Source organism: Pungitius pungitius, chromosome 13 (assembly GCF_949316345.1).
Source record: "Pungitius pungitius chromosome 13, fPunPun2.1, whole genome shotgun sequence".
In the NCBI taxonomy this organism is placed as follows: Eukaryota; Metazoa; Chordata; class Actinopteri; order Perciformes; family Gasterosteidae; genus Pungitius; species Pungitius pungitius.
In genome coordinates this window covers 2,766,787-2,901,158 of record NC_084912.1, presented here as the reverse complement: position 1 = coordinate 2,901,158, position 134,372 = coordinate 2,766,787, and the positions used below count along the sequence as shown (strand labels likewise).

Below are 134,372 nucleotides of genomic sequence, written 5' to 3'. Positions count from 1 at the left end.
AGCAATGTATATTGTTTGATTCAATACAACAAAGTTGGAATTATTAAGAAAATGCTTACAGCTACAAGGTACCGCTGGGATTTGAAAAAGATCCCTTTGTTTCAAGACAGACCTTTTGACAAAAAGTATTTTTCCAATAACTGGCATTCTCAGTCATAGATGTGGCATTTTGGAATCCTGATGTTTGCTATAAGGAAGGAAGGCCCCGCTGGGATTTGAACCCAGGATCTCCTGTTTACGAAACAGGCGGCGCTTTGACCAACTAAGCCACAGAGCCCTTGTCTGGGATCATAATATAAAGAAAAAGTTTAGTATTGCTACATTTAAAAAATTGGAATTCACAAAAGTATAATTTGATATGTATTAAAGGTGGAATCATTGAAATGAAAAGGAAAAGTTCAGAGGTTAAGGCACCGCTGGGATTTGAACCCAGGATCTCCTGTTTACTAGACAGGCACTTTGACCAACTAAGCCACAGCGCCTCTCTTGACTTGTTTTTCCACCAATATATATTGTTGATTTATTGTTGACAAAGTTGGAAATATTTAGAAAATGTAGACAACCACAGGGGTCAAGGCACCGCTGGGATTTGAACCCAGGATCTCCGGTTTACCAGACAGGCACTTTGCTTGTTTTAGGTTTAGTTTTTTTTCAATAATATTGTTTATTTCTTATTAACAAAGTTGAAATAAAAAGTGGAAAACTAGAGGTCTGCAGGCATTTTGAACAACTTTGTCTCCGTCATAGCAATGAGACAATATATTTAATCTTATATTATGTTATGTTCCTACAGTTTTAGTAAAAGTTCTGTTAAATTATTTAAACTTAATTGCAGAATACAATAGCATCTTAAATAGCTAAAAAATAAACTTGATAGCAAAAGTTTTCACGTGTTTTAAGTGGTCAATTTATTCAACTTGCAAGTATAGTAAAGCAGCTGAACCTTCAACTACCAGGAGTTTCTTACTTACTTACTTCAGCTCATTTCCTTTCTTCATACTGTGGCAATAATGTTGTTTCATTTTCCAGCTCATTGACACTAAAACCAGTTTAAACGCTAATCGTAGTTTTAACCACTGACGCGGTGACACCAACACTAACCAGTACTGACATTGACTCGCTCAACATGCTGCGACAAGCTGTAACGTTCTGCATGCACAAATTCACCCATTGAAAAACACACAAACTGTATAAAATACGCAAAATTAAAAACTGTACACCAGCACAAACACACATCTTAGCTGTACGAGTGAGTGTGTGCCAGTCAGACAGACAGATCAAGGAGAGGTAAAAGGCACACTGCAGAGAACAAGCGTCCCCGCTTTAACTTGTTTCAAAGTAATTTAAATTTTTCTCAATATATAACATGACATATACACTCACCTAAAGGATTATTAGGAACACCATTCTAATACTGTGTTTGACCCCGTTTCACCTTCAGAACTGCCTTAATTCTACGTGGCATTGATTCAACAAGGTGCTGAAAGCATATTTTAGAAATGTTGGCCCATTATGATAGGATAGCATCTCGCAGTTGATATTTGTGGGATGCACATCCAGGGCACCAAGTTCCCGTTCCACCACATCCCAAAGATGCTCTATTGGGTTGAGATCTGGTGACTGTGGGGGGCATTTTAGTGCAGTGAACTCATTGGCATGTTCAAGAAACCAATTTGAAAGGATTTGAGATTTGTAACATGGTGCATTATCCTGCTGGAAGTAGCCATCAGAGGATGGGTACATGGTGGCCATAAAGGGATGGACATGGTCAGAAACAATGCTCAGGTAGGCCGTGGCATTTAAAAGATGCCCAATTGGCACTAAGGGGCTGAAAGTGTGCCAAGAAAACATCCCCCACACCATTACACCACCACCAGCAGCCTGCAGAGTGGTAACAAGGCATGATGGATCCATGTTTTCATTCTGTTTACGCCAAATTCTGACTCTACCATCTGAATGTCTCAACAGAAATCGAGACTTATCAGACCAGGCAACATTTTTCCAGTCTTCAACTGTCCAATTTTGGTGAGCTCTTGCAAATTGTAGTCTATTTTTCCTATTTGTAGTGGAGATGTGTGGTACCCGGTGGGGTCTTCTGCTGTTGTAGCCCATCCGCCTCAAGGCTTTGCGTGTTGTGGCTTCACAAATGCTTTGCTGCATACCTCGGCTGTAACGAGTGGTTATTTCAGTCAAAGTTGCTCTTCTATCAGCTTGAATCAGTCAGCCCATTCTCCTCTGACCTATAGCATCAACAAGGCATTTTCGACCACAGGACTGCAGCATACTGGATGTTTTTCCCTTTTCCCACCATTCTTTGTAAACCCTAGAAATGGTTGTGCGTGAAAATCCCAGTAACTGAGCAGATTTTGAAATACTCACACCGGCCTGTCCGGCACCAACAACCATGCCACGCTCAAAATTGCTTAGATCACCTTTCTTTCCTATTCTGACATTCAGTTTGGAGTTCAGGAGATTGTCTTGACCAGGACCACACCCCTAAATGCATTGAAGCAACTGCCATGTGATTGGTTGATTAGATGTTACGCATTTTGATTAGATTAGAACAGGTGTTCCTAATATTCCTTTAGGTGAGTGTATTTCTTAATTCAAAAAACTCTTTCCCGTTTCACACCGTGTATTCAGATCTGATGCTACAAGATTACAGAATTTGGTTACACTTCATGGTGAATCTTTTTTTAACAGAGCATCATTGGTAACACACATGGTAAATGGAGCAAACAAAGAAAAAATCTGAAATAGATTATAATTTGTTTTGTGTTTTGCTCAGATGCAGTCCTTTTGACGGCCGCCAGATAACGCAAAAAACACTACGCCCATATTGAAGTGAATGGGAAACCCACACAGTAAAATGTTCAGCTCCCAGGCACTGTCACTTCTTTTAAGTTTGTCTGAAGGGAGAAGTTAAAATACCAGTCTAGGAGTTCAGTTTAAAATACCATCTACATTGATCACAGATAGATATTGGTCAAGACCAAAAACGGAGCTAAAAGAGGGTGATGATTGTACTCACAATCATCAGCTTGACAAACATATAATTTGCTCTCTAAAAAGTCACATTGTTTTAGATCTGTGCACAAGATAAAGTAAATAAAACCCCTAATCTTTTGGAACTTTTTGGGACACCTTCAAAGCATCCTGTAATATTCATTGAATAAACCCAGCCATCAAGTAGTCTTGTAGTGAAAAATGCCATTGTAATAAACATTCAAGCTCTTACAGTTCAAGAAAACAACAAACATTAGCACAATAATCAAAACAAAAAACACTCTTTCACCTTGTGATGCCAAACAACCAGAAGAAAAATGAAACAGCTAACTATTTAAAGAGCACCGAACACAGCAGTGATGCGATTTTAGCTTTTAAATAAATATCATTTCATCACATACTAACAGAGTAGTGTAGTAATATGAAATTCAAAGCTATTTGTTGCACAGTCACACCTGCTCTAAGGGAAGTCAGAGTGCAATTAGTAGCTACACTCATCAGACACCATCCACACTCTGCAGCAGCCAGGGGTCTAGCAGCTATGTGATCTTTGTGTCTCTATCTACTCGTTTGGGGTAACTATGTCTCTGGATGCTCTCACAGTATCTTTGTGGACTTAGACTTGTATTTCATATTCAACCACAAAGGTGAATGTTGGAAGAAGGAAGCACCTGGTGAAGTTACATTCACTGCCTTTCTCACCTCTACATGTCCGGTGAGGCTTCTTCATTCTTCATTCGTTTGAGGGCATTTTTCTTTTTATAGAATCTGTGATATCTATTCACAATTGTAGTCAACTGAACAAAACGTCAATAAAATCATTTTGTTACATTAGTTAGGTTGAGTGTCAAATAAGCATTAACTAAAATATATATATATATAAATCCAGGCACATTACTGAGTCCAAGATATGATGAGAGCAATATTCTGGAGACAAATATGGAGAAGCTTACAGAGTCTTGAGTCTTGCTCACTTCGGCAATCATATGATTTCCCAGAATTTATGTGTTATAATCAAACTATAAATGTTTATATACATATAAAAATAGTGTGGTTTAAAATCTAATTGTAAACATAACAAAACAATTTTGTCTGTAAAAACTGATACGGTAATTCAATTTAGAATATGATTGCAAAATTATTTTTCACAATTAATTTGAATTGAGTGTTTTAAAATAACTTTTTTTTTAAATTATTTGAAGCTAATAATTAAAGTGAAGATTTACAATAACCTTCTTGGTGCTTTTGTCCAAAATAAAAATGCAATTTGAGTTACAAATAATTAAATTATTATATTATAATATTAAATTAAACAATATCTTTATTGCTTTTATGTAGTTAGTTTATTAGATAGTAGATAGTTTACATTTCTTTTTTTAATAAAAATGTTATTAAATTTGGCACAACCAAGACTGCATATAAAACAGCCGCATTGAGCACACAGGTAGTTTTTGGTAGAAAACATGAGAAAATTAAAAGAACATAAATACTGTGGGTTGAACGGCAACATCATGACTTTTTTTACTGTTTTGAAACGGGATCAACAGGCAGCGTCGTTTTAATCATTAATATTAATGCACAAAAAGAAAAACCAAACAGTGTTTTGCATGAAGGGCATTTACACACAGACATCTTCGACTTGGGTTGGTTTTCCATGGCCAGCAGCGTTACCCCCGTTGGCGGCCAGAGCAGCGGGCCTCCGTCTTTTTGGTCTACACGTTGATGGCGTGAGCGTGCTTCTTGCACAGAGGTTTGTCTTTCTTTGAGTAGAAAGGCTGGCCCTCAAGGTTCACATTGCAAACCTGCAGGTAAAACAAATGTGTGCAAAAACATTTCACAGTGCTACTTTCTGGGCAACATCTCTTGAGGGATGGCTGTGGATTATCCAGCAGAACAAAGACAATGTTTTTGGAGAAAGATGTGGCTGTTGAAGTATGTGAATGCTTTTTTCCCTGAGTTCAACAAACTTAACCCCGGCCAAATCCAGAATTTTATTGTGGAAGCACAAAAAGATTACTCAAAACTTGGATGATTAAAATCTGCCTTCACATATACTTAGAGGGAAGAGAGATATCATGTTTCCCCTTATGTCGCAAATGAAACGGTGTTTGTTTCTATTTCTTACCGCACAGACGAAGCAAGTGTCGTGCCAAGTGTGGCCCAGAGCCTCGATGAACTTATCACCTGCCTCCACAGGGAAGTCACAGCCATGACACTTGGTGCTGAAGAGTGAGATGTAATCTGACAAGACAGACCAGACACAGCCCATTGAACATAACAATACAGCGTGAACAGTGTGTAGCCCGACCTTGCACCTCTGACATCGAGACAGCGCGAAACATCGTACCTTTCTCGCAGTACGGCTCTCCGTCCTCCATGTGGAAGAGGCTGTTTCCGAAGGCTTTGCCGCAGGCAGCGCAAACAAAGCAGGTGGTGTGCCACGTCTGCCGCAAGGCGTGCATCACTTCCTGTAACACACGTGACACGACATGTCAGACGGCATGAAGTGCGCGCACGTGGCAGTGATTCATAGTGTTTTAACCGTTTGCCACAATTTGCTGTTCACCCAAGTGCTGTACCCTGCTAGATCACGTGAGCATGCACTGCAGGTATACAGGTGGAAAGGCACGAAGGCGGAGCATCTCACCCCCATGATCTTGGTGTTGCAGCGGGCACAGGTTGGAGCGAAGAACTCCTCGTAGCAGTTCTCGCAGTAGACATTGTTCTGCTCCTCCACGAAGCTGACGTCAGCCAGAGACATGTGGCAATAGTGACAGTTAAACTCCTCGGGGTGCCAGGACCGGCCGAGGGCCACCAGGAAGGGGCCCCTGGGAAAAAAACAATAAGAGCGGCTGTCAGGTCAGTTTTTGGGGGAAATGCTTTGATGACTTTCTGACTTTAAGCTTCCTGCATTATTCTCGTTTTTCATGGCTTTTTACACTTGATATTCAATACGTAACAAAGACAATCAAATGTATCTATCATTATTAGTCATTGTTTATTCATGAGGTGTCTTTGTGATTGAGACACAATTGAATATAAACTGGTATAAATAAGTCATGAAGTCATAAAAAGTTATCAGATAGTACATCTTTAAAAATCCTAGCAGAACAAAAATATTTATCTTGAGTAACGTAATTACTAATGGAAAAGTTCATGGGAATTTAATGGAAAAAAAATAGAAATACAGATTCAGTTTTTAAGGGGAGTAGCATTCATATTACTGCAATATATGTATTCATGCATTGAAGATATACCCATTGACTAAAAAAATATATTTATTTGTATAATGAAGCAGTCCAAACCAGTCTAAAGTGCATCATAATATAATATATCTAATCAAAAATGTTGTAATTTACCGGATGACGCTGTTACAGGATCCACAGAGAGCCGTGCGGCTGCTGGCGGCAAACCTCTCCGCCCTTTGGGCCACACCCCGCGCCACGGGGGCGAACGGAGCGGGGCTCGGTGCGAAGGGGGCGGGGCTAGAAGCCGCAGGTGCGGAGGGAGATGGGTTGGGGACGTATGCTGGGGGCGGAGGAGCGGACTGGGGCAGTGCCTGGATCTTCTTGGTGGTGGTTGTCATTTTCCCGGGGTCGAACTTGTCGGCAAAGTTGGTGTCCGACACCCAGGGGGGTCGGTTAGAGGAGGCGGGGCCTGCCGGAGACGGGGAATGGGCAGCAGCTTCAGGGTGGGGCTGAAGTGGAACAGGAGGTGGACCTGCAGTGGAGAAGAAAGAGGAAAACAATTTAAAGGCTTAAAGCTTAAAAGATTAAAATAACAACAATAAGCTGTTTCAGTTGATCTCACCTGGTTGCGATGGGTAGATGCATGCGGTGCTGACCACCTTGGGAGGGGTGGAGCCAAGAGGGATCTGAATGGAGCTTTGCTGAGTGGGCGGGGCTTGTTGAGTAGGGGGCTGCTGGTACTGTGGCGGTATTGGCTGCTGATACTGCTGTTGGATCGGCTGTTGATACTGCTGTTGGATCGGCTGCTGATACTGTTGTTGGATCGGCTGCTGATACTGCTGTGGGATCGGCTGCTGAAACTGCTGTGGGATTGGCTGGTACTGCTGCTGAGGCGGGGCTTGTGGGGCCGGATGCATTGCCGCAGGCTGACCATATTGACTGGACAGGGATGAAAACATCCTGATTCATCATCATCATCACTTTGTGAAAAGGCAGTTTGGGGTCTTTTAACCTATTAAAGAAATGAAGTTGTATCTAATTGAGTAAATTTAATTATTTGACATGCAAATCACTAAATCCCAGTTTAATGGGTGGTGTAAATCTTAGCTTTGTACTTAGAAAATACCTACACAGGATACTTAGTGAAAGTTAGTGGAAGTTTTAATGAAGAAAAGTGAGAAAAAACAGAGGAAATGGGTGTCAGTATCTTCATGACTAAGACAGAGGTATAAATGTGACGGCTGGATTGTCATCGTTTGAGTCAGTTACAAGAAGTTCAGCATGTTATTCAGCTGATGAACAAAGGATGTTGTTACTCGGTGGTTACACAGTTCTGGACTGAGCGATGCAGCAACGCCTTCGGGGGTAGGCGTTTAAATCCCACCAGCGACATCTAAATAAAATGTCTAATGTCAAATAAAATGAATGGCTCATTCTGCATTAAACAAAGTGCTTGTTGGCTCTTCTGAGCCTCTGGAACTCCTTTTAAAGGCGCAAACAGATCTCAAAAAATTCAGCCATGGATGATTTAATTATGCTCAGAGTTTAGCAGTGTGGTGTATGATATCCACTGCCAACATGCTAGTTTTCAGAATTGAACAAATATTCAGCCTAAGAAAAATTTGGACAAGGTACGGAGACGTCGTCACACACTAGTTGACATGAAGCACACTGATGCCTGAAGTCCATGTGTGGTTCTGCAAAGCGTTTTTACATGAAGAAGCCTCGGTTTGCTGGCAGATGTTGTGTTACGCAGCATAGGAGCATACAGGGAGATAAACACGCTGGCAGCATTTGGACTCGACTGCTGGATCCCTGCAGGTGTCGGTACCTGGAGACCGCAGCTCTGTGCTGCAGACTGTAACCCGCGGCAGATTGTCGCTTCATGCTGCAGGTGCAGAGATAACAACAGCAGAGGTCGCCATGACGATCTGTATGCTGAAGGGTGCTGACGATGCATCAGTCGGCTGTTTTCTAACCACAGACGGCTTTTTAAAATTGTCAGGCCTTCAAAGAGCCAACAAGCACATAAAAACACCTTGATCCAATTCAGATGACATCATGTGAGTTCCAAATGGTTTACCATCACAAATCTAAGATTCAGATTAAAACTGAACGGATTAGAACACAGCAGTCAGTTAAAACTACAGAGAGCTAAGAGGGTCACTATCTGCAAAGAGACCTGTTTCTTTGAAAAACACTATCTTTACAACCCACCACACAATAAAAATCCCACAGCTGATGGGCTACCTGCGAGGGGCGTGGCCAGCTGGGTTCAGCGGCGGCTGAGCGGCGGGGGCGGAGCCGGCAGAAGCTGGAGCATGCTCAGTAGGGCTTAAGCACAGAAAGCGTTAGGAGCAGCAGTGAGAGAGAGCCATTTGGAGCTGGAATCATCATTTACACGGTACATTCGCAGTATGTATGCAGAGGCTAAAACACACAAACACACATACTGTTAAGATCACATTAGTCAAAGTCCAGATCAGATTAATGAACGCATGGAAAGAGGAAAATATAGAAGATTGTTAATGTCTCATGCAAAAAACAAAAAGCTTGACATCGCTCTGGCGGTTATATTTTTCTTCAGTATGTATCAGTCGAAAAATATCATTTTCATTTGTAAAACCGATTTCTTTGACGTGAAGGTTTTTTCTTCTTTTATTGAATCCTGATGTTATTACTTTGCTACTTTTTAATTACACTAGATTCAAGTGCAAAAATCTGCACACTTAATTAAGACACATTCTTGAAGTTACCAAGTCTGTCCTGTTCCCCCAAATAAATTGTTTTTCAAAGTCTGACATATGTTCGGAGGAAAATATGTTTATGTGCACTATTTATACGTATTGTATTAACACTGATGTCTCGTTGGACATGAATATAATTCACCATGAGAAACATATTCCTCTGTGTTTTATCCCTCTGTGCGTCACGTCTGAGCTGCTCCCCTCGGGATGACTTGGAGGCAAAAGGGAAAAACCACAGTCTCTTTATTGGCGGATAAAAGCTTGACCTCCGCTCCTATTGATTCATGTTGAGTCATTGCACGGCGGACGCAGACTGACGGGAGGACGGCGGGGGCAGCGGGGATCGATTGTGCATAATGGAGGGATGATTAAATAAGTGACCGGAGCAGAGAGAGCTCCATCCATCAGTGCTCGGGATGGAGGAGGGGTGGGGGGGGGGGGGGGGGGGTTAAAAGCTTTGTCCGTCCTCTCAGAGACTGAGCAGACCTCCGAGCTCTGATACACGGCGTCTGACTCTCCATCAGCTCGGCTCCTTTTTCACAAACACAGAGCAGCTAAAGAACGAGGCTAACTGAGATAGCATCAGGAGACATGGAATGACAACCCTTTGGACAGACACTCCAGATATTTGGTGCCAATGTGCCGACGTTATCTCTCCCGCCGCCGCTGGACATCTTCTACAACCTCTCAGTTACTTTTTGTAAAGATCTGTTAAGTTTTAACAACCTGAAATGTTTTCCTAAATCCTTAAATTCCTAATGAAGTCATCAATTTTTGTCATGGTTTTAAAGTGAAGAAGTGTCAAGTTGTCTGTTGATTAACCTGCTGCATAACAAAGCATATATTATAGTTTAATATGTAAGGGATTAGTCTGCTCTGTTACAAGTAAATGACCACAAATTTCAGTAAATAGCCATAGAATAAATAAAGGTTTGCTTGAGAAGTTACCCCCAAGGTTTGTTATCCAGGAATTGAAATCTATTATTCATGTAAATATAACTGGAATGGAGTATTGTGCTCTTCATACTGGAGACTCGTCCCCCTCGTATTGATCCCCTGGTCACAGTCACAATCAGGCCAAAATGCTCTAAGGCTCTCTTTCAATCAATCAATCAAGACCATCTTTGATCCGTATCAAAATGACTCTATTCATGTGAGCTCATGTCAGACAGCAAAACCTTTGTGTTCGTCAGTTCCACTGCTCCCTCTTCCGGAGAAACCAGATGCTTACGTCAGATTAATAACTAATCAATAGCTTTCTATGAATATGCTGGCATTACAATCTCAAGCAGAATATTTTTAAAATCAGGAAAATAAAGATATCATTCAACTGCAATTAAGACTAAAGAAACATGCAGATTATGAAAAAAAGGTAGATTAATCTCTGGTTGAGTGCCATGGCCGTGTTGTCTGTCTGGTTGTCTTTCTCTGTGTATCCATGGTTACCGTCTCCCTGCCGACCAATCTCAACAGTGTTTAGGGTTGCCTTTATTATTACCTTTGTTCACTTTGGGTTTTACATAACTAAGCTGTTGGATAAATGCAGTGTGGTATAAAATACCATTTTGTGATGAAGTCTAAAGAAAATGTAACGTAAATGAAGCCAAGTTTTTGAGTAAATGTACTTTTCACTGCTGCGGAATTCAAAATCAGGAGTCTAGAAGCAGGCAAAGATGAGTTTACCTCACAATCAGGATCATTTTAAGACAGGGGAACTAAAGGGCAGGTAGAAGAGATGAGGGGCGAGGTGTTCAAGGGAGGGGCAGAGTGAGCAGCCGTGGGGTGGGGGGAGGGGTCAGCAGCTGTCTTATGGAGCTCTGCTGCCTACCTGCTCCTCCTCAGAGCCTCCTCCTCCTGCTCCTCCTCCTCCTCCTCCCCTGGTACTACAACAGACAGAAAACAAAGCGGAGAGCAAAGGTTAGTGATCGCTCTCATTTTAAAGTCAACAATTTTATTGTGAAATAAAATGAAACAGGAAACTCACAGGACTCAGTGCCGGTCATGTGGGCCAGGACCCGGAAGGACCTGGACTGCATGTTGACTGCACAGCTGCGGCGGCCCCATTCACCCAGGTCCTGGTCTTTCTCTGCACTCTGGACGGCCTGATAGACCGGGGAGTCGCTGTCTACGAGACCCTCTTTAACTGGGAGAGGACTGCAACCCCCCCTACCCCCATGACACCCCCCGAGTCAATGCAGAGACACTAAAGCTTGAGAGGACTTAAATGAAAGTGCTTTTGTTTTGGCGGAAGAGAAAAAAAGTTTTTTGATGCCCTGCTGCCTTTTCACTAAAACCTGCAGCACTAAAGGGTTGTTTATATTTTACACAGAGGATGCAAATTGGATGAAAACAGAAAAAGGAAAAGAAAATACAGCTGGTATCGATTTGATTGACAACGGAGACAGCGGATGCATAGGAGAGAAAAAGCAGAATATGAGACATGAAACCTTTTGGTATGTGTATTAAGACGAGATGTTTGTTTGTTAGACGCAGCGTGAAACTAGGAAACCCACTAACAGAAGGAGAAAAGGGAGTTCAGAACATTCAGTTTGTCACTAGTTCAACTTCTTTCCTTCGGTCCGTTTCATATTTTATGTTTTATTTCTTCGAGCCAGGGGGGAGAAGGAGCCCAACACGCCTTTTGTAAAAGCAGAGCATGAAGAATTGGTTCAGATGTCCAGAGCAATTTCATGTTTTTGTTCTCTCAGGGGAGAGAGAAAGAGAGAGAGAGCAGTTTTCATGCAAACACAGCAGCACATCTCCCGACGCCATTTTCCAGCAGGATGGAAAATCGATTGGTTGTGTGAGAACACACGTCAATATTTTTCACCAGGATCCACAGAACACACCACGACAACAGCTGGATCTCGGTAATGCTTCAGAGAGTAAAACTAATTTAAAAAATGAGAGAAAATATGAACCCTACTTAAAACAAATAGATTTATTTTAAAAGATACCGGGCTGCAACTTATAAGTAACATTCGATATTGTAATACTGTATCTGAATGAGATGTGAATGCGTGAAGCAAGTGACTCCATGCTTCAAATCACATATTCACCACACACACACACAAATTCTTCAGTGCACCCGGAACTCCGAACGGACCACAAACAAACCGCTTTCAAACCCACAACAATCATAGAAACCAGAGGGCCGCACCAACATCTGTGCAATAACTGATCCCTTCTTTATGACCACGAGAAAACATCAGGGCAAAAGGGTCAGAACTAAAGCCGGCTACTGAGACGGAGGAAGAGGAGGAGGAACAGGAAGGAGGAGGATTTAATATCCACCATCCCAAAAGAAAGAAAGGGAAGCAAACGCTATGAGACAGAACATAAAGGACGACAGTAGTGATGGAGCAGGAGGAGGAGGAGGAGGAGAGGAGGAGGAGGGGGGGGGAGGTGTTCTTACCCTCCGTCGGGCCCCTTCCCCTGCGTCTGTCCTGCGATGGCGTCCATGATGGCGTCCTGCGAGTACAGGCTGATGGGCGTGTTGTACTGCGCGTGGATGATGGTGGCGTTGCCGCCGGGGCCTTTCACCTCGATCGGCTTATGGGTCGGCAGGGCGGCGGCGTTGAAGCCGGCGCTGTTGTTGGCAGGAGGGGGGGGGGGCGACCGGGGGGGAGGGGAGGTGGGAGAGGGTCGATGGTTCGTAAGGGCCGGTTAGCGGGGAGTTTGTGTCGAGGAGAAGGAACAAGCCGCCATGCTCACAGCAAACAGTCAAACATCCTCTGATGTAACGCTCCGACGGGAAGGCTGTGAAAACAGCTGACGGTGCGCGTCGAGCCGTGACCTTTATTCAAATGTCAAAAAGCAATGAAAATAAAAGATGGTATCAGTGCAGAATCGCTCCCACGTTGCCCCCCATTTTTTAAACATACAACTTTGTCCGTGTACGCATGCAGAGTAAAGCAGCAGAGAGCAGAGGGACGTTGAAACATCCACAAAAACCCAGAGCGAATGAACTCACTTCAACTTAATGAGCCAGAGACTGATTTGTCTTTTTTTAATCTTAAATAAGCAATCACCCCCTTGTTAATCAACAGAAACCACAAGAGTCCAGTCTGAAGCACACAGCAAACCATGACGATGCACATTCACTCTGCTCTGACAGCAGAAGATTCTGCAAAAAATAGAACTCATTTTGGTAATAATAAAAAAAAAACGCCAATGGTGCACCTTTTGGCTTCTGTACCAGATGAGTTTAAAGTCCAAATGGCCCATAAACTCAACTCACCTCCCTGCAGGCTAAACCAAATCCCAAAAAGCATTAGGTGGCGTAACTTAAAGGAACTTGGATTTTAAGAGACAAAATGAAGGACTACTCGAAGGACAATAATGACTCTCATTTTTCATACTTTCATTCTGAAATCTCCTCTGTTCCTCTGGAGCACAAAGACAACCACAGAGACAAACCATGCCCTAAAAAGACACAAGATGCACTCTAGCAGGAGAGGACACTAACTTGGGGGCGGCTGGGGACAAAGCCTTGTTTGACCGACATCGAGAGGACAGAAGGAAGAGAAGATGAGGCCATTAGAATACACGAGTGCATGTTTTGTGAGTTTTAACCGCAGTTCCGCTACAGAAAGGAGAGAAATGAAGGTCAGAGGTCAGAGGTGAACCCGACGTACTCGCGCTACCCTCGCCGCTGCACAGCTGCCAGATCTGTGAGTGGAGAGATTCGTCGTTTAGAGACAATAAGACTTTGACCTTTATTGCAGCGACAATAATAATAGTTTTTAAAAATCTTCTCCCGAGCGATTTACAAAAAACAGCATTCATCTCTGAAGATATATATATATATGATATGTGTATATTATTCGAATATATTATTTTTATTATATATTTGGATTCTAAAAAAACATAATAAAACAATAACAACTATAACAACCTTTTTTGTGTGTGTGTGTGTGTGTGTGTGTGTGTGTGTGTGTGTGTGGAAGGTTCCCCGACCTTTAACAAACAGGTGTTTGGCCCCTTTGGGGATGCTGTAACCGAATCACACTGTGAACTGGGGAAACACCAACGTGTGTGTGTGTGTGTGCGTGCGTGTGTGCGTGCGCGTGTGTGTGTGAGTGAGAGTGTACGTGTGTGTGTGTGTGTGTGTGGATATGACTATGAATACTTATGGCAACAGTCACACACTCACAGCCCTGTAATATACCAGTGTACAAACAGTTGTAAGGTAAAGTACGTTTAACCAATAAAATATAGTGTACGTAACCAAAGGCTGCTTATTTATTTATTTGCATTACATTTTGTATATTTTGTTGTTCTTAGTACTGCTTTCTCAGTTTTTCTTTTCTCCTTTCACTTATATTTATAGTTCATTTAGGTTCAGCCTATTTTTTTTTGGGGGGGGGGGGGGGGGGGGGAATTAATACACTGAATGTCCTGATGAGCCCACTTTTCTCCTTCTTGGGGTTAAAGGTCAGCAGAGCAGAGGTTTTAGAGGAGTCAGTTATCTCTAATCAGTGTGGAACGTCTGCAGTGTGACATGTTGGTCCACGTGGCAGGACGAGGCCTACTAAAGGTGGCAGAGATCTCAGAGGAGGAGCTGCTGGAGCAACAAACCGTGTTTGGCCAAGAAATTAAAAAGATAGAATTAACATTTAAAAAGTAACATATTACTTTTATTTTTAAAAAGGTGCTAGGCTTCTGAGCTGATGTTAGCGTCTGTTGCTCATGAAGAGAGAATGTTTCAATTATTGTGTGGACACAACGCTGAGATGTTCAACGTGTTCAAACACCTGCATCCCCTGATATGACATCATTTATTTTTCCAGTTGGCAGGGGGAAAGAAATGTGTTCACACCAGAAACAAACAGAACCATGGTTCAGTTGGATCTTTTAAAATCATCGTTGGCTGCATGTACGTGTAGAGCCTGGGTGAAGAAACCACTAAAAATCTGACCTACTATTATTATTCATATGATAAAAATTAAACGTGGTCGTTTCCCGCCTCTACCAGCAGCTCCGCCTCCAAGAACCTTCTCCCCCCCCCGCCACGCGCGCTCCTCCTCTCCGTCTCTACGTACCCGGCAGGCCGACCCGCCTGAGCGGCCGCCATCTCCCTCAGAGCGTCCCCTGAGTACAGGCCGATGGGGGAGTTATACTGCTTCCTCTGGGCGGGGCTGACGGCCGCCGACCTCCTCCCGGGGGAGCCCGCGTCCGCAGCCCCGCCGGGGGAGGCGCCGCGGGCCGACAGGCGGCCGTTGACCTGCACTGACTGAGGCTTTCGGGTGGGAGCAGGAGGTGGGGAGGAGACGGGGGGGGGGGCGGGAGGGAGCAGAGAACGTCGGGTAACAGCTATCAATAACGGATCAATACGTTTTAGAGACCAACCAGATTGTAAATGGTGTAAAAATGTATTATTGTAGGAACCATGAAGTGAATTATTTTAGCTACTATTACTAAATCAAGTAATTTCTCCTGTTTTGGGGGGTTTTAATGGTTCATCCGCTGGCTTTTGAGACATTTTTGAGAGGTGCTTTTGTCTTACGATGTTTTTAGAGGATGAAGCTCACGTTCTTCTTCCCTCGGCCACCTGGAGGTGACAACTGATTATTCTGATACTAGTGGCTGAAACTGAGACTATGGAGGGACTAAAGGGATCCTTTCAGAATTTTGATGCTCACAAGGAGAAAAGCAAAACTTCATTTTAAGTCAAAAAAGTCAAAAAACCTAAATCAAAACAATCAAAAGGAATGTGTTTTGAACAAATTTACATTACTGACAAACTGGATTAGTTTTCTTACTCTGATGCAAAACAACAATGTTCAGATTTTACGATGTACCCAGGGTACATTTCGTGAAGAAGGCATCTACTACAGCAGAAATGCATCGTGGGTACAGCTACCTGTGGGTGTGGGATCATGGGCATGGAGGTGTCGAATCGCTGCGTCTGCATCGGAGCGGAGCGCTTCGCCCTGAGAGAAGAAAATAGAATAGAAAATCTGCATGCGAGATGACTTCGGGTCAACTTTCAATTGGCATCAACATTTTTATCCACCCAACCAATGAGTCCATGAATTCGTTGGGTCCAAAGTGGCGGCCTGTGGTGCAACTTCACCAAAATAGCAGCTTGTGTGGAGGAATGTTTTCATGTGAGTTTGAGCTCTTGAAGTAGTTTGTTCAGCTGAGGGATCAGGGGGATTTTCTCAACACGTAAAGGAACACTTTATCCTTCAGATTATCACACACAGTGATGGATTCAATGTGCGGGGTCGCACAATACTAATATAAATCTTTTGTTTTCAAAGACACAGACAGCACATCTTGTTGTGTATTTCTAGATCGACTTGCTGGAATGAGTCCAGAAACCTCGAATCAAGTTTTTGACGGATCCAACTTACTGCCAATCACAGATCGACAACGGTTTGGATGAAAATAACCAGCCTCTCATCCTGAATTGAAAATTTATTTTTATTTTATGTTTTCTGTGTCAGAGGAGAAGTCCACAAGGGTCAAAAAGCTTTATATATATATATATATTTAATTTGTTTCCTGACCTTTGTGTCCACCACAGACCTCAGTGTCCACTTTAAAACACATGAGTGACGTGAACAAATGATGAGAAAAGTCTCCTCGTCCTGGAGCCGATGTTGTTTCCTCATCACCCAGAGGGTTTGTAGTTATGAAACTCCGCTGTGGACCAACATTCATTTCCTCACCGAGCTTATCAGATCTGCTGTGTAAGACACCTTCAGGTTACCGCAAAGATGCTCTATGGTCAATGTTGGTCCCGAGTGACACCAGGAACAGCCTGATGTTCCACCTCTGCAGCAGACACCCCTGCCTTTGTTTAATTCTAAGTATCTACAATCTGAGAGGTTTGAAATGTTAGTTGATGCCCTTACTTGGTCATGGTGAGCGCCAGGTTGTAGTTAGCCATCTTGATCTTGTTTTGGGCCTCCAGGTGAGTCATCCCGTCGGTGCCGACGCCGTCTATGGCGACGATGACGTCACCCTGCACCAGGTTACCCTGCGCCGCTTTGCTTCCCGGAGTGATCTGTCCAAACACCAAAAAAAACCAGAAAATCTAGGTCTCATATTTGCATTGAGAATACTTTAATCGGTGCCATCATGGGATGACGTCAGCCAGTAGAGAACAAACCCCATAATAAAAATTCATCTCTGGTTTAAGAAACAGAAAAGGCAATATAAAAAAAAGCAATATTCACAAGTGAACATTTGCTATGCTCAGATGGATGATCGCACACTGTCAATCTGCAACATCCAATCACTTAGTCACTAAAATCTGGAGGGAAAAGGGTTCACTGCTTTACGTAAAACAATCAATCAAATGGGCAAAGGAATTCATTAATGAGTTAAAGATTAACATGTGGGCACGTTAAAGTCCCTTTAATCTGAAAATCCACCTCGGTACGAGAGTTTTGACCCTCATTCACAAAAAATAAAAAAAGACATGTCTGCGTACAAATTCAACAGTTTAAATCATTTGGAATCTCTCAAATTCAGACAGTTCATTTTAAAACGCCGTAAATCCTCAAAAATCTGGATCCTTGACTGTCTTCAGTCACATCAGCAACGACACTCAATCAACTAATTTTATTCAACTGTAAGCTCACAACCTGTGTTAAATTAGCATAAAATTACCCCTGGGATTTCTGAGTCGTTAATCAAATAGTCGGTAAGCCAACATTTGCTTATTACCAAACACAAAGTACAGCTGAGGCTGAACGAAATGTCGTTAGTTATGCAAGTATTTGGTCATTATTTATTGGACGTATTAAAACCTCGAATCAAAGAATCCACTGGACAAAAAAAATCAAGAGGATCAGATCCCGAGGAGAGCATGAAATGTCTGTATCGGATTGTATCCCGATCGTGTTGACCTCGTGACCTTTCACCCGCAGACTCACTGGGCAGCCTCGAGGCCTCTGTGGCGCCTGAGCGCTAAGCGCCGAACAGCTGTGTGCACGCCGCTGAGTCACATCCACTCCTGCTGGTCACTCCCTAAAAGGCAGGCAGGCACCTTTTTCTAAATTCTCCAGAAATTAATACAAAATATAACAGAATTTGAGAAATGAATATTGTACTTCACTACATTTATCTGACAACTTACTTTGCAGATTTTCCATACTGGAACTGGCTACAATTAACGACTATTTCCACTGCTGACTGATATATTGATTATTATCTCTACTAATAAAATAGTTGTTTGGTCTCTAAAATGTCAGAAAAACTAAGAAAAATGTTGATCAGTGTTTTCCAAAATTTTCAAATATCTTATTTTGTTCAAAACTCAAACACAGTTTAGTTCCACAGACAAGAAACCAGATAAAAATCTAATTTAAGAAAAATGGCAGACTAATCAAAACAGTGAGCAATTCATTTTATAGTTGAAGACAAATCGAATATTCCTTCCATGTTAAAAAAAATATACTTTTGCTTAACAAATCTGTTAAGCAACACACACACACACGCGGTCAGAGTTAAAGTTTTAATAGCGCTGTGACACTTGTCTCGCTCGGACTCATCTGGGGGACATTTCTCCTGAATGTAAACGTTGCCTGAAGGAAACATCGCCCCCTGGAGAGGAGCCGTTAGCCGACATGAGTTTACACTCTGCTGCGTTTACCTTCCAGTTGGAAGGATTCCTGCACACTGGGGACAAAGGGAACTCAGGAGAGCTCATACTTTGGGTGGTTTCTGCATTTATTGCGTCACAAACACAATAACTGTTCAACTTGCATTTCATTGAGCGGAAAGTCATATTCACGCGTCAGTAGGATTTGAACCCAGTACCTCCTGTTTACATTACAAGCACTTTGACAGATCACAGCGTCACTTCAACAACACCAGCATGATGATGAACACTGCTCATGAGACCATTTTCATTCAAAAAAAAGTTTCTTAAAGACCAAAACCAATGCAATCTAACTATTTTTGTCTTTTAATCAATGGAGAAAGCAGAATTCCTCAATCGACCCAAACATGAGGCTAAGGTTCAACACCGGGTATTTTAAACAAAGCATCTCGGTGAAGTAACAAACACACACGACGGTGTTCATGTCTGGAACACACAGATATGAACAACTTTATTACAACGGTTCACAATAAAACATTTGAAATTGAATCTCCGTTGCGCCGTGGCTTAGTTTGTTAAAGTGCAGCAGATCATGGGTTCATATCCCAGCATTGCCTTCAGGGTCGTGCAAATAGTCTTTTCAACTATGTATCATCTGTCCCTGTAAGGGCACAGCAATAAAAAACCGAAGAACTCATCTTCTTCACCAACACACTTGCACAGTGCACAGTTTTTTCTTTAAAACTTCTTTATTTTCAACTAAATTAACATTTATGTTGATTGAGGGATACATCTGACCATCTGTTTGACTGTTATGGAGAAGATAGCTGGTTTATTCAGAGATAATCAACATATTATATATCATGAGTGTTTGTTGTGGTTCAATTAGTGCTTCTCTCAGGACATCCAGGGTTTAAATCCCAGCAGTGCGGAAGTCAGAAAACTTCAGGCAGGAAATTGTGTTGCGTCATATCGAAAACCTCGCGTTTGCTGAGTCCACCTGATTTCAACCTCCAGATTATTTCATCACAGCCGCTTTGGATTAAAGTGAACAAACGTTTGGAGAGTTTGTGTCACTGAGTTTGAACAATGCGAGTCCTGTCCGGGCTGCATAGCGGCCTACTTTCCCTCCGAGCCATTCACCCTGACCCACATACACTTTACGCACTCCCCACGTTCGCACAACATCAACGGCATTTTAAACATGGAACCAGCTCCACAGCCTCTATGTGCATTACAGTGATGCAGCCATTACCTCTGAAAACAACCTAGATCCTTCATGCAAAGTTAAAAATATGATATTTTATTGATCACATTCACCCGACAGCAGAGACTCTGTAGGTCTGCAACAGTAGAAGAAGAGCTGATAAGACTTGTGTGCGTCTATATGTGTGTGTGCGTGTGTGACCTTCAGAGGCTAAAAACAGCCTTCTGCCTGTCAGCAGCCACAGACGCTCGCTGCCACTCTGCAGGCCTCGGCAGGCCGCTGCTACATGGAGCCGCAGCAGCCGCAGCAGCCGCAGCAGCCGCAGCAGCGCTGAGAAGTGCACCTCTGCGGAGACGAAAGTCTCACTGCACAGGTCGCCCCGGACAACGGAGCCTTTCAGTCATTTCTTTTGTGTCACCACGGCCATTTGCTCGTACGTCTGATAAAGCTTTCAACGAGACACATATTAATAGTCACGTCAGAAAGAGGATCTGACCCCCTCGGATCAGGTCGGGCCCCCGGAACGTCCGGGGCTGTTAACTTTACGCTCGCTCGGTATTCAGCCGGAGACTGAAAGCCAAAATAATCTGCCTTTCTCTACCAGGACTGTATTACGGCAGCGTGAGAAAGTAATTACCAAATTAACCAAATTATGACAAAAGAGGATCCGGATCAGTCCTGGATCAAACCTGGGGTTCCCTGATGTGGAAGAGTTTGGGAGACCCTGATATGTGAGCGGGTGCATCGAGGCGAGTCAGCTCCGTGTGTTACAGCACGAGTACGGTTACCGAGAGCTCCGCTTTCACACAGATTGTAAAACTTTATTTAAGCAGCTCACAGCGACGCTCAACTGTACTTCAAGTTGGACTACAAATTAAATACACATATATCTGCAGATTTGGATGCTTTACAAGGTTCATCTGAGTGAAAGTGTCTTATTTAAAACCACGGGCACAAAGAAATGAATGTGAAAGTTGGATTAAAAATACGTTTTTTGTAATTCAGTGGCTGCAAGTCCTACGAAATGTTCTTGAATTTGAGCTATTATTTATGTAACGATTTGATATTTATTTGTGGCAGCTGAAGAAAATTAAGCAGCGCGGTTGCAGGGATGCAATTGTACTACGGACCTAAAAAATGATAACAAAACTGAACAAAGCTTTCACATTGAAGTTGAAAGAATAAAATAAGGGAAACAAGTGCTATAACATACTTTAAATATTTATATTTATCAATAAATGTTATTCATTTCATCTCTCCACGTGTTAAACTGAAAGTAATCTGAAGGCCGAGCTGTTGTTCGTCCTTTATCATCTAATCACGAAGCTTCCTCTTGCTCGTCATTCTCTTTGTGCTGAGAGTTGTGCTTAGTTTCTTTTAGCCGAACTCAGAGCACTCTTGACATTTCAGGCGGCCCTTTGGGGGAAAATGTCAGTCGGCTTTATTCGAGTTGAAAAAAAAAGCCAAAGATATAAGTATACATGTTCCAGAACATCCATCAGGTCAGAGAGCATCGATGTGTTGCCTTGGCGACTGTACTCACAGGACGACGTCTGCTTGAATTTTTGACCAGTGATGCTACAAGAGCTGCCCTCGTGTTTGAGGTTCTCAGTCTGCTGTTAATTCATTTTGTTTTATGTCATTACATTCCTTGTACTGTCTGGCTTCAAGCCCATTGCTACCGAAAGACAACATAAATATTCTTATGTGAAAAATGTGTTGGCAGAATGTATTAAAAAAAGCTTGTCGCTGTAGTTTTTTAGCAAACAAAAAGGAGGTGAACAGGAACTATTTTAAGCCATATTTGATGGTCTGGTGAGTATTCACAGCGGTTTGAGTACAGCGTGTCGTCTTGGTAACGGAGGAAACCGTCACCCAGTGCAACAGCGAGGCTCCTTGGTGTGTTTCAGAAGTTGTTTGAGCTCTACGGCACAGAGGGAGGAGAAATACACACGATACTTGTTAGTAAAAACCTTCACTTTTGGCAAAATACAGAATAACCACCAGAGTTATCCGAAAGAGAATCGACCCAATCAACAGCAAAGCATCCACTTAAGTGTCGTGGGAGCCATTCATCGCACCGCCTCAGATCCGAAGCCTGAACACGATGCTCTGAACCTCTGAGGAGACCAAGCCCTGCTGGATGACGATGAGCTTCTGCCTCCGCTCGCTCGTCCAAACGCGCTCCGGCGCCAGCAGGAGAAAAAGAAAAAAAAAAAATCGCTCTTGAATCCAATTGAAAGAGCACGTCTGTTAGATTATAGCCACATGGCACAACACGCGTGTGGTGTGTGTGTGGACATATTTGATCTGAAACAGGCCAGGTTCTTTGTGTGCGGGGGTGAGGTGTTCCGTGAAGGAGGATTCCACACACACACAATCCAAAGAAACGGAATGAACGTCTTTGGGACTTTTTTCATGCCAAAATTGCAATGAATGGATGTGTTGGACCGACACAATGACGTCCAGCAGCTCTTACACTCACACTCACACTCACACACACACACACGCACACACACACACAGTCATCCGGAAACAGCTGACGAGGATTTTCCCCTCTGTTTCTCTACGATCTTCATAGTATCCCATGAAGACAAACCCCAGGTTGTGAAGCCACGGAGGTGCGAACCGCCATCGATGGATTAGTTTGACACGGAAGGACACTTTAAAATCTGACTAAGATCCATGGATTTATTTAAAATGCCTTCATTTCCTCTGTGCATTACAATGAGGGACATAAGTGTCTATAAAGAGCATAACCCTGTGTTTTTTTCACATACACACTGATAGGAGTGTATCATATGCAGGTATATGCATATGAGATATTGAACATTGCCCTCAGCTAACAGGGAGTAAGGCAACTGCACCTCTGGTGTATATTTTATATCTATATTTCCTTCTCCTCTATGCATTAAATCCCATCCAGGAATAAATACAGATGCTCTTCGGACCTTGAAACACATTTCCCTGCACTCGGTCGATTTATGCACCGTCAATGAAGGTCAGCAGTCAGAAAATCCCAACACACACACACACTCAAATAACACACACTGAACCTGGCCTTTAAACCTGCATGGCATTTTCTACGTTGAGATGAGCATCCAGCACGCAAGGGGTCAGAGGTCACAGGTTCTCAGAGGATTCGACCCGAGAGTCTGCAGTTAAAGCAGGCAAAGTGACACGCCTTCAAAATAAAAGATGAAGTCAGACGTGTCATGGTTATCCGCCTTCATTGTTGTTCTGCTGAATCGTTTATAATACAAACAGAAACAATGTATCAACTATTTTAATAATCAATCGTTATTTTAAAGCCATATCGCAGAATATTCAGTAGTTCCAGTTCCTCCATTGCGATGAGTGAAGTGAATAATTTGGGGTTTTGGATGAAACAAGCAATTTCAGTTATATTGCATTTTGTTCCTTGCATGTTCAAAATTGTCCAAATACAACTAAAGGGAGTGGAAGCAAACACAATATTTGAAAAAAGTAGAAATCATAGCGTCACTGGCGTCATACGCTCAACAACTTCCCAACACTTTATGTAGAAACCTCCGTTAGGTCACATCCTGCATCTCAATAAACCTCCAATTCTACCAAAGTTAATTCAGCAATTTTTCATTTTCATACAAGAGCTTCCAGCTCATCAGAAACCACAAAGAGCTGCAGATCTTCTTCCCGTCAACGTGAAAACCTCAACCGTCACGAGCATGATGGACAACAGCAGTGAGATAATGGGAGATCGAAAGGTCAAAGATCACAGCATCCAGAGGGAACAAGTGGAGGAGCATTTTCTCTCTCCGCCTGTGCTCTATTCAGAGCGGCGACGCTGTGAAACCAACACCAGCTCCAGTTTTAGCTTCAGTTTCCTGCTTTGCGGCCTCGCTGACAAATCCCGGCAGCCGTTAACGTCCCGCAGGTCTGAACGATTCGGAATAAGTCCACTCACTCCAAGCCCCTTTTCTCATCGTAACAGAAAAGACAAACTGGGAACATGAAGCGCGGAGGGACTGCAGTTTCACGTCGTGGTAGAATAGAGGAGATTGAAAGGGGTTCTTTGCGGCCTTTGGGTTCCATTCATTCGGTTATGGACACCCAACTTGGAAATGTCTCCTCTCATCCTTGCAGTTACACTAACTGTCCGTAAAAACAAAGTTTTTAATGGTTTTATCAGAATGGTAAACTAATCAAAAGCAAATTTAGATTTGAAATATTTATCGATTAGGATTTGGATTGACACACAAATCAGAAAAAGATAATCAAGAATTGTATTATTATGACAACATTAATCTACTTGGAATCTTCATATTCCTGTAACAAATATGAGTGTAAAACCTTTTCCGTTACTTTCAAAAATTAATTAATTCACTAATGTGTTTTAATTTCCTTTATCAAATGTTCTTTTTAATGTTTTATTTTGCTTTGCTTTTGTAAAGCACTGAATAGTTGGAAAGGTTCCATTCAAACAAAGCTGCCTTGATCTTTTTGAGAGGCATCTTATTTTGATAGTAGATGGAAAAGAGATGACAGGAAATCAGGAGATGTAACAAACTCCCACCGGGCACATTATTAATTACATAATCTAAACCCTTTTACCCACCAGGAGGACCGGCCCCCATCTTTTATCTTTCAGGATAAACACTCCACAGAGTAAAAATTCCTCAAATTATCTTATTCAGATAAGAAAACAACGTGAGATATTGTTAACGCACCAACAAATGTCTGTCTCTTGTTTTGAAGGAGACAAAATATTACGCCTGAGGTTTAAACATATATATATTTCCTTACCCTGGAGATGGTCAGGGGCATGTTGAAGTCCTTGCCCCCCTGCAGCCTGAAGCCCCAGGGCCCGGGGCCGGGCAGCGACACGGTGTAGGCGCTCATTGTTCCAGGCGACTAAAAGTTCCTCCAGAAAGGACCGCGGTGATTCAACTTTTTATTTCAAAACCTCAACGGCAGCTGGATGGGTGGGAGGGGTGGCTGGCACCGGGTAGCCTCTAGAAGGAAACGTAGCAAAAAATATATTTAATAGGTGAAAAGATGAAGAACCAACCTGGAAATATATAATTTTTTGTCTAAATACGCAAAGTGCACAAACCAAAAACTGTGTAAAGAAGAAGAAGAAGAAGAAGAAGCTGAGAGAGGAGACAGAAGAGAACTTGTCTGCTCAGAGGAGCTGAAGGGACAGCCTAAGAATAGCCAGAGATAGCACTGTTGCATTGTGGGGGGGGGGGGGGGGGGTGGATGGCTGAGGCGGGGTGAGGCAGGGTGAGGGCGGGGGGCGGGCGAGGGGGGTATTGAAGCAAAAAGGAGGGGGGCGTGGACTTATATGGTGTGAAAGGGGACACCCGGTATGCCCGGCTCGCCGTGATTCACCGGGGCTAATATAGACCCAGCGGAAGCTTCTGGACTCCCTCACCCCCCCCCCCCCCCCCCCCTCCCGCCCCCCTCCCTCACCCGTCCGGTTACGCTGCGGGTCTCCCTCGGACCCAATCAGGGGTGATGCCAGGAATTGTCTCATTATCGTCATGGTGATAAAAGCCCAAACTGAAATGCCACCCGTTAAGTGGCTCCGATAGCTGAAAGGTCAACGGCGAGGTTGCAGGTTCAACTCCCCCCCCTAAAAAACCCCCAGAATATTTTACTTAAGAAGTGTCATATATCAACACATTTTCTGTCAAACCAATATCATATTAGTCCATACCTAACATAACTATTTTAAGTGGCAGATGCACATTTGGGGATCTAGTGAGTGTTTTTGTGGCAGCAGGACAGTTTGTGTTGGGTTGACTAAAAATAAACTACAGTGTGTGGTCTTGGTAATGAAGAGGTCACCCAGAGCAACAGTGAGGCTCGCTGATGCTTTCTAGTAGTTGGTTTGAATAAACTAAGATATTTACTTCAAGCACCAGTATTTGAACTATATGAATGACTTCCTGATAAATAACTGACGTTTGACATTGTGCAGCTGTGATTACAAGTCAAACTAGACACGGCTTGAGTCTGTAGAGGAACAGCTGTATGTTGCAGTTGCAGGACTTTTATTTTGGCAGGGACTAACAACAGGTGAGAATTCCCTGACACACACACACACACACACGTACACACATTCACACAGCTGAGCTTGTCAGCCTGTGTGAGGTTTCATGTGATGCCTACAGAAACGTGTTAAATAACTAAACCTCACCACACGTTGTTGCACTTGTTGCTTCATAATTGGGTTGTTTTTTTGTTGATGATGATTGTCGGGTTTTACACCAGTGTCGAGTAAGATGTTTCCCTCCATTGGCTCAGGTTTAGGTCGGTTTGGGTAAAAACCGTCCAAATATGTTCATGTTCCAAAGTTCACGAAATGGGACATGTGATTGAGGGGCAGAGACGGACGAGCTGATCCCAGAGCAGCCTGATCTGCTCAGCCGGTTATATCACCGGCTAAGTTTAGACACCTTTGTCACAGAGAGGAATCTGTTGCGGGGAGCTTTCCAAAAACCAATTCAGGTCAAAATAAGTACGTAACGTTCAGTGTTACTCCCCAAAGACGCACATTAACAAATACGCTGAACGGAATATTTCAAATGGAGCTTAATCGACCTCCATGTTTTCTGGTTACACCGCAAGGCCTTGAGTTACGTATAAATGTGACATATGTTTACTTCCTGTGTTTATTGTTTATATTGACTCCAGACCAGGCTCCATCTAACGGGGGGGCTCTTGAGGGCAACGATATTCACCGCATCGTTGTCTCCGACCGGCCGCGCCATGCACCTTCATCGTCCTCCTCTTCCTCCTCCTCTACGGCCTTCAGGCTGAGACACAAAAAGCATGTTGTCAAGATCCATGTCGTCATGGAAACGAAACCCACACGCAGAGCCGGTGTGCTTTGACCCGAGAAAAAGGATATGGATGAATGCCCTTTGGCTATAAAACATCACGCACCTCTAGTTCTCTAAGTAACTGCAATAAAGTTAAGTTTATATCGTAATTATCCTCTTTCATTCATAATGCCTAGTTGTACACATCTGATTATTTGGGGTAAAGAAAATAGTAATATTGTAAAGTAACTAACTACATTCATATTAAAGTCATATTAATATTCTTACATGTGAATGATTAATTAATGATTATTTTTGTTATGAACTTTTCTGTTAAGTATTTTTTAACTTTGAGTTAATGTTTTGTGTTTAAAAATATTGAGAAACCATCACCCAAACACTTTCTCAATGTTTATTTTGCCCAACAGCCCAGATCTCAATATTATAACTCATAGATTATGATTATTAACACAATCCAAAAACAGCACAGATAATCTAAATAAAAAAATAAAAAGATATGATTTTACATGAAACGATAAAAATAGTTCCTGGTCAATACTTGTAAAAACGTGTTGGGAATTTAATAAGTCATCATCATTTATAACCTTAAATATGCTTTGTGCAGAAACATCTTAATGTGTAAAGGTACTTATTTATGATGAATGAAGCTGCGTAGAAATATAAATAATAAAGGAGATAAATAAAATAAAGAAATAATAAAATAAAATACGGTAATGGAGTTAATGTATTTAGTTACTGAAATAAGCATAAAAAATCGGCTAAAATATTTGTGCACAATGCAAATGAACTGACTTCAATATGGATATTTGTATTAGTTGTATTATTGCTAGTGAATACAATATATAGGTAGACCACTTTGGATGATGGTAAAAAGTGATGAATTGGAGTGAAGCCTCTGATTAAACGAATGGTTGAGACATAGTATAGTTTTAGTGAATTGCAAATGCTACACCAACTGTTCATGAAAATGCTCAATGAATGAACGTGTTCACCTTAAAGCTCAGGTGAGCTTGCAAACAGACGCCGCCCACCCGCTGCTCCTGCTGCTTCCAGCACCGTGCTCCGCCCCGCCGGGCCGCCCCGCTCACGACAGTCAGCGCACACCCTGATGGTGGAACAAACCGAGGTGAGGGGGCACAAACAGGTGGGATAAAGGTGTGTGTGTGCGTGTAATGGCCGAGCGGCCTACCTGTCGCCTACCTGTCCGTCTCCCTGCAGGCTCATGAAGCGAAAGCAGCGACCGTGACAGCCTGAGGTGCCCGGAGGAGGGGTGTAAACCGTGGATTATCATTAGCGAGGTTTTTTCTATTTAAAGAGACAGGAGCCAGTCTATCTTGTATAAAAATATATTTTTTGAAAGTAGTTTTGAACCTACAAATGTTACAGTATTTCACAATATTATTCATGGTATGCTTTATTTTAGTATTAGCCATGTATCCTTTTATTACCTTTCTATTTGTTGTTGTTAGTTGTCTGGAAGGAATCCAGAAGAAACAGTATAAACTCTAATGATAATGCTAGACCAAACCTTGTGTGTCATTGTTAATGGTTAGCAATAACTAGCATGCTTTTGTCCACAAAAATCCTAACAGCCTCTCTGAAACTGACTAACAAATCACATTTACAAAGAGAACAATCTGCACAGATATCTGACAATGAATATAATGAATAATAGATATTTATTTAGAAAAATAAACAACACCAACATCGAAGTAAGCAGGAAAAAAATAGATTACCTTACGTTTTGAGAGTTGAAAATAGGTTTTAAATATTTGAAGACCTGGGAGTGAAGCTATTACTACTCCAAGTTTTAATAAATGTGGCAGCAAATTGATGCTGAGCTAAAGGGTTTTGCAAAAATCATATATTTAATAAATGCTCAATTTGGTTTTGCTCATTTTTGCAGTTTAAATAATGGTCAGTTTACCATAAAATAGTTTAACAGCCTAATTAAGCTCCTAAAATGTTTTCACAAGGATGAGCTATTAATTTAGCTTATTGTTTCGTTACTTTGATTTACTTAAAATTATGCAAAGCGCAGCAGAACACATGCGTGTGTCATTCTATAGATATAAAGACCCTTAAACAAACGCACAAATAACTTCACTCAGACCAACAGGTCAGATGGGCGTATCACAATCAATAATGATTTCCCTTTTCACCCCCGTTACACCAACCACACAATCAGCAAAACACACACTTTAAATATGCAATTAACAAGACAATAGAAAAAACACAGAAATATAATGCAAGATACAAACTCAACCACAGGGAAACATTTAATATATTTTGTTCATTAATAAAAGTGCAATTGCAGGCTTTTACGTTTCGATGAGATCGAGAGAAACATTTGATTCAACGTGTTGGAAGCAGAGTGAAACTGTAGCCATCATAACCTCAGCGGAGTGGAACCATCTATTGGACGGGATGGCAGGAGGATTTCTCAAATTATCACACGCCCACATTCCTTGAAATGTAATTTTAACAGGCTTTTTCTCCATTTTCAGGGCTGTTTTTGGTTTTAATCTGGTTGTTGTACCCTCTTGCGCTGCATTTAAAGATTTATAATCAAACCAAATTCCACTTAAAACCCTTTTCCCATTGTACAACAGACACATCAACCATCTGTGTTCAGTGGAGGAGGACAATAGAAGGTGGGGTTTCATGTAGCATCCGTCTTCAGTTAACAAACAAAATCTTCAACTCGCATGTAACACTGTACAGGATTAAGTTTGAAACACACAGATAAATTATCAACAGCAACTAATAACAAGAACACCATATGGTAACGATAGTATTATTTTCTTTTTGTAGAAAAATTGAAAAGTGCTCTTCAAAAAAAACTTCTCGTTTCATGCTAGTAACTTTTCCTGAAACACCATTATTAGAGCTTGTGACCTTCCCCTCAATCCGGGACGAGAGCTCAGGCGCAGGATTTGGATTTTTCTTTGGGTCAAACTTAAGCTTCACAACCATAAAAAAAAAAAAACTCACAAAGTCTTACAAAGGAGTTTTCATTTGAGTTGCCTGATTAGACCTCTTCCTTAACTGTGTGTGCTCTCTTATTTATTCTTTTTTTATACACACACAGGCCTAACTCAACAGAATACACACCTGCGAGTCTGTATTATAAAGCTAAGAGGGTTAAAGAAAACAATGTAGGTTTCAGGCTGACAATGCCTATGCATTGTGTGAAGGGTGTGTGTTCGACATCATACAAAGTGTTAAGTTGCTCTTCAAATCAAAACCTTCGCCTGTTGTCATTGGTCCCTCTCCTGTAGCAAAAACTAAATGCAAAAAGAAATTGACATAAATTCTCAGGTTCGAGACCTTTTGAAATGTAATGACCTCTTTTAATATTGTAGCTCGTTTCTCGTTGCGTGTTGCGAGTGGAGGTGAGCTGGTCACATGGCTGCAGGTGCTCTACCCAGGCCCCGCCCCCGGCTGGCTGCTATTGGCTGCCTTTGGGCGCCCGGTGGGGAGGAAGGGGCTGGTCTCCGAGGTGATGACAATGCTCGGGATTCGACCAATCGTCCTTCTCCTATCGCGTCCCTCTGCAAAATCCGTCTGTCCAAACGAAAATACACAGTTTATTTCAATGATTTTTTTTTTTTTTAACAATGACATCAAATCTTAAGTAAGAACATCTTGTACAAACATTCGATGATTTGTGATGGGTTAATAGACGGTGCTCACGTTTGGGATGCTGCCGCGTTCACTGACTCCGGTCATGGAGATGTCAGCGTCATACGACGTCTGTAAGAGAAAAAAAAAACTCATGTAAGGCTGTAAGGGGATTATCATACAAACCAGCATCCTGCAGCCATTAACAGTTTTAATATTAATGTTAGATGTGATAATATTAAATCATTAGATACACCTAAACTAGATTTTGATCAAATCATCAGGGTGGCAGGAAGTCTTAATAAACCATCTGTAATAAATGAAACAGAATTGTATTATAGCTTTAAAAAAAATACAGATTTCTTTTAATGATTAACATCAAAAGGAAAAGAGATTCTTTTCTGATCTGAGGGGAAAAGCTCATCGAGCAGATCAAAGAGCACAAAAAATGCAAAGTTCAACAGATTCACATGACCACCGGTGTTATGAAAGAAGATGCTCTTCTTTGAAAGGCCTCAACTGACCCTCGAAATGACCCTGAATACCTGCCACTCCCCCCTCAGGTGACCCGCTAACATCGCCCTCTGCTTCTGAGTCCGATCGAACAATAGTGATCTACACAAAGAGTCTTCTTGAAAAGTCTGTAAACCTCCTGTTGTTGTCTCCTGCGGATGTCAAGCTGCTTTAGGAGCGACCAGAGCAAACTTTAAAAACACAATGTGCCGACTGAACTACACTTTTCAATGATTCTTATAATGTCCGTTTTTTGGGGGGCTTTTCTGTATAAAGAACTAGCGGAGAGAAGTCAACTACAACTCCCAGGGTGGACTTTGGAAAGAACAAAGCCACATTCTGATGCTGCTGATGGGTTTTTGTTGTGTTTCCATGGCAACGGCTGCTGAGTCTTACAGGTAGAGAAGTGGTTTCAAAGAGTTTGTGTTTGGGATGAACATTTCAAGCTGTATGTGACGAGCTGAACAAAAGAGTTGAGGAGGCGATTCTTACTTTTTCAAAGATGCCCGAGTCGTGGCTCTTCATCTTGGACTTGAAGCTGGACGAGGGTTTGTATTCGGGCAGCTCGGCGGTGTCTCTGCTGATGTCACAGGACACCTGGCGGCTGGCGGGTCTGGAGCCCACGCTCGACCCGTCGGCCTCGGTGTCCGTCAGACACTTCGAAGAGAAAAAACAAAACGCTTTGACGCATGCGATGGGGCCCCTACATCATCTCAAAGCGCGACGGCCGCCATTCGCCAATCCGAGCTCACCGATTCGCTGTCGGAGGCGGAGGAGAGGCGGGAGTTGCGGCTGCCCTGCCGCCTCTGCTGGCTGCTGACGTCGGAGGTCTGGCTGGTCACGGTGGAGCGCCGCGTCGACCTGAAGCTGCTGCTGGCCGAGCGGAGGTCGCGTTCAGGGACGCACAGCAGAACGCCGAGGAACGGGATGTACTTGGCCAGCGCTATCCTGCGCCAGGGAGAGGTCAACAGCACCATTTGGACGAGGTGGAGGAATGACCTCGGAGCCTCAGCTCACGGGGGCCTCGGGTAGAGGGCCCCCGGGTAGAGGGCTCCCAAGTGACGACCAGGGTTTTTCCGACAGCGAATTTCTAAGCACGGTGGCCCGCGAAAGGTCGAAAGTTGACTAATTCTCCTTAAACGACGACGTTACGTGGCATTGATAAATAACTACAGTTACACATCCTGCAGCTTTTAAATCTCATCATATGTGTCCACGTGTGGTTGATTCCCTCCAGTCGAGTCATCGTTCAGGTTAACCGAGCAGCGATGAGGCCGTCGGAGCTTTTATCGGATTGAATCGACTCACTGAGCCGCAGTCATGTTTTAGTGCTGTCGGATTAAAACGAAATCACCGGTTATCAGGGAAATGAACTGGAAGCTTAAGTTATGTGCAGCAACAGGTTGCTTCAGTGAAGCGCCCCTTCCGAACTACACCGGGGTCGTGCAGAGCTTTGAAAAATCAGCTGACCAAATCACCCATCATGCAACACTGGGGACATTGTCTTAATGCAAGCTTGAACCGCTGCGTTCTTCTTCTATTTGGACCAAAACTATTGAAAAAGCAAACAACACATTCGGTGTCTGAAATGATGGCATTTGAAGTTTAAACTTTAAATAGACAATAAAAACATCAACAGCTGACTCCCAACTTTTCAACAGCCTTATACATACATATCGTTCGCCCGCGTGTTACCTGTATTTTGGGTGCGTGATGGCGTAGATGATGGGGTTGTGGATGGCCGAGGCCTTGGCGATGACGGCGGGCACAGAGTTCATGTAGGGGGTCAACATGTCCGCGTACCTGCCGCAGAGAAACGAAGAAACACCCTGAGGAAACCAGGAAACGATGCCTTTTTGCTGAGGATTCTTCTGCCGCCGCGGGTCGTTTCTTTTTTTTTTCTTTTTTTTTTACCCGGCGAAGGCGGTGAGGGCGACGGCCGAGTACGGCGACCAGGAGACGACGTAGAGCAGGATGACGATCAGAGCGATCTTCGCCATCTTCCACTCGTTCTGCAGCCGGTGGAAATTCTTCGTCGAGTCTCGACCGCTGCCGTGACTGTGGATGCTGCCGTTCATTTTCCCCACGGCCCTGAAACGCACGCACGCACACAGACACACACACACACAAACACAAACACAAAAACACATCAAGTTAGACACACAAAAACTTAAATATTATTCTAAAAATGCCTTTAACGGTAATAAAACACAGATAAAAAAAACACACGCAGACTGACCGGTTGGTGACGCGGATGGCGCGGAAGATGAAGAAGTAGCAGTACATGATGATGAAGAGCGGCAGGAAGAAGACGAAGATGAAGAGCAGCATGGTGTACGCTCGCACCGACGGGGTAAAGGTCATGTAGTCCCACGTGCAGGACGTCATGAGGCCCTCGGGGACGTAGGCACCTGACGGCCGACACGTGGAGGTTTTAATATGACATTTATGCTAAAAGATACTGAAGTCCTGAATGCTTGTGTGTGTGTGTGTGTGTGTGTGTGTGTGTGTGTGTGTGTGTCTGTGTGCGGGTTTCTCACTCCAGCCAAAGAACGGCGGCAGGCTCCAGCCGAGGGAATAGGCCCAGGCCCCCATGAGGATGAGCAGGGCTCGTCTCCGCGACATCATCCCGATAGAGGTCAGAGGTCGCGTGATGACGAAGTAGCGGTCGAGGGCGATCACCGTCAGCGTGATCATGGAGCAGATCCCGAAGAGGGCGCCGCAGAAGGCGTACAGCTCGCAGCCTGGAGACGCAGGGAGCAGAGCTGAAGCCTCTCTGCGATATTAAATACTTTGCTATTATTGATCCTCTGCTCTGAATTAACGGTTTTGTGCTAATCTGAGCTAACGTTAACCTTGAGGCCACTGGAGCATCTTCCGCTCTGCAGCTTGTGTAGTTCATTATTTGTGAAGGACAGCCTGTGATTATGTTTTATTCGATAAAACATCTTGTGGAAAAAAAGAAGAAGAAAAAAAACGCCTTGTGTGAAATGTGTGAACTGAGCCTTCAAAATAAAACAAGCAGGGAAATTAGCTGATGTGAAATCTAGTGTTTTACAGGCCTCGCAGGTGTCAGTTTACGTTTTACTAATGAAAAGCTGCGAGTCATAACCTCCCTGAAATTAAAAATGACCTCTGAAACGTCTCTTTCTGGGGGGGGGGGGGGGGGACACCGAGGAGGGTCGACTGTTTTCTCTGAGCTCAAGTTCACTGATTCCCACTTTCATGGTGGAAAGAGAAAACAGATGTGAAAGTGAGTCGGTGGAGAGAGATGAGACAAAGTAGAGAAAGAGTGAGAAACTGCTGCTGCTTTAAGATTTTATTCAGGGTTTAAGAACAATGTGTGTGTGTGTGTGTGTGTGTGTGTGTGTGTGTGTGTGTGTGTGTGTGTGTGTGTGGTACCTTTCTCTCCAAAGATCCACCTCCTGTGCATGCTGGTGGTGAAGAAGATGGGCGTCTGGGTGACGCACATCAGAAGGTCTGTGATCGCCAAGTTAATGATGAACATGTTGGCCGGCGTCCGTAGGCTGCGACTCCTTTAACACACACACACACACACACACACAGTGTAGTCCATTGACCACCACGAAACCGACAGCTCATTTTTTATTTAATAACATTTCATGCTGTCAGATTTGCTAGATTTGAATTAATTGAGCTTTGAAACGCTTTCCTAAGAACCTTTTTTTTTTTTTAAACTCCAAAAAAGTGTTGAAATGTCTTTTGTGGATGCGAAGGTTTCTATAATCAAGCCTCCTCCCGCTGTGATGAGCGGGAAGTCGCCGTTAGCCGGCTTAGTGAGCCATGTGTTCGCATGAAGGACCAGGATCAGCCGGCATGGAAAAATCACTTAGCGCTGCTTCTGTTCTACAATTAAAACGAAATCAATGAGGAACACGCCACTGACATCAAGGTCCGATTTCAATGAGGGAAATCGATTGCTGTCCCATGAAAGGGACAATCGATATGTGCGCCGAGGTCATCTAAGGCTTCTTCAAAAGAGATAGAAGCAGCCGTGACACGTTAGGAAGGAGAAAGGATGCAGAATCAGCCTCTGGTCCGAGAACCAGGGCCTCTTCCCCGGGACAAACAGGAAGTCCAATTATTACCACTTCTCACACCATCTTTCCTTTAAAGACGTTCTTTACTTGACAACACAGAGGAATCAAAGTAAATTCATTTTGTAACAGCACATGAAGGTTAATCACGTTTTATTCATTACAATTAACTTAATTACATCAGTGTGTTTGATCCATTTTTTCGTCTTACTTGCTGAAGGCGTAAATGACCAACACGTTGCCGATGATGCCGGTGATGCCGATGGCGAGGATGACGGAGCCGATGGTGTAGTGGGCGTGGTCGGGCACGTCCACTGTGGGGTAGGGGTGCGGGGCGTGGGACACCATCGCAACCTGGACGACCAAAACGACATTAAATCGCATTGAAGGAGGATCGAACACATTGTTTTGTTATTTATTATATTAAAAAGTGCTTGGGTTGGATGCCATTATTCCAGACAGTGAAAACCCATGACATCCACAGAAGCCTTCAAGTCATCATGTACACCAGCCCTAATTCCTTTTGGCAAGTTCAGCACGTCACTGTTTCTAATTAACGCTGAGCTCCATCTCTCCGTCTTCGTCACGCGCTTTCCCTGTTGCCACGTTAACGGCATAAATCATTCCGCCGTCAGCAGAAATACAAATCAGAGCTAATAAGTCAGTCGAGCAGAAGCCTCACTGGAGCTGTGATGATTGAAACCAGGAGAGCTCCACCAAATAAATGATCCTATTTTCATTTGGTTTAAAAACAATCTGCCCCAGCAGTTTTAACAACATGTTATGAACCACTTCCAGCTAGTGTGAGGAAGTCAAAATTAAATTTGTATCATCCATTTAATATTTATCAATATTGTGCAGTGTGCACGTGTGCGGTCATGGTGAATGTGCCCGTGCTTCCGTTTTCAGCAAGTAACCATGGTTACAGAAGATGGTTCAAAAAGTGAGATTAAACTGGAGCTGAACCAATTAAGCAGTTTAACAGACGTTAAACAAAGCGAGACGTTGATGCTGCGGTGACCCATGAAACCAGAAGTCACATCCGGTGGGTTTTTGTGCATAATGGTCTCTGGGTATTTTTTGCTCACAGCTACGGAGGAGGAAGATGAAGCTGTGGAGGACACGGCGGCAGCGATGGAGTCAGACGTGTTGTGACAGCAGACAGCCGATGCAGCAGGAAACAAACAAACAGCACGCGCCTCCATCTGACCGACCCGCAGCCTCGAAGATGAACCAAGCTACTAATTCGCAAAGCAATTTGAGGCAGATTGAAGATTTGGAGTTACAGGTTGAGCAAAAAATGGCAACTTTGACTTCTTAAAACCTTTTTTTCATCACCTAAGAGCAAAAAGTACAAGACACAAAGATGATCACAGAATCCTCTGAATATGATCGGCTAAATCAGCAGCTAAAGCAACATGAATATTTATATATATCTCCTGCTCTCATTAATAAATTCCAAAATGTAATCCAGTGTCTATTTTAGTGGATATGAAAATAGGCCATAAAGCTACAGGAGGATTATTGAAATGTGCAGCATGTGGAAGGGACGAAACATGCAGCCAAACTCTGTCATTGAAAAACGCTCAACCAGTCGGCGGCTTTCGTCGAGCAAACCTTCATTATCAAAATGTTTTTCCATCTCGTCAGTGTTTCCGGCTGCAAGGACACCAATCCGTCACCACATTATCCCCGGCGAGTCGAGGCCAGCGTGGCCTTTCTCCAAAGGGTTCGGAGTTCAGCTTTTCCCGCCGCCTTTGAAAAACCCCTGTCCGTCTCCTCCTCCCTTCTGCTCCTACTAAACGTTGAACAGAGATGGTGAGTCTAATGTTTAAGGGCTGGCAGCATTTTTTTTAAATGGTTTTAAATGTACCCTGATCTGATTGGTTTGGATCTGATTGGTTCGGGCCTGTGGCGTAATTCTTATGCTCTGGAAAGATTCAGCTTCCGAAGTGAATCCTGCGATTCCGTTTTTGTGGAGTCGCAGAGAAGCACTGAGGACGTACGCTGTCACTGGGACCAAATGTTTGAGTCCGCCACATGGAAGCTGGCGCTTTTCATCCAGCTTTGTGTTGCGATGTGTGCGTTGTGTGCAAAGGGGACACTGTTCGGCTTCCCGCCGCGTGTTATCAGCGGCTCCCAGCTTCAGGGTTGAGGGTTCCAGCTTCTTGCTTGTGAGGATTTCAATTGGCCTTTGTGTCACCTTGTGCTGCCAATTTTTTTTGTAATTGTGTGTGTTTTTTATGTGAAGTTGGTAGAGAACCGTATGTGGACTGGGTATGAAGTGGATCACGTTGGCAGGCTCACAGCAAGCACGACTCCATTTCTACTGTAATTATGTAACACAATCACGCCGTGTTCCTCTTCTATATAGAGCTTAAGCAGATAGCTTTCTCTCTAATGACGTTCCAAATCGCTCAGGATCTAATTCACATTTATTCGCTCCTTTTTTGAGTCTTTTTTCACATTCCAGTTCATCGCGTGATGTTTCTCTGGTGACCCGATGTTAATGGAGTCTTCTGCAAGTACAAGAGTGAACGAAGCATTCAAAGCCAAACATAGTATTTGCACGGGGCTTTTTGTATTACTTAACTACTAATAGTACTTATATATTACAACCAGTACTATTACTAGATCTTTGTGGAAGAACACGTTACTAGTTAACTTGTTAGGGTGGAAATACTAGTTGAATAAGATAAGAACCAAAATTGTGTTGATGCATCTATCAAGTTGGGATGAGAATCTTTTGTGTCCATGGCTGTTTGTCTGCCTGTTTATGACTGTGAGTGTGTGTATGTGTGTGTGTTTTTTTACTAGTGTGTCTGTTTGTGGGTTTATTTGTTACTGGAGGTTTGTAACTGTGACTATTTGTTTGCTTGTTTGTGTGTCTGCCTGTTTGTCGGTGTGCCCGCTGGTCCGAGCAGCTTCGCTCTGACGTCGAGTCAACCACCATCGGAGGAGATAAACAGACCGAGGCGACAGGAGCATGACGGGAAGAATGAGAGCGAGGCAGCGTGTTGTGTCGAATCGTGTTCCCGTCAGCTTCGGCATGTTTAAGAGCAGAGGAAGAAGTCCCGAGGTCAACACTCAGCATCAATCACATGATTAAAATATAACACAACCCCCCCATAGCCCTCCTCAAAGAAATATTCCTAAAAGTGCATTGCAATAGTCAATCCTGTCTGCAATAAAGACGTGCATTAGTGTCTCTGTATTGACTGTAACCTAATTCTTGGTAAAGTGTCTAATGTGAGCCCTTCCAGTTCAACACTGGTTTAACACCAGTTTGCTTCCAGTTCACCTCCAGTTCACCTCCAGTTTGCTTCCAGTTCACCACCAGTTCACCTCCAGTTCAACTCTAGCTTACCTCTAGCTCACCGTCTGTTTACGACCAGTTCACAGCCAGTTGAACACCAGTAAGAAGCTTTGTGTGAAAAGCAAGTGATGCTCACAAAGATAGAACACACACATGCACGCACATACACACAATGCAAACACACACACACAGGCAAGGTGCCATGCACGACTTGATAACCTGTGAAAACTTGACAAACATAAACAAACAAACACACAAATGTTCCATCTGAACACAGACACACAGTTTATGTGTAAGAGGGTGTGAAGTCAAACAGTAAAGAAGATCTATGGAGAGCACCGGCTTGATGGGGCAATTGTGTCTGCATGTGTTTGATAAAGGGATGACACATTTTGTATTTAGGTGGACAAAAATGGTTTTAAATAATATATGAACAGCATTATACATACAGTAGTTGGACTTTGTTTTCTAAACATTTGTCAACCTAATATTTTTTAACCTAAAAAATGACTTCTTTTAAAAAAATAATTTGACGTAATATTTTTCTTTTTTTTTTTACTATTTTGACTTTTTTTCCAAAACATTTTTGGACTTAAAATATTGACAAACACATTGACTTTTTTTGTAAAATATTTTTTGACTTTTTCTTGACCTACCATTTTTTTCAAAATAGTTTTAAACCTAAAACTACATATTTTGAGAAATTAAAAAAAATGTCTTTAATATTTTTAAGCTAAACATTTTGAACATTTTTCCAAAACATTTTTTGACCAAAAATATTTTGACTTCTTTTAAAAAAATCATTTGACGTAATATTTTTCGACTTTTTTTCAACATGAGATTTTTTTAACTATTTTTTTCCAAAACATTTTTGGACTTAAAATATTGACAAAACACATTGACTTTTTTTGTAAAATATTTTTTGACCTTTTTCGACCTACCATTTTTTAACTTCTTTTTCAAAATAGTTTTAAACCTAAAACTACATATTTTGAGACTTTTTTTCCAAAACATTTTTGGACTTAAAATACTTTTTGACCTTTTTTTCGACCTACCATTTTTAAACTTTTTTTCAAAATATTTTTAAACCTAAAAAGTACATATTTTGAGAAATTAAAAAAAATGTCTTCAATATTTTTCAGCCAAACATATTTTGAATATTTTTCCAAAACATTTTTTGACCAAGAATATTTTGACTTCTTTTTACCATGAGATTTTATTACTATTTTTTCCCAAAATAATTTTGCCTTAAAATATTAACTAACATTGACTTTTTTTGTAAAATATTTTTTGACCTTTTTCGACCTACCATTTTTTAACTTCTTTTTCAAAATAGTTCTAAACTACATATTTTGAGACTTTTTTTCCAAAACATTTTTGGACTTAAATATTTTTTTACCTTTTTTTCGACCTACCATTTTTTAACTGTTTTCAAAATCATTTTTAACCTAAAACTACATATTTTGAGAATAAAAAAATTATTTTTTTTAACCTTTTTTTTCGAAATATTTTTTGACCTAACCTATTTGGACTTTGTTTTCTAAACATTTGTCAACCTAATATTTTTTAACCTAAAACTACATGTTGAGAATAAAAAAAATGTCTATAATATTTTTCAGCCAAATATTTTGAATATTTTTCCAAAACATTTTTTGACCAAAAATATTTTGACTTCTTTTTAAAAAATCATTTGACGTAATATTTTTCGACTATTTTTACCATGAGGTTTTTTTGAGTTTTTTCCAAAACATTTTTGGACTTAAAATATTTTTTTACCTTTTTTTCGACCTACCATTTTTTAACTGTTTTCAAAATCATTTTTAACCTAAAACTACATATTTTGAGAAAAAAAAAAATATTTTTTTTAACCTTTTTTTCGAAATATTTTTTGACCTAACCTATTTGGACTTTGTTTTCTAAACATTTGTCAACCTAATATTTTTTAACCTAAAACTACATGTTGAGAATAAAAAAATGTCTATAATATTTTTCAGCCAAATATTTTGAATATTTTTCCAAAACATTTTTTGACCAAAAATATTTTGACTTCTTTTTAAAAAATCATTTGACGTAATATTTTTCGACTATTTTTACCATGAGATTTTTTTGAGTTTTTTCCAAAACATTTTTGGACTTAAAATATTGACACACATTGACTTTTTTTGTAAAATATTTTTTGACCTAACCTATTTGGACTTTGTTTTCAAAAAGAAAAATTGTCATTTTTCCAGTTTTTGGGAAATGTATACTTTAATTTGTATTTTATTGACAAAACTGAATGAATGAATAATAAATTAGTTAGGCAGCTGTGGCTTAGGTCTAAACTTTTCAACAATATGGCTCCTCTCAGTTTAGTGTGAGGGAGCAAATAGTGTGGGTCCTCTTTTCATCAGTCAGCCTCGAAAGCTTCCCATAATTGACAGAGCTGCTGTGTCACATGATAATCATCCGCATTATACACACTGTATGCGTGTGTGCGTGTTGCCCGTCTCTTACACCACAGGCACTGTAACAGAACAGATTCAGGTCAGCTTTGAGCCTCTCACAGATCAATAATGATGTGGAATGGATCTCATGAAGTCTTTTACTCCTGCTGTAATCAAATTGACTAAAATCATGATTGTGTCTGTTAGTTTTTTTTTACCAATGAAAAGAAATGAAAAGGCACAAAAGTCCTCAGAAACCATGCAAATCAGTTGTGCTTTTTCAAAGGACCTGACCGATCTCATACAGAGACCTAACAATTTATTCTCACATGGCTTCACCCTCAGACGGGTTGATGCGGAGCTCTGCATTCTTAGACTCACTGAGCCATTCAATCGTTTTTTTTAAATCCCCAACACACATCTCCAAAAAAACTGCCACTCCATCAGCTAACAAGTTCCCAAAAATGGATTTGAAAACGTAGCTTTTTGTCCGTCTTCAATAACTGTGTATTGGACGACTGATGAGCACAACCTTTCGAAGCTTTTCTGCTGCTTGTCTTCTGGTTTTGGCTCGTTCCATGTTTTTTCTTGTAAGAGACGGGGTGACGGCAAACATTGATGTTCTAATTCAAAACGTACAAGGGTTTCATCTATAAACAGCAAAAATCCATTCAGCTGATGGGACCGTGCTCTGGATTTCTGAGTGATTTGTGAACCACTGATTCCCAAAACATGTTTGAAATTAAGATCAAACCTGTGAAATCAAGGGTTTATATTTGGTTGGATTATGAGCTAATGTTTTGAACCTGACCCATCTGTGAACTTCCTTCCTCAGAGGAGAGTCAACAGATCAGGACTTTATTATAATTAAAGCCGCTTCTACGACACCAGGATCCTTTGGGGTTTGGAAGATACAAGTTTGGAGCCAGCAGGAGGGATTATTTACAGATTATCAGCATGAAAAGGGGTCTAAAATTTGCTTTTGACCTGTTCCTCAATCCACTATGGATTCATGGCCCTGTTATTTAACGTTTAAAAGTCTTAACAGTTTTCTAAAAGATTCACAGGTCAATTTTCATCTCCGAAATACAAATTATACCAGACACTTTCTATTTCAAAGTGTTCTTAAATGTGTTCCCATCACTGCAATATCATGTGGCTTTAACATAAAGTTAAATTAAGTAATAAATGAATGATCGGTTCTCTTTGCATAGTAAATGTATTTAAATCTCAAAGAGTGAGCAGAAAACTGTAGTACTGTAATACTTGAATGGATGTACTTTCCTCTTCTTTTAATAATTCATTCTGTAGGGGTTTCATTCCGGGTCCTTTAAACCTACTTTAGAAATCTTGAGTTTGGGTTTAAAAGAAAATGACTTCTGACCTTATAAGTCTAGCCGCCGGCTTCACCTCCAGTGAATTATCTACTAACACACATATGAAACCGACTTTCACATATCTCATTACGGCCTCAAACCCTTGTTGTGTGTGTGTGATATATATATTATATTGGCTGCACATAGTTCCTGCTATCAATGGATCTTGTTTATCCTTGCTGCCTGTTTTCATTCCCCTCATGCCTTCTTTTATTTGTTCGGGCCTTCCCGAGTGCCCTGCATCTTCTTCAGCCTCCAAACTAAATGACAAAATATGCTGTAGATCGTTCATTCTCCTAAAATGCCCAGGGGTGAAATGTAAGCTCGTTTTGTATTTACTTCAGTACCACATTCAAGCAAAAATAGCTTGAACTACTACAGATTACAGTTTTTCATTCCGCCTGTCCAGTGAAAACCACATAGCTCCAGATGTGTTGATTCTAAATGTTCATGACGAACTCAAGGAAATACTCTCCTAAACAATGTTGTTTTTGATTGTAACTATTATTTCAACTGCAAGGTATCGGCCCCCACCTGCCTGCCATCCTCTGTTGAAGAACCACACGGTGACTCACAGAGGGAGGTGAAATGAAATGTTATCAAAGCCATTATTGTGACGTATTATCGGAAAGAAAACCGCTCCAAGTGGTTGACATGGGGGTCATTTCATTTATAGTTTTCTGTATCAATGACAGCACCATGAGTTACGCTTATATAATAACAATAACAAAATCGGGCAAATGATACAGCATGTTTTTATATAATTCTACACCAAGGCAGTGAAGCACAGGGAGGAGATAACAGGACAAGAGATGATTGTATTACAGAGCAAAAGTCACAGCAGACGTTACATAATTGAACGTTGTGACCGATATCTCGCTGAACATCATCACGTAATATCGCCCCCCCCCCCCCCCCCCCCCCCCCCAAGCATCGTCTGAGGAGCCCAAAGAATAGGACCACACACACGCACATGAACAAATAGCCTGCTGGATATTTATCCGGAGACAAAACATTTTGATTTCAGAGAGAGGAGCCTCAGACTAATGTCTCATAGTCGGAACGTACACAAACAAGACCACGCGTACTATCAGAAACAGAAAATATCTCTTTGACCTTTACCCCCCTGAGCTGAGAACCCCAAACAGAGAGGTGGAGGCGAGGAGAGAGCACGATCTGAGCTCTCATCTCAAACCGAGGGCAGCCGAGCCGAGAGTTTCCCGTGAGGAAGGAAGACCTTATTGTCAGGGAGCACTCATTTTCAGGCTGATAGCGGTAACGAAATCAGCTCATCGGGGGTTTCTGTGTGTGTCCCGACACGTCGGTGGAAAGTTGGCACGAGAGTGACTCAGCTTCAGAAGGACAACACATTAACTGATGTCCAATCAATGCAACGTCGGGGTTCTGAATGAAAACGCCAATGTGGGTTGACGCGGCGGTGGGAAAACGCACACAGACACACAACCTAATCCTCACAAAGAGCGTTATCGGTCCTTCACACCTGATCACCTGCACATCCCGCAGGTGTGTGTACAGTGACCTCGAGCCGCTGGAGGAGAAAATAAAGGCAACCTTTTTTTTATTTTTCAGCGTGACGTCTGTGCAGCTCCGAGGTGTCGGTGAAGCAGAGTGATAAGGAGCCAAGTGCTGTGTGTTTACATGAAGCTCAGGGTGTGTGATGAACCAAACAAAGCCCCCCCCCCCCCCGGAGTAGCAAGTGCTGACGCGTTCAAGGGACGCGCCGTGCAGTCAGCACATCCTTCATCCTGTCTCGCTCTCTAACCATCTGCATTTCCCAACCTCTCAGTCAAAGTCTCTCGGGTGGAGAGCGACACAACTGAGACAAACTGAGACAAACTGAGACAAACTGAGACGAACTGAGACAAACTGAGACAAACTGAGACAAACTGCTGAGATGGGTCAGTTGAAAGCGGCGGAGGGTTTGAGCACATGCACAATGAAAAACACCAGTTCAGATCGCTACTCATCAAATATAAAGGTTGAACTGATCGTATGTCAAAGTATGAGAAGTGTCCATTAAATGTTTATTTGAAGTGTTTCTATTGTGACGATTTGGATTTCTTAAAATAAGTAGCCCATGATGATAACAAGTGACAATAATAATAATAATAATTAGTAATCTCATGTCACTGCATTTTGAAAATATGTCATAATAATTTAGATATGTGTCAAAGAGCACAAAGAACTTGAAGATTTGTTCCTAATATTGGTTTGCTTACTGTCAATCAATAAGACAACAGACAATTTCTAAATTACAATTGAAGATGTTCTTTCTTTCTGCCTCCTTTGTAATTTTTGTATTTTTAGGAATTCCGGATTAAGTGTTAACGACCCTGTTTGAAGGCACATTTAATACATTATTTTATATCATGAGTTAAATGCACGCAGAATGAAAGAGAATAGAGGGCACTGCATTGACATTGGCAGCATGCACATTTCTAATAACTTGTGGTTTCTCCATGGTGTTGCCATTAAAAAAAACGACCTCCAGCCACGTGGAACCCGCAATACAGAAAAACACCCAGAAAGTTACTGACCGTCGGAGCCGCCGAGGCGGGAAACTGGAGCCCCGCCGGCCGGTACGCATCCAGCGCCGAGCCGTTGGATGCTGCAGACAGAGCCAGGGTCTCCGCTCGGGGCCGCGGGCAGTTCGGCTCGTGGTCGCCGCACCGGAGGATGCTCTGCTGCGTGGGTAGCAGCAGCTTGCTCTCCCCGGCGTTCATCCCCACACACACACCTCCTCCTCCTCCTCCTCCTCCTCCTCGCCCCTCCTCTGTCTGAGAGTGAGAGAGAGAGAGGGGGGGGGGGCAGGTGAGTGGATGTGCAACAGGTGGAAAGCAACATGCAGGGACTCCTAATGAATGGAGACATTTGCAAAACATTCTATTGATCCCACTTTTGCTTCAAGGCGTCTCCACTACATCTCAGACACATTCAGATTATTTAAAAATAAATGTGTAATATGTGTAATGTGTAATAAAGTTGTTAATTATATTTGAATGGCTTTAAACTTCCCAGCGGTCCGCTCTACGGACTTCTGCCACCTCTGATAAACAATCACCAGAATCAACTCTTTTCTTTTCCGTCATCAAACCATAATTCTGCCAAACCTCAGATTGACTTCATGTACATTTTTCATGCCGTGCAATGCCAACGTTTCTTTTGTTAAATTATTTCTTGCAACATAGGTTTATGACAAGTACCTGGTGGATGTACTGAAAGTGGCTCCTCCGTCTCCACAACTCAAGAGCCTTCAAGCTGCTTTCTTTCTGAAAGCCAGCAGGAGGCGACACTTCACAAAAGAAAGTCAGATTGTAATTTACATATGAATCTGTTAAAAATATTACCCTAGTTCTGACTTGATCTATAATCTTAGTAAACAATGTAATGTAAGGTTCAAGGGCACAATCAATAGTTTCTGGTTTTCTTTGATACAGCATCATGTTAGTGTAGTGAATTATGTTCTCATTTACACTTAAACATACAAATTCTTTAGTACGTAACTAAAGGCTGCAAGTTTGAAAAGTAAAGAAATATGGACACGTGGAGTTGTAAATATGTCATATTTTAAATGTTTTTTTTTTTTTGTATAAAATATTATATTTGCCTTCAATTAAAATCTAAATATGACGTTGACGCCTCAAAGGACCTAAATACATCTGTATGTTAGAGGGATGATGGATTTTCTATGTACCTGAACGAGTATTGAGGAAGTTGAAAGTGAAAATCCAGGACCGGGATTAGAACCTCAATCAGGTCCGAAGTCGTGAAGAAGAGTAACTTCAGCCCAACTCAAGCGACCCTCCTGCAGGGTGACGTCTTCTTTCGTCCTTCAGAAGTTCAGATTCCTCCTGTTCTTTTTACTTGTCTGCTCAGGTACTCAAATCTGGGATTATTTAGCTCTGGATTACTTAAACCTGCAGGAAAGAACCTCCGAATAAATCTGTTCACCGAGAGAGATCCACCTCTGCAGCTCTGAACCAAGTCCTGACGTATTCAGCAATTCACAAAGTGTTGGCTGCATGAAGTGAGAGGATGAGAAAGCACAGTCACTCAGTTGGACATGTTTATAAGGCAGAGAGACACCACACACACACACACACACACACACACACCTTTATGCATACACATTGTGTCAGTGGGAGGTGTGAGTCTCTAGGTCAGTGCTCTAATGGAAAGTCATTACGTTGATTATATGCTGACCTGATGCTTTGACACTTTATGCAAATGGAGGAGACAAGGACAAACGCTCCCACTGATGAGCACATGACTGCACAGTGTGTGTGTGTGTGTGTGTGACGACTGAGAACAAACTGAAATCACATCAAATGGATTTTGACGCCCAAAGTAGAGCGACCGCTCTGAGCTCATCGTGGCTGCTGTTGACGAAACTTTAACCATTTCGCCGTGTTCCTCCACCCTCGAGTCCAGCTACGCTCTTCTTCGTCCACTTCTTTCCAAAAGGCCGCCTCTTCATCACCTTCTCGTCAGACACTCGAATTGCACTCAGCAGCTCATGGATTCTCGCTTCTGCCGAATTTCAAATTTAAAGGAATTCAATTCGAGGCGTTTGTAAGACATCACGAGAACGGGGGAAACGTGTGGTGGACAGTGCCCTTGACCTTTGACCTCCAAAATCCCATCCACGGATGTTGGAGCTATGAAAGAAATTCCTTAAAGATGTAAATGAGATACAAACGTCCTACAATTTGAATCCAGGAATAATTGATTGAAATGATCAACCATTTAAATGTGACTGCGTGCTTTTGAATAAATCTGGTGCTTCAGGTAGATTCTTTGTACAGGTGGGATGGACGAACACTTAGAAGGACACTTTAACATCAATGCCACAGAAAAAAAGAAGAGAAGAGCTTAAGTCGCAGCTGCTGACATCAACCGCTTTAAGAATAATCACCATTAATGTGTTTGTGTGTGTAACCTGCATCCATTTAATCACTCAAACCGATGGAGAGGGATGTAGGACGCTGAATAATTGACACATTAGGACACACAAAGACACACACAGGAAGTTGAAGGTCGTGCCTCTCAGTTTGAATAAAAGGTGTCTATATATTCCATGATGATTTGCAAAGTGCATTAACCCTGAAGGGAAAGGTTTCATAGATCCGGTCCGTTCAGAAGAATAGGAGGACCACCGTGTACCATCATTGTCTTTCAGCTGGCACGAGAGATCTTCTTACTCACCATTTAGCATGGAGGTGCTTCTTCTTGTCTGACGTCTTCTACACACACACGTTGACCTGTACATTTTTACCTAAAGACAAATTTCACATTCTCAGCAAACCTTGTGGGTGTTCTGACTAAATGAAGAAACATGTGCACACATCTGGTGCTTGTCCGTCCCTCAGGACTTCTGCTTGATTGCCACCAGTTGCAAGAAGCTCCAGGGTGGAGGTGTGTGTGCGGGTGGAGGTGTGTGTGCGGCGGAAGCATTAACAAAATGAAATGGAAAAAAAAACAAAAAAGGAATTCTTAATATTAAATCAGTTATTCTACTGGTCACAGGCACTAATTTATTAAAAATACTTTTAAAAATGGATTGGTTTATTGTTTTAAATGGAGGACATTTTTTCAGAAAGAATTGCACTTGATTCCTGACTTTTTGACCTTGGATTTATTTTACAACACAAAAATACATTTGTTGGTGAGCCGCATGCGCCGTTACCATGGCGATCACAGGTAAATGGGTCCTTTCTTCAAGGCTGAGAACGGAGGCCTGGCTTACTTTGTTCACAACAATTTCAGTGTGTGTATTTCTGTGCGCGGGGAACAAAGTGCCATCAAAAGTGTTCTCTCTGCTTCTCTTCAATTATGCTAATTATTTTCTTTATTGATCAATAAATGGGGACACAATTGTCCAGAGCCCAACTGGAATCCTTCACAGGGTTTTATAAACTCTTCTTGTGTTTACTGTGCAAAAAAATATGGTTGTAAAGTCACCGAAGCTGTCCGTCACTAACGTGAAAGTAGAAGTTGAAAGTGTCGTGAGAAGAAAAGTACAATCACCTTGCATCTGTAATTAGGTACAACATAAAACACTGTCTCGGTGGTGAAATGTGGAGCGTCCCAACACTGCAAAGAATAAGGCTAACTGTCTCCCGGTTTGATGCTTCAATGCAGCTCCGACCCAAATCTCACACTGTTGTGTAACGCTCATTTTGCTGAAAGCGCGGCGTGTGTGTGTCTCAACGCTGTCCACTCAGAATGATGAGTACAGGTGGCCAGTAGCTAATTCAGCATTCTTTTAAAAGGAATGTTTTTTCGATAGACTTAGATATTCGGCATATCCTTTGGCACATTAGGCTTTTGTGTAGGCCTCATTAGTTTAGTTGTGTTTTCTGAATTGAGCAAACTAGTGGCACCTGTTGGCTGAGTGCGTAGGCCTGGTGGGACCAGCATGCACCTGGGCGGCCCAGCGCTGTTAAACCGTGGCAGAGAGGCAACGTGTCCCTGTTCCTGCACTCTGAATTGCGCTGTAAAACCTGTGGTATTGTAATTATTTCGGGGGATGACTCATAATCTGACCGTAGGCGCCATCAGGCCCTCTGCCTCACACCAGGTACGAACCCTCCTACATCGATCACAATGGATGACTGATGCGGATCATCATGTGAAGCAACAGGAAACTGTTTAATCCAACAGCGCCATCCGGTGGACACACGTGGACGCACACTGTCCGGAAAGTAAATGTGTTTCTGTTATGGAAAGTTATTTAAAATCGGGACTACTGACTTCATCCTGAAAAGGAGACGTGCGCGTCTGGGCGTCTGTTTCAATCATCTCGTCACTGTCACATGTGGTCAATATGTGTGAATATATAGACAGAATGTAACAAAAAATAAAAAGTAAACAGAAATTGCAAAAATATGTATTTTGTTTGTGCAGTTACATTAATATAAATGTAATATGGCACAAATAATCACCAGATTTATGCATTTTCCACGGAATAATAAGAATAATAAAACAATGACATACTGATAAAATACCATAAAATATTTGTTTAACCCATTTATAACACTTCCCCATAACGACTCAGAGTCGTGACGATGCCCTCTGGCTCCACCTGCGCTTCCTCCACCTGTCGACACAGGAAGTCCCATTCCAGCCTCCACCAATCCGCGCCGCAGTTTCGCGCTCCCGCACAGTGGGGGAGGGGGGGGGATGTAAATACTGCGTTGACAAATCAGAGAGAAATCCCCCCTTTATTTAACTAAAAAAAATTGTTTTTTTGCGAAACCCTAGTGGCGTCGTGACGCGTCCTTTGCCCGGCAGCGGATTGCTTTTTTTTGGGGGGGGGGGGGACGAGGGACGAGGCAGGAAACCGGATCTGTACGCGGTGAACATAACGAGCATCCACCGGAGCGGATTTACCAAAACACGGCGGTGGCGAAGCGGAACAGCCGACCGGGGGAGATGGGGAGAGTGGCGTTTGTTAGCTGCGTGTGTCCGCTGCTGGACGAGTGATCGTTCCCGGTGACCGTTCGTCAGGGTTTTGATTTTTAGGGGGGATTATCTCCGCTGTGCCACCGAGAGAAGCTTCCTCCTTCCCTCCGGCCGGCCTGACACCATCGCCCGGTCGTCGCTGAATGAATCATCGCCGTCATCACTGGCTGCTGCTGGTGGTGTTGGTGCTAGTGTTGGTGGTGGTGGAGGGGTTAGGGATGCTGTCACTGTACTCTTAACACACCAAAAAAAAAGGAAAACACAAACACACACACACACACACACACACAACAGCAGCTCGCGCACGTCCCCGCGCGTCCCCCCGGGAGCCAGCATGGAGGAGATCCTGCGAAAACTGCAGAAGGACGCGTCCGGCCACAAGCACAAAGCCATCCGCGACGCCTGCGTCTACGCCCGCGGTGAGTGCACAGCAGCCCCCCCCCCCCTCCCTGTCGCCCCTGTCTCCGGCTGCAGAAGGGGGGGTAAACGCTTTGAAGTAACGTGCAGCAGATGGACCAATAAAACAGTCCGATGTCCAAGGGGATGGCGTGAAATGGAACAATCAGTGTTTCCTATAAGTTAATTTAAGGTGGTCAATGCTTAAAGGCTTATACTGAAGTGTGTGTGTGGGGGGGGCTGCACCTGCTATTATGTTTTATTTTGGATAAACAAGCACAACTGGTCATTTCAGAAGCATTCATTTCTTTTTAGATAAAACCAGACGTGATCTTTGCAACGACACAGGAACTTCCAACAAGAAGTCGGTACGAACTTTAAACTGCTGTGATCATTTGGGGGCAGAGGGCCACAGATGTGCTGGTCGCTAATTGGGGCTTCATGCACCATGAGGAGCGGCGGCGGTGACGATGGCCATTTGGCAGGCTGTCATGTGGTGACGTCATGCGTGGCACGGCCCACCCGATCCTATTTGCGTCAGTTGTGCTTTTAAAGAAGATGTGAGGCTACGGGTCTTCAAAAATAATCATCCTTTTTGCTGACTCACTGGTGGCCTTTCGGCCGACTAAAGGGGAGGTTCAGTACCAGGACTTTGAGCATCTTGCACGCGCAGCAATACTTTCTTTAAGAAAAAAGAGCTTGCACATTTTGAATGGAAACTCCTCACCGCCAGTGTCCGTCTGCACGGTTCAGTGCTTTCTCCAGAGCTTCTCTACTCAGCAAAGCAGGAAAAAGCCTCAAACTGCCATCCGAGGACGTCACACTAACAGGAAATTCATTGAACACCACTGAAGCAGGAGGAAAGCAAGCTTTCCACTGACGTCAGTGGGGATATCATTAGTAATTAGAAGGCACGACCTTTTGGTGGCAGGTGAAACTCCTGCAAGCAGGTAATGGGCTCCGATTGTGCTGATGAAGGTGCAAACATGCACGCTAAGTTAATGCACACACACACACACACACTCACACACACACACACACACACACACTCTGCAAGGACGTGTTTATACCTAACAGGGCATGACGTGGTCGGTAGATCTTGGAAACAAGCGTGTGCAAACGCATCGTTTGTCTCCAGTGTGACAAAACGGAAACCATCAGACGCCCAAAGCGGACGCCACCTTAGACACACAGAGACGTGTGTGTGTGTGGATATATATATACAGCGTGAGAGCAAAGCTGGTTTCTGCTGAACCTCTGTGTGCAACATGGCGGCCTGTGCACAGCAACGGGAGAAGGAAATAGTGTTATTTTTGGGGACTATGATTTATTACCATTTGCTACTTTGGATAACAAGCTTTTCCCTTTTTTAACTCTTAAAGTAGAAAACCAGCTTTGATGACATCACCGTGAGCTAATGTCTTATTCCAAACATTTTTCAGTATTAATCTTTTCTCCATGCCTTGTTCGATTACAGAAACCCTGGAGTCTCAGAATGGATCAGTCAAGATTTCCCCTTCAAAGCTTCGGTAAGTTGAACAGTTCAGTTTATCCTTCAACTCAAAGGGCTCCAGAGGGCACGAGGTCAAAAAGTAGAAGAAGAAGAAGAGGAAGAAGAAGAAACCGAATGAGCTTTTGATCTTTGGTCACCAGCCAGCTGTGCGTTTATGGCAGAGACGGATAACCAAATATTCAAATTCAAAGCCGTAGCCTTTCTCTATTTCACGCAACATTTATGACTTGAATGATCAAATCAGTCCTGGGATGCAAATATAGAATTTAAGCCACGCAGCAGTGTCACACATAACTGGGGTTAAACACAGCTGCAACACCAGCATAGTTTATATATATATATATATAATGTTTAATAGACAAATAATATATATTCCCTACAACCCTCTCTTGATTTGATGGAATAAAAGGTAAAATTAACGTAAGGGCCATTGAGAGAAAGGTGCCATAAATTCTGGATCCTTTTGCAGCTCAACGCGCAGTGAATTATTCATTCTGTTGTTTTATTGGGGATTATTGGATTAAATATTGATGATAACGTATTATTAATGCCCTGCCATGGTTCTCGTCCATTGGGCTCCTCTGTCTCTACAAAAAAGGGACACCTACTGTGACTCTGACTGATGTTTTTTTTAAGCAGCTTTAAAGGCAATCAATACCTTTTTTTTATTATAAAGGTCTCCTGTTTGTATTGATGTCAATGCAAGTGAGTTACTGTTTACTTTTAGTTTCATTATGGCCAGATGAGATCCAGATTAAAATGACAAATATGAAAAGCACTGTGGTTTTTTGGTCTTTTCAACCTGAGACGCTGTCTTAGAAATGTTCAGACCGCTGAAGCTACTGAAGCTACTGAAGCTACTGGCGAAACCACTGAGAGCATTAATGGAGTCGTTGTTGTTGCTGGTGTGTTTGCAGGGAGCGCTGTCTGCTGCCTCTCCAGATGGCTCTGGAGTCTAAAAACACCAAACTGGGACAGACGGCGCTTACTGGGATGCAGGTACATTGACTCCATGTGATGAATAACACGGTGCAATCTCCCTCTTTACAAGCAACATGCATCCAGGTTCAACTCCATACACGCTCCGGGTTACTGGATCTGTGTAGCCCAAAGCCCCCCCCCCAAAAAAAAAAAATTCTATCTAAACTGGACATAAAACTCTCTTCTCTCTGCTGCCGCCGTCGTCCAATCAGAAGCTCCTGTGCGAGGACAGGTTTGTGGGCGGGGTCAGCCGGGAGGTGGAGGTCCTGGAGAAGCAGCTGCTCAGCCAGATGTTGGAGGCCATCAGAGTCACGCCATCCCTCCACGAGGACTTGCAGGTGGAAGTCATGAAGGTAAACCTGCCTGAATATATTCTAGAAATAGTGTCGACTCATAATTGTTATTCAAGTGTCTCACAATCTCCAATTTCTGTGACGTTTCCTGTAAACATTGAGCTGTAAAATGTTATCCACCCCATAATATTAAACTTCACTTTTCTTTCTGTCTCCTGTGTGCAGGTCCTGCTGTGCATCACCTACTCACCCAACTTTGACATCAATGGAGACTCCATCCTGCGCATCGCTGAGGTGGGACACGCACAACCTCGTCACATATTTGATGCACCTTTAGCAACACGAGAAAAAGGGGATGTTCTGGTTACCTTTGCCAAACTAATCAGCGATTCGTAGAAATGAATATTGAATTAATTAGGGAGACAAGGTGGTGAAATACTGGACTTACCTGGTTGATTTAAAAAAGTTTATTTTGGTGGCACAAACTCTGCAATCAAATCAACACGGGTGACTTTTAATGGATCAGCTTTCACATGTAGAACTTAAAAATCAGATCGGGACGCAAGTCTTTCCTCACTGATGGATTTAGTCGGATGTAAAGACGACGCGGAGCAAGTCAAAGGGCTCCGTGCACTCAGGCCCTCGCAGCGCCTTTTATCATCGTTCAACATCGTCAATGGAAGGAAGCAATATAACGAGTATTAGTTTGGATTAATAATGAATGTGCACAGCTGCCTGGTGACAGTGTGTGTATAAATATATATATATATATACATTGACCCCATCGTTCCATATCACTGAGCACTCAAAGTAACACGTTAGAATTTGTGCGACCGTTAGTTGACATTTTAGCTTTTAGCTCGGTGCCGACAAATGATCATTTTGAGGCGATGCGAGCTTTCGCAAACCGGACAGTAAAGGTGGACGTCATGAGCGATGTGAATGAATGAGATTGTGCGAGACCCTATGCTGTTTACATGCACTATTGTTTTTCTCTAGACTGATGAAATGTGATACAAAACTATTTTGTGCTGAAAGGCAGCTGTTTACTTACCATTTATAATTATGCTGGTAACCATGCAATAAGGTACTTGAGGCTGTGCTTTATCTTCAATGATGTAACAGTTCTGTGCGTCGGGCCTAACTACAGCCTCCAATTGTTACATTACTGGATGATAAAGTACAGCCTCTCGTACCTTATTGCTTTTATATGAAGGGCAAACAGATCATTCATCAAGGTTTAGAGCTTTAGCGCCACGAGAGAGCAAGAGAGGGGTTTTTTGCTCTCTTGTGGAGAAACTCGGTAACGGTTGCCATTGGCAACCCTCTCGAGAAATTGACAAAACACTTTTGGCCCTTTTTGGTTTTTTATTAGTGGCAAAAAAACGTATGAAAAAACTGCAAAACCAACGCAAAACTCCAAAATACATATTTTTAAAATAGGAATGCAGCACATGTGTTCACACCAGTGGGCACAGGCATCTGCTTCAGAGACCGTATGTGATGATTCTTTTTAATGGCGTGAACTGTACTAAAGCTTCTATTCTTTCATGGCACATTTTCCTTATTATGCTGAAACTGCATATTTCTCAATTAATCAAAATATAATTGTATGGCTAAAAATGTTTCTGTTTTTTGTAGTGTGTGACTGTGCCATGAATGTCCTGATGCGTACTGTCACACACAGCGAGGCACAGGTTCTGGATGCAGGGATTGGCAGCACTTATTTTGATTTATGGAGTTTCAGCCGCCTGGGGTTTGAGGTTAAAAACGTCACCTTTTTGTCGCCACCATTTCACTTGCATGACACGACTCAAAATGAGCTTTTTAAAAGTGGTTGCGACCGGCCCCCTCCGTTGATTTGATGTACCTTCAGTTCAGTTTGTTTAGTGTTTTATCAAGCGGCTGGTTTTCTGTAGGCTGTAGCAGGTGTCCCTGTCAGAGCCACCCTACACAGCCTGCATCCCCTAGAGGACGGGGAAGGTAGTCCGGTCCTTTAGGACTGCAGCCAAATGACAATCGGTGACTTTGATGATTGCTTGGAGCTGGAAGAGGTTTTAATTTTGGGAGGCAGCAGGAGGCTGCACCTCACTCCGTTGTTCATCTCGAGCAGATGCTGAGTCTGTGAGGAATCTATGATGCAGCGTGTATTGATCCTCCGTTAATTAGACCCCATATGGTGGAGGTGGAAACATCCCGGAGCCTTCAAAGACTTAACGTCTGAGTATGAATAGCCCAGCTGGTCATTGTTTGCAGCTCTGCGTGAGGCCGGTAGACCCTCAAGCTCAGCCGATACAACAGACCTTTTTGTAACGAGTGAAATGAATCCCTTTTTATTGCTGACATGCGCTCTATCTCTCCCCTAAAACCCTGTTTGTGCTTCTTTGGTGTGAAGAGCTGAGCCTTGAAAAATCCCAGCTAATGATGAAACGTGTAAAAGTGCATTTATCTATTTTGTGTTGTTTGTATTCTCCGTGCTTTCTTTTATTGTTTTACATGTAAGGTTTGTCTAAGGCAATGAAATGTGCTGCATCTAACATTTGCCTTCATATTGCGGATTTCGTATTGACTGCCTGGGCGTGAGGAGCTGGTCACTGTTTTCTCAGACAGTACGACCCCCCCCCCCCCCCCCCCCCTCCTCATGATTCTACAGAGCACTTTGGTTAAAAGCCTGTGTCGTTTCACAGAGGGTTGTGTTGCTGCTCACCAACTGCCTTCCACAGCCTTTACTCTGTGACCTTCTTATCTGGCTGGAAGCTGTTACGAGACTAATGTGAGGGAGGAGGCGGGGTGGTACCCTCTGACGCCATGGAAACCGCCTCCTAAATCTCCCAGATAGTTCTTGGGGAGTCAGGACCTCATCTGCTTTTTGTGACTCGGATGTCAGAATCTACTGTGTTTGTTTTGTGTGTGTGTGTGTGTGTGTGTGTGTGTTTAGGTGTGTATCAAGACCTACATGTCCAGCTGTCACCAGCGCAGCATCAACACGGCGGTGCGGGCCACACTGAGTCAGATACTGGGAGACCTGACGCTGCAGCTGAGGCACAGACAGGAGGTCACGCAAAGCACACACACACACACACACACCACGCAATGGCTGTCGACACATAGAAACACTGTGATGCGATCAAAGATCAATAAAAGGAACATTGCTGCTACACTGACATTCATATGAACACTGCTATTGCTTTTGTCTGTTTTTATATCATTCAAAAAATGTGCCCCACACTAAAAATAAATAAATGGCTTGTGTTTTTGGTCAAACACAGGCTTTTAGGTAAAGTTTTACTAGTTGTATATATATTTTTTAAAGGCGTACTGAGATCTCCTCCTCCACAGGGGGCCGACGGAGACGAGGTGACAGCCGTGCCGCTGCACAGGAGAGGTAAGCTCACGCGCAATAACGTGCACCGAATCACCGCAGAGGGAGGCTCGGGTTCAGGAAGACGTCTCTCCACCAAGTGGTTTGCTGCCATTCGAACAGTTTTATAGCTGTTTAGTAAAGCTGCTGTAATCACCAGTCTGCAGGTAGTAAGATCAACGTCCACAATGAGGAAGTCAGGGTGATACTACACAGTCACACACACACACACAGACGATAGTGATTCATTTTATCATTTCATATACATATTTAATAATAGTAGGTGCCATGGATTCACTCGGTGTTGTATGTGTGTTTTTGCAGATATTTCTCCCACCAGCCAGGCGCTGTGTGAAGATGTGGTGACGGTTCTGACTGTGTTCTGTGAAAAACTGGAGTCGGTGGACAGGTAACAACTGCAGTTGTTTTCTCGTTATAAAAATATGTCAGTCAAAATACGGGGAAAAAAAATATTATGTTGAAATATTTTTTGAACAAAGTCACAATATGTCAGGTCGAAAAATGACATAGAAAAAAAAATAGTCAAAATATGTCATGGAAAAAATCAAAAAAATATTAATAAATTATAATGTCGGAAATGTTTTGGAAAAAAAGTGTTTGACAAAAATATTTGTCAGAAAATTAAGTCGGGTCAAAATATTTCATGGGGAAAAAAGTACAAAAATATTAGGTCAGAATATGTGATTTGCAAAAAAATATATTTTTATTTGGTCAGAAAATATAAGCTGAAAAAAATGTTTTGGAGAAAAAAAAGTCAAAACATGTAAAATCAAAATACGTCTTTAGGTCAAAATAATTCAGGAAATGTCACGAAAAAAAAAACATTAGGTCAAAACTCTTTGAAAAAAAAAAAAGTCAAACTATGTTCCTCTGAATGCTCCTTGTTGTTGTGTCTTTCCGTCCTCCAGTGAGAACCAGCTCCTCCAGCTCTTCTACCTGGAGTGCATCCTCTCGATGCTCAGCAGCTGCCCTCCCACAATGCACCTGTCCAGAGGCTTCACCGACCTTGTGTGGTAAGACATGTGTCTATGCAATTGTGTCCGTGATCTTATTCAAATGCTTAGCAGATGCATCATACGACCTTTTGGGGAGACCGGTATGTATTCATTCATCCATAATGTTCCTTCACCCAGGAAGCAGCTGTGTCCGTCACTCGTGGCGATCATGGGAAATCCTGTCAACGACAAAACAATCGCTTCCCACCACGGCTACGCGGCGCCGTCGGACCGCCCCTCGGACAGACACGTTCTGGGTAACTGCGTTTAACGCGTCGTTTTGCAGATAAATGCTGTTCTTTTCTATTCTGGTTTAGGGCTAAAGACGACTTTTCATCCTCCAGGATTTTAGTCCATCTTCATGTCCCCTTTTGTGTCTCCACCTCCAGGAATGGGCCAGGAGGTGGACTCCTCCGCCGGAGGGGTGTCCGATCAGGGCAGGGGCTCCGGCTGCTCCTCCAGCGCCCCCGCCAGGATCGCGGCGGTGGTGCGCACGGTGTGCTACGTCGCCGCGGAGCTGGTGCGCCTGGTGAGCTGCGTGGAGTCGATGAAGCCGGTGCTGCAGTCGCTGTACCACAGGATCCTGCTGTACCCGCCTCCCCAGCACCGCACCGAGGCCATCCGCATCATGAAGGAGGTGGGAGCAGGAGACTTTTTCTCCCCACAGCATCCTGTAACTTCTCAGATGGGGTTTTCCACATTCAGGCAGCCATCAATGGATAAGTGTGTGTGTTGTAGATCCTGGGCAGTCCGCAGCGGCTCTACGACCTCGCCGGCCCATGCGTGGCCGAGCCTGAAACCCGGAAGCGCTCCTTCTCAAAGAGGAAGTCCCACCTGGACCTGCTTAAACTGTTCGTAGCTCATCTCTCGCTGTTCTTTATTTGACTTTTCTTGCAGAATGGCCTTTCTGAAGTTGACCTTTTCTTTCTAGCATCTTGTTATAACTTTAGGGTTTCCTCCTTAGCCCGATGTTTTTCATTGATGTTCTTGAGAAAAGGAGCAGAATAATTGACCATGAAGTGGGCATCACGATTTTTCACCTAGTAAATAGGCAGCAATTAACCAAATTAGAATCAACCCATGTCTATATGAAGCGGTTATATATGCCTTCCTTCTTCAGGGTGATGGACGGGATGACCGAGGCCTGCATGAAGGGGGGCATCGAGGCGTGCTACTCGTCGGTCTCCTGTGCCTGCGCCCTCCTCGGGGCGCTGGAGGAACTGTCGCAGGGCCGCGGCATTCAACCCGAGCAGGTACGCCACTGCGACAGGACGGCCCCCGAACATCACGAGGGGTGCTGCCGGCGTTCTGCGCCGCTCTCAGGGGGGGGCAACAATCAAGTTTGTTAACGTGGCAGCTGTTCCGCAGGCGCCGCTTCTCCTCAGGCGACTCGCGGACATGAAAGACGGGACGGAGTCGACGCGCGAGTCCATGGAGATCAACGAGGCCGACTTCAGGTGGCAGAGACACATCCTGTCCTCTGAGCAGGCTCCCTGGGAGCCGTGCTCCTCCTCTTTCTCCTCCTCCGCCGCCCCCGCCAACGTGGCCGCCGAGCGCAGCCCCGACATCAGCATCAGCATCACCACGGAAACGGGCCATACCACTGTGGATCTGGAGCCGGTGGAGCTCGCCGCGGGTCTGGCCCAGACTACTCCCGAGGAGTGTGGGGAGGACGCCCGCCTCCCCCCGCTCGCACCCCGTGGGGAGCAGGAGGGGAGCGAGCTCGCGGCGACCCAGGGGAGCGGACGGGAGGAGGGAGGACGTGCGATGGAGGTCGAGGGAAGAGGAGAAAAAGACACAGCTGGAGGAGGAGGAGGAGGAGGAGGTGGTGGTGGAGAAAGAGGAGCTGTTGTTCCTCCAGATGTGGTGCAGCGAAGTCACGGCCTCGTCTACCCAGACATCACCAACTTCCTGTCTGTGGAGTCCAGGACCAGGGGGCCCCCCGGGGGGGGGTCGCGATACAGCGAGAGCAACTTCAGGTGTGTAAAGAGCGATTGGTGTACACTGTATTTGAGAAGCCTTTGGTTTCTTTGTTGCTTTTACGCTTGTCGGCTGGAATGCAGCAAACCACGCACCGATTCTCAGGCGCTAATGTGTCAATGTTCAAAAAAATGCACAAAAAGAGAAAACCTGACAAACCTGATCAGAAACACCTGCTCTGAATAGATCTATTGATTTAAATCAAAGTTGTTCATTAGCACAGTCCTTTCTGCCTTATAATCAGCTGTGTAGAAATGACATCACTCACCTCCCTGCCTCCCCAGCATCGAGGAACAGGACTTGTCGCGCACCGAGTTCGACTCGTGCGACCAGTACTCGATGGCCGCGGAGAAGGACTCGGGCCGCTCCGACGTGTCGGACATCGGCTCCGACAACGCCTCGCTGGCGGACGAGGAGCAGCAGCAGCAGCAGACGCCTCGGGACTGCCCGGGCCACCGCTCGCTGCGCGGCGCCGCCCTGTCGCTCAAACTGCTGCGCAACCAGGAGGCCGACCAGCAGGGCGCCAGGCTGTTCGTGCAGTCGCTCGCCGCGCTGCTGCCCCGGCTGCTGGGACTGGCCTCGGCCGGCGAGGTGGACCTGTCGCTGCAAAACTTCTCCTCGGCCTTCTGCTCCGGACTGCAGGCCGGTGAGAGACTCCGGATGCAGAGGGTTAGATTTAAAGCGGAAAAAAAACGAAAAGCAGGGGGATTCGGTTTTGTTGCCGTGTTTGAAAACTGGGAGGTGTGTGTGTGTGTGTGTGTGTGTGTGTGTGTGCGCGTGTGCGCTAAACAAACACAGGGTATTTGCCGAAGGTGGACCCATCAGCGCAGCAGTCTTACTGTTATAATTCAGCTGTGGCCACAGGGAAGTCTCTGCTCCCATAATGAATCACAGTTTAAGTAAATCCGGTAAATATACAGGGGTATTCATTTATTTGTGTGTGACGTAAAGTGAACAATAAGAGTGATCTAACTGAAGGTGTGAATTGTGAGTTTCTTCTTTTTCTTTTAGCCTCCATAAATATAGAATTCATCACTTCAGTTTTTTTTTAGGCATGACCCACAATGCATCTGCAAAAGCAGGGAGCCTGCTGGGAGTTTTGACATTGCCAGAGCAGAACATTCTGAATTAAATGAAACAATACGATCAAATGACTTTATGGATTGGATCGAGGCTGCAAACCCCCGGAGTGAAACACCTGACTCATTAGTCTCAGCTCACTCCCTCCTTCACCCCCCCCCCCTTCTCTCCCTGTGATTCATCCACGTTTTAAATTTTAATTTCTCACATTTCCTTCTTCTCTATCCCCTTTCTCCTTCATTCCGCTTTATCTTTTCCCCCACTCGTCTTCCTCTAAACACTAATACTGGTTTATCTATACCCCCCCCCAGGTGGGATCCACTCCCCGGGCTTCGAGGCAGGAGACACCCTGAGCTGTCAGTCCCTGATGAACGCGGACGGCCTGTACCTGGTGTCCTACTACGCTCTGCTGCTCAGCCTCAAACTCTGCTGCTGCGACTACTACCGGCGCCGCACGCTCGCACCCGTCCTCAGCCTGGTGAGCAGCAAACGACCCCCTCCCCACCCCCCGGTGGAGGTCTGAAACTGATGAAATGGAATAGCTGGATGGATCTTGATGACTGGCCCCTTTGTCGCAGAAGGAGTTTGTGCGTCTGATCCAGAGCAGCGGCGTCCTCGTGGTTCTCTCTCAAGCCTGGATCGAGGAGCTCTACCGCCAGGTGTTGGAGCGCAACCTGCTGGGCGAGGCCGGGTACTGGGGCTCCCCGGAGGACCACACGCTGCCGCTCATCACCGTGCTGACAGGTACCTACTCCACCCGTTCGCCTCAACCTCTGTGGTTTCTCACCTTGAAGGTGATTAAAGGATGGAAACTTGGTGGACATTTTCTTGGACACAATGTTACTAAAATTCCCCAGAACTCGTGTAATTGTACGTCATGGTTGGCCAAAAGAACCCTCTAAAATAACCACATCAATTGAGAACCAGATGGACGATGTTCCCTCCTCCCCAGATATTGACGGTCTGGGCAGCAGTGCGATTGGAGGACAGCTGATCAGGAGAGCGTCCAGCAGATCGCCGCTCAGCTGTGCCAAGGCGGACAGTGACACGGTGTTGGCAGGTCGGTGGACGGAATGCGACGGATAGATCGATCGATTCGGTTCATTCACGGATTTACTCAGTGAATTATTCAGTGGTTTCATATCGCTACACGCGGGGATAGAAAAACAACAAAGGGCGAGGTGGGGAAAAAGAGAGGAGGGGGGGCCGACTCAGGCCGAGATGGAGAGAATGAGTCAACGACCAGGAGGACAAAGGCTTGGCCAGGGTCGCCATGGTAACGGCTGCTGAGTCAGTCCCCCGATGACGCATGTGCTCTTTATTTTGTTGTTGTTGTTGTGTGTGCATGTGCATCTGTTCCTTGAGGCAAACACGGAGTAACGGCTCCGCCTTGCTGACGAAATGTCAATGCTGGCAAAAATAACGTCAGACCTGTTGCATCACGTCTTTGACCTCATTTAATCGGCCGTGCGACGTTTTTTTTTTTTTTTGTTGTTTTTTCCAGGCGCAGTGTTCTCGCGCTTCATCCTCACCGGCGTGTGGAAGAACCTGATCGACGTGCTGTCCACGCCGCTCACCGGCCGCATGGCGGGCAGCTCCAAGGGCCTTGCGTTCATCCTGGGGGCGGAGGGGGTCAAGGAGCAGAGCCAGAGGGAGCGGGACACCATCTGTCTGAGTTTGGACGGCCTGCGCAAAGCGGCGGCGCTCAGCTGCGCTCTGGGTGCGTCGGTCTCGCGCTTCATGTGTTAATGAGAAAACTTGGACAGCTCTTACATCTCTTGTCACATGTCCTGTTTGGAACGAATCATCAATCTGCACAATAAGAGTCCCTCCCTCCTAATACACCACAAGGACGAAAGAGATTAAATGAACTGAAGTGTATTGTGTATTTTTAAATACAATAACTATCACTCGGATCAAAGAAATAAGACAACATGATCACTATTAAATGCTTAAGTTACAAACCCATAGATGTTGTCATTTGTGTGTGTGAATGTGTGTGTTTTATTTTGTAGGTGTGGCTGCCAACTGCGCCTCGGCTTTGGCCCAGATGGCCGCAGCCTCCTGTGTGCAGGAGGAGAAGGAGGAGAAGGAAGGCGGCGAGATGGGCGACGCCATCACACAAGGTACCGAGAGCCAGCTCGCACTGCTGGGACGGATACACACATGCGCGCTGACGCACGATAACGCAAACACACAAACACGAAAAGCAACCTAACACAGAATGTGAGTTGGCAAGGGTTTGATTGACACATTGTTTATCCAAAGTATTTGTGTGTGTGTGTAGTGCCATTTTCCTCTGATGATGGCTTTTTTTAAGAAAGGTTGCACTTGCATATTGCTGCTTGTGGAGACCTACATTTCTACTGTAAGTTACATACCTGTGTGTGTGTGTGTGTGTGTGTGTGTGTGTGTGTGTGTGTGTGTGTGTGTGTGTGCGTAGTGAAGCAGCGCGTTGAACATCGTCTGGAGCAGATCGGTCGTCCTCAGGGAGTCCGCCTCCACACGGCTCATGTGCTGTGTATGGACGCCATCCTGAACGTAGGCCTGGAGATGGGGAGCCACAACCACGACTGCTGGCCACATGTCTTAAGGTGCACGCACACACACACACACACACACTAACATAGCAATGCTAGCTGCTACCCAGTTTCCACCATCTGAAATATTTACCAGAATTTCTAATTTACTGGTTTTCTTTCTCTCTCTCTCTCTCTCTCAGGGTGACCGAATACGTCAGCTCGTTGGAGCACGCCCACTTCAGCGACGGCACCTCCCAGCCGCCGTCTCTGACCACCATCACCCAGCAGAGCCAGCAGGCGGGCGCCGTGGACCTGGGCACGGAGCTGAGCTGCGAGCCCAGCCCGGAGGCCTCGGAGCTGGGCCTGAGCCGGCCGGTCATCCAGCCCCTGTCCATCCAGGAGCTGCTGAGGGAGAGCAGCCGAGGACGGGGCCTGGACCTGAAGAGCGGCAGCCTGATGACCGGGACCAGCGCCGCCAAGGCCGTGTGTACACTGTCTACGCAGGCCGACCGGTAGGGCGCCCCAGGACGTCGCACGATCATCTCAATGATCATTATAAATCTACAGTATACTCCTCTCATAATGCAGCATAATGCTTTTTTCTTTTTTTTTTTTACAACAACCACAAGATGGCAGCAGCAGCGCATCGCAACCTGAGACTGTGGATTAAATGTAGAATTGGGTCAGGGTCAAGTTCAGAGTCCTCACGGGTATCTAAAGTACAAACGTGTCTGTATAAGTGTGCGGGCCAACAGTTCTGCGCTGGTTAAAGTTTGGCACAAGCAGGGAATAAACTGTGTTTATTTCAAGGATCATCTCTTATGTAACCGGTTATCCTGCTGCTTTTAGGGGCAAAGAAATGTTCCCTCTGATCTGTTGCAGCAGATGGACAGAACACATTTCCCAAGCTGAAATTGCGGGCCAAAACATAGTGAATGGTCCTCTGCAGCGGGCTGTGACCTTCGATGGCCCCCAAACTGTGTTCTTCTGCACTATTATTATTACTACAATGTTTTCACTTCACAACCATTCAAAGGCTGTTATTCTTTAATGATTTCGGGTCATTTTCTACTGTAGATGTTCCCGTGGGTGTAATGGAAACACTGTGCGTGTGTCTGTGTGTGTGTGCATGTGTGTGTGCGTGTGTTCCAGGTTGTTTGAAGAAGCCGTCACCAAGCTGAACCTGGTCGGGCTGGTGGGCTTCTTGCAGCAGCTCAGGAAGGCGTCTCAGTCTCAGCTGTTTGACTCCGTCACTGAAACCGGAGACTATTCTCTGGCAATGCCAGGTACACACACACACACACACACACACACACACACACACACACCTGGCTCCTTCGGTGAATCCTTGCTAATATCCAGAATGAACATATAATGAAGAATTAAGTGTGCATAGTTCTGACATTGAACTATAATCCATCTAGAATGAATAAAAGGAAGGGGAAAAGCTCTCTTAAAAAACGGGTTACATCACCACACGGTTAGGGCGTTTAATGAGGAGACGAATGAAGCGCTCCCCCTTCATGCCTCCGCTGTGCGTCCGAAGGGGAGGCCAAGTCGACCCTGGACCGGCGCAGTGCTCTCCATCTCTTCCGCCTGGGCGAGGGCATGCTGAGGATCGTCAGGAACCGCAACCGACCGCTGCTCCACATGATGCGGGCCTGGAGCGTCGTGGCACCGCATCTGGTGGAGGTAGGCCGCTTCCATCTTCAAGGGGTCAGCGGGGCGGGGTCAAAGGAAGTTAGGAAACCGGAATTCAAGGAATTCTTGAATTTAAACATTAAACCAATTGTTCTTCACATGCGGCCTTTAACTCTCGGGGATGACGTTAAAGAAGATGATCTCCAAAAATGAGCATTGTAGCTCGCCGCTGAGACAGTGAAGAGGTTGTTGTTCCCGCAGGCTTCGTGTCACAAAGAGCGCCACGTGTCCCAGAAGGCCGTCTCCTTCATCCACGACGTGCTCACCGAGGTGCTGACCAGCTGGCCGGAGCTGCCGCACTTCCACTTCAACGAGGCGCTGTTCAGGCCCTTCGAGCACATCATGCAGCTGGAGCTGTGTGACGAGGACGTCCAGGACCAGGTGCAGTACCGACCCGCCATCCGTAAACGCCACGCACGCGGTTCGCCACGCGGTCAGGAACGAGTATCCAGGTTTGTCTCGCCCCTCCCCCCCCCATCCCCCGCAGGTGATTACGTCGATAGGCGAGCTGGTGGAGATGTGTTCTCCTCAGATCCTCTCAGGCTGGAGGCCTCTGTTCAGCGCTCTGAGGACTGTCCACAGCAGCAAGAGCGACACCAAGGACTACCTGCTGGGAGAGTACTCCATGGGTACCAGTGCACACACGTTTGGTTTATTATAAATACCTGAGGTTTCGTCGACGGAAGCAACCAAAATGCTCTTCTTTCATTGCTCCCCCCCCCCCCCCCCTCGTGTTCTCTCCTCCAGGGAAGTCCCAGGCACCGGTGTTTGACGTCTTCGAGGCTTTCATCAACACCGACAACATCCAAGTCTTTGCCAACGCTGCGACCGACTACATCATGTGCCTCATGAAGTTTGTCAAGGGCTTAGGTTTGTCTCGCCGCTTCATTCAGTTCGTTACTGTGACTTTTTCCGTCTGGGAGTACGTACTCATCACAGTTACTATTGTGTGTGCGTGTGTGTGTGTGTGTGTGTGTAGGAGAAGTGGACTACAAGGAGATCGGAGACTGTGTCCATGTGTCTGGTTACAGCTCCACTGACCTCTGCCTGCCTGCTCTGGACTACCTACGCAAATGTTCGCAGGTACGACCTTTTTTTCTTTTGGCGAATTGTGTGCGTTTTTTATTAATCCAAAACAATCATTGAGTAGCTGCTGATGGAAGAAGCTTCACATGCACATCCTCAATCACGGGGGGGGCGTAATTGAGCTTTTGACTCGACAGCTGCTGGCAAAGATCTACAAGATGCAGACCAAGCCCGTGTTCCTGGGGGCGCGGCTCGCCAGCCTGCCGATGAGATGCCAGGAGCGCTCCATCAGCACCGAGGACGGGATGGACTGCGTCCTGCAGGAGTTTGACGACGAGACTGGTAACGCGCACGTTGCTCTCTTTTCTTCTCGATCTCTCTCTCTCTCTCTGACCCCCCCCCCCCCCCCCCCGTCCTGCAGGGCTCATCCAGGTGTGGATTTTGTTGCTGGAGCAGCTGACTGCGGCGGTGTCAAACTGCCCCCGCCAGCACCAACCTCCGACCCTGGAGCTGCTCTTCGCGCTGCTCAGGGAGGTCTCCGCCGTGCCAGGTAATCTTACTAAGGAATGCGTCACCTGACCTCAATCCGAATGCTCCTGCGCCTCGCCTGCACTTGATGTGAACGGCCGCCGCTGTCTCCCCCCCCCCCCCGCTGCAGGTCCCGGGTTCGCCATCTTCTCCGTCATCCAGCTGCTGCTTCCCGTCATGTCGCTGTGGCTGCAGCGTAGCCACGGCGACCACTCCTACTGGGACGTGGCCGCGGCCAACTTCAAACACGCCATCGGCCTGTGCTGCGAGCTGGTGGTGGAGCACGTCAACAGCTTCATACACTCAGGCGAGACGCGGCTGCTGGCGCCGTAGCTTTTCCCCCTATTGGCCCAGTTTGTTCAGTTCAGCGTCACCCAGACGAGTTTGTAAAGGTTTTTGAGCGGTCTTTTAAGATACTAAATAGTTACATAGACATTGCTCCACATAAACCCCCCCGGGTTAGCTTCCACTTTGTTTTGAGATAAGCACTGAAGAACTGTATTGTTTTTAAAGCTAAGCCTTTCTCTAAATAGGGCAAAAGGCTCCCTGGCGGTCAAATATTGTCATGCTCCTGCAACAACATTTGTCCTTTTCAGCTAGTGCAACGCGCATCAGAGACGAAACACTCTGAACCCTCGGTCCACCCTCACAGACAGAGCGATGAATCGTCGTTGCTCGCCATCGTGTACAAAGTGTGTCTGTGCACCAAAGTGAAGCAGAGCGCGATTGATGACTCGTTATTCCACTGCCCTCTTTAGGCAAAGTTCAATTGCAGCCACTCCAACTCAATCCTGTGTGCTAATGGTTTGCCTTGTTATGGTGTGTGTGTGTGTGTGTGTCTCTCTGCAGATATCGGTTGCGAGTCCCTGATCAACCTGATGCTGAAGGATCTGTTCAAGCTGCTGGTGGCGTGTGTGTCTGAGCCGGCAGAGACCATCTCCAGAGTGGGCTGCTCCTGCATCAGGTGACGCTGCTTAAACACCCAACTAGAAAACGCAGGAATCTCTAAATCTCGATCAGCGTCTTTTTAATAGTCCAAATCATGAATAGCCGTAAACTGCTTCCAAAGGAGAAGGTGGCTGAAATATCTACTGTGGCATCCAATGCATTAACAATAGGAATGAATGATAGATACTTAACGATGGACAGTCGTTAGAAAGTATGTGATCAGATCCCTTTTAGGTTGGGGGTCGTCTCTCGTCCAACCTGTGCGGCCTCTCTCCAGGTACATCCTGGTCACCGTGGGCCCAGTGTTCACAGAGGAAATGTGGAGGTTGGCCTGCTGTGCCCTGCAGGACGCTTTCTCGGCTACTTTAGAGCCCGTCAAGGTAAGCGACGCGATTACATGTCGATGTGTTTTTTTTTTCAAATAGTCAACACACAAATGTAAACAGGAAGGAGAAAAACGTAGATGAGAAATGAGAAAAAATGTGTTAAACTTGTTTAATGTCTGGACATTAGCAGAAGAATAAAGTAGAGCCGTCAGATAATGTGTGTGTGTGTGTGTGTGTGTGTGTGTGTGTGTGTGTGTGTGTGTGTGTGTGTGTGTGTGTGTGTGTGTGTGTGTGTGTGTGTGTGTGTGTGTGTGTGTGTGTGTGTGTGTGTGTGTGTGTGTGTGTGTGTGTGTGTGTGTGTGTGTGTGTGTGCGATATCAATAGAGGGGACACAGCACCAGGCATTCTATTGATGGATTTTGTGTTCTTCTGACCGACTGCTGCTAAGCAGCTTTACAGCTTAGAAACAAGCTGATGTGGGGGGGGGGGGGGTGAGAGGGGATGAGAGTTCTTGATCAAAAGCATTAAGAAAGACAACGATGAAATGTGGTGTCCTTTTTTTCAATTCTGTCTTCTCGTTGAAGCACTTTTTGGGGGAATTCATCTCACAGATGATCACCTTTTGTCGAAAAGGACATCGGATAAAACTCTTCTGTCCACAATGCATCGGGAGTCTCTAGGGTTTAAAAACTCTCAGTTTAATACTTGACATCTCAACATATAGCTTAACGTGCTCTGGGCCACATTGACAGATACGCAGCAGGTTTCTTTATGTAACTGTGACTCCAACAGTTTGGTTTTATCTGGCACATTCCATTTATTTAGGTCTTGTTGCCGTTAACAGTGTCCTGTTATCAAGAGGCATGTTGGATGCTATTAAATATGCAATGATAAAATGAACGTTGGGACGGTTTTGTTTGTTCTACATCAGTGTATGTGCATAACCACCATCCGTGAATACATAAATGTGTGTGCACACATGTATATGTACCCACCCAGACACGCTGTTGTTGATTTACTGTGTAAATGAAATGACTCCTCGCAGTGAATGCGTGGTGTTTTTTTTAGAGGAAACTGGCGGCGGTGAATATGAAGCTTTAACGTCTTTAACGTGAAGCTCGTGTTTTTCACACACGGCCGTGACCTTTCGCTCGGGCCTACAGAAAGGCTGCATGCATCACAAGCACCGCAAGCCGGGTCACATCAGATATAATGCGGCGGCTGCGTTAAACTGTGTAATACCGCCTGAGTCCAGCAATAATCTTACATGTGGTCATCAGCTGGCGCCATTTATTCTGCATTGATGTGGTCGGCGGCTCTTCGCGTTTTTATTGAGGAGGTATCCTTGTATTTCAATCCCCCCCCTCCCCCTCTCCGTGTCTCTCTGCAGAACCTCCTGGCGTGTTTTCACAGCGGTTCGGACAGTTTTTCCGGAGACGCCTGCGAGGTGAAGGTGGCGGCTCCGTCCCACTGTCCTTCGGCCGAGGCCGAGTACTGGAGGATCAAAGCCATGGCTCAGCAGGTCAGACGATCTATTGGCCGCGAGGAAGTCAGAAGGGGGAGTGTTGAGTGCGCTTTAAGCGTACGACTCGATATAACAAAGTGCACACTAGCGTTCGGGGGCGTGTCTCTGCAGATTAAAACCTTATGATTATGTCATGCTGTATTGCATTTGATTTATCAGCTTTTCTCTTTCTGCATCATCCGGTCTTTGGGCTTCTCGGGACGAGGATGTAAAAAAAAAAAAGTAAATGTAAAACGTGTTTTAGTTCAGTGCCAGAGAGAGACGCACAAGGTTATGAATCTAAACACACAATAATAGTGTAGTTATGTATAAGTATTCTTATCTGAGCTTCATTCAGAAGCTCTTTCAGTCAGCAGGGAGATCCACGTTTTAAAATGCAAACCGCAGTTTTACAGCAAACCCTCTGACCCCGAGGCCATGAAGGGGCTCTTTTGCCCCCCCCCCAAGCAGGGCTGCAAAAAATCTGCATTATTGTCCTCAATAATTCAAGAGGTTTTTGTGTTGAAACTGATTACCCAAAGCCATAAAGGATATTCATAGGAAATATTCAAGAAAAGTAGACTAGAAATCGAGTTACCTCCAGCTGTCTTTCTCCTTAACTCAAAGAACGAAAAGACGCAATGAAACTTCAATGAGGAAACATTATACGCTAACCGCAGTCCCCTTTGTGTCCCAGGTCTTCATGTTGGACACCCAGTGCTCCCCGAAGACGCCCAACAACAAGGAGGGCTTCGAGCACGCTCAGTCCTGCGTTCTGGTCATCGAGCTGCCGACGGACCAGCAGGCCAACGGGCGCGCTCCGAAGAGGTGGACGCCGCGCACACAAGGACAAACCTCCACACCCCAAAATATAACTCCCATTCAGACTAATTCAGACACGGGTGGTGATTTTTTTAGGAGGAGTATTTCTTAGTAGATGTGCTGTCTAAACCTTTTATTTAGACACAAATCCAACCCTCACTAACGGTCTTTGCTTGTCTTTCTGCTGCTGTGGTTGAAGGAAAATTGGGTGAGGCGGCTCTCTTTGACGTTGTTCCTGCGCACGTGTTTGTCTCAATGAAGAAGAATAATAATGATAATGATTGTGAACCCCGCAGGATTCCGTTCCGCACCATCGTGGTCAGCCTGTTGTCGCACCAGGTCCTGCTGCAAAACCTCTCCGACATCCTGCTGGAGGAGTTCGTCAAGCAGCCCGACGGCACCGAAAGGGTCACACCCGTGACCCCTGACCCCGGCCGTGCCTCCGCTGGCTTCCTGCGCTACATCTCCATGACCAACTTGGCCACAATCCTGGATCTGCTGCTGGACTCTTACAGGTCAGTGCAAGAGTTGCTTTCTCGTGAGAGTGATGATGATGATGATGATGATGGGCTTCACACTGACAGATTTCTCTCCTCCCCGCAGGACAGCGAGAGACTTCGACACTCGGCCCGGCCTCAAGTACCTGCTGATGAAGGTGTCGGGCGTCTGTGGAGCGGCGAATCTCTACCGTCAGTCCGCCATGAGCTTCAACCTGTACTTCCAGGCGCTGCTGTGTGCCACCCTGAGCCAGGCCGACAGCATGACCGCACAGCAGGTGGCGCCATCTCAGCCTTTGGGTTGTTTTTATCTAATATCCATCTTTATGTCAATGGTGGATCTTTCTCATTTCTCATGAATCCACTTCATGTTTAAAAAAAAAAGTTAGTGGACCAGATATAAGTTATAATAATAATAATAATAATGATAGTTTTACTCAAATCCATCAGTTGCCCAGAGACACATCTCAGTACTTTAATCAGACATGTTAAGTATAACAATATAAAATATAAAACGACGTGTGATCTTCAGCCTGAAAAATGGTTCCTGCAGCTTTACGTTGATTTTTATTTGACCTTTGGGAGGTTTTTTGGAAAAACTATTTCTTCTAATTGATTGAATCAGTCCAGTTGTAACTTACAGACCAGTTGGCCTCCTTACAAAACACATCAGAACCTGGAAACATTGTGGTAATAAGAGGTCATCAGCAATTAAAAAACTCAGCAAACCTTTCGTCGTATTTAGGTGAAAAGGATGCTGCGTGAGGAAGATGAGGGGAGCTCCGATTCTTCTCACCCTGGCTCTGCTTCCTCAGAGGACGAGGACATCTTTGAAGAGACTGCACAGGTGACGCAAGAACGCACGCACACACACACACACACAGAGCTTCTGTTCTTTATACAAAATGATTGTAGCGACAATTTACCATCTTGTCACTAGTTAGAGGTGTTCGTAGGGCTATCTGACGCGTGGTTCCAAACAAATCCACTTCCAGTCCAATACTGCATTTATCGTCTTTATTTTGGCTCGGTTCTGATGCTCAAACACATTGCAATCAATAGTTATGGTCCACCATGATTCTTGATCTTCACGGTCAAAAACTGTTTGCTTCCCCATAACACCTGGCCTCCCCTGCTCTCTGATTATCTATATACCTTAAACCCATACTCCACCCAGTGTTCTCCAGTGGAACTACAACAGCCATTTGAGAGCATAATGGCTCTTACAATGATTATTGAGCAACGAGCAACTTTTCCCCCTCATCCAACTTGTCCGTCTCCCTCCGTGTTTCCCCCGGGCAGGTCAGCCCCCCCCTCGGCCGGGACAAACGTTATCACTGGCGGGCCCCCGTCCCGTCCCTCAGCGTGCAGCCGCTGAGCAGCGCCGACTGGGCGTGGCTGGTCAAGCGCCTCTACAAGCTGTGCATGGATCTGTGCAACAGCTACACCCAAATGCACCGCGACCTGGAGAGCACGCTGGAAGACATGGCGCTGCAGAGAGGCGGGGGGGCAGGAGGTGGAGGAGGAGATCACGTCTTCTTCCTGCCTCTCTTCCCGTCCGAGACCTCCACTCCGACTTCGGCGAGCGGGCTGTCGGCGAGGGGGACGCCGTCGGAGGACGGCGCCTACAGGTGCCAGGCGGCCGACAGCGCCGCATCCCCGGGGGACACGCCCACCCCCAGCCCGGGATTCAGGTCGGACATCAGTCACTGCCCTTGTGTTGGCCACCTGCCGAATGTCTGTCCTCTAGTCTGCGCCCCGGAGCAAAAAGTCAAAACATCATCATGTCAACAACGCCCTTTGGGGAAGTCACCTGACCTTCGTTTCTGTCCTCCTCACAGCTGCACAGGGAGCCTGCCCCACCACATCCGGCCGGAAGGCGAGAGGAGGGACTCCGGGACAGCGGGAGGCGCCGCCGCCGCCGGGGGAGGACGGAGAAAGGAATGGTGGGAAAGCGCCGGAAACAAACTCTACACCATCGCCACGGACAAGACCATAAGCAAGCTGATGATGGAGTACAAACGCAGGAAACAGCAGCAGCCGCCGCAGCAGCAGAGCCACGTCAACCTGTTCATGAAGGAGCAGGGCCGGGCGGCGGCGGCGGCAGGAGGTGGCGGCGGCGGCGGCGTGGGGGAGAGGCCCCTGCAGAGGCCCCAGCAGCTGGTGGACCAGCAGGCTCCCCCCATGAGGCACTCGGTCAGCGCCGGACCCGAGGTTCTGAGGCAGGAGAAGAGACCGCGGTCGGGATCCACCATCAGCTCCCACGGCGTCTCTCTGAGGGACTCTGAGGCGCAGATTCAGGTGCCGGCACGATTTTATCATTACACGGGTTTACACATTACAAGTCTTTAAAGTTCTGGTGGGATCCATTTATTTAATCAATGGGGATAAATGATGCATTGCTGTGTCTTTTGTGTGTTGCGCTTTGTCGACCCTCCTTCTCTCCCCCTCCCCTCACAGGCATGGACCAACATGGTCCTGACTCTCCTCAAGCAGATCCTCCTCCTGTCGGACCCCTCGTTCCTGGCGCTGCAGCCGGCGCTCTACCCCTGCCTCGGCCAGCTCTCCTGCCACGTGACCGACGGCCGCGTCCGCCAGGCGCTGCGCGAGTGGCTGTGCCGCGTCGGCCGACTCTACGACATCAGCGCGTGACGCTCGCCGCCGGCCCCGAGGAAGCGGACGCGGCGAACGCCGAGCGAGGTCTTGAGGGTCCACGAGCGCGCCGGCTGCTGGTCCCGGATGTCATCACGCTTTTGAACAATGCCACTTGACATTACAGGAACCGTGTGTAGGATTTGGCGGCATCTGGCGTGTGTGGTCGCGTGTTGCGACCAACACGGATGCACTGAACACTGATTCTTATCCTCAACGCCGGCCCTTTAAGTGATTGTCAGATGAGAGGATGTTTGTGAGAATGAAGGGTTTAGTGTGTTTCAGAAGGATTCTTTGTATTTCTCGGAAAGCTACTGTGTAAAAGCTTTGACTTAATACGATATGCTTGTTTTGGCTCATGCGCTCATCATCTTGTCGCAGTATTGTCTCCCAATGCTTGATAAACAACCATATTGAATTATTGCTTCGGGCAGACTTTGAAGTGCAGAGTTTTCATTAATGTTAAGTTTATTTGCCTTTTTTTTTTTATATAGAGCGGCTGTTGGGGAGCTCAATGGCGTAGAATTAGATTCTTGCAGCCATCTGTCAGAGTGTTTTATTGCTTCCATGAGCTGTGGACACTTCCTCATCAGAGCTCCATGGGGGGGTTAAAATTTGCTTGGGCCACTCAATATTGTTATATTTATTTACTCCGAATCAGAGCGCGAGGTCCGTTACATTCGACAGAGACGTGTTTTACATTCGGACCGATTGTACATAAAAGTGTTTTTGCTGCATTTTCTGTATCCAGCTTTAAATACTGTGCGGCCACATTCATCACCTTGAACTTAATGTCTGAATGTTTATTATTCACCCTTTGAAGTTCTGGAATTATTGTGTCACCAAAGGAGCTATCGAGTATTTAAACCAAAACCCACTCGTATGTGTAATTTAATGTTGAATGCCAATAATATTGCTCTTTATGTGTTTCAGTGTATTTATGTAAATGCTTTGTCATTAAGATACTTAATTCTATTTCTCTAATTCTTTTCATATGCGGCTGACACATTAAGCTCCAACTAATGAGTTGATGGGGTTTTTTTTCGGATCAGTTATAAGAGCCAAAGGTGACGCCTTCTTCATTTGCTGTGGATCTTTTCCTCTGACGAAACAATCACCGCCCAAACGTCCCACATTTCAACATTTAAGACGCGCATGTTGCCATGACGTTCTTGATCACACGGCTTTGTACTCTTTGCTACCCATCGCGTTGACAAGTGTGTCTTTGCAAGAAACCTAATTGTGTATCTCAGTTTACTCTTCGCCCCAAGTGTTTGCTGCAAGAAGCTGTAAATATTGATTTAGCTGTTGTTGTTTTTTTTTTTTTTAAGACGAGCGGCGACCTGCAGGCGCGTTAAAAGTCAAGCAGATTGAGAAGTGCCTTAAACTTTGCATTCTGGGGACCATCAGGAGCGTCTCCTCCGGTTGCCTCAAATAAGTCTCATCGAGAGACGGATTCTAGAGTTCATCATCTCAAATGCTACTTAGTGGCCTTCTCCAACACAGCATGATGTTCATTTTATAAAGTATAGTCCTTTTTGGAGTCAAACAGACCATGAAGCTGGGGGTAGATTTAGGGGCGGGCTTGCTGTGATTGACGGCTTGCTGTCCGCTTGTTTTCGTCGCATTTCATGTCAAAAGAAGATAATTGTTGCATTCAGTTGTGTAATGTTCTGGGGCTTTTATGACCGAGCCCCCTTTACCGTGTGTGCAATTGTTAAATGTATATTATTCCTAAGAAATGAATGGAATTCGTGTTAAACACCTCCCAAATCCATCTTCATCACATCTGCTCCCACGCAGTCCTCCTTTCCACCGTCCCAACAGTTTGACAACCGGCTTTGCATTGTCCCGCCTTCTGTCCCGTCCCGTCTCTGCTGTCCCTCGACCCCGGTTCGGCGTCCCTGACCTGTCCCCCCCCCGCCGTTTGAGGATGAGCATCGTGCGGACCAGATGTTGTGTGATCAGAGGGGGGGGGATTTATTTGGTGTTAAGTCCGTGCCAGCGTTTCCATCTAAAAAATTAATAAATAATATAAAGCAGTGGAATTAGGTTTCGCTTTGTGTTGATTTCATTCATTTATTCATTCATTCATTCACTCACTGGTCCCAGCATAAGTCTTGCGGATATCGGATATGTGTTTTTCTATTTTGACCACGACTCTTTTTGTGCCCAGAGGTAAAGGTCACACTGATTTCGGGACGGTTTGTGATCTGCACTCTTGATGCGCTGCCGTCCCCGTAAAACATTTCTCCACAAAGTCTTTAAAGCTCTTTCCTGCTTTCTGTTATTGCGAAAGCGCCTTCTTTTGTCCTTTTTGCTGGGGAACTGTAATCGCATTTGTGCTGATAACTTACAGTGAAACCATCTGCAGTTGAGTGTGCGTCCCGAGGGATTATTGGGTCTGTGAGCAGATTGAAGTTGGTGACCTAATACGATCAAACCCAAGAAAGATTGCTGGTACGTCTCAAAAGAACGTTTAAAAAAAAGAAGCGTAAAACAATCTTTTGTTTGTTTTGGGAGAATTTTTGCTTGTAACAATACAAATGAAAGTGGATTTTGGACAATTTAGATGACGGTTGATTATATTTGGCTTTGTTTTTTTTGCAGATTGTGGTTTTGTTGGCAGAGTGAAAGCAAAGCAGGTTTAACTCTGCATGTTGCAGTCTGCGCATCACCCAGAAATGTTCCATCGTGGGGGGTGGGGGGGGAGGACATTCAACGGCGTGGGATTAGATCGTACGTTTGTACGTTGTTTTAGTTGCAGCTCAGTTTGAATGTGTCGGTGTTCCTGCAGGGGAGCGTGCACACCGTCCCCGGTGCTTGCTGCACGCTCCTCCGCGTGTTTGACCTCAAACGCCTCGCTGCTGGTCCGGCATCAGCGGCTCGGCGGGTGTGGTTTCACTGAAGTGCATTTGTTCCTGCTTCTTTTTGATATCAAATAAAGGCACCTGAAATCTCTCCTGCTCGCCGTTTCCAAGCAAAACGTGTTAATAATAATAATCTGAAACGTATATACAGACTGCAACCCACTGATTTACACATAACGTTTGTGCTTTTATCTGAATATAGACCAGGGTTTAGTGACTAAACACTGCATATTTGGTACAAACTCGTCATATTTTTGTTTTAGTCCATAAAAATCTTAAGAAAACCCAATGACAATTGCATATTCACGAAGCAAAATAGGTATTATTTTTAACAAAGGTTAAATGGGATTCCACAAGTTTAAAAAAATGCCCCTGGTTTTCAGTCAGTGGGGGGCAAAAATGGCCCCCTAAAATAATATGTAAATTCCCTACAATGGTTTGACCAACAGACTACAAATTTCTTCTGAAAACCAAACATTCAAACATCCACTTTTTAGATGTCGCCACTGAAGCTCCTCAAATGGACCGTTTGACTTGTTGGTTTTGTCTTCCAGGCCCCGTTTATCATGTCACTTAACAGGGAACATGTGTCCCCCCCCCCCCCCCCCAATCAGGACCAGTGACGTGCCTCTTTCAGACTGTCTGCTGCCCTTGTCCCTCCCTCCCTCCCTTCCTCTCTGACCCCCCCCCCCCCTCCCCGGGTGATTATTTCAGGCTGATCACTTGAGCTTTGCGATCAGTGACCCTCTGAGCTCGCAGCGGACGCGTCCTCCTCGTCTCTCCGTCCTCTCGTCTCTCTCTCGGCCCCCGCGTGGCCCCTGCCTCCGGCTGGTCTTCACGTCCTCCACCATGCGCTCTCTGCTGGAGAGCAGCTGGATGAAGTTTGGGCCGGCGGGCCGGGACTCTCTGGACTGGTCCCCTGGACCCTCGGCGCTGCCCAGCGGACAGGCCGCGGTGAGTTCATACAAATCCTGTCTGCTTTGATTTTTTAATTGATTTTTTAAAAACATTTTTTAATACATATATTTTTTTTCAATCTGCAACATTAGAGGCTTTTTTAGGCGCTGAATTCTTTTTCAAGGGAGATGAACCTGCAGATTGTGAGATTATAAAGGCAGACATCTGCAGGATTTATCAGCAAAATGATGTCATTTTGGCCTTTGGCCAATGAGATTAACAAGTGATTTTTCCAAAGTCCTTATCTGAGGGTTGAAGGTTGTTGGTATTCAAGGTAGTAGTACACATTTTAGCTTTTCTAAAAATGTGTGTCAATTTTTATGCAACTCCGAACTACATGCGTCATATGGAAAGAAGGCTTTGATGATACTTGTGATGACCAGTTAGGCCAAAAGAAACATATTTGACATGTATACAATTCCTACTATAAAAGGAATATCCTCAGCATTAAATCTACTTTGAAAGACGATAAACTATTCAATCCGGCTGTGAGCTAACTTTTTGTGGCGTGGAAAACAAGTACAAAAACAACACAACATCCTTAGTTTATCTGCAAAAATGATTGCAGTTTGCATTGACAGTTATTTACTTTTAATATTTTATTCATTCAGCTGCTCAAAAGATTTGGCTTTATCCAGTTTTCATATTGCAGCCACAGCGTAATAAACCTTATTGAAGTATTTAAATTAAACGCGTATCCTCAGCAGTTCCGACGGTCCGGATTACACAGATTAATCCAGAAAATGGGCAGTCCAGATGTTTTGTGACTGGCAGCGACCCCTGTTGGCCAGATGTCAGATGCCACCCTCTGACGTAGCTTTTATTTTATTAAAAAGTGTTCTTCCTTTTAGTCATGTTGGGTTCTCCTTGTCTCCTTTGTCACCAACTGACCGTCCCACCTATGAGACTTCACTTTGCTGGCACAGTACAGATGCAAATCTACATTTAGATGATTAATATCTGTACATTTAGTGTGTTTTCCTCACTTTTACCATTTAACACTAGTTAAATGATAAAAAACTTGTGATACAATGATGATGTATCAATGTATTTTCTCTAATCTCCTCGCGGCTGACTCCCAGGGCCAGAGCTCAGGGGAGGCCATCATCAGCGCAGGATCCATCACCGCCATCGCCGTGGCAACCGTCTCCCTCCTCCTCCTCCTCCTCTTCAGCGGCCTCGGCCTCCTGATGTGGCGCCGCCGGCGCGGCCTCAGCTTCAACAGCAAACTGGGCTTGGCCAACGTGATCGCCCTGGAGGACCTGCAGGACCCGGAGAGGAACTGCGAGCTGCTGTCCTCCATCCGACGCAGCCAGCGGCACCGGGTGCCCAGCTCCAGCTCCGAGCAGGACCCGTCGGACGGCGTGTTCCTCATGGTCTACCTGCCCTCGCCGTACGAACACACGCTCACCAGGATCGCCAGAGCCGCCAGCACCAGCAGCTCCCACGAGCTGCTCCCGCCGAGCCCCGGGCCCGAGACGGGCGGCAGGGACGAAGAAGACGGGACGAAGCCGAGCGACGAGATCGAGGCGCGCTGAGTCAAGGAAAACGACCTTCCCCGCCTAACAAGAGGCATCGAGGAGAGACGACTGGGATGGAGACCCCCCAACATCTGTCTTCAAAACATCCCTTTGCACATTTGCTCAGTGATTCTCCGTTTGTGACCCTGATACAAAGCGACTGGTTTTATTTCCTCTGTTGATGGTCTTTCACAGGAATAAAACCTACTGATGTTTCGGATGAAAGTTCTCTGAGACCCCCGTCTGTGCTCTGCTGCCCTGAGCACACGATGGAGAAGCCCGAGGTGCAGAATGGACTGAGTGCTTTTAGCTTCATAACTTCATTCATCACACATAACCCGGGAAGGTGTTCGCTTCTCCTGTTTGCACCTAGGATTGTAAAAATGTACATCTGGATTGAAATCACTCTATTTTCTACTCTAATACTCAATGTGTATTTCACTTTAGCATCCTTTATAGAGGTGTATTTTGTAATGTTGATAATAGAGGTGTATTTTGTAATGTTGATATTTGTATTCATTTTTCGCTGTCTCATTGTCTGACCTCTTGATACAATGATTTACAATAAAGTGAAGGAGAAAGTGGAGCAGCTCTCTCCCTCTCCGTTAGCCATCCTGCGGTGTTTTTGTAGTATTTCACCTCAAACAAAAAAGAAAGAAATCATTGTTTAAACACTTTCCGTCCATGCTTCGGCCAACGAGACACCTCCCGACGAATGAGCTTCCTCTGCGGGGAGCGAAGGCAGAACGTCTGCGCTCGCAGGAGAGGAGGGAAAGCCAAGCAAAGCAAAGCTTTCGGGCTAATCATCACTGCTGCTGGACCCCAGACCCGAACTGTGCAAAAGGTTTAGGGAATCGCATCAGGTTTGTATTCTATTGGGCGTACACGTTTGATTGGCACATTATGCATAGTGCTGTTCGTTTTAACTCAAAAGCCTCTAAAACGTCTTCGCAACGGCCCGTTTTAAGTTTTAAAAACCTCGACTCTGAATACATCTGTCGATTCATTTCACTTGTGTTTCTAAAATGAGTGCGAAGCCCCGGCTGAAAGGGGAAGGACACTCGACACAAGATGAACCACACAACCAGCAGGAGGCGAAGAGCACTTCACTCAAACCATAGAAACGCAAGGTCCCCGTGTTTGTTTTACACTGGAGAGAAGTATATTTCTATTGTAATGCGTAACTGTTCTAACTTGCCACTGGCCCTGAGTTTAGTGAATGTTGGCCAGACCTTTTGTTTTTAAATACTGTGTGTGTATACTAGTTCTACTAGTTAGAAGAATTCCTACTCAACACCTGTGTAAAACCATTCAACGGGAAATTTATTAACTAATACCTCCGAGTAGGAGACAGAATTGACCCACATTCCAGGCCTGCATCAAGGTCACCTAAAGGTCTTCCATTCTAATACGTAGAACCCACTGCAGCAGGTGCTGGTAACCGACCTCGGATGTAGAGGATCATCTTCAGCACCTCGGGGCACCACGAGATTATCTGGACGCACAAACACATCTTGACTATCAGTTGACCCAGAACACAGCGTGCCTCCGTGGGAGAGGAAACGGTACCGAGACACAACATTATTTCAGCTGTCACAACAACACTGGAATCATTTTTCTCTGTTGCGCAATGAGGACACACAACGTCAAGTCCACAGTGTCGAGGTGAAGTCAATGAAATCGAATCAATAAATGAGGCAGCACAAACTTTTTGTTATAGTTTTTTTTTTAATTAGCTTGAACCCAACACGTTACACCAGGCTGGACAGAAGGGATGTCTCTATTTGTCCAGTGGAAGAGCAGAAAAAATGGAGCCTTTTGATTCATCAGCTGTGATGCTGTAATGAATCGTGTGATTTTTGCCTGTTTTATAGTTTCGTCAAGCAGAAACTATATTAGTCTCAGACAGATGTGTCCCCTCCTCTCCTGTGAATCAGTGACTGGTCCTCCTCTTGCTCCCCCCCCCCCCGTCCCCCGTCCCCCCCCTGCACTCACACAGCTCACCTCGGGGACGCTCCCGACACTCCAGGAGGAAACATGGCTCTCTACGTGCCGGGACTCGTGGCCACCATCGTCTTCTACCTTCTGGTGCTCGGCATCGGCATCTGGCCGTCCGTCAAGTCCAAGAGGGATGAGAAAAGGACGCAGGCGGACCATGCAGACATGGCTCTGCTGGGTAACAGGAACATTAATTTGGTGATGGGAATCTTCACCACAACCGGTGAGTTCCTCTCTGCTGCAGCTGCAGGTTCATTCATCCAGATGCAAAATAACAATAAAGCATTTGGGTTGCATTGTCTCAGGATTGTTTTGCTGAAGTTGCTCTGTTGGTTACCTCTTGGTCCTATTTCTGAGGATCTTCTATCTAGAAATGAAATATTATTTGGAATGTCTTTGGGTGTGAATTATCGAATGCGGAGATGAAACTGGAGGTCAAGCAAGTGATTTAGGGGTTACATTACATTACATTACATTACATGTCATTCCTACCAAAATCACGGCGTTGTGAATCAATAGGGTTGCAAAAAACGGTAATATTAAAAGTTTGACATTTTCTGTAAAAATGACGGTGAATATACGTGAATTAGCGGGAAAAGCTGCGCTTTTGTGTGGACACACATCCTACTCTCCCCTCTGTAAAAACAGATGCACAGATGAATGTGCTATTAAAATGAACATTGGCTTCAGTTTACCATGTAATCAATATGCTAATTAATCACAAACAACAGAAAGTTTTATTTTTACGTTTCTGGCAGACATGCTTCCAACTTGCTGCATCGTCTTCTTCTCGACTACATTTAAATTTCCTGTTCAGGATTTCCAAAACCCTAGTTTAACTTCCCGCCCCTTTGCAGCCCTGTGAATGAATGATAGTAGAGGAATGAAAACACAAGGGTGAGCGATTTGTTTTTTTGTATTTTACACAAACACAGTGAGACACGGAACCTTCCCCTCCGACGCAGTTTGGGAATAAAACGTACAGTTTGTATTAACTTGTGGTGTTTGTTCGTGGGACATGTGCGTGATGTTGGCTCACTTTGCAGCTACCTGGGTTGGCGGGACTTTCATCATCGGCACAGCTGAGACGGTGTACAACCCGAAGTTTGGGCTGATCTGGGCCGTGATGCCGTTGGCGGCGTCGTTGGCCTTCATCGTCGGTACGGTTTCTTTTTTTGGGGGGGGGGGGGGGGGGGTTTGAACGTTGTTCCTCACCGCTCAAATGAGACCAATGCTTAAACTTACTCCCTCGTTTTTAATAAAATGATAAACATTTTTAAGCTGTTAAGCTGTTTGCAAAGGGGGTATTTTAGTTACACCAGTACGGTGGTCTATTGTTACATCTGCATCTCCTACAGCGAGTGGCACAGGAGTTGAGGGTTTAGGCCCAAACGCAGAAGAAGTGATGAGGATGCAGCAGGGAGACTGTCATTGATTTCATGAACAAGGGACTCACAGCTCACGGCCCCTGAGACGGGTCGGTAAGAGAAGTAAATCCCAAAACATCTGGGGTGCTTCGCCCTGCAAATTAAGGCCTGAACTGATATACAAGCTACCGGGCAAAGGTACAAGGGTGCATTTCTAAAGAATCAGATTCATCAGGAAATCCCATCCGTGCCATTTACAACCTTAAGCTCTCTTTTTAAAAACAAATATCCCTTTTGGCTGAGCCTCAGAATCAGGTCGGGTACTTTATGTCCAGGTGGTTGGATAGAAGGGCGACGTGCAGCTCCTCTAACTGTTGTTTTCCAGGTGGCCTTTTCTTCGCTGAGCCCATGAGAGACAGGAAGTACGTCACCATGATGGACCCTTTCCAGATCAAGTACGGGAACGGACTCAGTGGACTTCTGGCTGTGGCGCCGCTCATGTCGGAAATCATTTGGGTGACGTCGACGCTGATAAGCCTGGGTAACAGTTCCTCCAACTCCGCCCAGATCTTCTATGTGCGTCTTTTGTGTTGCCGACCTTTTGGCGTGTGGTGCGCGAGTCGTGTATTTTAAGCGTGTGTGTGTGTGTGTGTGTGTGTGTGTGTGTGTGTGTTTCATAGGCCTCACCATGAGCGTGATCCTGGACATGTCCTACGCCGTGTGCATCTGGATCTCGGCTGCTGTGGCCATCACCTACACGCTGCTGGGAGGCCTCTACTCCGTGGCCTACACAGACGTCATTCAGCTCACTCTCATTTTTGTCACTTCGGTAAATTTAGGTCAATCCCGTTGGTTTGGATTCACGGAAACCTTTGCTCTGCCATTTGATTCGTCGGCCCAGATCATCATTAACTGCAACACCTGTACACCTTTGTGTTGTTATTCATGACTCATCAACTTTAAGGACAGCATTGTAGTCGGCTAGTTTGTTTGTATGTGTGTTGCCGGGCAACGTTTCCTATAACGGCATTTCTAAAATGCATCACTAATTACAGGTGAAACTCGAAAAAATAGAATATCGTGCAAAAGCTCATTGCTTTCAGTAATTCAACTTAAAAGGTGAAACTAATATATTATATAGACTCATTACATGCAAAGTGAGATATTTCAAGCCTTTATTTGATATCATATTGATGATTATGACTATATAATATAATATATATATATATACTAAAATATTAGTTTCACCTTTTAAGTTGAATAACTGAAAGTAATGAGCTTTTGCACGATATTCAAATTTTTCGAGTTTCACTCGAGTATATGACTTACTTTTATTCTCTTTGTGTGGTTCAGGCTCCCAAAAATGGTAGATTGTACAATTCCCATAAAGGGCCATAGAAAGCCACTGATCTTCTGCATGTGTCCACGTGGCGTACCTCTCTCCCCTCAGTGGATGTGCGTCCCCTTCCTCCTCACGAGTCCCGCCTCCGTTGACATCACCGCCACGTCGTTCAACCACACCTTTCAGGCTCCGTGGGTCGGCACTCTGACGGCCGACCGGGCCTGGATGTGGATCGATATCTTTTTGCTCCTGGTAAAGCAGACTTTATTGAGAATAACGCATCGGCAGGGAAAAAAGCTAAATGTGCAGCTGTAGAGAAGGGGGGAGGGGGGGGGGGGGGGGGGGCCTCACGCGTGTCCCGAAATGACAAGCGTGAGGCCCGGTACGGGGCGGGAAAGATGAGGGTCCGAAACAAACATGCTTTTAATGTCTATTTTTCTGGTGCAACATATACTGTGTATTCAAAACTAAAAGCAAAGATATACAAGAACATGACTTGAAGACACTGAGGACATTTTGCCGTATCAGCAGGAAAAGACACAGATAAAAATACTAAAATCAAGAAGGTCTTCAGCGCGCTGCACGGGATGTTCACGCAGCGCTCCTCGTGCTCCTCAAGGCCTAAGACACAGCGCCTGGGCCTCCTGTTATTGACGTATTTGTCCCTCCCTCGCAGAGCATAGGGGACCTCGGCTTCCAGGACTTCCACCAGAGGACATTATCGGCTTCTTCATCGGCCACGGCCAAGCTGCGATGTTACGCCGCAGCGTTCCTCATCCCCACCTTTGGGATCCCCCCCGTGCTCATCGGGGCGGTGGCTGCGTCGACGGGTACCGCGCCATCCGAATCCAACATGTCCTCTGACCTTTTTAAAAGTGACCAACGTGTCGGTTTGACTCCTCCGTCCTCCCTCCTAGACTGGAACCTCACCTCCTACGGGTCCCCGTCCCCGTTCGAGCGAGGCGAGACCGGTTTGATCTTGCCGCTCTCCCTGCAGCACCTGACGCCGCCCTACATCTCCGTCATCGGCATCGGGGCCGTCGGCGCCGCCGTGATGTCGTCGACTGACTCCGCCCTGCTGTCCGCAGCGTCCATCTTCTCCTCAAACATCTACAAGAAGATCCTGAGGACCAAGGTAAAGGTGGAGGGAGGGAGGGAGGGTGGAAGGTCGCCTGGTGGATGGTTCGAAGCGGTGCATTGTGGGCATTTTCACTGCGTAGGGTTTGTGATATCTGTCAAAGGTTGTTGCAGGGACGCGGGGGGGTGGGAATCAGACGCACACGGACCAAATTTCCAAACTACCAGCGTATAAAATCGTGAAAAATGGTCATCGTCAATTTCAGACGGAGAAGCAAATTGGGAAAAAGATGATTCTGTTTTCGCCCCAACTGGGACCGACAATAAACCCTTTGTTTATCTGGTCCATTAGAGAGGTTTGGAATGTTCTCTCTTCCCCCCCCTCGCAGGCCTCGGAGAATGAGATCCGGTGGGTGATCCGCTTCTCCGTGGTCCTCTTCGGCCTGGCCGGCACGTCGCTCACCTTCCTGCACGCCGGCGTCATAGCCTTCTGGATCCTGGGGGGGGAGATCGCCTACATCCTGATGTTCCCGCAGCTCGTGTGCGTGCTGTTCTTCGACGTGTCCAACGGCTACGGCGCCACCGCGGGCTTCCTGCTGGCGTTCCTTTTGAGGGCGATGTGCGGCGAGCCCCTGCTGCGGCTGTCGCCTCTCATCCATTTCCCAGGGTGCACCCTGGAGGACGGCGTCTACGTTCAGTACTCCCCCGTTAGGACCATCTGCATGCTGGTTTCTCTTGCCGCCATATTGCTGGTGTCCCACCTCACGGCTGTGCTCTTCAACCGGGGACTCGTACCAGAGAAGTGGGACGTGTTTCACGTCCGACAGGCACCGGAAACCCAAAAGCCAGCAGACGGCGCCAGCAGCAAGGAGGAGCACAGGATGACCCCTGTGTGCGAGGGGGGAGGAGTCTCGGATCCAATGTTGGAGTGAAACTGAATCACACTGTATCTAAAAAGGTCACTAAATGCAAAATAAAAAATACTAATACTGATATCATCCTTTTTTAAAAACCTCTGTGGATGTTGCACGCTGTCTGTACAGATCCGACTTATGAAATACGTGTTTGGAAGAAAGGTGAATTTCATAAGAGTGACGGTGCTCGAAACATGTGGCAGGAAACATGTGGTTGATAAAAGAGTAGATGTTTTCTGTTCATTTTTGGGGGGTTTTCTTGTGTAATTGTGCAGAGAATAGAAACTAGAAAACCAAAACCTTTTTTGCATCACTAAAAGTAACAGTTTTTATTTACAACAGCTGCTGTTAGGGTGGCGACGCAGGTTCCTGCATGGCGGGCGCTTTAAGGTGCTTCGTGGACTAGTAGTAGAAAGGAATGTCGTTCATGCAGAAGTCGGGCTGCAGGCCCTCGAAGGTGCAGTCTGACGTGGCGGCGGCACAGCGGCCACAGCGGCAGCTCAGGGCCACGGGGAAGCTGACGGTGGGGTCCACGCCGGGGGGGCAGTCGGGCAGCGCGACGGTCTCGTAGTTCAATTTCTCGTAGGTGCACACGCGCTGGTGCCTTTTGCCCAATGGCACCCTCATGACCGGGTCCTGGAGGGGAGCAGAGACAACGTGGCATCGGTACACTGCCCACAGTGTGTTTGCTCTGCCATCCTTTGATGTGCAAAGCTGAATGACACCGTGTTGGAGTCGCTCCCCTGAGACTCTACTCGCCCTCAATACCTTGGTGAGGCAGTGACCCCCGCAGATGGTCGTCTCCACCGGGTGACACTTGGGACAGCCCTCCTTCTCCAGAGACACCGTCTGGTTGATGAGCTGGCAGGACGGCAGCTGGAAGGCCGCTGGTGGTGGGAGGTCTTGTTAAGGTCTTGAATACGTAAAAATGTGCTTGTTCTGTATTATTTCTACTTTGATGTGATTATCAGTTCATGTGTATAATTTACTAATGTGCAAATGTGCAAGAACTCCCCAATTTAGTTTCAGTTCAGTTGCTACATTTTAAACCTGTAACGACCTCACTTCCAAAATGCCTCTATTCGATGCTTATGGATCTTCATGTTTCTGGGCTCCACTTTCTTACATTTGCAAATTAAATAAAACGTAACATTGAGCGGACTAAATATCTACAAAGTAAAATGATTAATACAGTTAAAGTTATTATTACCTTGGATACACTTATACAAACTGTTATCTGTCTTACATAAAATATCATTAAAGCTCATAGCTCATTGTGCAGGAGAACTCCCTCAGTGTCACTTGTTTTAATAAAGGTCAAAGATTTCAATTCAAAACTACAGCAAAACCTGCCTTACCAGTTGTTTTTTGGGGTTTATATAAATGCTGCGTTACAAAATTCCGTCTCCCAACACGCTAATATTCCCTGACCTTTATCCGGCTGCTGCTTTGCCCTTTTTCTCTCCCTTTTTGACATTTACATAATCACGTGTAATGCTTGTTTGGATTGTTGTAACACTATTTTCTTTTTGCCGTTTGTCTCAAACAAAGCCTTTTTCCAGGCTGCTACTGTAAATTATGTTGTTTTCTGAATGAGGACCTGGGTAAAGAAACGCTGGGTGAACAAACTGATTTTTTTTTAAAAAAGTCTTTTAACTACCTGCTGGAGCCAGGGGCCAAAAGAAAGTTGAGGCTCCCAGAAACAAGCTCAACATAAAGTGTAACATCACTTTTCTGACCTGAAGAGCCGTCATCCTGCAGGAGGCAAAGTGGGTTAGTGAGTCATAACTTACATCCATGGACAACTTCCGTCTCCATCGCCTTTAGTAAAGAATACAAACAGTCCATCTATAAACTGTGAATAAATGATCTATTTACCGTTAATAAAGTCATCAGCTTTGGTCTATTAACTCTTTAAAGTAGACTGTAAATGAGTACTGTTTTATCTTATTATATTTTTGGATAACGCTGCAATTTAAAAAGTACTGTTTCATTATAAATTGAACACTTTAGCTACACTGAAACACACAAAAAGATGAAAGAAGTAGCATGAATGGTTTGTCCTTTCAAATGGGCCCGACTTACCTCTCAGGTGTCTGCAGGCAGTGTGCTGAGGGCAGGTGTCCCGCTCACTCTTTATACAGCTCAATGGAGCCTCGTATCCAGGAACCAACCCGCTCACATAACCCTGGTTACCTTTTTTTTTTCTCCTTAAAGGGTGCACATTTTGTTTTAACCAGGGGGATTATACCTCCCCTGGTATCACTCTTACATCCGGTTAGCAGAAGCTGCTGAATTAAAGGACACGCAGGTAGGCTCAGTACCTTCCTGAAGGCCACTGTGACAATGGTACTGTTTTTTTTAAAAGAGGGAGAAGGCTTTGTGAGGCTCAACTGTAACATTTAAAATTCAACCAACAAGGAGTCCATGAATAAAATGAATGTTACTATAGTTAAGATGAAACGATTTATAGCCTTACTATAACAAGTTATTTTCTTTTTTATATGTTATATGAAATAGTGATGATAAAGAAGGTTGACTGTTATGTGAGATAGTTTCCACCTTTTTTTTATCTACTTCTTGGATCACTTGTGTAAATCGTATCTTGGTGGAAGACAAAGAGAATCGTCTGATCGGTATTGTTCATCGAACATGACACTTTTTCCTTCTAATGACACACGGTTAACGTGCTTTAATGGATGTGAAAGTGCTTCCTGTGTGGGCTAGCATTAAAGGATACCTGGTTTTCACCAGGTGCTTCATAATAGACGTGTGGTCAAGGATCCCACCTTGATACCAGAGCAGGATGAGAACTGACAGGTCTGCTGCTGCCGTGGAAGTAATCGTGTTTCATCAATGTCACTGTGACACGTTGACCTCTTCCTGACACGGATCATTTAATACGTTGATCCTGCCGTCCACAGATTGAACGTTTGAACAGGTTAAGATAACGCTGTAGGATTTGTTTTTTCCTCAGTGGGACGATTACAGAATACATCCAAAAGCACAGGATTTAAATTTCAATAATATATTATACTATTTAATGCTGGATATTTTATCATTATGTGCATTATTCAGTATGAAATAGCCTCAATCATAATCCCTGTTCCCATAAAGACCAGGATCACAGGACTTAATGACAATAGGCCCGTTGCCCTGACCTCTGTAGACATGAAGTCTTTTGAATGGCTATCTGACTACTAACTAATATTTCCTGATTCCTGATTCCCGATGATCTAGGATTTTATATAATTAAAATAAAGTGAGGCCCTTAATCTTTTTTCTTTTTGGTGAAGCCCGTCAACAAAATTCTATTGTGTTATGTATTTTTTGCACAAAAAAGCATGAATTTGGAAAAGAAGGGAGAAACTACACAGTACATGCAAACATTACATTGCAATCAGGCAAAAATAATTCTAACTATTTACCGTATTTACGGTTTGATTTTTTTATTTTGGTATGAAATATGTAGAGTGTGGAGGAACCTTTAAAATCTGACATGTATGTATAGTATGATGTAAACCCTATTTAACCATTCAACGTTTTACCGGAACGTTACATTAGTCGCGTGCTTGTTTCGACTCGGTGACTAATAGCGGACGGACCCATTTGGTTGCTACAACGCATGCGCAGAACGCAATATGTCACAAAAATGATCATTACGTGACAGTTTTTTATCGAGATAAATTGGGCACATTTTTTATTCCCACACGGAGACAAACACTGCGAATCAATGAGGGAGGAAGAGCCGGAGAAGAAGCCCGAGGTGAGAGCTTATTTTAACGGGAGAGTCGGTTTTTAGAAGGTCAACCGAACATCACGTTAACGTCAAGTTACCCTGATGTGAAATTCACCCAGTTCCTCGTGCTTAGGTAGTTTGGTGTAGTTTAATAGAGAACACAAAGCTGCTAAGAGGCAAATGCACACAGAGAGAACTGCTCTAAATATCACCGTGTCCGTGTGAGCTCTTTATCTGCGTTCATCTGTGTATTGTTGTTCTGCACATTAATGGACCATCGACGCATGTCCATCCAATAGAGAAAACATGTCAATGACTACCGTGTATACCACAAACACACAGTATGCATTTACAGTCACACACAAAGTGTGTTTTAAACCTACAAGTCTAAATGACTGTGAAGACCGCCGACAGCGTTGGTCGCTTCAATAGCTACATATGACGTCACGGTAGATCTTCACGCGAGAGAACGTAAGTCACGTTTCGGGTCTTCTTCTGTCTCTTCCCCGTCCTCCAGGGTTTCAGGCTGCTGTGGATCCTGGACGTCCAGAACACGCCGTGTTCCAGAGACGCCGTCCTGCACGGAGCCGGCGGCTCGGTGGCTGCTGGCCTGCTGCACTTTCTGGCCACAAGTAAGTCCAATGTGTGTGTGTGTGTGTGTGTGCGCGCGCAGGTGACCTGTGTCACCTGTGTGTCCCGTAAAATGATGCTGGAGGAAGAGTCCCCCGTGGAAACATGACGCAGCTTTCAGCAGCAGTCTCTCCTGTGCGCAGGTCGGGTGAGGAGGTCGTTCGACGTGGGATTTGCTGGCTTCCTGCTCACTACGCTCGGTTCCTGGTGGGTCTTTATGTTGATTGACACTTCGTCTTTTGTCTTTCCCCGTCTCAACTAGTTGGCATTTTTCAAATATCTACAATGAAAGATTTGATCTACCCTTTATCCACCGGCAGAATTTCTCTCTGACCTTGAGCCGATTTCTTACTGCAGTGTCCTGTCTCTTCAATTAAATAACATTAGATTATATAAGTAGCACCAAAGTATAACGGAAGTTATCTCAGGACTCAACAATCCCCACCATGAGTTAGCATTTGGCGACATTTGCAAATGAATAATACTCCCTTTATAACAGTCAGAAACCTCATGCAAAGTAAGATTGTGGGCGGGGCATCTGACCGCCTTTCACGGTTCCAGAGACGGTAACACCTGATGAAGAGAAACGGGAAGGAACAAAACAATGGGAGAGGAACGATGTGGCCTTAGCAACACCCATTAATGGGATAAGAAATGAACCACGGACCCGTCTGTTTGTAACAGAAACCCTGCCGTGTCTCCCTCCCCAGGTTTTACTGCAGAATGAACAACGCCAAGCTCCGCGTGCAGCAGAGGATGCTCAAAGACGGCATCCACAACAAGGTCATGTACGAGGGCACCGGTCTAGACCCCACAAGAAAACCTGCAGCAGAAACCCCAGCGGGGCCCTCGTGACCTCAAGGTCTGAAACTCCTACACGGTCCTACAGGGACGCTTTGTAAAAGACTGACTGGCACCATCGGAGGACAAAGCTGAAATTCCTAAATATGTATATTATATAATGATGGAGAGGCAGACTTTGCCCTCAAGTGTATCTTGATCCTGAAAACATGTTTACCCTTGATTTTTTTCACATCGTCCCTCCATCCACCGGGCAGATGTACCAGTGAAACCAAACGCTGTGCTGCACGGCATGCTGGGAATTCAAGGACTGTCTGAAAGTTTAAATTCACCTTGAATCGTTTTATCATTTAGTATTTTAAAGTTGAATGTGTGTTAAATAAAATTGTACCCTGATGCAGCGATGTGTCTGTGTTGCTTCCTTTGTCAACTAATTGATTAGTACGTCTCTGCAAAAAAAACGAATAGCTCAGTAAGGAAGAAATTCAAAGTAATAATGAGTCCATCAAAACGTAAACCAATGGCTGAACCCTGGAAACGTATTTATTTTTATATATATATAAAAATAAAGTTGCTCAGTCACCGGGTAGGATTTCTGTCATTCTGCTCTCAGCTGGGATTGTACAGTGTTCATTTGACTCTGAGATGCCCTGAAGGCACGATTTCAAAGTCAAATAACCCAGGAGTGTAAACTGATCTCACCAAAGTGTCACCTGCAGAATGTCCACCATTTAAACCCCTGTTGCACCTCCTGATGACCAGCAGGTGTTCCCACAGGCGCCCCGACCGGGTCCTGCACCGCAGGGCGGTTTCAATAAGTCTAAAGAAGAAAGTGAAATATCAGTATGTCACTGTGTGTTCTGTTTCAGATGTTGACGTTTTAATTGAAAAAAAAAAAATAATCTTTACATCTTTTGGAAGTTCACACATTTCTAAAACATTTCCAGGGCTCCCTGATGGCATTTTAACACCTTCTAAAATAATTGTCCCAAATAAAAGCAAACCAATGCACGAATGCAGCTGTAACCTGGATTTCGCTTTGTGACCCTCACGCCACGCAAACAAAGGAGCCGCCGCTCTGTCCTTTTTGACAGCAACACTCGTGCGGTCTTATTATAGAAGACCTTTGTCTCGCTCGGTGTTACTCCGTCCTTCGGGACAATTTTTCCATTAGAGCTGTCGGCACGACAGCATGTCGCTTCACACAATGCCAGGGGGACATACTGTTGTGACCTCACTTTGGTCACGCACACACTTCAACAAGCAGAGGCTTCAGTTCCAAAAATGTATTATATGTCCATACAGATGTTCGTATGTCTAAAACAAACATGCCGCAGTCTCTTAACTACTTGAAGATGTGTCTCATGATGCCAGCAGCCAGTAGGCAGGACTCAAATGTTTTAGGAGTCATCAAAGCAAATTTCATTACAAAGCAAAAGGTATTTGTTAATACTGTAAATCTTCATTTAGGAGAGTAAGACCTGTGAAAACGAGTCCGGGGGAAAGGACCAGAAGCCTTCTTTCAAGCAAAGTAGTGCGCTATTTATAACCGTGTTTGGCTTCTCGCTTGCTATCCAATGCACGAGCCCTTCCTTTAATGTCTAGGTGACTATTTTAAGTTCTCCCTGCGCCAAATAGTGTTTCAAACATCAGTGAGGACACGAGCGCCGCGCAGCCCGACAATGTCCCCAAAATAATAGTTCAATGCGATAAAAGCTGCAAAGTGCATGCGTAAAGAGAACAAGGTTTATTTTAAACTTCTGAAATGAAACGATTACATAAAAATCCCCTTTGCTTCCATCTAATCTGTTTTGCTCAACCCTGAGTAAACCGTAATTAAATCTGTTGGCTTTAATGGCTTGTTGTTGCCCCCATTCTCTCGGTGCTGTATGTCGGCAGAATTAACCCCTGGTCGTACTTTGGTTTAAATAGTAACAATACTTTGCTGTGGAAAGCTTGTGAAATGAAGACTTTTGTGGGGTCAGATATAAAATTACCTTTCAAAGCATAGATTATCCCAGAGGTCTTTTTACATTGAGTGCATGCCAACAACAAATCGGATATTTTCTTACAAGGTAACCGTGCAAACTAAAAAAAAAGTGTACTAAAAGCCAACGTCAACGTTTGTGTGTTCCACAGCTCTGCCGGGAGAAGATTTCCTTTCCTTTGACGGACTCCTACTGAATCGTGTGTAATATCCTGGAGCTTTGAGAGGGGCTTAAACAGTCCTTCCGCATAAGAAACGATGGTCCAATCGACAGAAGCTGATCTGTAAAATAACGCTGGAAAAGCAGTGAAACAGCTATGAAACCTTTACTAGTCAGGTAGCGGGTTGTTTGTTCCCATGGATGAAAAACAAAGCTGAGCCCTTATAATAACAAAGAGCATCGGTGTGACGTTTTTTTTTTCCATTAATGTTGTATATAAAAGTATACAAAAGAAAAAAATAATCAAAATATATTGAATCGTTAAAACTATGTCGTTACACATTGCAAACATCTGTTCATGCACCAGTCCTCGCTGATGCATAATGTAAAAAAAAAGAAGTAAAATAAGCGATCCTTCTTACTCAACACCTCGATTCTAACATGGGTTCGCACGCGTCATTGTCCTCGTTGGGCTCTTTCGCCGCCTTCGTCTCCGAGACGGCGTCGCAGCGCTGCGACTGTTTCGAGTCCCGGGCCGTCACCTCGAAAACGTCCCACCGCTCGGGGATCAGGCCTCTGCCGAAGAGCGCGGACGCCAGGTAGGAGAAGAGCAGGATGGAGCCCAGGGCGGAGAGCATGCAAATGGTCCTGATCGGGGAGCGCTGGATCCAAACGCCGTTCACCAGGACGCAGCCCGGGAACTTGAGGAGCGGCTCCAGCCCGATCAGCGGCTCCCCGCACAGCGCCCGCAGCAGCAGGCCCACGAAGCAGCCCAGCACGGCGCCGTAGCCGTTGGAGACGTCGAAGAAGAGCACGCAGACGAGCTGCGGCAGCATGAGGGTGTAGGTCAGGTCCGACCGCAGCATCCAGATCATCAGGACGCTGTTGTCCAGGAAGGTGAGGGACGTCCCGGCGAGGCCCACGACCACCACCGACAGCCGGATCACCCACTGGATCTCAGAGTCCGACGCCTGCAGGGGAGACGGCAGACTCGTTTCTTTGGTCCTCCTCCTCCTCCCCCCCCCCCGCCCCCCCCCAACCCCTCCCGTCCCGTACCTGCGGCCTCAAGATGTTCCGGTAGATGTTCGCCGTGAAGATGGAGGCGGCGGACAGCAGGGCGGAGTCGGTGGACGACATCACGGCGGCGGCCACCGCCCCGATGCCGATGATGGAGACGTAGGTGGGGGTGAGGTGCTGCAGCACGATGGGCAGGATGAGGCCCGTCTCGCCGCGGTCGTACGGCGACGGAGAGCCGTAGGAGGTCATGTTCCAGTCTGAGGATCGATAATAAGTGATGGTCTCAGCCTGTGAAGCCAAATGTTAAAAAAAAAAAAAAAAACAGGGACCGGTCAGAGGGAAGGTTTACTTGTCGACGCAGCCACCGCCCCGATGAGAATGGGCGGGATGCCCAGCGTGGGGACGATGAACGCGGCGGCGAAGCAGGTGATCTTGGCCGTGGACGAGGAGGCGGCTGACAGCGTCCTCTGGTGGAAGTTCTGAAGGCCCAGGTTCCCCAAACCCTGGGGGAGGTGGAGGACAGGCACACGGCGAAAGGCAAGTCAGACACCGGGACCAGTGAAAGGGCTCGTTCGATGTAGTTTGGAATCTAGTTCTGATTCATTCAGATGTTTGGATCCTTTCCCGTCTGGGTCGGGAAACATCGAGATGCCGCCCAGGATTTAATAGAACAGAGGACCTCCCTGCCAGCGGCCTGGAACAAATAAGCTCGGATTTAACCACGTGTCCAATCTTTCTCGAGGACCCTCCGGCGTCTCACCAGAAGCAGGAAGTTGTCGATCCACATCCAGGCCCTGTCGGCCCCCAGGGTGCCCACCCACGGGGACTGGAAGGTGGAGTTGTAGGCCGTCTCGGTGATGTCCACCACAGCGGGGCCCATCATGGCGAACGGGACGCACAGCCACTGAGAGGAAAAAAAATTACGAAGGGGGGGGGACGTTAGCTCACGGAGGAGCTGGCGTTCAACCCGAGGCTCGGAAGGAGGAGAAACTAAATCCACGCTCCGTGAGACGGGCCGAGGGGAAGGAAGCCCAGCGGGGGCCGCTCACCAGGCTGATGAAGATGAGGATGAGCTGGATGATGTCCGTGTAGGCCACCGAGTAGAGCCCCCCCATCAGGGTGTAGGTGATGGCCACAGCCGCCGAGATCCAGATGCTCACATTGTAGGACAAATTCAGGATCACGCTCATAGTCACACCTGTTACACACACACACACACACACACACACACACGTCACTTTGGTAACCTTGATTTTTACTTATTTTTCACAATAAGATAAATAAAGTAAGATATCTCTTTCTTATCAACGCATTTTCTTCAGAAATCTAAAGTACATTTAAACCGAAAGCAGATCAAACAAGGAAGAAACACCTTATTATTAGTAGTAGTATTTGGAGTTAAACACAGCATTTGACCCGGTGTGTGGCTACAATGCTTCCTGTTTTGTGGGATGGGCGAGACGGGATTTGACTAATCGGTGGTGCGATAGTTTGCTCGGGGCAGCTTTGCATTGTGCTCCTTTCCCTCCTCGCCACGCACGGCTGAACCAAAGCCTCCAGTGGTTCACGAGGTGCAGCTCCCTCCACCTGTGGACGCACCACCTCTTCCTACCTTCTGGCTAATGTGTTCTTTTGTTCGTGACTCTAACCCTGCGGTGACCCTCGTGAACACGAAAGCACAAAGAGACGGCAGCAGAAGCAGGAAAAAAAAATGATCCTGAAATAGTCACCAATGAAGGGGATAATGGTTTTAAATATTTAATAGTAATCAGCTGCTGGGAAGGTTAAAACGAGGCTGGTTGTGAGTGGACAGAAGGTCTGTGACCTCTTGAACTGACACCCGGGCTTCCTGAGACAAACAGATGCGGAGGAACCAGGATCTGGGTATTTGTGAGGGTTTTATTGCTTGGGGGGGGGATGGAGATAGCTTCCGTCATGAATGACAAAGCTATCTCCCTGTCTTTGATGTGGAGGTGTCCCCTCCCCTGAGGAGCACAGATGTTTGTCACCTTAGACGATATGACTCAAAGTAAAAACGTCCTAACGTCAGCATTTCTGCTTTCTGTAAAAGAAGCCGTGGGCCTTCAACGTGATCCAACCCAGCAGTGGATGGCGTTCTCCTTATCTCAGTACTTATCTCCTGCATTACCGGGACCGTATCCGGGGGGGGGGGGGGGGGTTGTCGCTGTTACCTTTTGACGGAGTTATTTCAGAGCTGTTGTGTACAATTAGACGAGGGGCTTTCGTTTCACGGGCCGAGAGCGGCGACGGACAGCTGCTGCGCTGCCAGGGGGGCGGGGGGGGGGGTGGGGGTCGGTATCGAATGCATCACACCCAGGGGCCCGCGGCCAGGCGGACTTACCCAACCCGATGAGCGTCCCCGTCACCCACATGATCTCCGATATGAGCGAGGCCAGGGACAGCGCGGCCGTGGGCACTTTCCCGTACTTGATCTGGAACGGGTCCATCATGGTCACGTACTTGTTGTCCCTCATCGGCTCGGCGAAGAACAGGCCGCCTCGGTGACAGGAGCGGAGGGACAGAGAGGTTTAGGATGGGGTTCGATGCCCCGTCGTGGTCGACCACATTTCAAACCCTCTGTGGTAAATCATTACATTTCTTCTCTAACTTGGTCCCATTAGGTCTCCCCTTAAGGGGTTTCACAGGTCATCCAGCTGGGGGGGGGGGTGACTAAACAATGACACGCGTGCTGCTTTGTTTCTCCTGATGTGAACCACTTGTTTTTTTCAGAAAGCAACAAAAAAAAAGAAAAGAAAGAAAGTCTCTCCGTGTTTGGTACCTTTTACTCTGTGATGCATTTCAGGAGATTACATCTGATGAAGTGCTATAATTAACTTTTTTTTTTTTGTGGAGAAAAACCAATTTCTCTTAACCTGCCTTTGTTCTACTTTAGTAAATGATTTGCCACATTCCCCAGCGGGCCTTTAAGTGGTGAAGGGCATTAAGTAGTCACAGCAATACGAATACAAAGATAACAGCGGCTTTGTATTGTTCATTTCTGAGTAAACCTGTAAACTCAACTTCAGCTGTACTTGAAGTCTGATTTAGGAAACAACGCCTTCAAAAATCAGAAACTAGATGGTTGAGGTTGAACAAAGGCAGTTATCGAGAATCTCCTGGATCGCATTTTAAGTTTATCTTTACTTTGACTTTATTGCAATCACCAAATGCTCGGACCAATCTTTAAAATGTCGTTTTTTTTGGTGTGAAGTTTAATGCACAGAGGTGTTTCCTCACAGGGGAGCCAGCTTTTTTTCCTCAGTAGTTGGTTACAAACAGACTGTATAAAACACAAATGGGACACCTGTCACTCAAAGGTCTTAATTTGAGCCTTAATATCATTTACATAGATGGGTTGTGTAAGAATGTTCTCCCAGAACCTGGTTATTCCATCCTCAGGTGGCCACTTGAGTCTCTCTATCTTTCTCAGCATCATCTCTCAGGACCCAATGGACCTTTAATCATTTAAACAACGAACCAGGCTGTGGTTTTTTCTATACTAAAGATCTACAGTCAGAACCAGCGTCCCAACCAACTGAGTCCCCCCCCCCCCCCCCCCTCCTCCCCGGGACGATGCGTAATGACCTCACGGACACCGGAGCGCCTCGCGCTCCACCACCCGACACCGGCACCGGGGGGGGGGGGGGGGGGGGGGGGGGGACTTGAGGAGGAGGAGGAGAAGTGAGTGAGCGAGACCTCACCGATGATGAAGCACATGGTCGCTGCGATGGGCATCACGGCCCAGATGAGCCCCATGGACGGGTTGTAGACCGCCTCCGCGGTGCCCACGATGAATCCGCCTCCGACCCACGTAGCTGTTCACACAAAAGGCACGGAACCGGAAGGTCACCTGCTGTCCAGCTCAATCACGTGCGTGACCCACTAAGATCCGGACTGGACGGGAGACGATATTTCAAGACGTATATAAAATAAAATAAAATATATATACATATATCGCTTTAATAAGCGCTTGGATTTGAATAGGAATCTGCTGTAAATTGAATGAGCAATTACGTTAAAACGTTCGCGTCGTGAAAGTGAGGCTCGTCGTCATTAAATATGAAAGACGTGTAGTGCGCATTTAGGAAAAACGCCACATTTCAATTAACTTCCTCCACTTTGACACAATAACTTCCTGTTTAACCCGTTTCTATTGTCCGACCACGCGCCACGACGCCCAGGATAAATCACGCTGCCGGGTACACACACACACACACACACACACACACACACACACATATATATATATATATACTGTATACACACATATATATATACACATATATATACACACATATATATATATATATATATATATATAAATATATTTTATTACAAATACGACACAACGGAGAGATGACTAAACGGGGCTCGGGTCTGCTCGGGAGGGCAGGTAACGGGTCACGGGGGTCCACTCGCCTGTCATGGTGAAGATGCCGACCACCAGGTTGATGCCCCGGTTCCCCAGCAGAGCCATCTCGGTCTTATCCCCGTGGCACTTCTTGGCTTCCCTCTTGGACTTGAACGAGGCCCAGATGCCGATGCCGAGCACCAGCAGGTAGAACAGCACCATGACGGCCACGCCGGGGACGTTGAGGGCCATGGCGGCGGGCTGCGGGATTGCCGACTGGAGGGGCGAGCGTCTCGGTGATGTGCGGCTCGTCCGTCGGTGCCCCGGCGCACCGGCGCAGTCGCGGGGAGAAGGGGGGGGGATGTGCTGCGACGCCTGGTGGCGGCGGCCGGGAACTGCAGCGTCACCCTCAAGGTGAAACACACTGCGCACGCGTGTCCTCTCTTCCTCTCTCTCTCTCTTTTATATATATAATATATATATATATATATATATATATATATATATATATACGTGTGTGTTTTATGCGGGTCTGTGGTATTTCTCAACAACTTGTGTTTGTGTATGTGGGTATATGGCCTTTTCATGTGTGTTAACAGAGAGAGGGGAGAGGGGGGGGGGGGGGGTACATAGGTTTTTTCTCTTTTGTTGTTTGTATTTCCCACCGTCTGAATCTAGTTATGACCCAAACAAAAGTCTTATTTTTGGAAAGCTCATTTCCAGGTAAAAAAAATAATAATAATCATAACCTTTCCAAAAAAACCCTTTTAACACACACCCTTTTATCACACGCACCAGGTATGCCGAGCGCATGAAATGAACCAGGATGCAGATTATTGACGGAATCGCTGCCCACTAAAAGGACACAGACAATCTCATCGACCGAGTCTCAATGTCAATGGATGACGTCGCGGTTAGTAGGTCCTCATCCCTAATGCTGAGTCACACAAACACATGCCAATCAAACATCAGCTAACAATATGAAGTGGACTAGTTCCATCTGATGTGGAGCGTTCAGTGAGAGCTTGTTTAGTTGTTTCTATTGTTGACCTCGTGGTTTGAACTGTAGAATAATAAAATAATTGAATCTATTTTAAAACTCTGTAGTAGTTGTAGGGCAAAGGGGTTTGATGACATAATGTACAACAAGTGGTACAAACAATGGTTTGTATTCACATTTTGCTAAATCTTTGTGTTAAACGTTGTATACAGCAATGTTTACGTCCTTTAGACAACGCTTACCTTTTTTTTCCTTTCTCTCTGTAAGGCGGCCGTAGTGCACGGCACGCACAAATTAGGGAACCTGGTCTGTAAAGCCGCTAAAGGATGAACGAAAAGCCCAGAGTTTTGGTCCGCTGGCCGAGTGGAATGTGCGACTATATTTAGCAGTGGTCAGCAGTCAGAAAGGCCGTCTGACGGACTTCTGCGTAGCCTTCAGCGCAGGGATATGTGGACTACCTGAGTGGCTCGAATAGAGAGGAACGTAGAAAGCGTGCTTATGTCTCCCCCTGATAAATGACGACCTTTGGTCATGGTGGTAGACTTTGATGTCATCTGCTATTTGAAGAAAAGGGTTTGTTTCTAGGTTTGTACCCAGACTGTGACTAGGGCTTCTATTTTAGTCACAGCAGGGAGGAACTGATGTGACCTCCCCCCCTCAGCAGATGAATAGCCCTCATCCGCGGCGCACTGTACTCACAGAAGGCAGGGACTCCACTCTGAGAACTCGTGCTATCGGGGATTGTTGTTTTTTTGATTAGATAAGGCCCCTGCGTTCGAAAACACGTATCGGCTAACGTAAGAAGTATAAACTCAAGACGAGGACCTGCAGGAGGCGTGTTGTCCATCGGTTATGGAGACCAACATCACGCTGTTTCTCCCGGGTGATGTTGGACCACTGCTCCTTCGCTCCTCAAAACCCATCTGCGTGGTATGAAAAAAACAGCAATTAGCCGCCTCAGTGTCGACAGGCCTTTTTCTCCACGTTGTCCAGGGGGGAGGGGCCCTGGGGGGCACAGGTTCCTCCATCCATAAGGGGGGGGTGTGCCTTGGTTCTTGGAAACGGCAGGAACAGGAAGCCCGGAAAGGAAGGATGCGCTTTGAACACAGTTCAAGCTAAATTAGTGTCTTTATTAAATATGTCCCTATTTCCTCCCCAGGGGTCCGTCCTCTCTCCTGTCTTAAGTGGTCGTGTTGACTGATGCTCGCCCTGAGCCCGCTTGGGTGGCGTCGTGTCATTTTTTGTGCCCCCGAAAGTCTTAATCCCCCCCCCCCCCCTGTGGTGGTGATGTCCACCTGAGCAGAGAAGGGAGCCGCTCTCCCTCAGTGCGTCACTTCTTCTTCTTGGTCCTCTCGATTGAGCTCCTCTCGGCTCGAGCACTTTTGAAGTCCCCCCCCCCCGGCGGGGGGATGGCGAAGCACAGCGCCCAGAGGGAGCTCTTCATCTTCCTCAGCGCGAGGCCCGGGTTCATTTACTGCACCGCTCTTATTTCTATTCACAGCTGAAAGAGAATCTTAATGTGGAGGGAAATATGTCAGTCTGGGTTTGACTAAATCATCACATTCTCTTGGCTGACACATTAGTCTAAAGTCACCGACCACGTGTCCATTCAAAAGTACGTTGTTTTTTAGTCTCAGAGGGTGTTTTTCGTGCTCCCCAAATCTCCATTTTCTATTCACTCTTCCATTCTCTTCACAGTCATAAATGTGACACGTTGTTTTCATGTTGCTCTTTAATCCCGTAGTGTTGGCTTTCCGTGTGAGTGACACCGTATCCGCCCCGCTGCCCGAAGGTTTGCCTTCCGCTGCTTTACGAGGACGACGCCTGGCGCGGCCCGCTGTCAACGCGACAAGCAGCCGTGACTTCATTCACCCCCCCCCGGGGAGGGAGGGGGGGGGGACAAATCCAAGTGTTTATTATTCCGCGGCTGTGCCACCAACAGCAGACGCCTTCGGTATCACATTCTCCAGATCCCCAGTGCTTCAGATTACAAAGCAGCTCAGACCCTCACAGAGGTTTCCCTCGTGAAGTTTGGGGAAACAATAAATGATGTTTTGTCTTGGACCACGGAGGTTCAAGCAGTACTACAAGGCCACAGAGCCGGTGAGCTCCCAGCAGAGGAGGGTGCGTTATCTCCAGCAGACGGAGGGGCCTTGGCGTCTGATGTCATGGGTTCGTGTCCCTATCACGTCGAGCTCCTTTTTTACACCGGCGCCGAGGGCGCTTTCACACAAACCATCGACTGCGGCGTCTCTTTGAGGTCTCATAAGTGCATCAAGTGCAATGCAAAATGTCCTCCCTCATAAAACGTTTGGCAACGAATGATTTGAATGATAGAAACAAATCATTATACTCCGGATCACTTACGTCCACGTGATGCTGACTTCTGTTTGCACCGTAGCGCCAGCCAGAGTCTTTTTTTACTGTCATCGGGCATGTGGTGATGAAAATAACCTCCACAACCTTCTTTGAGTATTTGTACCTGTGTGGAACATCATGAGTCATGAGTTCTGAAAGAAACATACGTGCATTTGTTGTGCATCACACGTGTGCATTTCGTTCACTTTACAAGTGAAAAAAAATGAAAACTTTCAAATTAAAATGTCACTTTGTCATGGATACCATAGGCCACTTTTATATTTCAAACGAGGTTAGATGACACATTTTATTTACACACACATATTTATTTACATTTTATTTTATTATTAAACTTAGTATGGGTCAATTTAAAAAATAATAAAATAAAATATAGAAAAAGTTTTGTCCAAAATGCAACTTAACATTATTTTACATTCAACCAACCGTCCCTGAGTGGCTTTTTTCTTTTTAAGGCCCAAGCGAGATAACCAAGATGACATCATCAGACAACGGAGGTATAAAATATAAAGTGAAGTTGCCCGTCAAGCGGCCCGTCTTGTTCCTTTTGAGCCACTCGAATACACGGCATTCAATTCCCCATAAAGAACGCTGCAATGTACCGATGCGATGGTGGCGCATGGAGTAGTGCTGGGGGCTGCAAGGTTGCTGGTTCGAATCCCGGCTGCCTCATGTGCTAATTGCTCCCCAGGCCAAAATGTAATGCTTGGGTTATAATGCAATGTAAGTCGCTTTGGATAAAAAGCATCAGCTAAATTAAATCTAATGTAATGATGCAAATACTCGGCGCAGGCATCAACACAAGCTCACAGGGTGACGCAGTGAAGCCAGCGGGGGACATGCAGCACATCCAGGCCTCATTCAAAGCAGCCAGCTGAGCTCTTTGCAGATAAGGCTGCAATAAACAGCCTCGGACCTGACGCAAACACACACTCACACACACAAACCGCCACTGGAACATTGGAATTCTCCCTCTGAGTTGGAATCGAGACATTTGAACGGGATTCAACTCTTTTTGTGACGATTTCTCAGCAGTTGAACAGAGGGGGATGACATCATTCATTGCAGGTAAGATGATAAGTGTGAGGTTTTGAAAGACCGTAACTATTGATACCATTGTTATTATTTTAGATTATGAGGAAAAAAGGGGGCGAAAAGGCCATTCCACATCCTCCTCGTAGTTTAGTTATTATGTGACACTCGCGCTAAAGCAGCAGGAGGCGGCTGCTTTAATCAAACATGCGCCTGTAAACCCGCCCGGCAACCCACATCAAACAGAGCTAAACATCCAGATAGCAGAGCCAACAGGAGGGTGTCACATGACTTTAGAAACTGTCTGTTTTCACCTTTACTGCGGCTTGAAAGTAAACTTCTTAATTCATGGTGAAACCCAAACAACTCTTCCCTGATTCCCATTTGTCCACTTGGTGTATTTGACGGTTTTCTGTGTCTGAAGGCGGCGCCGCCGTGTCAGAGGTCGCGTTTGTAGCCGTTTGACCGTTGACGTGAGGCCGCTCTTTGCCGCTGACAAACACAAAGCGGATTTTAAAAAAGACCACTATGCCACAAACAACTGTTGGGTGTTTACTTTGTTCTGAAGGTCTTTGTGTTTGGTCCTCCACACGACTCTGAACACTGAACCCCTGAGCTGAGCGTCAGCCGGCGTGCAATAACAGCAGCGGCGTGGCCTCTCATGGCTGACGGCAAGCCGGTGATAACAACAGCCCCCGCCCCCATCAACGCCACGGGCAACGCGACCACCCTCGGCGCCGTGGATCTGGCCCACGTGATCAACTGGCTGACGTTGAGCGTCGGGCTGCCCGCCATCGGACTGGCCATCTACGCCCTCAGGAACCTGTCCAAAGGTTCGTGGCCCCTCGTCTCTGCGTCACAGCGACTTGATATACTGTATATATATATACACACGGCGATCCGTCAGCAGCTCACCAACTGCCGACACTGACAGATGTCAACAGACATCAGGAGCCAAAAACGGAGTATTAGAAAAGCAACAGAACCCGGTTTCATTTCATCAAATACCGGCCTCAATTATCAGTGTCTCCGTGTGAGCTTCAGCCCCAGTATCACCATGACTAATGGGCCCATACGTGGTAATAATAGTGTCAGTGGTAATGGATACAGTGGTGCATGTAGGTCCCATTAAGAGGCAGGAAGTGGTTATTGGTGAATAAGTGGTTATGTTTCAGGTCCATGAGAGAAACGGAGTAAAGTAAAGAGTAACATTTGTGTTTCTCCGCACCAGGTGGGAACAAAATCCCCATGCACGTGGTGTTCCTGCTGGTCTCCGACGTCCTCAGTTTCTTCGGCCGCCCCGCCGTGGGGCAGGACATGGCGTCCGGGCCCGCGTTCGCCTCCGGCCCCACCGACTTCCTCTTCTACTTCGGCGTCATCACCAACATCACCCTGATGCTGGCCATAGCTCAGGAGCGCCACCTCCTGGTGTTCTACCCGCGGTGCCTCGGCTGCTGCGGCGCGGCCAGGCGCTCCCCCGCCGTGACCCTGGCGACGTGGGCCGCGCCGTTTGCCGTCCTGGCGCTCGCCGTGCTGCGCTACGACCTGTGGTTCGCCGCGTGCCTGCTCGCTCCCTTTCCTCTGCTCCTGTTCTTCGCCGCGGACTCGTGCAGGGCGCTGCTGTGCTCCCGTTCCACCGCCCGGACCCCGGAGAGGAGGAGGGCGGCCTGGGGGATCGCTGCCATCTCGGCCAACTACACCTTCCTCTACGTCCCCTACATCCTCAGCATCCTCCTGGAGGCTCTGTCCTTCAAGGAGACGGTCACCTACCTGGGGCTGGTGTCTCACCTGCTGCTCTACCTCGGCCCTCTGGTGGACCCCTTCCTCTACATATTCATGACCAGAGGGCTCAAGGAGGTGGTGCAGGCGCTGCCCTGCTGCCACAGGCCCGGCGGGGGAGGAAACGCGGCGCCCACGGTGGACACTGTGGCTGAGGCCGTGGAGACGAGGCTCTGAGGTCAGCGCTGCTCTCTGGGACGACACACACTGCTGTTGTTGTTTGTAGGAGACCAAAAGCAGATCAGAGACACACACACACACGTGAATGGTCTTTACGGTGTAAAGTGACAGGTGGATGAGTTACAAAACATTCCATTGTTTTCTTTAACACTGGCATCTTGCAGCATACCTCACATGTTACATGCTACAGGCATGCGTAGACGCCAAAATATCCCGCTTTATGCCGCGGTTTATTGCGTCACTAAAAGAAGAGCAGAAGAAGGCTTTTCTCTCCGGAGAAGACGTCCCCACTTGCAAACGTTTGATTGACAGATGGTGGATCCAATCGTCTGCCATGCATGGTTTGGCAGTATGTGGCCTTCCCCAAACAGTTCCCTGTGACTGGTTCCGCGTTGCAACACCATCCGGCGAGTCAGATTAGCTTTTAGCACCGTCTGTGGGTGAATATCACTGGATAACCCAGCAAACTCAGGGCTAATCCTGCAGTGCAGCGCCAGCAAGGCCTATGGCAAAGCCGGGTTTAGCCCACTTTGGCTCTGCCAGTGTGAAAGCTTTTCTAACCCCGGTCTAATCGCTCACTCAGCTTGGTTCTGAGTGCAGTGAGGCCTTCTGCATCCAGGAACCGACCATTTTCAGGCAGGTTAGAGAGCTGCACATGAAGATGAGATGGTTTAAACTTACCAAAAGGAAAGGACTTAACGTGTTTGCCACCTGCTGTTCACCTGTTGTATGTGGGGTTTTAAAAAAATGTTTTTTAGTTAATGCCTGAAATACACAAGCTAAAGATATGTTAATGTTTTGATGTGTGAATAGTTGAGGAAGAGGAGGCTCAACACACTGCACCCACACATTATTTATTTATTTATTATTTATCTGTCTCTCCTTGCTAGATGCACTCTATATGAACACACTCTAAAACCAGAACACCCGGGGGGACAACATTCGTAGTCCTGTTTTCCATCGCTGTAGAAAGCACCTGCATCCACTGCGGTTATACTTGAGTCCGTGTTGTGGGGGGAATTGAAAGGTACTTTTCGAATAAAGTTGATTTTTTAGCAGCAGTGTAATGGAAGTACTTACAATAGTGCACAAGCAGTCTGATATCTGGTCAATGCTTTTTTCCTAAAGTTGGTCCTCTAATCACAGCTGTCTGAATTTGGGGGTCTACCAAATATATTTTTGGCACCACCTATGATGATCCAGATGGCCTATTTGCTAAAGTACGATGATAAAAAAAAGTGTAATTAAAGCTTAAATTACTATTGACGTCATGGAATATGGTCACAGATGGTGTGGGAAATGCGTGTGAGAGGGGGGGGGGGGGGGGGGGGGGAAATCATTAAAGAATGCTTTGTCACCATCTACAGTCACTGAAATGTCCCTGTGCCCGTTATGTTAGGGTCAGTTCCGAGAACTGAACAGTAACAGACGCGCTGCATAGGATGCTATGTGGATGCTGCATAGGATGCTGCATGGATTTTCTCACAAAAATGTCAAATTCTAAATGCACGACATGCTCAGCTGGGAAGGTAGTGACCGTGCATCATGTGTACGAACAGAAAACACAGTCCTCCATTTGATTGTGTCTTCTCTGCTAAATGTTCTTTGATTGTAGGAAAACAGCTGGAGGCTCCACAGATTCGGGGGTGATCTCATCTCCACTGAAACGAAAAAAAGACAATGGAAAGGATTGAATGTTTCAGTTGATACCACACCTGTCTACACTGTGTCTCTTTCTATTGCCTTTGCACATTTCTGGTTTGCATTAAACAGACAACCTTTCCATTTTAAAAATGCACCTTTTTTAGTCAAAGGACAAGTGTTTGTTCCTTTTCTGCAGCGGAGGTCTTAACCCGAAAATGTGTAAACTAACTTCTAAAAACTGTGTTTGATTCTATGTGTGTTTATATTATGCGTCCAAAATCATTTTATTTTCATCCGCTATTCAAATTCTTAAAACTCCTAAAAAATAAACTCAAATATATGTGTAAAGAATATTCTATTTCTGTGATATTATTTTATTGGACCTAATCCAGTGGACGCTAAGCTGACTATGACATGGCAGCGTCGGGATGTGCTTTGGTTTTCAGCCCCGTTCTCCACGTCACCACCAGGTGTCCCCACAACACTTTGTAACCCGGGTTCCGTTGCCCACCTCGGCTTCTCAACGTCGTCGACCGTCTCCGGCAGCCTGGCGTTCAGCGTCTCCGGGAGCAGCAGAGACGCCAGGCCGGAGACGATGGCCACGGAGGAGATGATGACCTGAGGGAGGACGGTCCACACGTCCCCCAGCAGCAGGATGAGCGGTGCCACCGACACCCCCACGCGACCCATGAGGTTGGTGTAGCCTAAACCATTTTGCCTGTGAATCACACACATCATTCATCGGCCCTTCTCAGTCGTCACGCAGGCGTTCGGGACTTTTGATTGGCTACTGAGCTGATCCGAGTCCTCTCATCCGTAAGTTTCTCCAGAACCCCTCGACAGAGTTCATTCATACTTCATACTGTACAAAAGGTCAATTAGGACAATATGGTCAGATTGTCGTCTTTCCCACTCCGGTTAAAGTCAGATCTCAAGGATCCATATGCCAATCATGACAGCTGTGTGTTAGTAACTGACCTCACGACTGTCGGGTAAAGCTCTGCTGTGTAGAGGATGACAGTTGTGAAGGAAGCTTCAGACAGGCCTTTTCCCAGAATGGCAACAGCAGCACGCACCTGCCACAGACCTACACAGTGCGGCCCATGCAGCACACGCTCAGAACAGTCTTCAGTACCACGGGAAAAATAACGCAGGATTTATGTCCTTTTGTGTCACGCTGACCTGGTGGTAAAAGCATGTTGGTGATTATGCAGACCCCCGTCAGCAGCAGCGTGCCCGCTTGGCACCTCCTCCGCCCGAAGACGCCCAGCAGGAAGTAGACAGTCAGCTTCGCGGGGACCTCGATGGCAGCGTAGATGAAGTGTGTGAGGTAGATGTTTAGACCAAACCCGCCGACGTTCAAGCTGATTCCGTAATACGTGGAGGCCACTCCGTACCTGCAGAGAGCGATACGGGTCTCTTTTCACACACCTATATTCCAACTGAGATTATTCAATCAATACGACAGAGTGTGTTGGAGGATAACGGCGACTAAGCGTGTGGCGTTTCTCCAGGTGAAAACCCACCACACGACCCCAGTCAGCACAGTTAACCGCCTCATCTTCGGGGTCTTGATCAAGTGGAGGTACGTGTAGTTTTTCTTTTTCTTTTCCAGGGTTTCAAAGTCGGCGAGTTTCTGTGCAAAAGCAGAAGAGGAATATCAAAGGTTTGGTCCACATGTTTTCGCCAGACTGTGTTTCCTGGCTGAGCTGTGATGGAGTGAAAAACACGGCCTCTAATGATTTGGAACGCTGAGGAAACACGTCAACGTGTGTGTTGCTCTTCCAGCGGAGTGTGCACTTTGTCCAAGGACTTTGAGATAAACACATAAGGTGCCTAAAGGGACGTAACTCATCGAATGGTTTATTTTAGAAAAAAATGAAAAAAATACACGTGTGAGGAGAAACGGGCGGCATTTAGCATTATCATGTGAAAAAAAACGCACCACAACATTCATATCACTTTTTCAAACATCTAGAGAGAAATTCATGTTAATTAATGCAATAACTTCTCCAAGGATGTTTGGCAGTAACACAAAGTTGTTAAATAAATATAAATGTTTCAATCTAAATGTAAATGTCAAATGTAAATGTGAATGTTAAATATAAATGTAAATGTTAAATGTCAATTAGGTCTTGTGTCAAACTAATTTTAGGTCGGGGGCCACATACTGTCCACTTTCATGTTTATGCTAAATAATGCTAAATGTAGCAAAACTGTGATTTTAGAACGTGTGACATTTCACAAACGGCGCCTCATACGTGAGACCTTGAAGACGTGAAAACATCAAGCTGGAACTTACCTGCAGTTTTAAGTTGGAGGACGCTTTTGGTCTTTTGTTGAACTTGGCGCATTTGTCAAGGTAAAACTGAGCTTTTTCCACTTTCCCATTGGCCAACAGCCAGCGGGCGGATTCCGGAACCCACCTGCAATTATATAAACAGTAACTGAAAATAACTATCGAGTGGATGCAATTCCTTTCATTCGCAGGTGAAGCTTCGAACAGGTTTGCTCAGGTGTGAAACCACCGATTTTATTTTTAACGGTAACTTTCTGTGTTCTCACTCACCACCAGGTGAGCAGTGCGAGGCCCAGCGGGGCCGTGACGGTCACGATCAGAGGCCGCCAGTCGTTCACCAGGAAGGCGAAGCCAGCCAGCAGCATGTTGCCCGCTGACCACGACAGGCCGCCAATCACGCTGATGAATAACCTGTGTTCAGTGTCGACCCACTCGATGGCTGGAGGACAATTAGATATATTTACTGTAAATAAATAATAACTCCAAGATACTGCTGTTTGCTTCGGCTTCATTTCACTCCTCCTGGGAGTTTGGTTAAACATTTGCGAACAAATTAGACCTTCTCGTTTTAGCTTTTAGCCTGTAACCCAGCTGATTGTCATGCCACCCGAAAAAAGTCAAAAAAAGGGGGCAACTTGGCCAGCTTACTGAGGACAAGGGCGTTGATGCCAATCCCCGTCAGTCCGAACCCAGTCAGGAATCTGAGCACGGCGAACAGGACGTAGGAGTCTGCCGACGCGCTGGCGAAGCCGAACACGGTGGCCGTGATGTACGAGGCCAGGAGAGTGTTTTTCCTCCCGTATCTGCAGACAAAGATCTCAACTTTGTTGACTTGCCTTATGCCCTGAGCATTGTGCAATCACATGAAAACAACCCCCCCCTCTTTAATATTGTTTGGCGTAAGAACAACAACATTTCGGTTTTCTTGGTCATTCGACCTATTTTCCCATTTTTGGAGACACCCTCTTTATTCGCCTCCTACTTATCACTGAGGAATCCAAAAACCAGGCCCCCTAAAATCACGCCCAGGAAGAAGATGGAGCCGGTGGTTTGTGTCAGGCTTTTTCTATCACACACGAGGTCCCACTGCAAAGGCGGGTCACAGAGAAAGGGTCAACATCAAACAGCATCGGCAGTGAATGTGGGCACAGTGTTTGATGCCGATAGAAACGACTCCCTGGTCGTACCTCTGTGGCCATGGTGGAGGAGAAGGTGGAGTTGTCGTAAACCCATCCGCTCTGACACCGGAGGGTCGGCGGGTCGGCGCCCCGGGAGCCGTTGGCCAACAGCTGAAGCTGGGGCTCCTCAAACATCTCGCAGGACTCCGGTCCGCCGCCGTCTCCCCGCGCCGGGATGCTGACGGTCAGCCTCTGCTCCTCGGTCAGATTCCCAAAGGTCCCTCCGATGGCACAGCGGTGGGGGGGCGAGGCGGCGATGAAGTTGTTCAACAGGAAGTGGCATGGCAGGACCATCCGGGGGACCCACAGCAGGACGAGCACGGCGATTTGGAAAGGCCCGAAACCGTCGATTTCGTCCAGGATGTCCTCGAACTTCATGTTGACGGGTTTCTTGAGAAGAACACGCCTGCTTCGACCGGGGCGGGGGGGGTTAGTAGAACACGGAGGAAGCAGACCCCGGGTCATTGGGGGTCACGCATCAACGCGATCAAAAGAGGGGCGACGAACTCACCTGCGTCTGCGGCGGATCGACCCACTGACGACTGGCCACTGCGGCGTTGTGACTCCGCGACGTGGTCTTCTCTCGGTTGGCAGCTGGAAAAAAGTCTCCGCAGCCAACGAGATCATTAACATCTGCGTTACCTTTGGACCCCATAAAGTTAAGAAATCTTGAGTTCTTCCATTATTGACACACCCACATGCTTCTGAGAAAGTATCTGGCACCAAAAAAAAAGCCTCCGAGTGCAATCAAAGCAACCGTCTCACATACTTAATGATGGAGAGTTATTCTTAAATAAGTCACATTGCTGGAGTTTTGACCCTTAATAAAAGGCGACGCGTTGGCGAGAGGGCGGATCCATCAATAACTTGATCACTACATTGTGTGCGCACTGCTCGTGCAGGTTTCTGTCTGCTGGATATGAACTTCAGCTGGTGGAACAATGACTTTTATGACTTTTTAATGACACATTCTGTTCATGACGATGATGATGAAGTCTGCTGACATTTAGAGAGAGAGAGAAAGAGAGAGAGATCTGACACATTCTCAAGTTTGCAGCCAGCTCGGTCTGTGGAGTTCACTTTAAAACACACACAGTGTTGAATGCAGCCGCATTTGATTCTGCGTTATTAGTAATAAAGATACAAATAATCTGAATGGTTGTTTTAAATCACAAAATCAGCCCTGGTCCGTCACACACGGGTCGTCAGTGTCAGGCCAATGACAGAGGGCGACCCAATAGCAGACGCAGACACAGGTAAGCAGGATACAACGCTTTTATTTGTGAGTAGCGTGGCCTGTGCGGGGTTCGAGCAGGGGACAGACGTAGTCAGCCGGGCGAGGGTCAAGCAGGGGACGGATGTAGTCAGCCAGGCGGGGGTCGAGCAGGGGACAGACGTAGTCAGCCGGGCGAGGGTCAAGCAGGGGACGGATGTAGTCAGCCAGGCGGGGGTCGAGCAGGGGACAGATGTAGTCAGCCGGGCGAGGGTCAAGCAGGGGACGGATGTAGTCAGCCAGGCGGGGGTCGAGCAGGGGACAGACGTAGTCAGCCGGGCGAGGGTCAAGCAGGGGACGGATGTAGTCAGCCAGGCGGGGGTCGAGCAGGGGACAGACGTAGTCAGCCGGGCGAGGGTCAAGCAGGGGACGGATGTAGTCAGCCAGGCGGGGGTCGAGCAGGGGACAGACGTAGTCAGCCGGGCGAGGGTCAAGCAGGGGACGGACGTAGTCAGCCAGGCGGGGGTCAAGCAGGGGACGGACGTAGTCAGCCGGGCGAGGGTCAAGCAGGGGACGGATGTAGTCAGCCAGGCGGGGGTCGAGCAGGGGACAGATGTAGTCAGCCGGGCGAGGGTCAAGCAGGGGACGGATGTAGTCAGCCAGGCGGGGGTCGAGCAGGGGACAGACGTAGTCAGCCGGGCGAGGGTCAAGCAGGGGACGGATGTAGTCAGCCAGGCGGGGGTCGAGCAGGGGACAGACGTAGTCAGCCGGGCGAGGGTCAAGCAGGGGACGGATGTAGTCAGCCAGGCGGGGGTCGAGCAGGGGACAGACGTAGTCAGCCGGGCGAGGGTCAAGCAGGGGACGGACGTAGTCAGCCAGGCGGGGGTCAAGCAGGGGACGGACGTAGTCAGCCGGGCGAGGGTCAAGCAGGGGACGGATGTAGTCAGCCAGGCGGGGGTCGAGCAGGGGACAGACGTAGTCAGCCGGGCGAGGGTCAAGCAGGGGACGGATGTAGTCAGCCAGGCGGGGGTCGAGCAGGGGACAGACGTAGTCAGCCGGGCGAGGGTCAAGCAGGGGACGGATGTAGTCAGCCAGGCGGGGGTCGAGCAGGGGACAGACGTAGTCAGCCGGGCGAGGGTCAAGCAGGGGACGGATGTAGTCAGCCAGGCGGGGGTCGAGCAGGGGACAGACGTAGTCAGCCGGGCGAGGGTCAAGCAGGGGACGGATGTAGTCAGCCAGGCGGGGGTCGAGCAGGGGACAGACGTAGTCAGCCGGGCGAGGGTCAAGCAGGGGACGGATGTAGTCAGCCAGGCGGGGGTCGAGCAGGGGACGGACGTAGTCAGCCAGGCGGGGGTCAAGCAGGGGACGGACGTAGTCAGCCAGGCGGGGGTCGAGCAGGGGACAGACGTACTCAGCCGGGCGGGGGTCAGGCGGGAGGCAATCAGGCAGGCCAACCCAGTCTCCAAAAAAAGCGTGAAATGGCTACGTTGGTCCACCGTGATAAACGTAGTCATGTTACGTTTTCCCCCAAAATAACGTTACTATGTTACGTTTCTTTTGGCCCATTCATTTACATTGCTTTGCAAATAGGTCACGTGACGATCAAGTTTCCCGTTAGTGAAAAGAAAAACATGGCGGACGGTCAGCATAATCTCCGTGAAAAACACAATATTTTAAGAAAGCATCAGCATTTGTATGCATTTCGATGGCATTTCTAGCGAGAAGTATGCGTTATTCTTTCATAATCTTCTATCAGAGACTGTAGAAGACCTTCCGTTTATTCGTTTCTGCGAAGATTTGAGTGTCCCTTTGGGAAAGCGTGATTACGCAACGCCTTTAACGGCGCATTATTAAAAAAACACTTCCAGTGGGGGCGTTACCGTAAAGAAGCGTTCAGCCTTAAAGCCACTAATCGCCAAACAAAACAAACTCAAAGCACTCGAATCACATTATGACTTTTTAAACATAAATTCCGTTATTTTTATGAGTTTTCAATGAAAGAATGCATCATTTCCGGGGGTAGGCATGCCCGGGACATCCCGAATTATGGGCAATTTTGATTTGTCCAGCTTTTTGACAGCTCCAGTCCCGACTTCCAATCACAGCCTCCTAAATCAATGACGCGCCTAAAACTCTCGGTTCGAACATTACGTCTTGTTTACATGGGAAAGGGGGGCGGGGCTTCGCCCTCAGAGCGGAGCGTCATTTCTCGCTCCACACGTCTCCTCTTTTTACTGGCCAGGAAAACGGGCGATCTATCCCACGTGGGTCTGGCTCCATTCCATTGGCTCTGACGAATCCATAGAGAGGCGGGACTTATAATTTGCCCGGCAAACGGAGAGATTTGAGCTGCATTGCTTCCACTGTGCGTGAAGTGGCCGTGAGGCCTCCACTAAAGTCTCTCTCTATTTGTTCTGCTTTACTCAATAAAAGTAAAACCTTTACAGATATACTGTCCACACACTAGGCTAACATAATGGAGACTTCCAGGCTTCGTCCTTTATGTTTTATGGGGATAAAGCCCCTGTAAGTAGTTTTTTCCCAAGCAAATCTGAGTTTCTTCTTTTTTTGTGTGTCCCATACAAATATCAAAATATATATACTGATTTTCACATCCAAACACACTCACTTATGTTCCCTTTTATCATGACAACAAGAAATTTCAAGATAAACCTTTTGCTTTCATAAATCATACAGTTTTAGTGTGTAAATGCCCAGCAGTGTACGGTCCGGGGGCCCCTATCGGGCCACTTGTTAGATGGGTTTGATGGGTTACCGACTAAAATATATGCCCCCACCCCCTAACTTGATTTAGGTCTGTTGCCTCAGGGTAACTTGTAAATATAATAAGTCAAACAAGCAATGTAAGCATTAAGAAAGTAGTGCATTTTGAGCACATTAACCACAAATGGATTCAAACATAAATTCAAAAATATTAAACAAAGAAATTAAATGACCAACACTGTATGTACAAAATCCACATACAAAACATGTAAACTTAAAGGGCTTGTTTGTGTCAAATTTTATGGCATACACATTCAACTGGCCTACAATAACCTGAAGAATGTCTTAAAATACTGAAGGGGGGGACATGATATCATTAGAAATGTTATGCCAGAGGGAGCACAGAATGTATTGTGGGGTGTTCAACAAGGAGGATTTTCAACCTCTACTATGTCTCCATCCTCATCTTGATCGACAGACTCACTGTCACTATCATCAGACATGCGTTATCCTAGTTTTAGTGTGTAAATGCAATTTCCAGCATGAGACCTAAAAAACGCCTACAGGAATAAAAGGGTTAAACCAGATACAACTTGCTTGTTTGACTTATTTGACTTATTATATTTACAAGTTTCCCTGAGGCAGTTAGGGGGTGGGGGCATAAATTTTAGTCAGTAACCCATCCAACCCATCTTAAAACTCAGTCGAAGGAGTCTAACGCCGGAGTCACAGGGTGCAACAAAACTCTGTAGTGAAAAAAGTGAAGGCCGAGGCATGCTGGGTGAGGTGCGATCCCGGCCCTTTTGGGACAGTGTTGTGCCTGAACGCGTTCATTGAACGATAGTTCATAAACTTGTTGATATTTTGGGCGAACGTGAACTGAACGTACTGTATTAATGCCCGATGAACGTCACTGTTCTCGTTCATTCTGGTGTCTATGAACGGCGCGTTCGTTCAGCTTAACATCGTTCAATGGGGTACCAGATTTCTATAGAAAACACACCATAAACGCGCATTAATAAGTGTAGCAAAGAGGCGGCGTATAATAATTTTAAAGAGTTTATGAAGTTACTGACAAGGTCGGTGAGGATGGGAGGAATCTGACCTTTCTTTGCAAACATTTGCACCTTAATGATTACTGTCCTGTTTTTCTTTTAATAATTCCTTATTTAAAAAAGACCATTTAAGCAGCATGTGTTTGAGAATGTAGTGTAGGGGTAAACTCTGCAACTGCTGCTAGTGTGGAGTGAATAGACAGCAACATAGCATCAAAGAATCATTAGGGAAATGCTGTCCCCTCAATGCTAATGTAAACCCTGGTTGGATAAGGATTCAAATTGGATAAGAAGATTAAATCTGATGCATCGCTTCAGTGTTAAAACTGATAAAATAATTGCTGTCTGTGGTTCTGGGCTGTGGCAATAATTTAAAAAAAAAATAGCTCGCAGCAACGTATGGAAAAAAAGAACTGAACTAGTTCATTTTTAAAATTTGTAAACTAAACTTTGAACTAGTTAATGTAGAAAGTAAACTTTCCCAACACTGGCTATAGGACCCCGGAAGATGATGAACTATGCCTGGGAAGGGCGAAGCCATGCCGGTACGAGCATGATGTGCAAATTAGTCGTCAGATCAAAGTATAGTAGTGATAGACTAATCGAACCATCTAACAAGTGGCCCGATAGGGGCCCCCGGACCGTACACTGCTGGGCATTTACACACTAAAACTGTATGATTTATGAAAGCAAAAGGTTTATCTTGAAATTTCTTGTTGTCATGATAAAAGGGAACATAAGTGAGTGTGTTTGGATGTGAAAATCAGTATATATATTTTGATATTTGTATGGGACACACAAAAAAAGAAGAAACTCAGATTTGCTTGGGAAAAAACTACTTACAGGGGCTTTATCCCCATAAAACATAAAGGACGAAGCCTGGAAGTCTCCATTATGTTAGCCTAGTGTGTGGACAGTATATCTGTAAAGGTTTTACTTTTATTGAGTAAAGCAGAACAAATAGAGAGAGACTTTAGTGGAGGCCTCACGGCCACTTCACGCACAGTGGAAGCAATGCAGCTCAAATCTCTCCGTTTGCCGGGCAAATTATAAGTCCCGCCTCTCTATGGATTCGTCAGAGCCAATGGAATGGAGCCAGACCCACGTGGGATAGATCGCCCGTTTTCCTGGCCAGTAAAAAGAGGAGACGTGTGGAGCGAGAAATGACGCTCCGCTCTGAGGGCGAAGCCCCGCCCCCCTTTCCCATGTAAACAAGACGTAATGTTCGAACCGAGAGTTTTAGGCGCGTCATTGATTTAGGAGGCTGTGATTGGAAGTCGGGACTGGAGCTGTCAAAAAGCTGGACAAATCAAAATTGCCCATAATTCGGGATGTCCCGGGCATGCCTACCCCCGGAAATGATGCATTCTTTCATTGAAAACTCATAAAAATAACGGAATTTATGTTTAAAAAGTCATAATGTGATTCGAGTGCTTTGAGTTTGTTTTGTTTGGCGATTAGTGGCTTTAAGGCTGAACGCTTCTTTACGGTAACGCCCCCACTGGAAGTGTTTTTTTAATAATGCGCCGTTAAAGGCGTTGCGTAATCACGCTTTCCCAAAGGGACACTCAAATCTTCGCAGAAACGAATAAACGGAAGGTCTTCTACAGTCTCTGATAGAAGATTATGAAAGAATAACGCATACTTCTCGCTAGAAATGCCATCGAAATGCATACAAATGCTGATGCTTTCTTAAAATATTGTGTTTTTCACGGAGATTATGCTGACCGTCCGCCATGTTTTTCTTTTCACTAACGGGAAACTTGATCGTCACGTGACCTATTTGCAAAGCAATGTAAATGAATGGGCCAAAAGAAACGTAACATAGTAACGTTATTTTGGGGGAAAACGTAACATGACTACGTTTATCACGGTGGACCAACGTAGCCATTTCACGCTTTTTTTGGAGACTGGGTTGGGCAGGCGGGGGGTCAGGCTGGAGACAGAGGTGGTCGGACAGGCGGGGGTCAGGTACGAAGGGCAGGCCGGGAGAAGACAGAGAGACGGGAACGCTGGAAAGCTTGGAGACATCACAAGACGATCTGGCAGGGGGCTGACAAACGAACAGAGGTTAAATACACCGGGGAGGCAATCAGGGGACGAGAAACACCTGGGAGGGGTAGAGACAAACACTTAACGAGACACCGGCTGTGACAGATTCTGCGTTATTAGTAATAAAGATACAAATAATCAGAATGGTTGTTTTAAATAACAAAATCAGCCCTGGTCCGTCACACACGGGTCGTCAGGCCGGATTTAAAGTCATCTCGCAGGAGCACCAGTCTAACAGAATGAAATAAAACCCTACGAGTGTGTACCGTGAACACATGAGTTTGTTCATTCTGTAAATGCATAATAGTCCGTACCATTCATCACTAACCCTTAGACCACCTTGTCCTACTAAAAGGCTCATTTTTGGTCTGTTTTCCCGATCAGGACCAAACTGTGCTTCAGAGGGGGTCACACAGGGAGGAGGATGGAGTAATCATTGCGTAAGCTCTTTGTCTTCATCACATCTGAACAATCTCAGAAAACACAATTGTTGGCTGGAGAGAATTGATTTGGCCTGTAATTGTATTTTCTGAACTACTTCTCACAGGAAAACCAGATTCAGAAGAAAAGACACAATAAGTTATTCAATAACTGATGTCCATTGTGTGTTTTCTGGCGCTGGAGTTGTCCCTAACTCCAATTCTGTTGATTTATTCACAAAAGGCCGTGAATGTCTGTTTCCCCCCGATGGAGCAACCACCAAAGCCATCAGGGGGAGGGGGGCTGAATCATTAGGGTCCTTCCTCTGGGGATTGTGAATATCCTCCTCTGGACTACAGCTTTCGTATGGGAGGTCATAAATATTATATCATATGATAAATAAATATTCCACGACACTGTTTGGAGAAGAGCATCTCAAGGGAAGACGGGTCAGCGGCCTGCGAGCCGAGGATCTGTCCTCACGTGCGGGGACGCGGGACACGAGACGTCTCGGATTCCAACATGGGAACAACATGAGTGTTTGTTTACTGGTTCCGGTCCCAGCGGCTCGGCGTCCCGGGGACTGGACGCGCTGTCCTAGACCAGCGTGTTGGACAGTGGTCCTGAAGACCTGCCGAGGTCCCCAGAGGACAGTTTGGTCCTGTTTGCTCATTGCCGCTCCATAAGAAGCACAATTTAAATTTTTGAGCTAATTCTATGTTATAAATAATGAATGTGAAAAAAAATATGTAAGTAATACGACTATACTATGACTATTACAGTATTATACTATTCATGCAATATTAAATATAAAATAAAGTATCCATAAATACAAAATATGGGAACATCACTCCAGTAAAAGGCTTTCATATATTTACAAAATAAGATATTTATGTAATTATTTAAAGACCTAATCAATTATAGTTGTAGTAGAACATCTCACACTGCGAATGAACAATTATTATTGAGGCTTGAGGCTGATGAGGGAGGGTAGGATCAGTATGCTTTAATGATAAGATATCAGTGCATAAACACACGCTTCTTATTGGGTGGAATTCCCCATTTAGTAATAACATTGATGACAATATATGATAATAATAAAATCAATATTGATTTTGAGCAAATTACAAAAAACTTAGACCATAGATGGGCTAATACAAACTATACTGTGTGACATGGACAACAACAAAATACAAGCAGCTAAACATGGATCCCACGAGACGCCACACGCTGAGATCGTCTTTAAAGAGGAAGCCGAGCCGGATGCATTCGGCCACTTTTGTTTTGTGGGGGAAACCCTTCAAGCAGCACAGGGTTTGAATGGAGTTTAAGCCCCGCCCATTACTTGAGGGAGTGGGGGGTAGATTTGATTATTTTTAAATGCGACTTCCATCTGGCCAACTCTTTCCACGTACATTAACCCGTTTTAGTTCAAATCCCATCGATTGAGAGGAAGTCCGTCTGTTCTTCTTTCACGTGCATTTTTCAGAACATTAAACATTTTACACCTAAAAACTCTTCGGCCTCCAGAACTTCCTACGCAGTAGATCGCTACTTTTGTTTTCATAATTGATATAATTCGACAGAACATTATTTATTACTGTACACGGTCCTGCAAATAGAAATATCTCAATTGGATATTAACATTAAAAAGGAAGACCTTTTAGTTGAATCAGTGATTTAAGGATTTGGTTACAGCCTTTCTAAACACTCAATTATCATGTTGCCTGCCACAGGTTTTAAGGCAAACTGTGCAGCAATTGCAATTTTTCCCTCTGACCTTTGACCCTCCGCAGAGGACTTTTCGACCCAAACAGCTTCACATCACAAACAAACTGATCCGGGGAATCCCTTCACAAATATTAACTTGTTATCACCAGCGGCTTCTGAGGAGGACTAAGAATTAGGAAACAAAACCTCGAGGGGTTAATCTAAAAATCATATATATATATATGTATAAATCATGTGTTTAGATACGAGGTCAAGTTGGGATTGTATTCAATAAAAGATTCAACTGTGCACTTGAAGGGCAAACTCAGGATGCTTTGGGACAATCATAAGGCACATTATAAGGATTTAAAAAGTTTAGACTTTAAAGAGAATGTCAGCACAACATAAAACACAAAAAAATAATATATAATATATAGTGTTAGAATACAAGAGATGTTATAACAAGTCTTAAAACATGACAATTGCTCTTATAAATGAAACTATGAAAACTATGATTAATTATGTGGCAACTTCACTTCTTTACAATATTCAAAATGCTACATACGTGAAAAGTGAAACCGATTTACCTTTTTACTTGTTTTTAGTTTTATCGTCTTACAGCGAGAAACAAAAACAGAAGTGCCCAGCCGGGAGGTCTAAGGAGAGAACACCAGGAAGGAAAATAACTTCCACAACACGGAGAGAGAGAGAGGGAACTGCCCAGCGAGGCATCTGAGAAAGACAAAAGTACCACAAACACAAACACTGACAACAGCACGTCTTCCATTAAATACGTAACGTACGCGTAACCCGAGGCCTCGGATTCCACCTCCTGAAGATCGACTTCAGGCCCATTGGTTTGTGCAAAAGAGAGCGGGAGGGGAGCTGCTGTGATTGGCCCATGCGCACCCCCCCCCCCCCATGCGCACCCCCCCCCCCCCCCCTCCCCCGGTTAGCTTAAAGAAAGTCTCACATACTGTACGTCACAGCTAAGCTTCCTGTGTGAGAAATGGCTGCCTGGGAAAAGGAACATAACAAAGTGTTCTATAATTGACCTGTAGTTACAAAGCCCAAACCTCGTGTTCTGTTCAAAGCAACAATTAAATCTTTAAAGGGGAAACTTGCCCCCCCCCCCCTTTTAGATATCCCACCCCCGCCCCCTTGGCCGTCGGTGCACACCACTGGTTTCGATGGTTTGTGTGCGCAAGCATCCAAAATGTAATCACTATGAAGTACGGCGGTGCGAGTGCGAGTCCCTTAACCGTCAGTTTGTGAGTGCGTCTCGCTGTATGAACTTTAGCTCCGTGATAATAATTGCACAATAAGAAGAAAGAACAAAAAAAAAAAAAACAACCCTGTAGTCACACAAGCTACTGACCCGAGAGTCAAGAGAGAGAAAGACACGTTGAGATAAATAAAGGACAGATTTAAGAAAAAAAAGAATACAACAAAAACTTACAGCAGAATACATGTGTTGCAATATATGTGTGTGTGTGTGTGTGTAGTGTGTCTGTGAGTTTGACAGAAATACAATAATCTGACACAACAGGAGGATACAAAAATAAATGAGACGTATAGCAGTATTGGTGTTTCCTGTTGATTAGGATCAAATAACCAGTGGACATCCGAATACCATCTAAAATATGATGTTATTATAATACGTAAAACAACAATATAATGCACATGTCACTACAGTAATGCCAACGTGAACCAACTGCTCCACTTTCATCCAGATTATGCTTATTAGTTTGGATTCTCTGCTTTTTTATAATTATATATTAGTATTTATTTTTGCTTACTTTGGTCCTAAAATAAGAGATTTGGGTGTTTCGGGATCTTTCTTTTGTTGGTTTTTTAAGCACATATTTATTATTGGAATTATTGTCAGAAAGACAAAATGCTTTAAAAACTAACTCATGTTTTAAATCCAAACGCGGCAACAATTCAGAACAAACATGATACCCAACGATGCCTTTGCCAGAGACTGAGATATTTGAACTGCTGGTTAATATTCAGAGTGAAAGGACAAGGCGTCCTCTAGGTAGCATGAGACTTCTCCTCCGAGCTAAAGAGGAGGGGGGGTGGGCCTGGGATGTGCACTGAGCTCACATCTGTGGGACACCACACCCGAGACCCGAGTTCAAAGGCTTCCAGACGCAGACACAGTGTTGCGTTATTTTTCACCTTGTTAATGCCTAAATGTGTAGGTCGTCTACGTCAGCTTTTTTTAAGCACACCGGTTGTTCGACCCGTATCTGATTTGAGTCGAGACCTCAGCTCGTCTAGCCGGTCTGCGTGCGGGACCTACCAAAGGGGGGGGGGGGGGTGTGGTGAGGGGGGTGGACCAGCAGCGCGGGCTGCGGCGTAGAAGCTAAAGAAGGCGCGGTCACGCAAACACCGTGTGCCCGTTAGGTAGCTTAGCTTAGCTTAGCTTCATACCCCCCCCCCCGGAGGTATGAAGGTCAAGAAAGGCTTAATTCTCTGGCTGCACACTGAGGCTTAGGGTTTGGATTAAGTCCAGGTCTAAGGCAGGCTTGGAGAACCCCCTGCAGGGCTCTAGGTGGTGGCCTGGTCCAGGGCTCTCAGCAGGTCGCGGCCCTGCAGGAGGTACAGGGTGCCCTGGAGGGGGACGTTGACCTCGCAGTCGTAGCGGGTCAACTCGGGCAGACAGGAGGACTCGAACGAAGGGCCCAGCAGGCGGCTGGCGATACCTAGAAGACAGCAGACATGGAGAGGGGGCGTCTCAATTTGTCCTTTCTCCAAAAGATGCTCACACACACACACACAGAGAAAAGCACACGAGTCAGGAATGAGAGTTTAAATCTAAAAAACTCATTTATTTTGTACTTTTTGTAATGTCCCCGTGATCCTGTAATTACTCATTTTGAGCCTCTCCTTTGCCGTTTCTATGTCTTTCATTTAGAGGATAACCACATGGGAGCGGGAGCTCCTTTGACCCGACCCAAGGCCTTCTGTCCATCCGAGAGCCTGCAGAGCGCTACACATGAAACATAACGCTGTGCTAATAAAGCCTTTTTGATCAGGTTTGATTCCTTTGGTTGCACAGCTTTGCATCCTCGTTGCCAATGAGCTTGTTGAATATATTTTAGGTTGTTCCTTGGCCCTTCTAAGAGCCTAATTAGAGCCTGGTCTAAGAGTTTTATAGCATCAGACATTAATTATGACGCAATTGGCCGCAGGTGTATGGATATTATTTAAGTCTGATGGTGTTAAAGGACCTCGGCTTCTTGTCTCTTCATTTATGTGTTCAAGTCCTCTCCCCGGGCTCCCAGAAGGTGTTTGTGAGTCTTCTCCCCTTCTCGTGTCCCTGTGGTCCAGCTTCAGCGTGAGTGGGACCTGCGCTACAGCGTGTCCTCACTGAGCCCTCGGTTCATTTCCCTCATTTTTTTAACACTGCCTCCTACCAGGTAACCACTACGGAGATCTCGGGCTTCTCTTTAGAATCGCGTTTTTTTGTTGTGTAATAAGTTTAAATCAAATGCCACATGGTGTCAGTCTCTGGTCAGCTCACCCTCGGCCTTGTTGGAGGGCTGCGTGTTGTACGTGTAGTTGCAGCTCTTTCGGAGGAAGAGCTTCTCATTGGTCCCGCTTCCCGGATACTGGCACTTCCTCTGCTGCTGCGCCGCCATCATCCCGCCCATCTCCGGCGCTGAGGACGGACAAACACAGGTGCAGTAGTCGCACGGGGGTGGGGGAGGGGTGGGTTAGGGTGTTTGCGGGCCGTGAGCTGGTACCTGCCAGGGAGCCGGCGCTGAGGGAGCGGTCCATGGCCGCGCTGCTGTCCCGCCTCATCTTCTTCCAGATGTTTTCTGAGGGCGTCCCGTCTCCCTGAGACGCCATCACGAGCGAGAAAAAGGGTGATTTACACCAACGATTCTAATGTCATCACCTTGGTTTTAATAAATACAGTATTTATTATTTAATCATTTAAAGCTTTTTAAAAACATTATACAGGATTATATCCTGTTTATATCCTGTTTCCTGTAGACGTTACTCACTTTTTTCTCCTTCTCCTTGTCAAATCAACGTAGCACATTAGCTGCTTATAACTTTACAGGCTAAAGTACTAAATGTGAGGTTTCAGGTTGGTGCTCTTATTTTGGTGCTACTTTATCAGGGAAACTCACCACAGCCATCTGAGTGAAGGAGCGCTTGATACTGTGGGCCACGGCCACGTCGGCTGGACTCATGTCTCTGTAGGCTCGCACAAAGTTGTCAATGGACCTGCACACAGATAAAAAAGTCTTAGTCTTAGATTGCTTTGTTCTTCAAAAATGCCAAAATAAACCTCACATTGACAATGACTTATTGTGTCATTTTATCCGCTCTTTGCATGTTGATCAATTCATTATAAGGGAATCCTAGGTTAGGGTAGGCTCAAAGTGAGAGTGATGTATTTTCCCCACCTGTGTTTCTGCATGAGGTGCGGCGTGTTCTGCTGGCAGGACGGGCGCTCCTCCCCGCTCAGAGCCGGCATCAGGTACGCCTTGCCGGCCTGTCGCTGCTGGTACGTGATCAGAGGGTCCAGGGGCCACCGCAGGTTCTGCCTGCCGCCCATGGCCTGGAAGGGGGCACTCTGCGCGTGGCCCAATAGGCAAGACCCGGAGTCCACGGCGCCCTGGCCGGCGCGTCCCTCCTCCCCCGCGGCCCACGGCGCGGCGGGCTGCTCCCGGTAGTGGCCCTGGGGCCGCGGGGGGGAGGCCAGGGGCTGGAAGAGGCTGACGATGTTGCTGAAGCTGCCCAGGGGGGGCTGCTGCGCTGCTGGACCCCCCTCCAGCGCCTCGGCCTCCGGGACGATGGGGTGCAGCTGGAAGTCCTCGCCGTCCATCGGGATGTACGGAGCCAGGGTCTCCAGGTCCAAGTCACTCAGGTCGCCCTAAGAGAGGGAAGTCAGACAGCGCGTTGAGGTCCATGGCTGCTCCATGTCCTCTCTTCTCTCAATGTGCAGTCGGTCACTGCTCAACTTGAAATGAATTATGAGCAATTGTAATTATCTGCTGCTTGTGAGGAAGAGCGTGTCCTTCATCACCCGGAAGGTACAAACCCTGCACACCTTTAAATAAATGCAAAAGGAAGCGAGACAATAAAAGCCTCATAAAGCAAAAGAGAGCACTAATAACAAAGAAGGGAACACTTTGTTTAGCTGGTGCACTTTATCTTTATTTGTAATTTTATCTTTATCTCTTCTTACTTACTAACCCATAGCTTTAGCTTTAGCGTACTAACCCATAGCTTATATTTTATTATACTTTCATTTTATTTTTTATCTTATTGCTGCACTATGTTGTCATTATTCTACCGTCTTCTGTCATGCACCAACCGGCAAGACAATTTCCATGTATGTCTTTACATATGATTCCTGATTCCTGAGCATTTTTGCTGGGACGCACACCTCGGTGTTTGCTGCAGTGCTTTCGTCCGTGTCCAGAGAAAACAGCTTCTCCGTCAGCTCCACTTTCAGGTCACTCTCCACTGGGCTGTAGTAATCACCTGGGCTGCTGGGCTGTGGGGGTGAGCGAGAGGAGGAGGACAATGAGCGGTGACGTCACAGATGGAGCGGGGCGCGGGGGGGGGGGGGGGGGGGGGGGCAACAAGACGGACACGCACAGCAGAAAGAAAGGGACGACGCGTAAAAGCCAAAGAGCCGTTTAATAAAGAAAAGGGGAGAGTCGGACACAAAGGGGCAAGAGATGAGCTTCCACAAAGGCACCATTCAGCCCTGCTCCTTCCAAACCTCCACCCCCGGCTTTTCTCACACACATTGCCCACAGTTGGGCACCTTCCACCCCGCAGGCCTCACTGAACACAGAAAGAACAGACTGGGAGACAAACACCACCCAAATAATGACCCAGCCCCCCCCCCGGTGCTCACCGTGGAGCAGCTGCTGAGGCTCGGTGTGGCGCTGCCCGGCGGAGGGTTCTGGGCCACGGTGAACGCGCCGGACGCGCCGGCGTCCCTCGGGACCAGAGCCGGGGGGCCGGGCCTGCTGAGCTCGCCGACCCAGGGGGCGGCGCCTGGGAGGGGCGCGGCAGCGGGAGGCGCCTGGGCGTAGCCGACGGGCGGCGGCGGCTCGTCAAACGGAAGGCGATCTGCCGGGGAGGAAAAATAAAGAAAAAAGTTCAACAAAACCACGACGAAACGTTTGCCTGGGAGCTTTTGTAACACGAAAGGAGGGTGAAAACTGTTCATATCAAATGAAATGTGAGTAACATATTAAACTGCAACCATGGAATCAACGTTAATCCTGTTAATGTTAAACATAAACATGGGGTGAACTGACGAGGGGCCCCTCACCGCTGGCATAACGAGCGCAACAGGCGACACACACGCGAATACGCACCGAAGTCCAGGGCGATGATGGTGTCTCCGGGAGTCGGGGCCAGCTGGGTGAGCTCCTCGGGCTCCTCTTTGAGTTTGGTGAAGAGCGCTTCGCCCGGCTCTCCGGCGCCGCCCCCCGCGGTGAAGAAGCCGCTCATGCCCTGCGGCTTGAACATGGACTCCGTCTGCTTCAGGGACAAAACCATCGACTTCTCCTCGATGTCACTGCGCGTTTGGAGAGAACAAAATCATTGAGAGGCCTCACAGCAAGGTGCTTTTATTTTGTCTTATTTTATTATTATTATTATTATGCACTGTGGCGCGTGAGGCTCCGTAGTCCATCGATACCATGTCCTCTTTCTGCATAACGTATGGCAATTTTTGATTTACAGAATCTATTTGTGTTGTCCCCACACTGCAGGTGCTCACCTGAGGACATAGTTGATGCACACGATGCACTGCGGCTGGGAGTTGCGGCTGTTGTAGATGACGGTCCCCTGGGTTTCTACCCACACGTAGCCTCCGTTCTTAGCCAGCATGCGATACTGACCGCTCACCGCCTGGCCCTTGGAACACACTGCAGGGAGAGAGGGAGAGAGAACGTCATCAATGACGTCAAATAGTTGTGTATTAACACCCGTATGATCCACAAGTGACTTATGGGAGCCGTGTCCATTATGATAGGAAAGAAACCATAGTTTGGTCTTATGTAATGTCGTGAATAAGTACATTTGAAACCCTGATGCCCATGAGTTTGTTCATAGAAGTTAATGCAACACTTATTGCCATTGTGCTTACAACAGTGTAAATATGTTCGGAAAGGAAATTAGCGTAGTAAATAAATAAGATTTAGATTTCTGTTATCATTTCTTTCATTTTTCCCGAGGCCGAGGAACGGACCCCATGAGGCAGCAGCAGCAAGTGACTTTGAGCTGAGACAGAGACGGCTGCAGTCCAAAGTTCAACACTGGCGTGGGAAAGGAGTAGAGCTGTGGTCAGGGAGTGTACATAAGGCCAGCGACTGTGTGTGTGTGTGTGTGTGTGTGTGTGTGTGTGTGTGTGTGAGGAAGGACAGTATTAAATGGAATAGAGAACACTGTTAGTTAGCATGTGCTGATCAAAAGGCTGGTCACGCTGGCCGTGAGAGCAGGTCGTCTGTGTGTGTGTGTGTGTGTGTGTGTGTGTGTGTCACAGAGAAAAAGATAGAGGGCCCTTTATCTCGGCAGATTACAGCCAACTAGGAACTTTAGACACGGACGACGAGGAAAAGAAGCGACATAATCTGCAGAGTGTCTCGACTCCTGAGAACTTGTCTTTTTTAATATTAAGAAACAGACTTCACCTGCAATATGAGGATGAGAAAGTTAATCCTGGTTTTATGAAACATTTGAAGTAAAGAACTCTTTATTGTCAGCAGAGCAATATATCAATTAAAGGTTGAAAGGTTCATGTTTTTAGCCTACTGCCAGCAACTAAGAGCTTCACATGATAGCTGTCAGTGATGACAAAAGCCATGACACTTCAGAGGCTGGCTAACACACACACACACACACACACACAGCCATTAGAATGTAATAAAGGCCACCTGGTCCCTTTGGCCAGTGTGTGCAAACCTCATTAAACCATCAATGGTTGTGCTTAATCTAATAAAGAGAAGACATCTTAATACCGAGTCCCTGCTCCACACACACAACAGACACACACGTTTTTACCACACCAACTAAAAGGAAATCAGGAAACACAGCCTGGTATTCACATTTTCTTACGACTGATGTTTCTTTCATGAGAGCGAGAGTGCGAATGTTAATATGAAAGCTAACGTAGCCACGTAGCATGATTTTGCTGAGTCGACATCAATATCATAACTACTCACAATGCGTTCAGGCTTTATTCCTCTAAAGACCAGCTGCACTGGTCAGTGGTTTAATAGGGTTCAGATTACACAAGAAATCCCCTAAATCCCATCCCCTGTACGCCTGTGTGTGTGTGTGTGTGTGTGTGTGTGTGTGTGTGTGCGTGCGCTCACGGTTGTGGTGGCTCTTGGTGACGCCGTCAGAGTCCAGCGCGTGGTAAAAGTCGTAGACCGAGCGGCCCAGCAGGTCCTCGGGAGCGTAGCCCATCAGCTGTGTCACGCTGTAACACACACACAGCTGTGAGAACGTGATCCAAACCACCAACAGGAAATGACCCCCCCCCCCCCCCCCAAACACGAGGCCCAAAGACCAGAGAGGATCAAACGGGACGAGGAGCGCCGCCTCGCTCGTTCTGCTCGGCCCAAAGAGGCAAAAACACAACGTGGAGTCAGTGGGATGCTTGTGAGTGCAGGAATAGCAAATAATGGTAATAACACTGATTAGAATCATCCGAGCAGCTACAACATTCAGGCAGAACAAACATCTGGGCATCATTTATCCATTTCATTTGCAATTTGAATATTGAATTACTCGATTTAATATTACATTTGATATGTTTCCTCCATTAGTCTCCCTCCCTGAGTGAGAAGTCTCCTTCCCTCGCCCTCTCTTCTCCTTTCTCTACCCACCAAAGCCAGGCGTGAGCCGACGCCACTCTCTGTCCCGTCTCTAATGAGTCCTCCCGGGCCAGGAGGACGACCCCCCCACCTCGAAACTCATTTGCGTAATTGGGGAGACGGTTTGGGCGGTTATCAAATCGCACCAAGAAAGCGAAACAAGAAAAATGGGTCCTTGTTTGTCGAGCTGTGTCACACAGACGTGAGAGCACGCAACCGGCCAACGCACACACGCCCCCCCCACCCCCCCCCACCCCCCCCCCGAGAGAAACCTTTGTCCTGCATGGGCCACTTGATAAGATTACAGGTCTGTGTGCTTGTGCAAGTTTGAATCTAAGCACGTGTTTGTGTGTGTGTGTGTGTTTGGTTGTATTCATGTTCTCGTGCCAGGGGGGGGGGGGGGTGAAATCTTCAAATAAACCGGCTTTTTGGGTACATGGTGGCCCTGAAGGACAAATCTTTAAAATGAAATATCTGTTGCAATGGTCACTCTCGTGCAAATACCACACACACACACACACACACGCCTGGCGTGCACAGCGCCTGCACTGCGCGTTTTAACTGCAACGCAAAGGTGTCCTTCTACACAACTGGCTCGTCTTTTTGGACATTGGGGAGTGCTGTGACTCTCGTTGTTTCGTGTCGTCACCTCTCGTCGCAGTAGGTGAACTTCATGTCCATGCCGTGTCTGCTCAGGAACGTCTTGCTGTCCAGCGGCGTGTCGATGTTGGACGGGTGGGCGACGGGTTCGCACATCAGGACGGCGCAGGTGAGCGGGGGCTCCGCGAGGCCGCACAGCACGCGCGGGGGGCCGCTGGCGTACATCTTCAGGTGCCCGGTGCAGTGCAGCACCTGGAGGGAAGCAGCAGGGAGGGGACACGAATGAAGCTCACACCCCCCCCCCCTTCAGCCACGTGTACCACACTCTTTACCGAGCTCGTCGCTATCTGCATGGGGTGCGTTTGTTTCCCTCTCACCTTCCAGCTGGCTGACTTGAGGTTGACGGTGCGTCCTCTGTTGGTCACCGTGCATTTCATCCTCATGAAGAAATCGCGCTCGGTGCTCAGGTCTTTGGCTTTTTTGGCCGAGCCGCTGCCTGCAACGCACGGTTACATCACGAGGTCAGAGGTCAAAGTGGTGCCGTGTCTCTGGTGTCTTTACCTTCGTTTGGTTGTGTGTGGTCGAGGGAATGGGGTATTTTTCAGTGAGAGTGTGTGTGTGTGCTCACCGGATGTCTTCAGGCTGAGATTTTCTCGGATCTCCTCGTGGTCACATGGGTGGGTGAAGTCAAAGATGCTGTGACCAGTGAGATCCACCTGCAGAAGGGAGACAAACATTTGTGCACTTGTTCTTTTTCTAATTTGTCTTTTCGGAGCTTTTCATCAGGGTTTGTTTGGAACAAAAGAAGAACCGGGTCGGGAGTTTGAGTAATGGCGCCGGACTCGATCAAAACAAAAGAAACTGCGTCACTCGGCAGCTCGGACTTTCTTCAGAGCAGAAACTCATCACAGAACATCCTTTGCTTCCGTGTCTCACAGCAGACGTCACCTCCTCTGTGATTTACTTTTTAAACTCCTGCCAGAGATCACAAACCCGGGGGCACACACACACACACGCACACACACGCACGCACGCACACACACACTGCTCAACAGTGTCAACAGGTCACATCCATGCGCAATCTATTCAGATAACGGCACACACACATTTCATCTCCTTCACGTTAAAAGTAAAAAGGAGAGATGTTTGAAGTACAATTCTGAATTTTCTTTCACGTAATGATCATTTTTATTTTGTAATAGGACCACGATGAGCTGTGGTTAATAATAAAAGACAGCTGGTACCAGGGAATAAAAGCTTTTTACCATGAAATATACATTCTTATAGTATTTACCCCAAATCAAAAGTACTATAATAAATAAAAGTACTTCATGTCGTCTCTATTGATGTCCACCTGTTGTGTTGCTCACAGTGTGCGGCCCCGTACCTGCGTGAGTCCCATGAACTTGCTGATGTTCTCGGACAGGAATATCATGTCGCCGTCCGACGTTACCATGGTGATGAACCCCTCCAGAGACTTCAGGTACAGACTGTCCATCTGTTGGTCGTCTTCGTCGCTGCCGCCGCTCCTGCCGCCTGGAGGGAGAGACAGAACAAGCTGGTTTTATAAAGTGTGTGTGTGTGTGTGTGTGTGTGTCTGTGCACGCATCAGGCTTGTTTTTCTCCTTGAAGCTTTGTCTCAGTGCCAAAACAAACCAGCGCAGCTTCTTCCTGCGTCTCATTACTCCCCAGAACCACACCAGCACTTTCCCCACTTTGCACACAAAGTACGCGTGTGTCCAAACATCTGGACGCAGAGACCACAGTGCGTCCACGCGGAGCCAATCGATAACAAGCGCTCTGTGTGTGTGTGTGTGTGTGTGTGTGAGACAAAGCCCAGTAGCCAATTGGGGGCGGAGGTGCCTGCAGTTGCTCCAGTGTGCTTCCCTGAGATAAGAGAGGCCCGTTCTGCAGAGGCCCGAGGCCTCCAGTGTGCAGCCGGGTCCGCGGACAGCGTTGACCCGCGGGGCTTCATCGCGGGCCCCCCCCAGGGGGAAGGGGGGGGGGGGGTAAATCACGGGGTCCCGGTCCAAAGACACGGCACCTTTGGCCTAAATACTTAGCGGTGATTACCGGCCATTTGCACTGAGTTGAGCTTTTTCTTCTCTCTGCTGCATAAGCGCACTTGTTTCAAAATAAAAGGCTGCAGTGAAGAACTAAAAAGGGATAGCTGCTGTTCGGATAATCGCTTCCTCCGGCCCGGGTCTTGTGACACTGCAGATAGCGGCGTGCGCTTCCCCCGCCAGATTCTCGACGACGGGTTTGAAACACAAAACGCTCATCGCCAACCTCCCAAAATGTCACGGCCTGCCCGAATCGGGCGTCACAGCCGCCGCCCCCCTCGCCGCGAGTCACTTCAGCGAGGTGTTTCCTACAGCGGCTCACGCGTGTGCGTGTGCTTGAGCGCGCTCTGGCGCCGCGGCCGGCCGGGTGTTATGGCTAGCGGGGCCGATGCCAGCATCGGCTGAGCGGTGGGCAGAGCTCCGTGTTTCCTCTGCAATCTGCCCCCCCATCGCCGAGCAATCAGACCGGCCTGATAGCACTATCAGCTGCTGCATCTTCCTCCTCCTCCTCCTCGGGCCCCACCGCTCGCACTACTCTCATTATGAACTGAGGGTTCAAAGGGTCCACACAAAACCTGGAAATATCTTATGATTAAATGCTTTTAGCGTCTCGAAGCGTCGTTTTCTTTCATCCCGTCACGGTTCAAGGTGCTCGGTGGGAAATTCTAGGCAATTATTTTTCATGTCATTTGGGGGGGAAAGATCCTTTAACGCGACACATTTGATGTTGATAATGTCAGCACTAAGAATACACAACACAAATACACACATACAGTGTATATAAATACAGAGATTGTTTGTTTAAAGTATTTTTTATTACAGTTACTGTTACTTCAGTCAATCTGAACTTTTAATGTCTTGCTCCAACCTATTTTATTTTGAAAACCTTTGATATATTTTATGTATGAAAGGTACTTAAATTATAAAGATTCATTGATCGATTCATTTTCTGACTGATGGCACCGCAAAAACAAAAGAAACAGGAAGCCGTGGTCCCCGTTGTTCAAGGAAGGGAACGCTTAGGCCATCACAAGTTACATAAGATGATAATAATAGTAAAACAAAGTGAAGATTTACAGATGCGGCCGTATCAATCAAATGACTTTCCTGTTCCTGGCAGCTTGTTATTACTGAGGCCGGTTTGATTGTTTACGGTCCCTGAATCACACTCAAGCTCCTTTTAAAATCCCATCTCACCATCATCAGAGGAGGTTCGACCAAACCAAACAAACCAACAAAACCGCATGTGTGAAGCTCCGCAGAAGAGTCTGCATCGTATCAGGTCCGAGCCACTTGCTTATTGTTATTATTCTCAGCATCGAATGCAGAAAGCTGCTGAACGCAGGTCGAACTGGTTGGATTTTTAAAGTGCAGTTTCCCTCTTTGTGAACCGTTTCCATTTCGGCCGTTCTCTGATCTCATCTTTGAGAAAGCGACGACGCGGTGGAGGAATTCCAGAACAATAGGTCTGTTTCTTTATCGAGCTTCCTCAGCTTCTAATTTTAAATTATACAGGAGCAAAAAAAAAAGAAAAAATGCTCCGACATCCACCTTCCTACATAACTGGACGATTAGTCACACACACACAATGCATGTTTCCTTTATGTAACACATTTGAATAGCCGCGGCAGGAGTTTGTATGTGCTGTTGTGTGTGTGTGTGTGTGTGTGTGTGTGTGGTCATACCTGTGGCGACCACCTTGCGTGTGCGCAGGAAGCTGATGGCCAGCCTCATGATGGAGGCCTTGTCCAGGTGGGCGCTGACGCTGGCGGGGAGAGGCAGCTGGTGGGCGAGCTCGTAGAAGACCTCGGTCTCTTTGCTGCGCCTGGAGCGCGCCGCGTCGCGGGACTTCTCCTTACGGCGCTCCGAGCTGCTCCTGCGGTAAGAGGATCAGATGTAGATGTGGGGTTGTGTACAATATCAAATGTGAACTGGGTTCTTTTTTTGGGTTCAGACGTTTTCTTCAGTTTGAAATCAGTCAAAAACGCCAGGATGCTACAGGATGCTACTGTGAAGGGCTACATATGTGTCTACATATGTATCTATTAAGTCATTAATCCCATTGTATCTCTTTTTTTTAAATGTTAATTTTAAAACTGTACTTTTAATTGTTTTTATCAAAAGGGGACAAGTGTCGTAAATTAGCTTTAGCTAAAAACACTATGATACTCACATCAGATGACTGGTAAGGTTTTATCTATGTTATTTGTATCCGTCCCTATCTAAATAAACTTGATAATAATAATAATAATGAGGACCATCGCTTTCCTGTGCAGAAAAAAACGCAAAAATGTCAATATTTAAAGATCCAATCTGGACTCAGGTGAATTCTGGCACTGCCGCCTGCCGTTCTGTGTGTTTATTTACCCGATGTGTTCCTTTTGATTTGGATTGAGCAACGTTTCATTTGATCCATGTAAACAGGAGAGGATGCTACGTGTGTGGAGCGCGGCCAAAAAAGAAAAAATAGATGACCATTTTTGTTTTTAAAAAGGGCGACCTTAAAGCGGGACCGCCGCTTACGTCGTCATTATTTTCATTTCCTCACATTTAACTCGGTTGTTGCTCTTTTGGACGGAACAGTGACGTCACAGCATGAAACGAAAATCCCATCGATCTGCAGCAGACCTGCAGAAAGACCTCCGTTTCTGACCCGCAGGCTCCGAAACGAGTCCACAGGTCCAGTCCAGGAGAGCAGGTCGGAGCTGCCTGCAGAGCCAACGCTTTGTGGCACCATTATGTCATGAGGCACGTATGCAGGTACGTGACGGTGGACCATGGCCGATACAAACAAAGCGTAGTAGCGTGTAGTAGCGTGTAGTAGCTCGGTCCATGTCAGAAATAGCCTCCAAAAGGTCTGTGATCTAAGCGTTGAGCACTTTGATGGATGGGGTTTCCACATCATGCAGAACAGCAGATATGTTATCAGTCCCACATTTGAGCCGCTGGCTCCTTTATTATTCGCGAGGAGAAGTCCACGTTTTAATGAACGCCGCGTTTCAAAGAGCCCGAAAGGGAGCAGGTTGTGTTTTCGATGAGGTCCGTATCAGATTCAGGTGGAACAAAGAGCTTCTGATCCGTCTGCAGGCCGAACGCCGCAGATAAACCGATAAAAGACGACAACAGGCCAGGTGTGGCTGAACTTCAGATGGCCTCCCCGTGCGGGGGGGGGAAACCACGCGGTTGGTTTTCGCGCAGAAGGTCGAGTCGGCGTCAAACCTGCGGCACAGACAGTGCAAGCGTTTGTCAACATTCAAGGGTTCTATCACTGAGGCGGCGTTCCTGCTGACGCTAACGTACGAAGCGAGAGCCGCGGCCGCGACGTCACATGGGAACACGCGGACTACGGCGAGCACAGAAGCACCATTATGTGATCTCATGCAGGGCTTTGAACTCATTAACCCCGAGTGACCGTCGCCCAAACCCCTCATTACTGATGAGCCAGCAGGCTGAGTCCATTCAACTGGAACAGCTAACCACCGGGCTCCTGAGAGCGCGTGTGTGTGTCTGTGTGTGTGTGTGTGTGTGTGTGTGTGTGTGTGTGTAGTACAGTTCTTTGATTGTCTGGCTCCATTGTTGCTGCAGTCTTTCAGGATCTGAGACAATGGGAGTCACGGCGCATCATCAGAGACGTCTGATTCTCATGCACCCACTGATCCCTCACACACACACACACACACACACAGTTCAGAGGTAACTAAGTGCATACTGTACGTACAGTGCTGCAGCCGGACTTCACATTCCACCCTCACTCCTTTGCTTTCCTTCCTTCCTGTCCTCTTCCTTCCTTTCCTCACTGATATTATTATGAAAGCAGCGTTTTTGAAACCATCAACAGCATTGAAGTTCAGATCTGCGTCCTCCAAAGGAGGCGCGAAAGCTTCTCAAAGGAGGCGACTGCGGCTCGTTGGAGGCCGAGGGAGGACCGGCTCGTAAAAAAAAGAGTTACGCCTCAATTTATGACTTTTTTTGTCTCTGTTCTGATTTAGAACGTTAATAAAGCGATGTTTGAAACAGTGTTGAATCCCACATTAAATATTGATCCCAGTCACCACACAGCGAAACACTAATATCAGATTGATCCTCAGGTCTCGGGAGTATTTCACTAGTCCTCAGATTTATGATTAGTTTTATGCTAAAATGATGCTTCTACAGTAAAAATAAGTCAAAGGCAGAAGTCTTGAATACGGATATTGTTATTGAATAAATGATGGTTGATCACAACCAGGAACCAGCATGTATCTTTGGTACCGAAGAACCCACAAACGGCTTCATGTGATGTGTGGAACGAGGTAACGATCAGAGTCCCTCCTCTCGTCCCAATAAGAGAGTCAGATCCCCAAAATCACTTGAGGCGCTTCGTGGGCCCGATTGAGTGAACTTTTTAGGGGCGTTGTTTCGACCTTTTGCTCCTTCGGCTGGCGGAGCGCGTCAGGTGGGAGTTCTGGTTGTTTTCACTGGCACAAGCCCCTGTGATCAGCTTACTGCTGTGAGCTCAGAACCTACTGAGATGAGACTCGAGCTATTATTGTACAGCCGCGTTACGTTTATTTATCATTTATTCCAGTTACAACACGAGTATTAGTATAGAACGAAATAATAATAAATAAGAAAATTATATTAAATTAATGAAATATATTGTGAGAATAATGTTTAATTGAGAATTAATTAATAATAATAAAAAAATCATAATTTAATAATAATAATGTAATAAAAAGAGATTACAGTCTTTCGAAAAGCTCTCTCAAACACACACACACACACACACACACACGCCGAAAAACACTCACGGAGACAAACGGTCGACGTGACGAAGCAGCGGCGCTGCTCAGAACAGGATCCGTTTGTCGGAACTAATCAAGAAGGGGCGTCCCGGAGTGGAATAAAAAGCTCCGATGTGATCACACGCGCGCTTTTAGACTCCCCCCCCACCGCCCGGGGGGGC

At 46.1% G+C, this 134,372-nt stretch overlaps 9 protein-coding genes and 2 non-coding genes across 17 annotated transcripts in view; 3 read left to right on the top strand and 8 right to left on the bottom strand.

Annotated features, from left to right (window-relative positions):
- Positions 1–200: 200 nt before the first annotated feature.
- On the bottom strand, positions 201–277 carry trnat-cgu (transfer RNA threonine (anticodon CGU)). The gene has a single exon. It is a non-coding gene; the product is annotated as a tRNA-Thr (tRNA).
- Positions 278–408: 131 nt separating this feature from the next.
- Positions 409–482, bottom strand: trnat-agu (transfer RNA threonine (anticodon AGU)). Its single transcript has one exon. It is a non-coding gene; the product is annotated as a tRNA-Thr (tRNA).
- A 409-nt stretch (positions 483–891) lies between these two features.
- On the bottom strand, positions 892–27,814 carry LOC119214394 (LIM domain-binding protein 3-like). Of its 4 annotated transcripts, none has more exons than XM_037466149.2 (14): positions 27,738–27,814; positions 27,530–27,642; positions 26,436–26,510; positions 24,493–24,701; positions 16,807–16,958; positions 15,807–15,876; positions 13,410–13,432; positions 12,357–12,530; positions 6,817–7,133; positions 6,366–6,726; positions 5,654–5,834; positions 5,354–5,474; positions 5,132–5,247; positions 892–4,808 (listed from the first exon to the last, which is right to left on the bottom strand). In XM_037466149.2, exons 4-14 carry the CDS (start codon positions 24,586–24,588, stop codon positions 4,719–4,721), a joined length of 1,701 nt encoding a protein of 566 aa, XP_037322046.1. In that variant the 5' UTR covers positions 24,589–24,701; positions 26,436–26,510; positions 27,530–27,642; positions 27,738–27,814; the 3' UTR covers positions 892–4,718. The 4 variants fall into 4 exon arrangements, with proteins under 4 accessions (XP_037322046.1, XP_062422641.1, XP_062422640.1 ...); XM_062566657.1 differs by having other exon boundaries at positions 27,727–27,782; XM_062566656.1 differs by lacking the exon at positions 26,436–26,510.
- A 369-nt stretch (positions 27,815–28,183) lies between these two features.
- LOC119214395 (melanopsin-A-like) lies at positions 28,184–44,594 on the bottom strand. The gene is made up of 11 exons (XM_037466150.2): positions 44,409–44,594; positions 34,944–35,086; positions 34,077–34,210; positions 33,215–33,418; positions 32,914–33,085; positions 32,589–32,765; positions 32,370–32,477; positions 31,427–31,622; positions 31,167–31,331; positions 30,234–30,293; positions 28,184–30,104 (listed from the first exon to the last, which is right to left on the bottom strand). Exons 1-11 carry the CDS (start codon positions 44,592–44,594, stop codon positions 29,961–29,963), a joined length of 1,689 nt encoding a protein of 562 aa, XP_037322047.2. The 3' UTR covers positions 28,184–29,960.
- Positions 44,595–48,884: 4,290 nt separating this feature from the next.
- arfgef3 (ARFGEF family member 3) lies at positions 48,885–75,442 on the top strand. Of its 2 annotated transcripts, none has more exons than XM_062566454.1 (41): positions 48,885–49,754; positions 51,209–51,260; positions 52,162–52,243; positions 52,441–52,578; positions 52,744–52,812; positions 55,457–55,573; positions 55,858–55,903; positions 56,204–56,288; positions 56,809–56,913; positions 57,034–57,152; positions 57,285–57,532; positions 57,634–57,746; positions 58,016–58,148; positions 58,264–58,874; positions 59,160–59,521; positions 60,267–60,433; positions 60,534–60,699; positions 60,908–61,015; positions 61,460–61,675; positions 61,971–62,081; positions 62,399–62,549; positions 62,678–62,989; positions 63,630–63,763; positions 64,024–64,169; positions 64,380–64,559; positions 64,666–64,807; positions 64,926–65,048; positions 65,158–65,261; positions 65,402–65,546; positions 65,626–65,754; positions 65,863–66,039; positions 66,582–66,696; positions 66,958–67,060; positions 68,397–68,528; positions 69,208–69,338; positions 69,629–69,847; positions 69,936–70,107; positions 70,575–70,676; positions 71,132–71,523; positions 71,671–72,130; positions 72,290–75,442. In XM_062566454.1, the coding sequence occupies exons 1-41, from the start codon at positions 49,670–49,672 to the stop codon at positions 72,479–72,481; spliced, it is 6,894 nt and encodes a 2,297-aa protein (XP_062422438.1). In that variant the 5' UTR covers positions 48,885–49,669; the 3' UTR covers positions 72,482–75,442. The 2 variants fall into 2 exon arrangements, with proteins under 2 accessions (XP_062422438.1, XP_037321248.2); XM_037465351.2 differs by having other exon boundaries at positions 52,438–52,578.
- Positions 75,443–79,833: 4,391 nt separating this feature from the next.
- Positions 79,834–84,714, top strand: LOC119214015 (high-affinity choline transporter 1-like). Its single transcript, XM_037465383.2, has 8 exons — positions 79,834–80,049; positions 80,873–80,986; positions 81,579–81,734; positions 81,874–82,022; positions 82,644–82,787; positions 83,212–83,365; positions 83,453–83,670; positions 84,002–84,714. The coding sequence occupies exons 1-8, from the start codon at positions 79,866–79,868 to the stop codon at positions 84,542–84,544; spliced, it is 1,662 nt and encodes a 553-aa protein (XP_037321280.2). The 5' UTR covers positions 79,834–79,865; the 3' UTR covers positions 84,545–84,714.
- A 119-nt stretch (positions 84,715–84,833) lies between these two features.
- On the bottom strand, positions 84,834–86,691 carry lhb (luteinizing hormone subunit beta). The gene is made up of 4 exons (XM_037465384.2): positions 86,612–86,691; positions 86,187–86,281; positions 85,295–85,413; positions 84,834–85,162 (listed from the first exon to the last, which is right to left on the bottom strand). The coding sequence occupies exons 2-4, from the start codon at positions 86,278–86,280 to the stop codon at positions 84,929–84,931; spliced, it is 447 nt and encodes a 148-aa protein (XP_037321281.1). The 5' UTR covers position 86,281; positions 86,612–86,691; the 3' UTR covers positions 84,834–84,928.
- Positions 86,692–88,105: 1,414 nt separating this feature from the next.
- LOC119214019 (cytochrome c oxidase assembly protein COX20, mitochondrial) lies at positions 88,106–90,254 on the top strand. Its single transcript, XM_037465385.2, has 4 exons — positions 88,106–88,292; positions 88,783–88,897; positions 89,039–89,102; positions 89,606–90,254. The coding sequence occupies exons 1-4, from the start codon at positions 88,260–88,262 to the stop codon at positions 89,748–89,750; spliced, it is 357 nt and encodes a 118-aa protein (XP_037321282.2). The 5' UTR covers positions 88,106–88,259; the 3' UTR covers positions 89,751–90,254.
- A 1,176-nt stretch (positions 90,255–91,430) lies between these two features.
- LOC119214014 (high-affinity choline transporter 1-like) lies at positions 91,431–97,589 on the bottom strand. The gene is made up of 8 exons (XM_037465382.2): positions 97,301–97,589; positions 96,583–96,696; positions 95,223–95,378; positions 93,910–94,058; positions 93,621–93,764; positions 93,210–93,363; positions 92,900–93,117; positions 91,431–92,814 (listed from the first exon to the last, which is right to left on the bottom strand). Exons 1-8 carry the CDS (start codon positions 97,482–97,484, stop codon positions 92,266–92,268), a joined length of 1,668 nt encoding a protein of 555 aa, XP_037321279.2. The 5' UTR covers positions 97,485–97,589; the 3' UTR covers positions 91,431–92,265.
- A 7,521-nt stretch (positions 97,590–105,110) lies between these two features.
- On the bottom strand, positions 105,111–109,343 carry LOC119213812 (solute carrier family 22 member 7-like). 2 transcript variants are annotated; one of them, XM_037464939.2, is made up of 11 exons: positions 109,232–109,343; positions 108,730–109,126; positions 108,525–108,628; positions 108,191–108,345; positions 107,813–107,981; positions 107,546–107,669; positions 106,770–106,879; positions 106,426–106,640; positions 106,222–106,330; positions 105,755–105,961; positions 105,111–105,260 (listed from the first exon to the last, which is right to left on the bottom strand). In XM_037464939.2, exons 2-11 carry the CDS (start codon positions 109,096–109,098, stop codon positions 105,194–105,196), a joined length of 1,629 nt encoding a protein of 542 aa, XP_037320836.2. In that variant the 5' UTR covers positions 109,099–109,126; positions 109,232–109,343; the 3' UTR covers positions 105,111–105,193. The 2 variants fall into 2 exon arrangements, with proteins under 2 accessions (XP_037320836.2, XP_037320838.2); XM_037464941.2 differs by lacking the exons at positions 105,111–105,260; positions 105,755–105,961 and adding an exon at positions 105,987–106,105.
- A 10,982-nt stretch (positions 109,344–120,325) lies between these two features.
- epas1b (endothelial PAS domain protein 1b) overlaps positions 120,326–134,372 on the bottom strand; it is a 20,197-nt gene continuing 6,150 nt past the window's right edge. For both annotated transcript variants that reach the window (XM_037464938.2, XM_062566659.1), the window contains exons 2-16: positions 131,113–131,303; positions 128,752–128,900; positions 127,993–128,080; positions 127,742–127,860; positions 127,414–127,616; positions 126,261–126,367; positions 124,664–124,811; positions 124,257–124,459; positions 123,788–124,005; positions 123,308–123,418; positions 122,322–122,791; positions 122,043–122,139; positions 121,650–121,743; positions 121,427–121,564; positions 120,326–120,605 (exon numbers count right to left, since the gene is read on the bottom strand). In XM_037464938.2, coding sequence (XP_037320835.2) covers positions 120,451–120,605; positions 121,427–121,564; positions 121,650–121,743; positions 122,043–122,139; positions 122,322–122,791; positions 123,308–123,418; positions 123,788–124,005; positions 124,257–124,459; positions 124,664–124,811; positions 126,261–126,367; positions 127,414–127,616; positions 127,742–127,860; positions 127,993–128,080; positions 128,752–128,900; positions 131,113–131,303 — 2,491 coding nt within the window. In that variant the 3' untranslated portion in view covers positions 120,326–120,450. The remainder of the gene's footprint in view (positions 120,606–121,426; positions 121,565–121,649; positions 121,744–122,042; positions 122,140–122,321; positions 122,792–123,307; positions 123,419–123,787; positions 124,006–124,256; positions 124,460–124,663; positions 124,812–126,260; positions 126,368–127,413; positions 127,617–127,741; positions 127,861–127,992; positions 128,081–128,751; positions 128,901–131,112; positions 131,304–134,372) is intronic.

What these genes read in the sequence shown, in the direction of transcription:
- LOC119214019 (XM_037465385.2), top strand. Translation starts at nt 88,260, where the DNA reads ATGAGGGAGGAAGAGCCGGAGAAGAAGCCCGAG. An exon ending in AGCCGGAGAAGAAGCCCGAG is followed by an intron (nt 88,293 to 88,782) that starts GTGAGAGCTTAT and finishes CCCGTCCTCCAG; the next exon opens with GGTTTCAGGCTGCTGTGGAT. An exon ending in GCTGCACTTTCTGGCCACAA is followed by an intron (nt 88,898 to 89,038) that starts GTAAGTCCAATG and finishes TCCTGTGCGCAG; the next exon opens with GTCGGGTGAGGAGGTCGTTC.
- LOC119214015 (XM_037465383.2), top strand. Translation starts at nt 79,866, where the DNA reads ATGGCTCTCTACGTGCCGGGACTCGTGGCCACCATCGTCTTCTACCTT. An exon ending in GTCGTTGGCCTTCATCGTCG is followed by an intron (nt 80,987 to 81,578) that starts GTACGGTTTCTT and finishes GTTGTTTTCCAG; the next exon opens with GTGGCCTTTTCTTCGCTGAG. An exon ending in AGAAGATCCTGAGGACCAAG is followed by an intron (nt 83,671 to 84,001) that starts GTAAAGGTGGAG and finishes CCCCCCTCGCAG; the next exon opens with GCCTCGGAGAATGAGATCCG.
- LOC119214014 (XM_037465382.2), bottom strand. Translation starts at nt 97,484, where the DNA reads ATGGCCCTCAACGTCCCCGGCGTGGCCGTCATGGTGCTGTTCTACCTG. An exon ending in GGCGGTGGCTGCGTCGACAA is followed by an intron (nt 93,118 to 93,209) that starts GTAAACCTTCCC and finishes ATCGATCCTCAG; the next exon opens with ACTGGAACATGACCTCCTAC. An exon ending in GGAACATCTTGAGGCCGCAG is followed by an intron (nt 92,815 to 92,899) that starts GTACGGGACGGG and finishes TCTCCCCTGCAG; the next exon opens with GCGTCGGACTCTGAGATCCA.
- LOC119214394 (XM_037466149.2), bottom strand. Translation starts at nt 24,588, where the DNA reads ATGAGCGCCTACACCGTGTCGCTGCCCGGCCCCGGGCCCTGGGGCTTC. An exon ending in CCATGATCCCACACCCACAG is followed by an intron (nt 13,433 to 15,806) that starts GTAGCTGTACCC and finishes CGGTCAAACAAG; the next exon opens with GCTTTGTCCCCAGCCGCCCC. An exon ending in GGGAAGGGGCCCGACGGAGG is followed by an intron (nt 7,134 to 12,356) that starts GTAAGAACACCT and finishes ATCCCTGTCCAG; the next exon opens with TCAATATGGTCAGCCTGCGG.
- arfgef3 (XM_037465351.2), top strand. Translation starts at nt 49,670, where the DNA reads ATGGAGGAGATCCTGCGAAAACTGCAGAAGGACGCGTCCGGCCACAAG. An exon ending in GCTGGGAGAGTACTCCATGG is followed by an intron (nt 64,808 to 64,925) that starts GTACCAGTGCAC and finishes TCTCTCCTCCAG; the next exon opens with GGAAGTCCCAGGCACCGGTG. An exon ending in AACGGGCGCGCTCCGAAGAG is followed by an intron (nt 69,339 to 69,628) that starts GTGGACGCCGCG and finishes TGAACCCCGCAG; the next exon opens with GATTCCGTTCCGCACCATCG.
- lhb (XM_037465384.2), bottom strand. Translation starts at nt 86,280, where the DNA reads ATGACGGCTCTTCAGGTCAGAAAAGTGATGTTACACTTTATGTTGAGC. An exon ending in TTGGCCCCTGGCTCCAGCAG is followed by an intron (nt 85,414 to 86,186) that starts GTAGTTAAAAGA and finishes TCCCACCACCAG; the next exon opens with CGGCCTTCCAGCTGCCGTCC. An exon ending in GGGGTCACTGCCTCACCAAG is followed by an intron (nt 85,163 to 85,294) that starts GTATTGAGGGCG and finishes GCTCCCCTCCAG; the next exon opens with GACCCGGTCATGAGGGTGCC.
- LOC119214395 (XM_037466150.2), bottom strand. Translation starts at nt 44,594, where the DNA reads ATGAACGCCGGGGAGAGCAAGCTGCTGCTACCCACGCAGCAGAGCATC. An exon ending in ATCACGCACCCAAAATACAG is followed by an intron (nt 31,623 to 32,369) that starts GTAACACGCGGG and finishes TCCCTGGCGCAG; the next exon opens with GATAGCGCTGGCCAAGTACA. An exon ending in ACTCGGGCATCTTTGAAAAA is followed by an intron (nt 30,294 to 31,166) that starts GTAAGAATCGCC and finishes TTTCTCTTACAG; the next exon opens with ACGTCGTATGACGCTGACAT.
- LOC119213812 (XM_037464939.2), bottom strand. Translation starts at nt 109,098, where the DNA reads ATGAAGTTCGAGGACATCCTGGACGAAATCGACGGTTTCGGGCCTTTC. An exon ending in CTCGCACTGCTCACCTGGTG is followed by an intron (nt 107,670 to 107,812) that starts GTGAGTGAGAAC and finishes ATATAATTGCAG; the next exon opens with GTGGGTTCCGGAATCCGCCC. An exon ending in CAACATGCTTTTACCACCAG is followed by an intron (nt 106,331 to 106,425) that starts GTCAGCGTGACA and finishes CGCACTGTGTAG; the next exon opens with GTCTGTGGCAGGTGCGTGCT.